The 144,179-nt window shown below is 39.0% G+C and overlaps 9 protein-coding genes and 2 non-coding genes across 11 annotated transcripts in view; 10 read left to right on the top strand and 1 right to left on the bottom strand.

Annotated features, from left to right (window-relative positions):
• The window catches only part of spint2 (serine peptidase inhibitor, Kunitz type, 2), a 23,436-nt gene extending 8,253 nt beyond the window's left edge, over positions 1 to 15,183 (bottom strand). The window contains exons 1-3 of the mRNA XM_067595648.1: positions 14,583 to 15,183; positions 6,666 to 6,836; positions 1 to 75 (exon numbers count right to left, since the gene is read on the bottom strand). The exon at positions 1 to 75 is cut by the window's left edge and continues 9 nt beyond it. Coding sequence (XP_067451749.1) covers positions 1 to 75; positions 6,666 to 6,836; positions 14,583 to 15,012 — 676 coding nt within the window. The 5' untranslated portion in view covers positions 15,013 to 15,183. The remainder of the gene's footprint in view (positions 76 to 6,665; positions 6,837 to 14,582) is intronic.
• On the top strand, positions 3,844 to 3,935 carry trnar-ucu (transfer RNA arginine (anticodon UCU)). The gene is given in 2 exon segments: positions 3,844 to 3,880; positions 3,900 to 3,935. It is a non-coding gene; the product is annotated as a tRNA-Arg (tRNA).
• Positions 5,189 to 5,280, top strand: trnar-ucu (transfer RNA arginine (anticodon UCU)). The gene is given in 2 exon segments: positions 5,189 to 5,225; positions 5,245 to 5,280. It is a non-coding gene; the product is annotated as a tRNA-Arg (tRNA).
• Positions 15,184 to 19,802: 4,619 nt separating the features above from the next.
• LOC137186596 (protein phosphatase 1 regulatory subunit 14A-like) lies at positions 19,803 to 42,619 on the top strand. The gene is made up of 4 exons (XM_067595642.1): positions 19,803 to 20,317; positions 38,333 to 38,413; positions 39,840 to 39,872; positions 40,728 to 42,619. Exons 1-4 carry the CDS (start codon positions 20,126 to 20,128, stop codon positions 40,863 to 40,865), a joined length of 444 nt encoding a protein of 147 aa, XP_067451743.1. The 5' UTR covers positions 19,803 to 20,125; the 3' UTR covers positions 40,866 to 42,619.
• A 10,256-nt stretch (positions 42,620 to 52,875) lies between these two features.
• On the top strand, positions 52,876 to 57,174 carry LOC137186656 (P2Y purinoceptor 14-like). The gene is made up of 2 exons (XM_067595730.1): positions 52,876 to 53,390; positions 54,045 to 57,174. Exons 1-2 carry the CDS (start codon positions 53,065 to 53,067, stop codon positions 54,625 to 54,627), a joined length of 909 nt encoding a protein of 302 aa, XP_067451831.1. The 5' UTR covers positions 52,876 to 53,064; the 3' UTR covers positions 54,628 to 57,174.
• Positions 57,175 to 64,426: 7,252 nt separating this feature from the next.
• LOC137186814 (P2Y purinoceptor 13-like) lies at positions 64,427 to 67,644 on the top strand. The gene is made up of 3 exons (XM_067595850.1): positions 64,427 to 64,668; positions 64,782 to 65,041; positions 65,734 to 67,644. The coding sequence occupies exons 1-3, from the start codon at positions 64,534 to 64,536 to the stop codon at positions 66,335 to 66,337; spliced, it is 999 nt and encodes a 332-aa protein (XP_067451951.1). The 5' UTR covers positions 64,427 to 64,533; the 3' UTR covers positions 66,338 to 67,644.
• Positions 67,645 to 76,375: 8,731 nt separating this feature from the next.
• On the top strand, positions 76,376 to 79,859 carry LOC137186595 (P2Y purinoceptor 14-like). The gene is made up of 2 exons (XM_067595640.1): positions 76,376 to 76,625; positions 77,318 to 79,859. The coding sequence occupies exons 1-2, from the start codon at positions 76,393 to 76,395 to the stop codon at positions 77,982 to 77,984; spliced, it is 900 nt and encodes a 299-aa protein (XP_067451741.1). The 5' UTR covers positions 76,376 to 76,392; the 3' UTR covers positions 77,985 to 79,859.
• A 2,841-nt stretch (positions 79,860 to 82,700) lies between these two features.
• On the top strand, positions 82,701 to 95,947 carry LOC137186594 (P2Y purinoceptor 13-like). The gene is made up of 4 exons (XM_067595639.1): positions 82,701 to 82,771; positions 91,294 to 91,441; positions 91,555 to 91,814; positions 92,499 to 95,947. Exons 2-4 carry the CDS (start codon positions 91,307 to 91,309, stop codon positions 93,163 to 93,165), a joined length of 1,062 nt encoding a protein of 353 aa, XP_067451740.1. The 5' UTR covers positions 82,701 to 82,771; positions 91,294 to 91,306; the 3' UTR covers positions 93,166 to 95,947.
• Positions 95,948 to 111,727: 15,780 nt separating this feature from the next.
• On the top strand, positions 111,728 to 114,138 carry LOC137186813 (P2Y purinoceptor 14-like). The gene is made up of 2 exons (XM_067595849.1): positions 111,728 to 112,118; positions 112,807 to 114,138. The coding sequence occupies exons 1-2, from the start codon at positions 111,793 to 111,795 to the stop codon at positions 113,471 to 113,473; spliced, it is 993 nt and encodes a 330-aa protein (XP_067451950.1). The 5' UTR covers positions 111,728 to 111,792; the 3' UTR covers positions 113,474 to 114,138.
• A 9,303-nt stretch (positions 114,139 to 123,441) lies between these two features.
• Positions 123,442 to 128,601, top strand: LOC137186593 (P2Y purinoceptor 14-like). Its single transcript, XM_067595638.1, has 3 exons — positions 123,442 to 123,585; positions 123,699 to 123,958; positions 124,651 to 128,601. The coding sequence occupies exons 1-3, from the start codon at positions 123,451 to 123,453 to the stop codon at positions 125,315 to 125,317; spliced, it is 1,062 nt and encodes a 353-aa protein (XP_067451739.1). The 5' UTR covers positions 123,442 to 123,450; the 3' UTR covers positions 125,318 to 128,601.
• A 3,297-nt stretch (positions 128,602 to 131,898) lies between these two features.
• Positions 131,899 to 137,074, top strand: LOC137186812 (P2Y purinoceptor 14-like). The gene is made up of 3 exons (XM_067595848.1): positions 131,899 to 132,166; positions 136,067 to 136,326; positions 136,423 to 137,074. Exons 1-3 carry the CDS (start codon positions 131,963 to 131,965, stop codon positions 137,072 to 137,074), a joined length of 1,116 nt encoding a protein of 371 aa, XP_067451949.1. The 5' UTR covers positions 131,899 to 131,962.
• The last annotated feature ends 7,105 nt before the right edge of the window (positions 137,075 to 144,179 follow it).

The raw sequence follows: 144,179 nt of genomic DNA, 5'->3' as shown, positions 1-144,179 counted from the left end.
AGGCCGGAGCCATTCGAGGAGCTTTGACAGGAACTTCAGGAGGAGCAGGAGTCGACTCGTCAGGAAGGACTGAACCTGAACACAGACATGTTACACCAGTCAGTTACTGGTTACACTGGTCAGTTACGATCCATGCTGAGTGGTTTGTTCTGGTTACACTTACTGGCAACTATTTCGTGAACTAATTGTTTAAATAATTTTTAAGCATAAATGTCAGATATTTTATGGTTCCAGCTTCTCATATGTGAGACTTTCCTGCTTTCCTCGTACTTAAAGTAAATTTAATATTTTTGGTCGGAATAAACAAGACATTTGGAGACATCACCTTGTGTTGTAGGAACGTGTGATTTGTGGGCTGTTTCCTGATGTTTTACAGATCAAAAGACTGAAGATTAAATTGATAATGAAAATAAAACTTAATTTTATACGCAGACTCTTTCTTGCTTTCTTTTTCTCTCTCTTTTCTAAAACGAGTTGGCAACTCGACAACAAAACGTAACTTTGCTCTTAAGGTTCATGAAGAGAAAAGTCCTCTCTCGTCATAATATCGATACTAGAGTACTTCCTTGTTTTATGAATGAAGTGCTACATAAGTTGAAGCAACTGTGCTGTCTGTGTTTGACCAATCAGTGACTGTCATCCTCTAAAGTTCCTTCACCTTTGAAATGTAAAAACACCTGGAACTATCCGACGGGAACTAGATTCTTCTGGTTCAAATGCAGGTTTACTTCCTGAGACACTAAGCCCGCTAAATTCGTAAGCACATCATCTTCTCTCCATTTTGTTCCTCCGTCCAGACTAAAACAACATTTTTCCCCCCTGAAAATGGAGCTTTTCCAAAATGGCCTCCAGAGTAAATGTGAAAAGTGTGTGTTGTAGTGTGTTCGGGGAAAACGAAGCTTTGTAGAAACGCTGTCATATCATTGACAGAACAGATGGTGGCAGTACTGCAACGTTTCATTGGAAGAGGATGTCGTGGGAAATCTTCAGATGGGCCAGAAATCTTCAGGTCACCCACAACTCAGAAATTAATTCACCACTTATTATGAAAAAGACTCAAATGAATACACTGGAAGCTGAAAGAGTTCAATGTGAATAGGTTTACTCTGCATAAAGAGCAATACAAAGTAAACTGAGGCTTTGACCCGGGACAAATAACCTAATGAAAAATCATAAAACATTACATTATATACCTCTCATAACCCCTCCTAACGTGGAGCTTAATTGCTAAACCCCACCTGGCTTGATCTTAAGACTTTGGTAATAATCCAAACATCAGTTGTACTTGGCCTCTTCCACATTTCTCCCAACACACATGACCTAGCGGCCTTCGCTCATCACACACGGAAGATTAGAATATGACATTGCTGATTCTCCCCTCTCTTATAGATGTAAACGTTTTCTTTGCACAATTACTGGCCTGTTCATGGAAGGACAGTTTTTCACCACAAGGAAGAAAAAGAAACAGCAATGGCGAGCGGCTTCATGCGAGCGTTGTTGTCTTTATTGTCAAGCTTGTTTAGAGTTAAACGTAGTTATCTACCACCTTTCTCTGCTCAAACTGTTGGAATCTGCTGCAATAAACCATCGCAGAAACTGAAACATTATACCGATTCTTCTCTCTGGTTTTCTGTGTCTGATTTGCTGTCATCTGCACATGCTCAGTAAGAGGAGACTTACTTGTTTTAGCGTTTTAATGTGGATGGAGGTGTTTGCAGAAACGAGCTGAAACTCCTGCTGTGGATGCATGAAAACAGTGTTTTAGGATTTAGCGGCTTAATGTAGACGCAGTGTCACTTCCTCTAAAGGTTCTTGGTCTGCTGTGGTAGAAATGGTAGTTTATAGTTTAGTTAACAGTTTGAATCATGTGACTCTCAAGAAGATGCAAAGACACAAAATGTAGTGCTGTTCCTTTAAAGTTCAATCCATCTAAAATGACCAGCAGCCAGAGAAGAAAGATTACATCTTTATGTGCGACACACACCTCACCTCCCGCTCTGGGTGTTATCTGAAGAAGAGGGAGTGTTAGTTTAAGTTGTCACTCCCAGTTGTTCTCAAATTCCTGAAAAAGCATCCATTAACCCAACACACACACACGTAATGCTCTCGTTACACAACACTGACAGACCGAACACATACACACAGAGTCACAACAACAGGAGTTTTTTAAAACTTGATCAGATCTCTTATGTTCCTTGATATGAAGCTCGATGACTAGGCTCCACATGGTTTAAAGATTTGCTTTGTGTTCACTTTTTTTTTTTTTAATTTCATAATTCTCTTTCAAAACAACACAGCATAAAGAACTCCACCCATGTCTCATGAGTTTATTTTGACTCCCTTCCACACACACTGTGCTGCTGCCTAAAATACTCACTACAGCACCAAATGTGGCTTAATCCGCCGCTGAAAATAGTCCCAACCAACTGTAGTATTACCTCCTGTTTCGTAAATGATATCCTGACTTTTTAGCCTCTCGTTAGTGTCAAACTCTACATTTTTTCCATCATGCAACACCCTCCCTGCCACATCTTTCAGGCGCCACACCCTCTTCCTTTCTTTCTATTATAAATATGCACTAGTATAGAATGTTTTCAGGAGTTACCCAGCACCACAAAGAAATGATTAACTCAGGAAATAATCAATCATGATGATAAGTGGTCGCAGCTCTAAATGACGCAGATACGAGAAACAAAGACAGAAAGAAAAGACAGTGAGATGAAAGAACAGCTGCTGGAAATCTGATTTTTTTTTTTCCCCATGAAGTGGGGAATCAGGTGGAACATTTTGTTTGTCTTCAGGATCATAGTTCACAGAACCGGTCTGACCACAGAAACCTGATTCCACACACACAAACACACACACAGTCGTGTTTCAATCACTTCACTCAGTCATTTCCTGGAGAAATGAACCTAATCCTAACCAAACCATAACCTTAAACCAATCATCACTCTAGAATTGTATGATTTACATTATGGGAACTTGTTTTTGTCTCCAAACTGGAGGCGAGTCCCCGCACTGTACCTGACAGACTTACGTCCCCACAACGTCAGTAATAAAAGTACACGTACACACACACACACACACACACACACACACACACACACTTCACCAGTGATCAAGTGTTTCTGGGAAACCAAATCTCTTAATTAAACACCTTAAAACCCTCAATGTTTCATCCTGACATTTAAGGACGGGTTCATAATTCTTCAAGTGTGTCTTAAAATGATGATAAACGCATTTAAAAGTTGTTGTGAAGCTTATATGAGGCTTCAGCAGTCTGAGTTAGTCATATCAAGCGGATATCTGACACGTTTACAGTCTTTTTAGCATCAAATAGTAACAAAAAGAGGGACTTTGGCACTAAAAAGACTAATATTGAAAGATATCTACTTGATTTGACTTGTTTGGATGCTGAAGCCTCATATTAGCTTGCACAGAAGGAGGACTGTGGATTTTGTCCCCCATCACTACTATTGTAAGTACATTATGAAGGGTAAGTATGAACAGGAGGAATGATTAAAGCAAGAAAAACAGCTTTAATGTTCATTTGGGCTCCTGACTGTTGTTTTAAAACTGTGAACTCGTCCTTTAAGGGTGGAATAACTTCAGCTTTTACAGATTTTCACTGAAACAAACCAACATTTTTAAGAGATAAAGTCAGTTCAAACTTTTTTTTGTGCATCATCATCCAAACATGTTTGTGTTTCTGGTCGCTGGACGACATCAGTTTACAGTAAACACCTCTGTGAAAAGCATCAGTATGTGTGTGTGTGTGTGTGTTTGTGTGTGTGTGTGTGTTCTCCAGAGTAAAATCCCTCCTGCGGCGCTGCAGCAACACGTGGCTCTGTGGCGCAATGGATAGCGCATTGGACTTCTAGTCAACACTGAGAGGAGTGATTCAAAGGTTGTGGGTTCGAGTCCCACCAGAGTCGACTTTTGAGCAGAACAGCAGACAGACGAGATGAAACAAGAACGTGTGAAGTGTGAGAAACGCATTCAAAAGGAATCTGAGCAGCTGACAGTTCAGCCAATGAGAGCCACCGTTACCAAAATGACCTCATCAGTGTGTCAGACCGCAGCACGATGAAATAATGAAAAACTTGAAACGACGGAAATGAAGCTATAATAGAGTTAATAAATGGTTTATAACTCACTATAATGCAGCTGTCAGCAGATTTAAGTGGTGATTAATGTATTAATCAATAACTATAACTCCTCCTGTGGACATCCTGAAGTGTTTACTGCTGTATGAACAGATCATGAATGACAATATAGTAAAACACAACTGTAATAACATAAAATATGTCTTCAAAGGAGAAGTTATAATAAATACTATTCATTAATAAACTTAAAATGTCCTTATATCTGCTTATAACTACATTATAGTGATGTTATAAACCATTTATTAACTGTTTAGATACTGATTAGTAATTTTAAACTTAAAGTAAGAAAAAAAATCAGGGAGGAAAAAGCTTATTAGACTTATTATCTCTATCTGAATATACAAAAAGCAAAACAACAACAAAAACTGTGTAAATATCTTTTTGCTAAATGCTTTAAAATTACAAAACAAAAACATTAGTTGATGTTATAATCTCATTTTTAAAGCATCTGAAATGTATCTTTCGTTCTCTCTTTCTATGTGTGTTTGTTTCTTTAAGTTCTTCATGTCCACATTGTTTACATACTTATATAACTATGAATAAGCTTAATTATACCTTCTTCCATTTCCACAGTTAAACACTATTGTTACAGTAAATTTAAAATGGAAATCTGCTTTGGTCAATAAAGTTTTAAAAAAGTCCGGAAGGATAAATTGAAATCTTTATTAAACATCACTGAACTTTTTAACTATATTTTTATCAAGTAACAAATTCAATTTATTGTAAATTATAAATGTGATAATAAGACAAATATACCAGTTCAAACATAAATAAATTATGGAATAAGATGAAACTTTATTGATACTCTGGTGAGCTCATGTTTGACGCAGCCTCGTAAAGTCTGACAGCAGGTTTGAGTTTGGAGCCTTCAGATCAAACTACAAACGACACACTCAGTCCGTCGTGTTAACAGCTGCATGGAAAGAAAACTTGACCTCGGACCTTTCAGTCCCCCCCCCCCACCGCCCCTCCTCCTCCCGCCCCGCAGGCATGAATCGGAACCCGACACCCTGCAGCCAGCAGGCTCTGTGGCGCAATGGATAGCGCATTGGACTTCTAGTCAACACTAAGAGGAGTGATTCAAAGGTTGTGGGTTCGAGTCCCACCAGAGTCGACTTTTGAGCAGAAGATGAAATACAAAAAAAAAGGAGAAATAATAACAAACAAAACTAAAATAAACTCAGGGAAGAAAAGTGAATCATAGAAGAGAAGCAGAGAGAAAGTTAAAGAGTTTCAAACTGATCTAAAAGCCTGAAAATCCCCAAAGAGACACAACGAACGATCCGACCTGAAGCTAACGAGCAGGTTATTAAAGATTTGTTCTGTGATTAATGCTGTCGTAGGTGTTTCGGTCTTGTGACAGCTGCAGAGTTGGTCCTGAGCACCATGTGAACATTAAATCTGGGTTTAATTTACTCAAACGACAGACTTTGTCCTTGTTTGTTTGCTTTTCAGACACTTTTGTGTTATTAGGAGTTTCATAGTTATGATTACGACTTATTTCCACAACGGAAACTGATAATTACAGAATCAACCACATAACGTGAATGCAGCATTTAGGTGGCTGTACACTCCTTCGGACATGCTTGTCAGAAAGTGGAACTCTAAACCCCCCTCGCCCCCCTCGCCCCCCCTCTTCCTCTCTCTGTGTCAGCGTTTCACTCCAACTCTGAGTGAAACTGTTTTAACGACGACTAACACATTTGATTTCTGACGTTGTCGGACAGCACGTCGTAAGAACCAGTTCTGAGCGACCATAAATTGAGCTTTAGACTTCTTGTGTCCTCTGAGTAATTTAGATTTTGTTCGTGTTGTTATGGCGCCTTCAGCTGAGTCTCAAAACAGAGCTGCAACTAACAATTATTTAATTATTGATGCCGCAGATTGTTTTTTCCATTAAATCGTTTAGTTGTTTGGTCTATAAAATGTCAAAAAATTGTGAAAAATGTGGATCAGTATTTCTCAAGATGACGTCCTCAAATGTCTTGTTTTGTCCACAACCCAAAAATATTCAGTTTACTGTCATAAAGACTAAAGAAAACGAAAATATTCAGAGAATTTGGACGTTTTTCTTTAAAAATGAGTATGAATAATTATTGAACTATCAAAGTAGCTGGCGATTAATTTTCTGTCAATCGAGTAATTGTTGCAGCTGTAACTATTTTCATAGTTGGTTAATCATTTTGTCTATAAAGTATCAGAAAATAGTAAAAATGCGTCTTCAAATGTCTTGTTTTGTCTGATCAACAGTTCAAACCAAAGATCTTTAGTTTATTGTCACAAAACAAAGAAAAGATTCAAATCATCACATCTGAGAATCTGCAACCAGCAGACGTTTGGCGTTATTATTCAGCTGTCAAAGTAAAAATTGTTCATTTTCTGTCAATCGACTAATCAATTAATTGACTAATTGTTGCAGCTCTATAGTAACATTTTATCTGAAGCGTCTGTGACAGCCAATCAGCAGCCGGAGACATTTTTAGATGTTTGTTGTGTTACCTGAGACTCCGCTGCAGGTGGCCTCACACTCCTCCTGGGAGTCAAAGTTGTTCCCGTTGGCGCCACAGCCGCCGTACGTGAAGCTCCGGCAGCTCTGATTGGTCACATCGTAGTAAAACTTTGGGAAGGCTGCGCGGCACACACCCACCTTCATCGGCAGACGACAGCGGACTAAAAGAGATGAAGAAGAAGAGAGGGAACATCAACAGGTTTTAGAGGTCATGTGCTGGTTCTTCTGGTTCTGTTGGTCGTTAACTGTTCGTTCAGTGCGTTTTCATTAACATTTCATTAACTGTTATTTCTGTCTCTCTCTGAGGAACTGGAACCAGTTTAAAGCTGGTTTTAGGTCACAGTCACACTGACGTGGCTGAAACTGAAACTGTCAAACCAAACTCAGCATTTACACATCCGTTTCTGCAGGTTTGTCATCCACAGCAAAACATTATCACGAAACATGTCTTCTTCTTCAGCAGTCTGCAAATCACAAAATGTTATTTATTTTAAAAATCTATTTTAAAATGAGTATAACAATCTGAAACACAATGTCTGTGTTGGGAACTGCCTGCTACATACTACCGATGAACGCTGTATGCAGTATGTACTATATACTGATTTTCATAGTAGTTTGCAGTATGAAACTGTTAAATCAATTTAATTTGCAGTATGCTTTTGAGTTTGGAAAGCAGAACAGTGAACGGCTAAAGGCCACAGTCGAGATGACCGGCTGGTCTCATCCAGCCAGCAGCTCCTAACATCTCCAAAAATATGGGAGCGAATTTCCAAACCAGTGTTACTTGGATAAACTGACGTGGAGAAATATTAAAACTTAATAAAGTGACATGTTAACAGTCAGTGAAAGTCACAGCAGCTTTTAGCCTGGCTCAAAATCTCCACCAGACTTCTGTCAGGATCCTTCAGGAATGATGATTCCATGAAGTTAACGTGCTCAGGAGCAGGTTAGCTGTTCAGCATTGGTTACCACGGTGATCTAACCGAGTTACAAGTGAGCCAGATTTGTGAAACTGATTTAGACTCAAACACAGCTGCTAACACACTGACACTGCTTCGTGGTACAGACCTCGGTTTCTGGTGTTTGTGTTTACGTTATGACTGACTGACTCTTCTTCAGTGCTACAGACACTGACAGTCTCACCTCCCGGCTTCTGTAAGAAGCCTAAACATTAAAAACTGACATAAACAAACATGAATCCAGAAAATATATGAACTTCATGAAATAAAACAAATCACAGATGCACAAAGACCCAGTGAAAGAGAGAGAGAGTTATGGGATGGCACTGTCAATGCAATGAAACGATCGTATGAAAACAAGATGAGATCCTCAAATGTAATGAGATGTTGATGTGATACGTCATAACGATTCCATTAAAAGAAGTTCACACCACAAACCTCCAACATAAATTAGCCTCTATGCAGATGATATTATATTGTCCTTACGGGAACACTCATAGAACGACTGAAAACCAAAAATGAAAATACCTCCCCCGCATGAACTACTTCTTTTCAATGCTGCCTGTAACACCAGCAGATAAATTCAAATCTATCACATGTCGACAGGAAAAATAAAAACTATTAAACTATCCACTCCACAAAAAAGCGAATCTTAAGGCGGGCCTGAGCCTCCAAACTTCTTCTACTACCTGGAAAATCAAATACAATACCTGTTAAATGGATCCATCAAACCAACCATAATATCTCATGGATAGACTTGGAACATCTATACTGCAAAAACATCTCACCCTCAGATTTACCTTTCCTCAACACAACCATCCCAGCTTTAAAAATACTGTAATTTCCACAACTCTGACAGCCCAGTGGAAAGTCGTTCAGATTTTTAATTCTACTCAAACACTGTAAAAACACTTCTTACAGCTCCACAGAACCTCTCTTCACTATCACACATGGGCACAAAACACCTTCATCATCTTTCCCATAACAACCAGTTCATAGACTTCAAAGACTTTATACGGAAGCAGGGATGAGTTGGGAGACACCAGAATACCTACAACTTAAATCCATAATCAAAGCAAAAATTAAAATAACTTATAAGCCACTTGAACCTTCTGAAATAATTAATGATATCATTCAATTTACAAATTCAAATAAACTAACCTGAAAGCTCTACAGACTTTTAAAAACATCAGATTATTCTGTACGAGTCCCAGCAGCTAGCTGGAACACTGATCTAACCAATAAAAAAATCATCCACAGAATACATATTACTCAATATAAAATGAAAATAAACTTGCTCACAATCTACAATAGGCACAACAGATCTCTGTTACAGCACTCTGAGCCAACCGGTTCACTCTTTTTTGGGACTCTGTAGGCTCTTTTATCCAGAGATGCCGCATTATAGCCGTAAAGAGGATCCGTCATTAAGACGCCTTTGCTTTTTCACACTGAAGCAAACAAAGCCGGCATAATGCCACCCCCGTGTGTGTTTTTACACCGACTGCCGGTGTTGCTGGCCGTCGATCCGGCTCTGTGACTACCTCCGTAGCCGGCTTATTGGCAGAGCAACTCTGCCCGCCCCCCTCGACTCTGTGTCCGTAACTTTTATACAGAACAGCACGGTGGAATAAAGGTGCAGCATTCCCGCCTTGAACAGGTGGTGTGAAAGGGGCTTGTAACATAAAAACTCTCCACTATCTTGGACTGTAGAATCCGTCCATCCCCACAGCTCTGTCTGCTAGGAGACACTTCAGATGTCAACATACCAAACAAATACAAGAACATCATTTCTCTAACTGTCACCAAGAACACCAATAATTCAATACATATTAACCATTGGACCAACCTCCTTTCAGAATACATATGTATGGAAAAAAAAAATCACTGCTTACAATAACACCACTGTTTTTTTAAGAAAGATGGTTCCCATTCGTGTCAACACATCGTATTACAACGCACACACTTTCACACACAATTACACGCATTTATTTTTTGTTTTTTCTTTACACAGACACTCTACTTATTAATTCATCTGTTTAATTGTTTGTTTTCATTTACTGTAATTGTGATAATGACCTTGTTACAGCCAAACAATAGTGATGGGATAATGAGGCTGGACTGGGTTGGGTTGGGTTTGGGGGGGTTGGGGGTTGGTGGCTCCCCACCCGGCCCTCTGGCAGCACAGCGGGGGTTCTGGTTGAGGTGGGTGGGGGTTTGAAGTAAGCTCAACCACCCCAACCCCCGTCTTTAAAAGAAGAAAAAACAAAACAAAACAAAAAAGAAAACAAAGAAACAAAGACAGACTCCCAAACAGACTGGGAGTGGTCCGAAGCACAAAACCTGCAGCGGGCCGTAGTCCTCCACTGGGTGCGGCTCAAAGCCAGATGTCCCTGAAACTACAGACTTAAACTAAACCAACAAAGGAGGGAGGGAGTCACTCCTCACTGCTGTAATGTAAATGTCATTGTAATTATTATAATGGTCAATATTACATTGTACTGTAGATAACGATGGTATTATTATTATTATTATTATATTGCTGTTACATCATATATTTATTATTGCTATAACATTAACAATATGTCTTCGTCTTTCTCTCCGCCACACACCAACCTGTCCAGGATCACTAAACACACACACACATATCACTGCCTCTCATACAAACATCAAAACACACACACACCTTAGTCTAATCTCTACTCCCAGACTCTCGTCATATCGTCACATACATCATCATAACTGCATTATGTTATTGTCTTATTTATCTTCTATGTCTCTCTTTTTGTCTATTTCACCAATAAGAATAACTAACTCTGCTCTCTAAAAGATCACAGCTGATCAAACAGTTTTGTGCTTTACTGTTCTTAGCTTCTAGAAACCGGACTGACCGGTCCGACCTGGAGATCCAGCGCTGACTGAGAACAAAGATCACCAGCATTAACTCAGCAGATTCACACAGCAGCTATCAGAGCTGAAAATATGTTCCCTTTGTGAGAGAAACATCCAAATAGTGACGCAGTTTCTACCTGTGCAGGTTAGTTCGAGGTGAGACGAGGAAACGGGTTAAATTCGGCGACAGTTTTGGATGGTGACGTGTTTTTAGGGTTGAACTCAAACTCTTCAGATCTCCAGTTAATCAGCAACTATAAAGTTTAAGTGTCGACTTTCAGTTTTAATGTTAGAATATTTCAGTGAGTTGTTTATCTGATGCAAACACTGTGGGAAAGTACCATAAATTCACTAATAAAATTGATGTGATTGGCACAAACAAATAAATAAAATATTGATTAGGAGGTGGAATTATCTGTTTGTTTTTAATCATTTTTAACATTATATTTAGTCTGTTTTGAACAAAAGATAATTAAAAGAAGAGAAAAAACAACAAAATACACAAAAACAGGAAGTAAAAGTAAAACTGCATTTAAGAAAAACACAAAATAAAAGAATATAATTAATAGATGAATAGTTAAACGAATAAAATAGAGATTAAAAAAAGAAGAAAATTAATGTTGATAATTACACAGAAATACTCATCGCTTCCACTTTGCTGTTTTTTCAAATCACTGTTAAGCTACGAAACTCAACATCAACATCATTTTGCCTGAAAAATGTCTGAAAACACTGAAAAATGTTTGTTATTATTTCTCAGTCACAGGTGACGTCGTCATGGATCTAGTTTTGTTCGACTAATCATCCCAAACACAAAGACATTGAGTTTACTGTCATGTGTTACAAAGAAAAGCTTTAAATCATCACATTTAAGAAGCTGCCACCAGCAGATATTTACCATGTTTGATTAAAAATGACATTATTTGATTATCTAAATAGTTAATGATTCATTTTCTGTCGACTGACTAATCAATAATCATTTCAGCTCCGGTATAAAATGTGTGAATGTTCTTCCACCTCTTATTTAAAAACCTGGAATGCAGCACAATTACACCACGATACAGGAAGTGCATTCAAGTAAACTGTGTTTTTGTTTCAGAGGTTTGATGAGGAAACTGTGAGTGAAGAAGCCGCGCTGGTAGAAAACCGCAGAGCGAGGTCGGCCGCATTCCTCCTCACATTCACACCAACCAGGAAACAACACAAACCAGCAGACCAACGGACACCTCAGCTGTCTGGAACGAATGAGTCACTGAGTCTGCTTATCTGGAACTTTACATGATGTTTCTAATGTCTCTAAAACATCAAGTTATTGTTGGTTTTTTTCATCTGTACTGTTTGTAACTGGTTTCACTAAAAGTAGAAGCTGTAAATTTCCAACACAGGATGTAAACCTTAAAAAAAAAAAAACAAACAAACCTGCAAATACAGTTTCAAAAAGTTCAGTGTGAGTCTGAACTGAATGATCTCGGTCATTTCCAGGTCTGGAAAGCTGCTTTAATGACGTGTTTTCAGGTAAATAAGTCTGGTGACCTTCCTGCTCCGCTGTTTTGGTTAAAACTACAGATGTCAAATGTCTTGTTTTGTCCATAACCTAAAAGATCTTCAGTTTATTGTCATAGAGACGAAAGAAACCAGAAAATATTCACATTTAAGAAGCTGAACCAGAGAATTTTAACATTTGATGATCAAAGTAGTTGACAACTAATCGATTAATCATTGCAGCTCCACTATTTTAATGATCTCACTAAAAGTCATTTGATGGTTCCAGCTTTAGCGGCAACCATTATCAACTACTCTGATGTTTATTTTTGCAATTTATTGATTAACTTAATTAAATCCAATCTGACGTCTTCAAATTCTTCATTTTTTTTTAGTCCAAACCAAACGATATTTGTGTTACTGTCCAAAGAAAAGCAGCAAATCCTCCCATTTAAGAAGCTGGAACAGATAAACATTTGGTATTTTTATCAATTACCAAAACAAATTGATTTTCTCTCGATTGACTGATCGACTTATTGCTGCTGCTTTAGTTTCTCAGCTGCTTATATCACAGTAACTTTAATATCTTTTGGTTTCAGATAAAAGTGGAAGTTTGATGACGTCGTGTTGGACTCTGAGAGGTTAGAACAGCATGTTTCACTGTTTTATAGACTGAACTGTCAATCAATTCATCAGGAAAATAATCAGCAGCTTAATTAATACTGAAAACAATCGTTAGCCGCGGTTCACGAGGTGTCTGAAAATAGTAAAAATGTGCAAAGTGACGTCTTCAAATGTCTTGTTTCGTCTGACTAACAGTCTAAAATATGAAGATATTCACTTTACCGTCACCTACAACAAAGAAAAACAGAAAAACTTGATGATTAAGAAGCTGAAACGAAAAAGATTCAAACGATGTTGCTGATTGAATAATCGATTAGTACCGTGTGCTCCGTTAATGATCTTTTCTAACTCGCTGTGTATCTATCAGTAACATGTACGATCGTTATCATTATTATTAGTATTAGTTGTCTCAGCTCTGGATTAAACCATCTGAGGATTCCACAGTCATGAAGGAAATGTGTCGCAACACATCAGATCCAATGAATGTGAGACAACTGACAGGCCTCCTCATCAGCGGTCGCGACTAACGATTATTCTCATTAATCTGCTGAATATTCCCTCAAACCGATCATTTAAAATGTCAGTAAAGAGTCAAATGTGACGTCATCAAATGTTCTGTTTTACCTGACCGACAGTTTAACGTCCTGCATGATGAAAGAAGCAGCAAATCTTTACATGTGAGCTGAAAAATACCTGAAATAAAATCACTCAGTCATCAGAAAGTAAATCACAAGAAGAACCGAAGGGCTTGTGAGACATTTTCAGACCATTAACTAACATTTTCTTCTAATTTTTGCTTTTTTTTTCTTGTGAAATGATATTTCTGTTTTACATCATGTACAGATGGACGCGCTGTATAAAGTCAACTCTGCTTCATATTAATTAAAAAAAACACAAGTTCAGGACAGAAACCTTGTTGACTTGTTTTGGTTTTATAAAATGTTTGAAAATAGTGTAAAATGAGTCAAACACGACGTCTTCAGAAGTCTCTTTCTGTCACATCAACAGTTCAAAACCCCAAAATATTCACTTTATAATGATTTAAAAATGGAAAAAAGTAGAAAATATGAATCAATGAAACTCTCAAAATGACCAAAACAATAAATATGAAAATAATTGCCAATCAATCAATCGATCAACTAATAGTTTCACACAGATTTAGAACTTTAAGCCCAAATCACATAAACTTCACATCTCTGCTCACCATCAGTTTGATACGGATTAATTAACTGATTGATTTATTTATTGTCAAAGTTATGTGACCTGCTCTCCTCAGTAAAGACGTGTTTTCCAGCACGCTTCTACATGACCTCATCATCATCATCATCATCATCATCATCCTCCTCCTCTTCCTCCTGATGCTGACATGTTAGTGAGTCAACAAACAGACGTGTTGAACTAATCCGTCTCTGGTTGAACCAGCGGAGCAGCTTCCAGCAGCAGATCATCTACAGAAAACTTCATCAACAACTACTTTGATCATCGATTGATCGTTTAAGTTGTTTTTTTTAAGCAAAAATGACAAAAATCTCCCAATTTCTAGTTTCTCCAACGTCTCAGATTTGCTGCTTTTCTGTTTTCCGTCACTGGAATCTGAATATTTTTGTGTTTTGGACAAAACAAAAACCATTTCTGACATTTTAAACTCTCCTAAAAGATGAATCATGAAAATAATGAAAAGATCATTTCCCCATCAAAATCCCTCAAAACCAGAGATAACAGAGAGAATATCAATCAATATCACAAAATCACCTCATTTCATTCTGACTTTTGATGTTTAAGTTCCTTAAACTTTGAATTTTCTGGCGTCAGAATTTACCAACAAGACTGAATAAAATCCAGTTTATATTATAAAAAGATCAATCTCACTAATCAATAATCAGACTGAGCAGCAGAGCCACATGTTGATTGATTGATTGATTGATTGATTGATTGATTATCGGTTGTTACCGTTGTTGGTGTCGTTGCTCCGCGGCTCCCAGGAGCCCAGCAGCGGGACGATGTGCGGCTTCTCGTCGTCCTCCGGCGCGGCCTGGCGGGGCTCCGGCTTCACATTCTTGCGGTAAACTTTGAACTGCGTGCTGGGCTGCAGGACGCACGAGTCCCGGCGGCTCCCGCAGCTGACCAGCGCGCACTGCGGGGCTCCGTCCGCCGGGAAGCCCAGCAGGGCCAGGTCACAGTCCGCCTCATCGCAGCACGCAGCCCGGCAGCTCTCCGGGTCAGACACCTCCATGATCCGGCCCAGGTTCCGCGCCCCTGCAGCCAGAGAGGCCGGGTCCAGATCCTGATCCGGATCTATGGACTGGTCCCAGTCACAGTCCCGGGCCAGACCAGGCCAGACCAGGAAGCACACAGCGAGGATGCAGAACCTGAGACGCATTTCTTCAGATCGGATCAGGAACTTCAAACTGCAAAAGAAACTTTATGAATCGAAATAAAATCAAACTTTTTGTGTTTTTACTGTTTTTTAACCAACAAAAGGTCGAAACGTCTTTCTGCTGCGCGCGAGCTCTAACTCACTTCCTTGTTTGGTGGCTTTTTGTTGTCGCAGATAAACTCACCTGAGCGACAGGTGAGGTCACTCTGACCCCGCCCACATACGTCATCAACACACACCCACACACACACACACACACACACACACACACACACACACACACACACACCAAAGTCATTATTTTTGCTTCACAGGTTTTATTTTGATGTCAGTTGTGGAGTAAATTATAAATAGTTTCATCACTGATCATATTTACTTTTCTTCACTTTGGAAACATGTCTAGTTTAGATTCACTGAACTTGACAGGAGTCTCTAATTTGTTCACTATTTTCACCAAATTTTATATTCACAAATCAAAATTCAAGCAAAAAGCCAAACTTTTCAGAGCTGATTGTTCGTATCAAACAATATATTAAGAATCTGTTCAAACTCCTGTGAGCTTCACAAGAGATTTATTCAACTATTTCTTGCAGCCTTTAGTCTCTACATCACACGCTGCTGTTAACTTGAATATTTGTCTTGAGAAAGTTTGAAAAAAGCTGCCATTAAAAAAAAACATTTTATAAACACTAAAGCCAAATTATATTATTGTAATATATATATATATATACATTTTTATTTCTGATTGTTCAGACCTCTGGAGGAAACTGTAGGATTATTTTATTTTTATTTTTTGTTTAATTCACTTTCGTAACTATAGAAGTCAAAATGTTTTCAAAACATCTGAAATGATTCATCACTGAATTTATCAATCAATGACATCATGACTCTGAAACGTATCAGTAATCAGTGAAGATATAATAATGAGTCATGAAGGATTTAAACAGATCAGACTGCAGGTTTTATTTTATACTCTAGTTTCTTTTTATTGGTGTAACATGTTTTAATTTCTTGAACATATGATGGAAGTTCTTCTTTAAACTTTTCCTGCTTCTTTCATCCTCGTCATAATATAATCTTATAAAAATATATAAAACATTAAACCTCCTAACATTAAAAGTCCATTTTCCTACTTTATTAAAACTAAAAAAAAATGAGTCAAAAATTTCTGATGTATTTTTTATGTTTTTATCTTTTTTAAGCTTCATTATTGCTGCTAAAACATTCTTATCACATGGTCCACTTACTAGGTTTATCTGGAGCTTTCAGCCATATCTCATGGCCTTCATCAGGTCACAGAGACAACGAGCATCCTCCGTGACAAAGCAGCAAACCGATGAAGGTCATGACATGTTGCTGAAAGCTCTGAAGAGACAAAACAAGTAAGTGGAGCTTGTGAAAAGGAAACGACGCAATTCAGACATCACAGCTTTAAAAAAGGTGGAATTACATGTAATTTATTCATATTTTATAGAATTTGTTTAAATTGTGTCTGAGTGGAGTAAGTTTTTACTTTAGTACACAAAATATATTATTTTATACTCTGAACGATGTAATTAATAAACACAACCAGACGTCTGATACTGAACATAATGTACAATAATTAAATAAGATAAATAAATAAGAAGCTTCAGACCTTTTTCACTGGTGTTTGATTGAAATGTGTGATGATGTCATTCAAACGGTACATCTTTTTTTTTTTTTACTTGTTTGTGAAATTTGTGTAAAATATCATTAAATGAATCTTTTTTTTGAGAAAGAGGCACTAATATCAAAATAAACAATGACACATAAATATTCAAGATTCAAGATTTAACAGTTTTATTGTCAAATGCAGAGAAACAAATCAGTTCAGATTCTAAACAAAATATTTACAATTGTAAAAAAGGAGAAAAATAAGAGAGAGGAAATATATATAAATAGATATTATATTATATTATATTATATTATATTATATTATATTATATTATATTATATTATATTATATTATATTATATTATATTATATTATATTATATTATATTATATTATATTATATTATATTATATTGTATCATCTTTCCACAGCTTCAGGAAAAATTCATTCCTTCATTCCAATTATTTTTGTTTTTTTTTGTTTTTTTTTTAGCAACAAGAATTTTATTGTATTACTCTTCTTCTTCAGACTGTTACAAGGATTCAGAAAAATCAATAATGCTCAAAGAAATCAAGAACAAAGAATTACACAAATACATGAAAACAACAAACAAACAATCAGTCGAACAAGAACAATACTGTAAAATAAATATATTCATGTATTTCTACAAAATGTAGAAATAAGAGAGAGCAGAGGAAAATAAATGAATAAAAGTAAAAAAAAATCAATAACATCACAGGTTCTGAGAATAAAAAGACAATTAATCAAATTTAGTCATTCAAATATAAAAATAGACAAAGTACTGATGTGTCAGAAAAATAAAATGACATCATATGAAGTAAACACCTCTTTAATGAAGCTGAAAATATGTGAAGTGAGATCTGATCAGATATGATGACATCACCGTGAGCTCATCATTGATCACCTCAGACTCCGATAAACGTGATGATAAACTGACTGTCAGTGTGTGACGGTGCAGTCAGATAATCTACGTCATGCTTTAGGTGGAGGACTTAAAATCAGTCGTCATGGATACTTTGTGTGTGTTTTTGTGGAAGATGTGATGAACTTTTGATTCATCTGTTTTCTGACCTCACTACACTCACATCAACCCAAAAAGTTTAGTTAGTGTTTTTAAAGCCACTTTTAGTAAATAGTTAAACACCCTGAAACACTGTAAGAAGTACAGTATGTACATCAGTAGAAGAAGTACTGAGATACTTTACTGCAGTAAAAGTACCAATACAGTAATGTACAAATACTCCATTACAAGTAAAAGTCCTGCATGAAAAATCCTACTACAGTAAAAGTACATAAGTATTATGAGCTTGATGTAGTTAAAGTATTGCAGTAAAAGTACATAAGTATTATGAGCTTGATGTAGTTAAAGTATTGCAGTAAAAGTACATAAGTATTATGAGCTTGATGTAGTTAAAGTATTGCAGTAAAAGTACATAAGTATTATGAGCTTGATGTAGTTAAAGTATTGCAGTAAAAGTACATAAGTATTATGAGCTTGATGTAGTTAAAGTATTGCAGTAAAAGTACATAAGTATTATGAGCTTGATGTAGTTAAAGTATTGCAGTAAAAGTAGTGGTTTGGTCCCTCTGACTGATATATTATTATATATGACATCATTAGATTATTAATAGTGAAGCATCAGTGTTAGAGCAGCATGTTACTGTTGTAGCTGCTGGAGGTGGAGCTAGTTTACACTACTTTATATACAGTTAGCTAGTTTAGTCCAGTGGTTCCCAACCTAGGGGTGGGGCCCCTCCAAAGGGTCAGCAGATAAATCTGAGGGGTGGTGAGATGATTAATGGGAGAGGAAAGAAGAAAAAACAAAGTTCTGATACACAAATCTGTTTTCAGTTTTTGGACTTTTTCTCTAATCTTTGATTTTTGCTGAAATATTGGATCATTTGAACATTTATTGAAATGAAAGCATGTGAGAAGTTTAGAGGGAAAAATCACTATTTGGTGGAGCTGTTAACAACTCATAGACATGTGAAATGTGACCCCGACTACACACTGCTTTTTGTAAGACGTCAAAAGCCAAAAAGGTTGGAAACCACTGGTTTCATCTTTAACAATAGTAGCATCAAGTACAAGTACCTCAAAACTGTACTTAAATACAGTACTTGGTTACTTTCCTCTGGAGGCTGAGCGAAAACCAACATTTCATCATCATGAGTTTCACCTCATGTGACCCACCCTGCTGTCCACCAGGTGGCGCTGCTGCTCCTTCAGTCTCTGTCAGGTTTCTACAAGCTGCCGTGAATAGAAGGGGCACTAGGACCCGGTAAGACCCTCTCATGATGCATTTCACGTCTCCTCGTAAATTTCTAAATCTACAGGAGTGTGCGTGTGTGTGTGTGTGTGTGTGTGGGGGGGGGGGGGGGGGGGGGGGGGGGTGGGCGGGGGGGGGGGAGTCCAGTCAAAGGTCAGTGACAAAGGATTTAGAGTAATTTAATGTTAAGGATGTACATTTGTCATATATATATATATATATATATATATATATATATATATATATATTCATGCATCAAAATATGTTATAATGTGGTGAAAACATGTGTCCTATTTTTTATTTCAGTAAGTTTTTCGTTATCCCACATTAAATGTACAATACCAACAGTTATTCAGAGGTCTAGTCTTGTAATGCTTATTTTTTTTAGTTATTTTTAGGAGATCGTATTATTTCTAATATTAATATGTAATATAATTCATTACTATATTATTTGTAACATCAAAAACATTATAATTACTGAAATGACCAAACATGCACTTTGGCTGTTTGTATTGTATAAATTATGGTGATTTGGACGTTTCAGCCTCCTGATGAGTGTTTCAGCCTGAACTGTCCCACGTTAGGAGAGAAGACACATAAACTCAGACAGTTTGGCACAAGGAACACATTCATATTTGCCATTTATTCACCGAGTCTCTTTACTGATGTGAGTAGAGAACACTTTAGGGATAATAGTAATAAATATATTGCTGAAGTGCTAATTGCAAAATTGGGGGGATATTATAAGATGCAAAATGTAAAGTGAAGATTCATCTGTGTCATCAGTCTCAACTATTCCGACAGTCTGTGAACGCAGCACCGGCAGCGCGTGGCCCCCGCCCTGCTGCGGCCGTCAGTCTGCACGCGCCGCAGCGACTTACCGGTTCATCGTGACCGGACCTGCGTCTCTACTGTTTTCTGTTTTCACTCATTGTGTCACATCTGCTGCAGGATTCTATTTATTTATTTAAAAACATCAAAAAACAAGCAGAGAATTAATTTTCAGGAAGAAGAGAATTCAGGATTTTATTAATATTATTAGGCTGTTATTAGTAGTATTTGTAGTATTCTTATTAGTATTTTCTCTCTTTTACTGCAACTATTACGGATTTATTTTTTTATAATATTTCTTATCTGGAAATTAAGAAACGTAGTTTTGTATAACAGATTTTAGTGTCTGTGTCGGTCCTGATGGCGGCGAACCGGGTGGGGCGGCGGGTGAACCGGGTGTGCAGTAACCAGTCACCGACTCGTCCCGGCGGCGGGCGGGAGCCGCGGCGGCAGGCCCGGGTCACCGTCAAATACAACCGCAAGGAGCTGCAGCGGAGGCTGGACGTGGAGAAGTGGATCGACTGCGGGCTGGACGAGCTGTACCGGGGCAGGGTGAGTACTGCAGTACTACTGCAGAAGGCAGCCTACTACTGAAAGTACTGCTGAAGGTACTGCTCAAAATACTGCTCAAAGTACTACAGGAAATAGTGCTGAAAATACTGCTGAAGTACTGCTCAAATTCTACAGAAAATACTGTTCAAAGTACTGCTGAAAGTTCAACTAATGAACATACTAATAAATAAGTAAAATGTATTTATAAAGTGCTTTTCATAGACAGTCACAAAGTGCTTTACATGAACGTGATGCAACATACGAAAAGAAGGAAATCATAACAGATGGGGAGATTAAAAAGTGCAAGATTAACAAACACAATACACACACACACACACACACACACACACACACACACACCAAAAAACCCCACAAACTGCAGTAAAAAATGCACAATAAAAACATAACATGTTGCTGCCAGGTTAACACCTGTCCAAACAGATGTGTTTTTATCTGCTTTTTCAGCAGACTGTAAGGATGCGGGCATAGTTTAGGTGCAACGGCCTCAAAAACTCGATCATCACGGGTCTTAAGGTGGTGTGTGTGTGTGGGACAGACAGCAAGTTTAACATGTTTGACCTCAGAGAGTGAGCTGATAACTGAGGCTGTAGTAGATCAGCCACATATGCAGGAGCCTGACTGTGCAAAGCTCTGAAGGTAAAGTGAATGAATCCTAAACTCAACAGGAAGAGAGACATGAGAAGTATAGGAGTAATGTGAGACCGTCTATTTGACCTGGCGAGGAGTCTTGCAGCAGCATTTTAGATTTTCTGCGGATGATTGAGGGCAGAGACACTAAGAGAGAAGAATAGTATGTTACAGTAGTCAATGTGAGATGAGATAAAGGCGTGTATAAGCATCTCTAGTTCAGCTGTTGAAACTACAGATCTCAGTTTACTGATATTTCTTCAGTGGTAAAAACAAGATGTGGTCAGCTGCTTTACATGGGTGTCAAATGACGAAGATTGATCAAATATTACCCCTAAATTATACAGGTTGGAGTGGGCAGCGGGGACTAGCGGGGCTAAAAACCAGAACTTCGGTCTCATCAGCACTGAGCTGTAGAAACTTTCCTGCTGTCCAGTCTTTAATAGTGTTAAGACAGTCCAGGAGCCTAGATAACACAGTGTTTCCTCTATATTCATTCAGCAGTGGTACATCACCACTGCAAAACTGTGAGCGTCGCTGCTAAAATTTCACCTGACCCCTGACCCCCCCCCCGCCCCCCCCAAGGTAGCGCCGCCCCCCACCACCCCAAAGCAGTCAACCTAGTGGAGACACTGATAACTTCACTAGGTGTGATATCATCTGCAAATAAAGGATAATCACAGCAAATCTGTTTATGACCCGTCCTAAGGGCAGCAAATACAATATAGAGAGAATAACAGAGGCCCCAGAACTGAACCTTGCGGGACACCATAAGACAGAAGAGAGGGATCAGACACAAGGTCAGTGAGATAAGATATAATGCTATGCCTGATATGCCCACCCAATCACATAACCTCTTAATCAGGATATGATGGTCTACTGTGTCGAACACCGAGCTGAGGTCAAGTAGAACTAATACAGAACAATCACCCACATCAGAGGACATTAAAATGTCATTAGAGACCCTCAGAAGAGCAGTTTCAGTAGACTACTGTTTCTGAAACCCAGAATGAAACTCATCATAAATACAAGCCTCTCTAGCAAAACTTTTAAAAATAGAGAAGATGGTATTATATCCATTGAGCTTGAGGATAACTTCATTTCCTTATCAGTCCCATCAGACTGAGAGGGGCTAGAGCTGGGAGGGAAAGTCCCAGGATGAATACTGGATCTAATAGCCATTAGCTTATCAACAAAGAAGGTAAGAAACTTGTTACAATCATTGCCAGAGAAAGATGGTAATGTAGAGGGCGGTGGTGAAACATTGTTATTTATAGTGTCAAATAAAATCTTAGGATTTCTTCTTGAAGAAGAAATTAAATAAGCAAAATAAGCAGTCTGTGCTTCCTTTATTAGTGCATTGAAAGACTATCAGAGATCTTTAAGATATAGGTGATACATCTCTAGCCCAGTGGCTTTCCATAGTCACTCTGTCCTGCGTCACTTAACACATTGTTAAGATTTGTATTAAAATCACATGAAATTGCGCTGAGAACTAATTAACTGTACTCTGAGTAATGATGCAGGAACGCAATGTTCTTTTAAGGCTCAGAGAGTCAGCATTTACTACTGATGCTGGGACTGATAGTATCAGCAAATTATACAAAATGTGGTGCAGGAGAAAGTACTCTGCTGCTGCTGGGACTTAAAGTATAGAATGATTAAATGTAGGACAGAGGCAGGCTGCATACTGCAGTACTACTGAAAGTACTGCTAAAAGTACTGCTGAAAGTACTGCTGAAAGTACTGCTGAAAGTAGGCTACTCCATCATTCATCCACTCTGTCACTTTTTTCAGGGGTGTGAAAATTTTTGCTTTTGTCTGTTTTAACTGAAAATCTTTGAGTTTTGTTTGTAACAAAACAGGAAAATCGAGGCTTAAACCTGTTTTCACTTTGATGTGACAGAAATTTTGTTCTCCTTTGAGGAAAAAACTGAAACCAAAATGGAGAAATTTATACTTAAAGTTCTTTGGTTTCATGATGGCGCCCCCTAGTTTTACGTTATTTCAATTAAATACGGTTCCATCATCTGATTACATAGCTGGAGTCTTTATTTCCATACAGCCAATCAAATCTTTGCATAAAGTGATGACATGTCGTTCTATCATCAATGGAGCAGATGGTCACACTGAGCCTGATTGCATCCTGCTACACAACACAATAATTAATAAATAAATAACAAGCTGCAGCACATTAAACATCATGTAAACATACCTGCAGATGCCACTTCAGACCCGTTAGATGCTGGTTTGGTTCTTACTCTTCGACACCACTGCTAACAACACACTGTCTGCCTATGACTTGTAGCTACAGCAGTTTGTTGACTTCGTCTGCCTTCATACGGTGTAACAGAATAAAGACAGACAGCATGCAGACATGAACATCCCCCCCAACACGCACAAAACTAATTAAAATCTATACTAAATAAAAATGTCCTGATCTTATTTTTAAAAGAAGATAGTGTTGGTGCAAACCTCAGTTCAGCAGGTGGATGTTCCAAGTTTAGGTGCATTTGGAGGAAATGACTCTAACCTGGAGGCCCTGACTTCAAACTGAATATAATTTAGTTAATATTGTGCTTACGGGGGAATATTACCTATATGTTTGTGCTTAATCAAGGTTCCATGCTCATTTTAATTGTCATTATACAATTTTTATTGAACAACGACATGCAGTTACAGCCCCCTCCACACTGCACACATAGACAATGTATTTATAAATTAAAATATTTTAAATTAGTATAGAATAAAACAATCAATTTGGCAATAAAATAGAACAAAATATATAAAAGTATCACTAAAGGAGACATTAAAACAGGAATATACAGCTACATAAACATTGGAAAGGTTTCAGTTATTTAGAGCAGAAACCATTACAAGTACTTTATTAAATGTACTTAATTCACATAAGAAGACCAAAAATAAAACATATTTCAATGTAAATTTCACAGCTGCCACTAAGTGCTAAATCCATCTATATGACCAGATGTCTCGTCTTGTGTTAGACTGAAAAACAGTCGAGAGATTAGCAGCAGAGATGTTTCGACCCTGATGTCGTGTGAACATTTTCTATGTATTTGTGCTTTAATGGAGGAAGACGATAAAAATGACCAAAACAAAGCGTGAGATGTTTCAGACCGGATCTCTCTCTGCAGTCGATGTTTGGTCAGAATAAAGACGACGTTCAGTAGAAACACAGAAATGTTCCTCAGCTTTGGTTTAAAGGTCAGTCAGACAAAACAGGAGCTGACAGCCGAACCACCGCTGCAGGGTGTGTGTGTGTGTGTGTGTGTGTGTGTGTGTGTGTGTGTGTGTGTGTGTGTGTGTGTGTGTGTGGTTTTCAGTTTCATGTCCCTGATCGCTCTAATGAGGAGAATTAACATCAAACACAGAGTGACACATAATCAGTGATTTGAGGAGAACGTGGACTCATAGTTTGATCTGTAAAGAGAATTAAATGAATCTTTAAAGATCCAGAAACATAATGACGTGACGTGAGCGGTGACAGCAGAGTGTTTCTGTGGAGAGACGAAGGAGAATTCAGCAGCGGACGCCCGCAGGTGTGTTTGTGTTATCAGACAGAATGTGTGAATAAGGTGGAGTCTGTAAACAGCACAGTTTGATTAATGAAGACATTTTATTAAATGAATTAACAGTAACTCTCCTACAATTTTAGGGAGATATCATTAAATAAATACTTCATGAATCTGGAGGGAAATTCATGTCACTGTGCTGAAGAAATCACACAGGCTACAAGTTAGTAGTGAAATAAATGTTGAATAGAAATAAACAGGCAGGGAACTCACCTTAGTGGTGAAATAAAAGAAGATGAACAATATAATCATGCAGTAAGTATAAACTAATAAAGGAACCACATTACATTTACTTTAAGTTAATGTAAAAGGAAACAGACATCAGCAAATTCAACGTTATCAATGAAGCACTAATAAAATGAACTTAGTGACAGTTCATTTGTCTCGGTTCATTTCATCTTTCTGCTGCTTTCATGAGAGGAGCTCATGTGGTTGGACTCCACCTGCTCGCTCTGTATTCTAACGATTATATTCATTATCAATTAATCTGTCGATTATTGTCTTGATTAATTGATTAGTTGTTTGATCCATAAAATATCAGAAAATGGTGAAAAATATGGATCAGTGTTTCCTAAAGTCCAAGATGACGTCATCATATGTCAAAGATATTCAGTTTACTGTCATAGAGACTCAAGAAACCAGGAAATATTCACATTTAAGGAGCTGGAATCAGAGAATTTTGGCATTTTGTCTTTAAAAAAATGACTCAAAGTGATTAATCAATTATCAAAATAGTTGCCAATCAATTAAAATCGTTGCAGCTCTAGATTAGACTCTACCTGCATGTGTTCAGTCTCTCAGCTGTGTGCTGATGGTCACAAAAAGTCTGTGGTGGAAAGTAACTAAAGTACATTTACTCAAGTAGTGTATTTAAGTACAGTTTTGAGGTACTTGTACTTGATGCTACTTTATACTTCCACTCCACTACATTTCACAGGGAAATATTGTACTTTCTACTCCACTACATTTATTTGACAGCTTTAGTTACTTTTCAGATGAAGATTTGACACAATGGATAATATAACAAGCTTTTAAAATACAACACATTGTTAAAGATGAAACCAGTGGTTTCCAATCTTCCAGCCATACCTGTGGGTTTGTATAATGTTTATGTAACTGTATATTCCCATTTTAATGTCTTCTTTAATGCTACTTTTATATATTTTGTTCTATTTATTGCCAAATTGATTTAACTGAAGTAAAAGATCTGAGTACTTCTTCCACCACGGTCAAAAGTGCCAAAAAAAAAAAAATTTAATGCCAAAAATAACGCCATATATCCGTTCATTTGGAAATCAGTAGCGTTTGCAGCCTCTCTGTGCACATGAGTCGACCTCTCTGTCATTGCCTGGGAAACTCTCGGTAGCACAGCTCCTTTTAAGGAATAGGACAGCGCGTTATGTGTGTGCATAGCGAGTGAGGTCTGACGCCGCCACCCCAAAACAGTTAACCTTGACATGCTCCTGTTTCTATAGCAACAGTCAAAGCTAATCTGTCTCTAACTTTAGCCAGGTAAACTTAAAGGTTCTCTGTGGAGTTTTGGTCCTCTAGTAGCACTATGGAGCGGTGATTTTATGAGTTTTGTTTGTGACATGCACACGTGCTTAAGGACACGTGTGCATGTACACGTGAGCGTGATACATGTTCCTGCCAGTGGTTTCACATTATTCCACTGATCTACAGGTGGCTGTAATGAGCCAACAAAGACTGCAAGCTAGTAAACATGGACTAAACAGTGCAGGATTTAAAATGTTTCAGCTCTGCAGATGTTTTATGATGAAGGAAAACATTCAACACTTTAGTTAGACCTGCTACTGCCCCTACTGCTCTTCATCAGACTCCAATTTTGGAGTTTTGGAGAGAAACACTGAATGTAAACAGAACTTTTGTTTGTTTGAAAGACGAATCAACACAAAGCTTTGACCAGAGCAAAGTCTGAGTTTCAACGTGACCAGACAGCTTCTTAAAGTCCTCCTCCACCTTCTTCTCTGTGCAGAGTTTGTTTTCAAAGTTTCTCTAAGTTCACCTTAAATCTCAGTTTAACACCTGGACACACCTGCAGGATTTATGACATCACAACTAATTTGGAGCCAATCGTGGTCCAGTATGATGTGGAGACTTAAAGCCTCCAGAGCACAAACACTGAGAAACTTTACAGCGAAGGAGGAGACATCTGGTGAAGCAGGAAAACTTTAGAAACCAACAATATTTACAGATTCTGGATTTTTACATGAAGGAGGAGATGATGGTTTATTTATAACAAGATAAATGAACTGTTTTGTGGGAAATTCATATTACAGACATTGTTATTCACAGCAGTGTGTGTGTGTGTGTGTGTGTGTGTGTGTGTGTGTGTGTGTGTGTGTGTGTATGTGTGTGTTTGTGCGCGTGTATGTGTGTTTGTGTGTGTGTGTATGTGTGTGTGTGTGTGTGTGTGGTTGGTTGTGTGGGAACATTACAAATCAAACCTAACATATTTCCCATGGGATGCAAACACACACACACAGATTTGGGTCATCTGTTACCTTAAATGGAGTCCACAGTATCTAAATGCCAAAGGAAGTGTGTGTGTGTGTGTGTGTGTGTGTGTGTGTGAAAATACAGAAGTTGTTTTCACCCAGATGTTTAGAATATTTTAAGCAAATTTCCACATTAATGGGAGTTAGAGTGGGTTTAATGGTCACAGACAGATTTCAGACGTTTGGCTTTCTAATTAGGGCCTGAGCCCCAAAGGGGTGCAGACCCTCTTGTATCTGTTCTGTTTCTTTCTTTCTTATTATTACACCACTTAAACCCTAAATTTGAGCCCCTAAACATGCTCAAAAACTCACCAAATTTGGCACGCACATCAGGTCTGGTGAATAATTTGATGAAATGTAAAAATTAACCCCCAAAGTGCCAAAATGTGCCCTATAGTGCCACCAATGTCACTAATATGGCCGCCACGGCCCGTAGGAATATTGTAGAGAAATCGAACCAAAACTCATTTATTTGTCTCATCAAGACCTACAAATCATATGCTGACACCCCTGACCTAAATCCAACAGGAAGTCCGCAATAAGCCCATCAATGTACGACTTTGTACAACCCCAAACAAACGCTATCCCCTCCAAGGGCGTTATGGTATCGGCTTCAATCTTTGATCCATGACTTATGACACTGTGCTGAACAAAAGTTGTTAAAAACTTTGTAATAACTCGAACAGTTTGGATTTTATAAGCCTTGGAAGTTGCAGTGCCACATCGCACCTTACAATGTAAACCAATGGGGAGGCAATCTATGGGCTTGGACTTTGTGTCAAACTGATGCTTCTGACATCTAAACTATAAGTCAGACCACTTTCAAACCTGTATCAATGGATTTGTGAAAGCCAATGCAACAGCTGGCTTGTTGAAGCAGCCTGAAGGACTCTTTATACATCCATGGAAGGACTACTAAGGACTGTTGTTAAGCTAATGGGAGAAATTATCTGGACTGTGCAGCGCAGCAGCAGCAGGACACCGCCAGGGAGGCTGGAGAGAGAAGCAACCAGAGAAACAACCAGGAGAGTTAGCTTGTTTGTCATTGTTGCTAATGATATCAGACCAGTTAAGCAGCAGCCATAAAGTTCTGTTAACTAACAAACACGATGACCAACAGCCACAAATGGATGTTATGACATGAATACTTCATCTCCATGATAGAAAGAAGAAGACATCAGATAACGTGAGTCAGATACAGCTTCTCTCTCTCTGTCCCTTTGGTCGCTAATTTCATCTCTGATGGTTAAATGTCTCTATGTGGGGCTGTTGTGTGAATTTATCTCCTTAACAAGAATGCAGCAGATATATATATATATATATATATATGTATATATATATATATATATATATATATATGTATATAATGTTTTGTGGGTAGTTTGCTTGTTGAAGTTACAGTGAGCTGTCTGGACTCACTCATTTATTTGGAATTGATCCCGTTTTTAATTGAGTGGTTGTTCAGTCACCTGTTGATGTTGATGTGATTAGTGAATGAGTGTGCAGGAGGTCTGGCTGCTTGCTTCTGACAGTTTCTTTAGTATGTTTTTAAGCTGAGCCGTATATTGAGTAATAAGCTTAAAGTAATTAGAATAACAAGTGTTAACTAGTGGTATAATTGATCGTAGTTGATCCGTGATCCGTACGGATCGCTGCCCTGGGTTCGGCCGGCATATGAACTGCGGATTAATTGCAAAATTTAATGTCTCATTTAAGACAAAGTAAACAAACTGCTGTAAGTACAAGTCATGGGCAGACAGCATGTCGCTAAGAGGGATTTTGAAGGGTAACGATCAAACCAGCATCTAACGGGTCCGAAGTGACATCTGTAGGTATGTTTACATGCTGTTTGATGTGCTGCAGCTGAGCAGCTAACTAGCATCTAGCTGCTAACTGACGTTAGCGGTGAATGTTTGTTTGGTGGCTCATTCAATAAGCTGCAGGACAAGATGTGTGTTCATGTTTCTAAGTTATCATCAAGTTTTGATGATGTGGACAGAGGCTGTTTCATTCACTACCGTGTTTAAAAGAGGAACTTATCATGCCTCATATTGCAATGATTGAGCATTAAATATTTTATATATTTTATTTTATTTAAACATTGGACATCTTAAATGTTGTTTGTCTTGAATGTTTTCATTTAAGACCATGGGCAAAAGTTCATTGCTGTTTCGTGCTGTAAGTGTGTTACAGAATAAATAGAAAACAAAGTTTTATTTGTCTCCCCCTTTTTTTGGTGATCCTAAAAATGATCTGATCCATGACTCAAATCTGTGATACGATCCAAACTGTGAGTTTTGTGATCCGTTGCCCCCCTAGTGTTAACATGTCAGCTTTGTAGACTATATTTTGTATGTCGTGCACATAGATAAGAGTGTGTAAGTCATGTATTTGATACATGCATTAATACTTTCTGATGTGAACCTACACTTTTAGATCTGTGAATGTCTTTAGTGTTCAGTCTTTCTGGTATTCAGCACTGATCTGTTCCTGTATCATATTATAAGCTTTGTGGTACTTTATATATTTCTGTATACTAAGAAAATACACAGGAAACACGTGTAAATCATGTGATATCTTGTCTGTTTTTGATGAGAACATAAATCTGTTGTCACAGTAGAACAGTACTATAAATTTGAATTTCACTTTTTTGGTAAAATCATCTGAACCAGTCCATGGCTAAAATGAGCTCTTCTTTGTTTAGAAACAATATGTATATGCTAAATGTCTTTAAAGAAGCAGCCTTTACACCACTCAGGGGTTTTTGTTTTTAAAAGCAAATTGTTTTATTGGTATATAAAATTGCCCCTCACCCCTCTGATTTCATCAGGTGGGGGACAATGATATAGTTTGATGCGGTATGTTGGTTTTCCTCCTGTCCTCCCCAATTGTTTGAGTCACCAGCCACCACTGGTGTGGGAGTTGAATGCAGCTCATTTTTGCAGGATACAGCAGAAAGGCCTATATACATACAGTACATTATATACAAACTTTGTATGAAGTTTGGTGTTATTATCATTTATTTTACAATATATTTATAGTTCAGTAGTGAGGATGACCTATGAGGAGAAGGGAAAAAATGGAGTGAGGGTGACAGTTTAGTGATAAAGTGCTGTAGAAAAATACCATCAAAACTAAAATTTGTAGCTCTGTACTGCAGTTTTTCCTTTATTAGGCCCCGAGCACCTAGCGGTTCACTCACACTCTCCATTCAAATATATGAGTATTTTTCTGTGTCCAGCTGCAGTTACTTATTGTCTCTACACACCTGACAGTACACATGTCAATCAGACTTTGACCAGGTCATGTGGGTTAAAAGTCTTTACTTTTCTAAAAATAGACTTGATGAAAATTAGGAAATTAATTTGTTTTACACACAAACTCATCAAGAGTTTTCAATTTACTAATTGAAATTCAAGTGAATGGGCCCCAAACTTGCATAATTTTGATGACACAGGTGTGAGCTAGGCAGACATGTCTCACCCTGCAGAAAATTCTCATCCTCACACCGTTGAGATTTGATGTTTCGCCATGACAGAGGAAGTTGCTATAACTTTATTGTAAATGCTCCAGTCTGCACCAAACTTTACATGTTTGATAAGAGTCCTAGCTTGAACACGTCTACATGACAATATTCCATCAGTGATCCAAACTGGCTGAATAGCGCCCCAACAAAATTTCAGCAAAGCAGCCCCACCAGCAGGCAAAATAGTGGACAAAGGAAGTGATGTTTATCTCCTTCTTGCACTGTCTGAAAACAGCCCGGGTCTGACGACATCTACATGCCCGTGACAGAAGCCCTTCAATTGTGCCACGGCCCGACGTGCACGGAGGCGCGAGGGTCCGTTCAACACTGATTGCAGCTTTAATTTTTGGTTATTTTTTAAGAAAAAAATCATGTTTCCAGCTTCTTAAATTAATAAAATATAATGCAGACATGAATATTTTCTGGTTTCTTTAGTCCTCTATGACAGTAAATTGAATATTTTTGGATTGTTGACAAAACAAGACATCATCTTGATCTGATCCACTGGTCCACATTTTTTTTTACCATTTTGTGGACCAAACAACTAATAGATTAATCAAGAAAAAAAATCTGCAGATTAATTGATAATGAAAATCATTGTTAGTTGCAGCTCTACTACTGATAGTGAAGCCATCCTGCTGTTCAGTTTGTATTTCATTCTCTAAACACAAGACTCTTGACTCTGCAGTGAGCTGTTCTGTTATCAGCTGCTCTAACAAGAAACTGTCAGAAGCCTCAGTTTTACTTTCATAAATCTCCATGAAATCTTCATGTTTCAGTCACATTCTGACCGACCAGGTTCTGCCGAAGCCTGACTGATCCACCCACACGGGGCCGATGGTGAGCTGATCTCTGTTAGCTTGGTGCTAAAACGTTTCTCAGCCAAAATTCCACTTGCCACCAATTTTTTATTAGCTTAAATCACACTTTTATTCTGATTAAAAGGCAATAAATCATGAAGTTTGATGAATTAAAGAAAAAGCTGCTGGGTTTAATGAGCTAACTTTACCATCCAGACTGTGGAGGTCGGACAGAAGCGGTAACATTACATTCATGTTATTTTTTCACAAAGCCAACGTCAGAATCAGTTTCAGACTTGTGTTTAGAGAATGAATAACTTCCACATTCGACTGCCAAGCGACATTAACACAAACATCTCTGCTTTCACTGTCGGTGTAAATGTGTTCAGTCCCTCTGACACCGCAGTAATGGCAGTGGGTCTTAAGAAGGAAACATAAATCAGCCGCCATTTTTTCTTAGAAAAATGGATTTTTAATTCATCTTAATTTTCAGAGCATAAATAGCTTTTATTTTTAAGTGTGTGAGTAGAAGTGCTTTTATCTTTCACTAAAGTCTAAAATGTGACTTTTATCAGTTTGATAAACATCAGTCTACCACATGTTCTGCTGCTACAGAGCGTGAGCATGAAAGCGACTCGCTGCCATTGAACACAGCAGGCTGAAGCTAAAGGTCGGACAGTGGAGGTAAACCACGCCCTGAGGAGGTTACTGCTGTAACTCTGGTTCTCTGCAGTCCAGACAACACTGATGAGGAGACACACATGTCATCACTCCATCAGTCTGGCTGCACCCCCCCTCCCCCCACCCCCCACCCAATCATCTGCTCCATCTCCTGAAGTCTCTTTAAACGCTGCTGAGTGGGTTTGATATACGACCCTGAACATCCAGGGAGGGTGGAGTTATTGACGTGTCAGAGATGGTAAAAGCTACATTAGGGGGGGAGTTGCAGATTGATGGAGAGGGGCGGGTTCTGGGGGGGGGGGGGTTCGTCTTTGTTCGTCTCACACACACACACACACACACACACACACAGACATTACCTTGCTACTATCTGGGGACAAATTACTGTGGTCTGTCTTCCCCCCTACATCCGTCTAATATGCATTAATATGTATTTGTGTGTGTGTGTGTGTATATGTGTGTGTGTGTCCGGTGGAAGGCGTGGTGTGTTTGGTGATAAATTGATAATCAGATCTGCCTGTTTGGTTCATTTCCTGTCAGAGACCCCATCTGGACACACACACACACATACACACACGCACACACACACGCACCAACCCGCTACCAGCAGTTTCCGATGGGGTCTCAATGACGTTTAAAGGAACATTACAACATTCAAGTAAATCTTGTCTTTGGAGTTTTTCTCTTTTAATGGAGTCAGGCTAACAGTTTCCCTTCACTTCCAGTTTTTGTGCTAAGCTATGCTAAACACACTCTGTTCTAGACACAGAGAAGAAGGTTTGCGTGTTTCTTCCTGTATTATCATGAGTGTCACTTTGTCTGTGAGTTGATACTTAACGCAGCTTCAGTGTCTGAAATTAAAGGATCATTCTGCTGATTTTCTCTATTTGTCTTCATGTTTGGATCCAAACCAACAATGAACTGATCTACTAACAAGTATTATGTGTGTATCAAAGCCTGATATATCTTATTCCTCCGTTGTTGTGCATACACTATTAAAAACACATCAGTGAGTCACACCGCTGCACTGGATGACATGTTCCTTCATCATGTTTAGAAACGGCTCCAGAGACTAATAACAGCATCATGTTTTCAGTCTCCAGTAGATGATTGAAAAGACTTGTAGAATATAAAGAAAGTGGAACATGAAAAATACAAAACTTTTGTTTGTGTGTTGACTCTCTAGTGTGAGAATGTATTTAGTTCTATTGTATTTAAAAATATATTTATATGATCATTTTTATAAATGACCATAGAATCTGTGTAAATAACAGTTACAGTCTAGATATTATTTTTTACTTTTATCATTATATAATTCTGTACAGAGTTTCTATGTAGTTCAGTAGTTTAATATTAATATGTGATCAAACTGCAGATGAAAATATCACTTTTACACATATATATTATTTTGATCCTTTGTTGAGGATCTGTTTTAATATGAAGCCATAAAATAAATAATCAGTTCAATAAAAGGAGAGAAAAGAAGAGCGGAGGACAAAAAGACAGATGAGGAAGATGCTGACAGCTATTAGAGCTATTGATTGATGAAGACATCAGAGTGTCTGTGTGTGTGTGTGTGTGTGTGTGTGTGTGTGTGTGTGTGTGTGTGTGTGTGACGGGGGAGGGGACATAAAGGGAGGATGAGGAGGAGTTTTAAGGTCCCATATGTCACCAGTAAAAACACAAAAACATTCTCTGTAACAACAGCTGTAGTTTAAAGTGTAAAACTGTATTAAAGTTACACGTCTGTTTATTTTTTTAGGTTCAAGTTTTTTCTTTGGTTTTTATAGTTTGTAGTTCGTAGTTTTTATATTTTTTATATTGTATGTTATGGTTTTTTTTTAAAAATAATTTACCAATAAATGGATTTTCTATCTATCTATCTATTTTGTGTTTAAGTTTTATATGTTTTAGGGACTATTTTAAGATACTATAATTATAATTTCCAATTTAAAAATTTTACTAGTATAGTTTCATAACTGAAAAGTGAATCATTCTGCAGTGTTAATGATTTTCTTAAAATAAGATTCTTTTGTATATTTTGTTCCTCTCAGGCTGGACAATGTTTATATTTATGAACCTTCTCATTCAGGGATTAAAAAAAAAAAAAAAGTTGTTTTTTTTTTTTTGGTCCATTTTCAGTGACTTTTTTTTACATTTTTAATTATGTCAATCTACAATTTAATTAATTTCAATTGAAACTTTATTGTCCTGGAAAAAGAAATTTGGGTCACAATAATAAAAAATCTCTTGTTTTTGTTGTTCATCTCTCAGTGTGCAGCAACTGAACCATCTTCCCCCACAACACACACACACACACACACACACACACACACACACACACACACACACACACAGCAGGGAGTATTAACCCAGTGAGGTCAAATGGAGCCTTTATTATAGACGGTCAGCCAGAGATCAACACATAGATTAGTGTGTGTGTGTGTGTGTGTGTGTGTGTGTGTGTGTGTGTGTGTGTGTGCCGACAGTCATTTAACAGTAATCCAGCCACACACACACACTGTCAGTCATCGGTTTCTCACCTCGTTATGACATCATGCTGATGTCAGACACATATAATCGCCAAGAGGCGGAACTTAGCAGACAAAAGATGAAGTCAGTGATAAGAAAAAACAACTGCAATAATGCTGCTCTTTTCATTTATATCAACTTATCAAATAATATGGTGAATGTGGTTATTGTGCTTTTCATTATGAAGTTAATTCACTGGCTCTGTTTACAATCACATGTAGTTTCATTAATAGAAACATGACTCTGTCTAATAAATAAACAATGTCTTATTTCCATCTTTAATGCAGAAACAGCTGAGCTTTACTTCCAGGCAGATTGATGTGCAGTTCTTCTTGGGAGAATATTAACAATTAACACAAAATAAGGATTTTTTTTTTTAAAACCTGAAAACAAGCAGAGAGGGTTCAGGTGCTCTTTCAGCCCTGAGTAGTGACTTTCAGGCTCGATGTGGTTGCAGCAACATTCAGTAATAAAACCTGGAGCACAGTCCTCAAATCACTCGCCGCTGCTGTGACGTTTATTACTGAGAACATGAGTCAGACGAGCGTATCAGCATGAATTATTACTCATCATCCAATGCAGCGGTGTGGCTCAATGACGTGTTTTTAATAGTTTGTGGACAACAATAGAAGACTTTGATACACACACGGTACTTGTTAGTAGATCAGTTCATTGTTGGTTTGGATCCAAACATGATGTAGAAAATCAGCAGAATGATCCTTTAAGTTGTTGATGTGCTGTTTGTTCTGTCTGAACAATAAAAGTATGTGATGAAGAGTCTCTGTTTAGATTTTTGAGAAAGAAACTGATAACCAGCAGTTCAGGTAAAAGAAGATGCTGTGAGCTTTTAATCACCTTTAAATATTTTTTTTTAATATAGTTTTGGGAGTATTATGAGCTGTTAATCACCATGAATGATCCAAACTGCAGTGAATGATGAGTTATATGACGAGCAGGTGTAACCAATTAAAGCCTGGTGTGGATTAATTAGTGAATATAAATATTAAACTCCTGTTAAATCTCCCATTAGAGCTCACAGTTATTATACATCACAGTTTCTCTTCCTGCTGTGCATATATTGATTGATTGATTGATTGATTAATTATTTAAGTGTCCTGCACCTTTCTGGTTCCCAGCCCATATGGGAGACACTAGACAATAGTAACCAGGACGTCCACATGATGATCATGATGTGCAAACAGATTCAAACAGAGATTCAGTTTATATGACGAAGATGTAAAGACGGACTCAGTGTTCAGTCCCATAAATCTCCCCAAAACAAAAATCTCCACATTAAAAAGTCAACTCAACATATCAGCTCCAGACAAGTTGGATCTTTTCAAACTTAATTTTCTCAAGTCACCATTCATTCATCCTCAACAACACCAAGATCACAAAAAACACATAAACGTTGCTCTTCAGGAACATTTATATCTGCTGGCAGTAAAGTACCAGATCTTACCAGAGCACTCAGGGACCTTTACGTTTTCTGTTTTCTGTAATTTTATATATTGTTTAGTAGTAATGATACATCATTTGCATTGTTTTATACAATCAGTGAGCACTTTATTAGGAACACCTGCACAGTCTAATACAATCTAATACAACAGCTCTGCTTTAAATTCTGCTTTTACAAAACTTTCAATTTTTGTTGATGTTGTTGGAAAGGTGATAATCCTACTTTATGTTTATTATTGAGGTTATAGTGTGTTGGTGTACTAGAGAGCATCAGATTATTTAAATATTTCCTAATATTTTGTTCAGCCCATTAGGGGGACAAAATATCAGGAACACCACCTCCTCAGTAATAATGAAGAATTAAGGATTTTATATTAAGAATTTATGGCAGAGCTTGTTTTTCGGGAAACTAAATCACAGCAATTTATCTATCTGACATCAAGTGAGCTAATGACAACGTATTGATTAGCATCAGCTGGTCGACCAGTCGTTTCTCGAACTGAACTGGTCCTTTAGTTTCCCTGTTACACTCAGCTATGTGCACGATCTGTAAACACACACTCACACACATATACAAACACACACACACATATACAAACACACACACAGTGAACTGATGTGAACTGTGGCTGGTTGTCGACCATATATGGGCAACAGACAGTAAAAACTGAAATAGCAGGAAACAGATGAGGGACAGTGTGTGTGTGTTTGTGTGTGTTTGTGTGTATCTGTTTGTCTGTGTGTGTGTGTGTGTGTGTGTGTGTGTGTGTATGTGTGTCTGTGGCATCCCTGGCATTTAAAGTTTAAAGAAAGGTCTCAGTGTGGCCTTTATATACAAACCCACAGATGAAAACATCAAATAGCTGTACACACCCCCTCTGCACTCTGAGTCTGTTTGTTGTTTGAAAAAGTTACATTTACTCAAGTACTGTACATAAGTACAATGTTGAGGTATTTGTACTTTACTTGAGTATTTCCATGTGATGCTACTTTCTACATTTCAGAGGGAAATATTGTACTTTCTACTCCACTACATTTATTTAACAGCTTTAGTTATTTTTCAGATGAAGATTTGACACAATGGATAATATAACAAGCTTTTAAAATACAACACATTGTTAAAGATGAAACCAGTGGTTTCCAACCTTTTTGTCTTTTGACGTCTTACAAAAAGCAGTGTGTAGTCGGGGTCACATTTCACATGTCTATGAGTTGTTAACAGCTCCACCAAATAGTGATTTTTCCCTCTAAACTTCTCACATGCTTTCATTTCAATAAATGTTCAAATGATCCAATATTTCAGCAAAAATCAAAGATTAGAGAAAAAGTCCAAAAACTGAAAACAGATTTGTGTATCAGAACTTTGTTTTTTCTTCTTTCCTCTCCCATTAATCATCTCACCACCACTCAGATTTATCTGCTGACCCTTTGGAGGGGCCCGACCCCTAGGTTGGGAACCACTGGACTAAACTAGCTAACTGTATATAAAGTAGTGTAAACTAGCTCCACCTCCAGCAGCTACAACAGTAACATGCTGCTCTAACACTGATGCTTCACTATTAATAATCTAATGATGTCATATATAATAATATATCAGTCAGAGGGACCAAACCACTACTTTTACTGCAATACTTTAACTACATCAAGCTCATAATACTTATGTACTTTTACTGCAATACTTTAACTACATCAAGCTCATAATACTTATGTACTTTTACTGCAATACTTTAACTACATCAAGCTCATAATACTTATGTACTTTTACTGCAATACTTTAACTACATCAAGCTCATAATACTTATGTACTTTTACTGCAGTAAAGTATCTGAATACTTCTTCCACTGCTGATGTTTACACTGCATCTCTTCTATTTTTAACAGATTTTTTGTCAAAGACCGTCATCAGAACATCTTTTCCTGGAGTTAAACAGATCCAGTATTTCCACAGACTTTGCAGCTTTTCAGCAACAGAACTACAAACATGGCTCCGCTGTTCTCGTCTTCACTGTACGAGCTGTGAGCTCCGTCAGTCACCGTCTGTGGAAATACTGGATTTAAACGCTGGTTTCGTTTCAGGCAAAGATGTTCTGACCGCGAGCTTCTTTCTGAAACAACATGAAAGTCGCAGAAACAATCATGATGTGATAATTCTGTTGCAGATCGTCAAAAGTCCCAAAGAACAGCTGCTGTTTGGTTAAAACACATGATGTATGAAATGTTGTCAGTAAAAATGATTAACAGGTCTGTGATGTTCTTCAGGAGGAGGAGATGCCAGAGGAGGTGAACATCGATGATCTGCTGGACCTGAAGACAGCTGAGGAGAGAACACAGAGACTGCAGGTAACAACACACCTGTCCACATGTCTGTCTGTCATTCTGTCATTCTGTCAGTTATTACCTGCACTCTAATAAGCTTAAGGAGCAGTGTGAGTACTTTTGCACCCTGGGTTTTGCCTCTCAGAGTTTTTTAGGTTTAAAAATATTCTATAAACTATCTATATATGTTCATCAATAATCAATGTTCTCCTAAAAGGATGCTAGAGTCAAACATCACCAGAGTAGTGAAGTGTGAGCAGCAGCTGGTCCTGAAGTGTTTTTCCTTGTTCTGCATTTTCACTTCATTTATTTCTTTAACGATCCCCTTGATGTTACAGAGCATTGAAACTCTCCTGATAACATAACAATCCTACAAGTTTATATTCTGTCACCAGTTTACATTATTTACACTTTGTTCCTGTCTTTGAGAATACTACAATACCCATGAGCCTCGGCTGCTGTTGCTATGTAGAAGAAGCCAATCAGAGGTGTGAATAATTAACTCAAAATGCTTCTTCGCTGAAGTTGTAAACAAAATGTGTCGCCATGGTTACTAAATTCACTTCAAAAGTGAACTGATTTAGTCTGCAGATTGTTAAATCAGTTTTCTCAGCATAGTGATCTTTATCTTCTGTTCGCCGTTAGTAGTGCATGTGCCCGAATTTTAAGCTCTCTGATTGTTTGTTTCTTGCTGAAACACACCTAGGGAGTCATAGTTAACTTTGACCCTGAAATTTTTATGTCCACAGTGTGGTAGCTTCGACTTTTTACTAAAGAACCAGATGTTTTCTAACACAGTTGTTCATCTTTTGTTGTGATGATTCAACCAGATGAGTTTCATGTTGATCCAAACTGTGGAAGAGAGAACCAAGAGCCATTATATAAAAGAAAAATGGACGAGATTTTTACTTCTGGACTCAGGGACACCTGAAATATCTCCTCCCGCTTCACAACTGTATTACATTTAAAGGACGAGTGCACAATGTTTCAAGTGTGACTTAAACCAACAGTCAGGAGCCCAAATGAACATTAAAGCTGTTTTTCTTGCTGTAATCATTCCTCCTGTTCATACTGACCATTAGAAGATCCCTTCATAATGACCTTACAATGGAAGTGATGGGGGACAAAATCCACAGTCCTCCTTCTGTGCAAAAAATGTATTTAAGAGTTTATTTGAAGCTAATATGAAGCTTCAGCGTCCAAATGAGTCAAATCAAGTAGATATCTTTCAACGTTACAGTCTTTTTATTGTTCACTGTTTATATGGACACCTGACTGCTGGTTTAACACACACTGGAATCATTAAGGATGAAACTCTTTGTAGTAAAGATATAAATACAACATTAAAGGAAACTAAACATGATTATTAGTAGAGTTGAGGTTTACACAGTGTTTGTATTTTTTATACTCCTCACAGGGTCTCATGTGTTTTTGTTCTTTATGTTTCCAGGAGATCCTTCACTCCTGTAACAACAACACAGAGGTAAGACCACCACAACATTATGACAAGTATAGTTTTAATCTGTGTGTGATGAGGAGTAACAGATAGTTAACCACTCTAACAAAACATCAGTTCTCAGTGTTGATGTGAAGCAGATGTGAGGCATGTAAACACTCGTCCTGTTTACTGTTACTTTCACTGTATTTATTAGTGTTTGAACTGAACGTCAGCATTTCACATTAAAACTACAGCAGACCAGGACTGTACACACACTTTGTATTCATGTTAATGAATTATTGGAGGGAAAATTGTCACAAAGCGAATAAAAAGTGAAAGAATAAAACTGCAAGATGAAATCTTACAAATATAAGATCTCTCTTTTGTTCATAAATTAATGTTTTCACTTTTTACATTAACTTCTTATGTTTTGAACTAGTCACTGATTGAACTGTTTTAAGACTTTGGTGACCGGTTTACATTTTCTCTAGTGCCACTATCAGTAAAAATTTTCCACTTGTGGAAGGTTTGCTTTTAGAGGCGGCGGGCCCAGAGGGGGTGGGGGGTGGGGGAGGGGAACAAATCAAAGAAAAAATACATATAAATATGCAGTACATTTTGCATTTTGGATGTAGCATTCTACATTTAAATCAGTCTATAACAAATGAGTTATTGTGGGTTCTACAATGATGGCAATATATCTAAATAGCAGAAGTGCTGCATGCATGTATTGTAACATGATGTATATAATGTTAATACTGTATAATAGTTAATAAATTAAGTCAGAATTTTTATCTGCAGTTATCAAACTAGAGGAAAAGTCCTGAACATGTTGATGATAGAGGGGGGTGCTCACATGTAGACGTATTTAATGCTCCCTCGTCTGTTTCCTCTCTGCAGGTCTTCATCAGTGACTTACTTTTAAAACTTGAGGGTTTACAGAAGCAGGAGGATCTGCACAACGACGGCATCGACCTCCCTCAGCTCCACATCTACCCCACCCGCCCAGGATCAGCCGACAGAGAGGTGCTGCACTGAGACAGCAAGCGACCCACACACCCCCAACCTGCAACACCTCTAACCAGGAGGGGCTGAACTAGAAAACAAACACACCTAATGTCTCCATCCATCTAACCTGTTATTCCCAACATCAGTGCTCCCGCTCCTCCTTCTCCCCTGTTGATGCTCCTCAAGTTGCTAATTTGGTCACCAAAGCCACAGCCTCCACCTGTTCTCTGGACCCCATGCCCACAGCCTTGGTCAAAGCATGCCTACCTACCCCATACCCGATCATGGTGGACATTCCTCCGGATGACCTCACCAACTACCGGCTGATCGCCAACCTTCCTTTTCTCAGCAAAATCCTAGAAGGAGCAGTTTCTGCCCAACTCCATCAGCACATGTCTAACCATGAGCTCTATGATCCCCTTCAATCTGGCTTTAGAGCACACCATAGCATGGAGACCCCTCTCATCAATACCACTATTGACCTCCTCATCGCTGCTGTTTCTGGTCACATCAATAGTCTCATCCTGCTGGACCTCTCTGCAGCCTTCGACACAGTCTCCCACACCATCCTCCTCAACTGCTCATCTGAATACCTAGACCTCACCGGTGCAGCTCTCTCTTGGTTAGAGAGCCAGTCATATCTCTCCAACAGGAAACAGTTTGTCACCATCACATACTCCGGTTCCACACTGGCCCCTAAGGTTCTGTGCTTGGACCCTTCCTCTTTAATCTACATGCTCCCCCTTGGTCAGATCATCCGCCACCATGGTCCAAGCTTCCACTGCTATGCTGATGACACACAGCTGTATCTCAGCACTAAACCATCAGCTCAGCTCCCCACATGGTCTCTTGTCAACTGCCTGCACAAAATAAAAATCTGAATGTCATCTAATCTACTCAAGCTAGATAGCAACAAAACAGAGCTCATGGTTGTGGCTCCCAAGGCGCTGCTCTGGAAGGTTGGAGATCCTCTCTTCAATATGGATGAGTGCACCATCTGCCAGTCCCCAGACGTCTGCAACTTGGGTGTCATTCTGAACTCCACCCTCTCATTCCAGTCACACAACAAATCCCCAAAGTCGCTTTCTGCCACCTCAAAAACATCTCCAGACTCCAGCCATCACTCTTAGACTCCAGCTGAGCCCCTCATCCATACCTTCGTCACCTCCCATCTGGATTATTGCAATGGAGTCCTATCTGGGGTACCCAGCAAAGCCCTGAACAGGCTCCAGTATGTGCAGGACTCAGCTGCCAGGGTAACTCACCTGCACCAAGCCCTGGCAGCACATCACCTCCACCTTCACTGGCTCCTGGTCAAGTCCTGCATCTCCTACAAAATCCTCCTCCTCACCTACAAGTCCCTCAATGCCCTTGCCCCCCATTACCTATCTGACCTTCTCTTCCCTTATATCCCATCCCAGAATCGGCGGTCCTCAGACATGGGTATGTTCTCCACCCCCGCACCAGCCTGTGGACTTTTGGGGACAGAGCCTTCAGTGTGGCAGCCCCCACCCTTTGGAACTCTCTCCCGGCAGAGATCTGCAACGCTGCATCTTTGAACATTGAAAACTTACCTGTTCACCAAGGCCTATCAAGTTAATTCTGTCATCCCCGGCAGTCTTTGCTGTTATTATTTTCTGTTCTTGTATTATTTGTTTTGTCTGCCTCACTATGTATAAAGCATCCTTCGGTCCCTTGAAAGGCGCTTTATAAATTAAAGTTATTATTATTATTATTATTATTATTATTATTATTATTATTATTATTATCATCACTCCACCCAATTATTTACATCCGCCCCAGTCATCATGACTGACCCAAACAGGAGGTGCTTTAAGGTAAAACAAACATACCCAGTCCGGTCGTGACAGGTGACCCCCCTTCATGTTCACCGTCCACCCCAACTATAAGGAGCCAGACTGAAAATCAAACAATCTGATCTGATCTGATGAAAAGTTTGAAAAATATAAATGCTGGTTTTTCACACAGCAAAATTCAGTCTTTGATGTGAAAAATATAATTCACATGCAAAATAATTGCATGAAAAATTCACTTCTGATGTGTGAAGACCTGAACACTGCAACTCTGGCGCACCTGGTCCACTACATGACCAAAAGTATGTGAACACTTGAACATATGTAATAGTGTGAGTTGACTTGCAGCTTGCAGATGGAGTCAAGTTCTTCCATATCAAAGTGCGGAAACAATTTCTTTATGGAGCTGCTTGGTGTCATGACGACACCAATCAGCAGCTGCCGCATCTTGAGGCTTAAGTCCCTTAAAGTGACGGCTGCTAGCTGCTCCAACTGACTCCCAAAAAGAAGCATAAATTTCTCTATAGAAATACTTATTATGGTCTCAATCTCCAAATTCAGGCCCTTTAATAAGTGTGCTGGTGGTCATTTTGGAAATTACTGCTCTGTTAATAAGATTTGAAGACTTATAGTAGCTTTGATGTCTGCTGTGTGGGCGTTTATTGACAGCTGTGATTGACAGTTGGCTCACTTGCTGCTCTCCCGGCTCCGCAAGTCAGACTATATATTTCGCAATATTTCACAGAGTTTATTGTTACTTGATTATGATACCTGCCCTGTTAGCACAATTCAAACCGGCTCCAATGAAACCAACAGGTGACATCACACCTCCCCTCATCTGTCTTTATATACAGACTGTGGTTGAAAGAGGAAACACAAGCTGTCCACATTCTTTTGGTCATATAGTGAATATTTTTAATTGTCAAACAAGCTGTCAGTTCAGATCAGCATGAGTGTCATGTGATAGTCTGTGTGCTGCATTAAATGTTGTGGACAGCACAGTTTACCTCATGATCATTGAGATAAAATGACTTTCCAGACCTGTAAAATCCTGTCTGGTAGTGTTATAAACTGTTTTGCAGGCATCTGATAAACAATTAAACACATAAACTGATCATTGTCCCACATCATCTTAACTTATTCTGTAACTCCTCCCAGGTGCATGAAGGCACTGCAGTGAGAAAAACAAGCGTACCTCTCCCACCGAGGTGCACAGTATGATCTACTGCAAGGTTGCAACCAACGATTCGATTAATCGAGTAGTGACTGGAATGTTAAGAAATAGTGAAAAAATGGCATTCACAGTTTCTGACAGCCCACAGTGATGTGTTCAGTTTGCTTGTTCTGTCTAACTAACAGTCCAAAACCATATTAAATTTACTGTCATGTATGACAAAGAACAACAACAAACCGTCACATTAGAGAAGCTGGAAACAAAGAACATTTGTCATTTTCAACTGAAAATAGCTGCTGATTCATTTTGTCAATCGACTAATCGATGAATCGATGCAGCTCTAGTATGAACTCTGAAAGCTGGATTAATTGATTTTCAGCAGAACTGTCTGTAAACACATCAGGTGAAAATATCAGCTTATGAAGAGGCTAACATGTTAGCAAATGTTGGCTACTTAAACATCCAGCGGACACAGAGCAACATGCTCTCTGTCTGTCTCTCCTTTTAGCTCTGGTTTGGTCTCTTTCCACTTTCTTCACCAGTTAGTCTCTAACTTTACCTGTCTGCTGGGCAGGTAGAGTACAGGTGCACTGTAGGTTTATAAGAAAACAGCTGAGACTGAACCAGACAGGAAATGTTTGAGAACAGGAAGTAAAAGAGGCCAAAAAGCATCAGATGGTAAACATAAATAATCAGTAGGTGCAGTGTTTTAATCTGTTATCAGTAAAGTTTGTCTGATCTTCACAGTTCTTCAAGTTTGTTGGAAACATAAACACAGATGAGCTAAAGGGACTTTTTGTTCCTGGCTTTACTTAAATGAATTTAGTCACTGGGACTTTTTGGTCAGAAATGCCAAATTGTTTCAGGTTTTTTAACCCTGCAAATTTCAGCCAAACATAACGCTTTGTTTTTGTCACAAACCTTCCATTTTTCACACCAAATTCTATAGAGTTTCCCTTTCAGTATTGGTCGCCTGTTTGAAATCCTTCCGGTGACGCAGCTGTTTTCCTGGTTTCGGTCAAACTGAAGTCTGTTTGCAGTGTCAACACAACTCACCTCATATCAGATCAGTGTGAACAACAGTCCTTCACACCGATGCTGCCGCAGTGTGTGTTCACATAACAAGCATCCCGTCATTTCACACAAAAACATCATGAGTGTAAATCCTCTCTGTTTGTATATATTTGATTCTTGCTTTTTATCCTTTATTGAGAAGGAAAGGAAACATAATTTTCTTACTTATTTCCCTGCATACAGTATCACAAAACACACACAAACTCACAGAGGAACCTTTGTACCTTTCGGCTCTTTCTGCTTTCAGTTTTGTACTCCTGCTGTTCTGCTTTGTACATTTTGTAGCTGTCGGTTGAAGCCTTGTATTGTTTGTACATGATTTTAAATAAATCTGCGTGACAATGATATCTCCTGCAGAGATGTTCTGTTATTAATTAAAGGATCATTTAACAGTTTATTAAAACTCCTAGTTTTGTCCGTCATTTCTAACCATTCTGATAACATAGTACTCGACTTAATTGCTGAGATCTGAGAACAAAGTCACACCGCTGATAACAAGTCAGACGGGGCAGGAAGTCAAAGTCAGAAGTGGGCCAGATCACAGCCACAGCTCAGTCTAATGTGCTGGAAAACCTCTGCACATAAAACATGTTTGCAGATGAGTCACTGATGCCACTGACCCATAAAGGCCTTAATTCAGCTGTATGATCTGAATCTTGTGCTATTTTGGCTCAATAAAAGCATCGCCGTCCCACCCTTTGAGCTGTATAATGATGTCATTATTAAGATTAAATATGTCCGGTCTGTTTCCTCTCCTGTTCTGGTGAACATGAACCAACTTTACCGTCCAAATTTAGCCTTCAGAGTTTCATTTCCTCATCAAGCAGGAAGAACAAAATATTTAGATCACAGGTGACAACTTCACATTTTAGCAAACTTGTGCATTTGATTAAAATAAGAAATAATTAACACTGATCAATCTACACAAAGATTGATCAGTAACCATGAACAATGGTGGAAACAGTAATCAAATCCTTTACTGCAGCAAAAGTACCAATACAGCAATATAAAAATACTCCATTACAAGTAAAAGTCCTCCATGAAAAATCTTACTACAGTAAAAGTACATAAGTATTATGAGCTTGATGTAGTTAAAGTATTGCAGTAAAAGTACATAAGTATTATGAGCTTGATGTAGTTAAAGTATTGCAGTAAAAGTACATAAGTATTATGAGCTTGATGTAGTTAAAGTATTGCAGTAAAAGTAATGTTTTGGTCCCTCTGACTGATATATTATTATATATGACATCATTAGATTATTAATAGTGAAGCATCAGTGTTAGAGCAGCATGTTACTGTTGTAGCTGCTGGAGGTGGAGCTAGTTTACACTCCTTTATATACAGTTAGCTAGTTTAGTCCAGTGGTTCCCAACCTAGGGGTGGGGCCCCTCCAAAGGGTCAGCAGATAAATCTGAGGGGTGGTGAGATGATTAATGGGAGAGGAAAGAAGAAAAAACAAAGTTCTGATACACAAATCTGTTTTCAGTTTTTGGACTTTTTCTCTAATCTTTGATTTTTGCTGAAATATTGGATCATTTGAACATTTATTGAAATGAATATCCATTGTGTCAAATCTTCATCTGAAAAGTAACTAAAGCTGTCAAATAAATGTAGTGGAGTAGAAAGTACAATATTTCCCTCTGAAATGTAGAAAGTAGCATCACATGGAAATACTCAAGTAAAGTACAAGTATATCAGGACACATTTAAATATAAGAGTCACACCACCCTCTGCTGGTGTCACATGGTGCTGCACCAACACTGATTCATAGATGACAAACCCACCTGTAATCAATTTAACTTCCACTCTGACTGGACTAATCATGGCTAATAACTACATTTAGACTAATTAGATAATAATTAGCACCAAACTGATAAAAAACCAACGGAGATCTTGGATCTGACAGTGATGTGAAACAAAATAGGTGCTCTTGATGCACAGGTAGGCAACCAAATAAAGTAATGTGGTAGTTTGACCCTGAGAGAGACCAGTGTTCCACTAAAATAAAGACTTATTAACTTTTGTACACTGACAAAGATATGAATGTGTCTGAACATCTTTACTTGTCTTTTCAATAACATGTTATACACACCCATAAACACACACATTTCTATACACATATCCATATATTTATATATGTAAACACACACACACACACACACACACACACACACATAATAAAAAAAACATTTAGCTCAACATCCCAGTATCTATCTGAGTGTTAACATTTTAAAAATGTAAAAATATATTCTTATTGTTTCTTGTTCATTACTTGTTATTTATTGTCATTTTATAAATACAAAATACAAATTAAAGGAAAAACCTGAATAAATGAGTGGAGAAACAAATGCAGGTGCGCTGCGTGGTACAATCAAGCAGTTAACATCCAATCATGCTCTGTAGCTTGTGTACAAATGTTGAGCAGGCCCAGCTGATTCTGATTTTGTGTCAAGATGGCGAGAGGAAAAGATCTAAGTGACTTTGAAAGAGGGTTCATTGTTGAGGCACTTTAAGGTACTTCAGCCTCATGACGTGGTCGCTGCTGATGTCATTAAAGTTTTGACCTGATGATGGCGCTAGATGAGAAGTCAGTTCTCTAGTTGAAGTGAATACTGAGTGTTTCCAGTAAACTCAATCACAGCATGACTCAATTCAATACATGAACATACTGTCACTTATTCAGATGTGACTACATTAATCATATTATGTATGTTACCTCAGACCCGGCACTATGGATGGGTATTTGGGGGCCAAGCCCCCCCAGATGACCTCTGTGCCCCCCCGCTGCATCCTGTGCACTCCCCATCCTTCCATTTTCTAATTATTAACATATTTTGTTGTTATCAAAATATGAACGTTGGTGGCATAGTTCCCACAACACAGAGATATTCAGTTTACTGTCATAGAGGACTAAAGAAACCAGAAAATATTCACATTTGAGAAGCAACACTGAAGCAGCAATAATAACAATTATAATGTTATATAAATATGATTAAATTACATTACCATTGTGAAGGAGTTTCCTTTCCATGTATTGGTCTATAAATCATTACAATTAAATATATAATCTGTAATTATTCCACATTAAAGTGTCTAAAAACAACTAGACCTAGGTTATATGTTTTGTTGAGTTGTGTACTTACATTATCCAAAATGTTTCCAACAATTTTCAAACCCAGAGAAATCTGTAATTTTAATCAAAGTAACGGACCGTTTCATTTGGTCTCCTGTCAATGACGTCATACCTCCTCTACCAAAGAGTAAACACACACAAGACACATACGGCGGCACTGTGTTTGTCCACCATGATTGTGTCTACCAAAGAGTATATGCATACAAGATAATATGTCCGTATTGTGGTTGTTCAACAGAAACTGGTATAAATTGACTTTTATTCAGTTTTAAGCCACATTTTTATGATAAACCTTTTAGATCTTGGTCGTTTTTAACTCCATCTTTTAATTGGATGAAGGATTTTAGTCATCAAACGTCTGGATCTTAACTCATCAGAGAAACAAGCTAAACAAATGTTAGCAGCAGCCCGGCTAGAAGCCCCTCCACAAAGTTCGGTGCTCGTCGAACATCGTCAGAGAAACACTGATTTTTTATGTGAAATAGCTTTATTTCATATTTTTACTGTTTGAATCCCCATGTACGTTTGTTGTTGGAGAGGAGGAGACCTCTGCAGATAATTCAGCTCCTGGTAGAAACCTGCTGAACATCTGGATCTTAAGTTATCAGAGAAACAAGCTGAGCAAACGTCAGCAGCAGCTCAGCTAGCAGCCCCTACCAGATGTCCAGTGCCCGCTGAACAATGTCAGACAAACACAAATTTTTAACGTGAAACTGCTTTATTCAGTGTTTTCACCTGTTTTAATCAGCGGGTCTGTTTGTTTTGGAGAGGAGGAGACCTCTGCGGATAATTCGGCTCCTGGTAAAAACATCCTCAACCATGAACACTGGAGTAATCCTAACCTGAAGAAACTGGTTGTTAAACAATGAAGACAACAACTCCCATGATCCCACACTACTTCACACCATCATCACACTCCGTCTTTTTTATTGTTTTGATTAAGACCCCTAGCACCTGAAATTACATATTGTGCATTTAAATGGATCTCTGTTTATGACATGATTCTAGTGTTATAGGTCGTATGTGTCTGCAGGTGGATTTTGACGGGCCAGTCTGAGTCTAAAGACCCAGCTGATTTTTATTCCCACTCCACCACTGACCACAGCCGAGCTAATTTGATGCTAAGTGACACAGCAACAGCCCCAGTAAAACCTAACTCTATTTCTTTTGTGGTCCTCCAACAAACAATGAACAAAAAACAGGAAATGAAATAGCATCTGAACAGCAGTGTTTGTGTTTTCCATCATGCATTAACCATAAATTCAGCTCTTCCTGTCCTGTGAACGCTGCACAGAAGGAGGCATTAAAGCAAACAGTTTGTATCAGAGATCTCCACTGACAGACAGGTGAGTCCTGCAAATATCTCACTTTCAGTTCTTTGTGCTTCTACTGTTTTTATGTTCAAATTTGAAGTTTTTTTAAAATATAAAATCTAATATATTTTCCAAGACAACTTAAGATAAAAATGGTTTTAAACAACTCTTGACACTGGGAACAGAGTTTACAAGTAGTTAACTACAGTCCATGTGAAATGGTTTCTGACTACAGATAATCGATACCCCCACCAGTGTGGATAAGGCACCGACAGACGGCTGCCATCTACCTCTGACCTAGGTATCGAACATAGTTCCCAAAATCTACACACACGACTATCCTAGTCTTGCTTAGGGAGCCAAATTCATCCTTGAACATTCAGTTCTAGTTCAGTACACATTGCACAGTTTGTGTAAATTCCTCAGGAAGGGTGCAAGACATTAAGTTATGTTAATTTGTCACAAATTAAAATTAAATAAAATAGTTTGAAGTAGGCTTGAATAGAGTTTGTTTCGGCCACATATAGTGGAACTAACAACACATGTCCATGACAATTTTGTAGTGATGTTTTCATAGTTAATTTTAACACACTACTGATCTGAACCAGTTTACAGCTTGTTGAGAATAAAAGGTGTGATAATCTATTTAGAAGTATTTCATGGTTCACAATTAATCAAAGGCTTTTTAAATCTAAGAATACTGCTCCCACTACTACCTTCATCCAAACTACTTTTGATGGTTTCTGTAAGATAACATACAACCATCTCAGTTGAATCCTTTAAAATACCAAATTGTTTTTGGTTTAAAAGTTGATTTCTCTTTTCGAGAACTTTTGAAATCATTGGTTTAGTAGTCTGTAGTTGGTCTGTAGTCACATGATTCATCAGGTCCCCCAGATGTACCACTTTTAACATAAGATAAGAAAACTTTATTGTCCATTACATCACATGAAATAGAAATTTGCCTTCTGCATTCTGGCAACACAGTGTAAAACAGACAGTAAAGAGCAGCTAAAATACATAAATATACTTTCAGCAGCAGCAGTGCTCATGGGCTGTGTTTTTGTGTTTGTGGGGGTGGGGGGTGGCTACAGCAAAGGGCACAAATGACTTCTTCTTCCCATTTTTCCTGACTAGTGGGACCTTGAGTTTCCTGCCAGATGGCAACAGCTGGAATGATGAGTGAAGGGGGTGGGTGGGATTGTTATAGACCTGGGTTGCCTTTTTGGTTGTGGACTGGTTGTATAGGTTCTGGAGTTGCAATTGTTTATTTCCAATGATTTTATCCAGCCCAAATGAACATTTTACTTTATTTGTATATATGGAGAACAGGAGGGGACAAGGCAGTTGGAGATCTATTTATCTAGTGAGCTATTGGCCTTACAAGTGTTGCACTGTGTTTTTAATATGAGAAACATATCTTTTTATGGCAATCCATCCAGTAGTTGTTGAAATATTTACATCTGTACCAAATTAGAGGACCAAACAACAGACACCATCTTAGCCTGGCTAACAAAGCCACAGAAACATAATTGTCAGATATGTCTATGAAAATTCTGGTAACGTTATATCTAGAAGTATTAAGTTAAAGTGTGTCTTTCCTCGTTGCAGGGGCTCATCAGTCGTCTGCTTGCCGTCCTCTTTGGAGCTGCTATCACCTGTGGGCCCGCCGACCACCAGCGTTTTGTGCCTCTTAATTTTCCTGGTATCCACATAAAGGTAACTCATGCTTTGCACATGTGAGCACAATGTCAACTATAACTTTTATATGTTCCCGGTTTCTTTCTATTATCTCTTTGTCGGCCTTCTGTGTTGACAAGCTGATTGTGAATGATTGTGCCATGTCTGGACTTGTCGCCTTCTCTGTAGTTATTGTATTTCTCCACAGCTATCTGATGAGCTCTGCTGGTTTCATGTTTATAACAAGCTGTGTTCATGTGTCTCTAATCCTTATATCCATGACGTCTAAATTACTCTTCCCCACCTATCTCACCAAACTGCTGACACATTTTACAAAATACTGTATCCTTGCTACGTCTGTAATGTAAAAATGCGTACTTCCTATACCAATATAAGGAGAAGCTCCTGGCCTCATGTCCAAAAACTGAGATGGGGTACTGTTTGAGTTTGGGCTGTGTTGCTGGTTCATCTATAGCTGAAAGGTCTACTGAAGTCAACGAGGCAGTCGCGGTGGATGAGACCGATGAAGAAAAGATGGGAATGGAAATACATACTTGAGAACATGACTGACTTTCACCTAGGTGAAACTGGCAGCCTTGTCCTTCAGTTATAGCCCCTTCTGTCCTGCCAACAAAACCCACGTCCCATGTGGAGCCCACGCTAGCATTAGCTTGATTTTCACTAACATGCGGAGATGGTGGTGGAAACACCTGTGATGATGGGGCATAGGCAGTCGAGGATTCTGGCAACTCTATTCAATTCGGAAACTCCAGGATGGCATTTAGACAGCATATTTATGTTCCTTTCAAAAAGAAACAATGCACATATCATACTGCGTGTCAGATGTGTTTTTCACGGGCACGTCACATGCAACACATGCAACATATCATTTGCATGAGATGTGCATGTGAAAAATGCGTCTGACACACTTCATGTCCAGACACAAGATGAGAACCCCTTGGCTGAGGTGGGGGCTCATCTCTACTCTGCAGAAGACACACTCTGAGGACTTTTTATTTTTTTTCACGATCAAGACACACAAACAGACTTATTAATATAATATTATTATATAATATTAATAATGTAATATTAATATTCAACTAAACAACAAAATGCATGTTCAGGCAGGCAGACTGGGTCCAAGGTGGGCCCCTTTGTAACTGGACCCGGGGCAGCCACCCGTCTGCCCACCACTCACTCCGCTACAGCACTAGTGGTTACAACCCTTTCAGTCATCTATGTTCATTTGCTACCTGTTATACATCAGTATATTCCAATACTGTACAAGACAAATCTGTTTAATCACATCAGATTTAAATTTTAACTTTACATCAAATTTTTTCAATTAAATAAGTTATTTATTTATTTATTGTATTAAATAATGGAATCAAATATGAATCAATTATCACTTATGCATCATGAACATGGTGCATTTATGCAACAGCACTTACAGCAGATATCCACTTGATATGACTAACTCAGACTGCTGAAGCCTCATATAAACTTCACATCAACTTTTAAATGACTGTGTGGACACACTGTGGATTTTGGCCTCCATCACTTACATTGAAAGCACATTTGAAGGGGATCTTTTAATATCCAGTATGAACAGGAGGAATGATTACAGCGAGGAAAACTTCTTTCACTGTTCATACGGACACCTGACTGCTGAAAGACATGCTTAACAAAAGGCACCTGGACTCACTTTAGATTTAATCCACAAGGCTTCTTCCTGTCTTACATGTGTAACGATAAAGTCAGCTGATGGTTCAGTAGGATATATAGTTAATGTGTGAAACTATATTTAACACTATAAAGATGATATAATTGTGTTCATCCTTCTCAGAACCTCCACAAACATGGGTGACCTGGTAGGAGAAGGAGTGACCTCAGTCACCAACCAGACCAACAATGATGATAATATGACTCCCTGTGATCAGGTCGACACATCAGCCCACCTCTTCTTCATGCCGGTCTACAGTCTGGTGTTTCTGGTGAGTGTCAAATATTCACATTACAGTCACATTTCCTCCTCCCCCGTATGCTAATCAGCACACATGTTAATCTCTTAAAAACCTGTCCTGAGTTCCTCCTGTTTCCTCTCCAGGTGGGTTTGGTCCTCAACAGCTTCACCATGAAGGTTTACTTCTGCTCAGCTCAGCAGCAGGTATCCAGCATCCTGATGGTCTACCTGAAGAACCTGGCAGTCTCCGACTTCCTGCTCTGCCTTTACCTCCCCTTCCGCATCATCAACTACACCAGCACCTCCACCACCTTCCACCTGGTCTACTGCACCTTTGGAGTCTCCACCTTTTACCTCAACATGTACGCTAGCATCCTGTTCATGGGCTACATCGCTGCTAACAGGTAGATCCCCCACCCTAGACTCCAACACACCATGCAGTTTATCAGTGCAGTTAGCACTTTTTGTAAATGTTTTAATGCTTTATTGTCTGTTTTTATATTCCTGCATATTATCTTTATACTGACTCTACAGAGCAACAGCAGCAACTACAGCTGTAAGTTCTTACAGTCAAATAAAAAACTTCAAACTCAGAAAATACAGATGAAAACTGAATTTAAGCTGAAATTTACAATTTCAAACAACAACCTGTGCAGTTCAATAAATTAACAGATCTGAATCCACTGAACGAAGACCAGGGGTTTATACAACATGCAAAATTTAGTCAAGATAACTTTTGTTTGCGTTAGAAGAGCTATTTGCATTTGCTAACTTAACCTAAACTATGAATGCAGCCCTTTCACTCATATTCTTAATTTGAAACAAGTTACATTTTACAATATACAAATTCAAGTGAGTTTATCTTCCCATATGCACAGACATAGAATACAAGCACATTGGAACTCGTGCAAGCTGAAATGGTCATGAGCTTTCTCCATGTCCTTGTATCATTGCAGGAGTAAAGACCTGGTCCTCTCCTCTAGAACTAATATTAGAATCTTCATTCCTCATGAAATCTGTGGTTTGACAATTTGTATCACTGTTAATCAGTGAAATAATCTGCTGACGCCTGCCTCTCTTCTCTCCAGGTATCTGAAGATCATCCATCCTTTAGGAAATCACATCCTTCAGACAGTGCGGGCTGCCCGCATCATCTCCATGGTAACCTGGGTTTTCCTGCTGGCCATAGTGATCACCTACGTCACCTTGTCACTACTCACACAGGAAACTCTGACCGATGTCCCTGACACCTGTGACGCCTTGCGAAGCGCCCAGGTCATTGTGTTCTACAATATCATCCAAACCTTCTCCACAGCCAACTTCCTGTTCGTCTTCGTCTCCATGGTCTTCTTCTACTACAGCGCCTCCCGCAGTGTATTGCTGGCACAGCAGAGGCAGCCGACATCCTCCAGCTGCAAGAAGCTCATGAAGTCACGCAAGAAAATGTTGTTGCTGGTCAGCGTCTTCTGCATTTGTTTCGTGCCGTACCACCTCGTTCACCTTCCCTACACCTTCCTGAGTAAGCGGTGCGCTTTGAGCCAAGTGTTGTACTACCTGAAGGAGACGACCATCCTGTTGTCAGTTCTCAACATCTGCCTGGATCCACTAATCTACTTCATCTTTTGTGAGGCGTCCACATAGCAAGAAGGCAAGGAGGCGCAGTGAAGGGCAGCCGAGAGCCACAAACAGTGAGGCATCACTCAGCACTTCAACAAGACAAACCGATGGGCTGTAACTTAAAGGATCATTCTGGTGATTTTCTGTATTTTTCTTCTTGAGAGCAGGAAAAAAGTGTTGCACACACACTCTGGCTCCATTTGTATTTCTCTCTTATTCGAATGATGTTTCAGCCCTCAGGTCTTCTTCAAATTCAACAATCATATTAGGACACAGGCACGGGTATGTTATATAGGCCACACCCTAGTAACACAGCTGATGGTGATTAGATAATCATGTTCCACCATTAGGGTGAGAAAAACAATCAAAAGGCCTTCAGAAGATCAAAACTTTTAACAAACAGTGACAGGAACTACAGCCAATCAATTCTCTTCAAATAAACTGACAAAAACCAATATGTTTCATACCACATATAGAGATTCAAATTTTACATTCCCTTTGGTTAAGCACATTCAAATATGTTAAAAAATACATTCATGTTGACTAGATTTCTAATAGATATACAGAAAAAGTTAAACCTCAGCTGTGAATAAACATCATAAACAACTTATTCTAAATATCTACTAAATAGAGGAACATTACAGAAAACACTTCAAGTCATAATCTATATTTACTCCATGAGGTGACAGGGTTCTCAGACGGTGGATCCAACAGTGTTCCCTCCTGGAAAGTAAAACATCCAAGGTACCTTGGAGGGAGTAATACTTTCTCAATACAAATATATTCTAGAGAGGAAATATGATGATTAAATTCAACAGAATGTGCTGCTACTGGATAATTCATGTTTTTGCATCTAATAGTGCTTCTGTGTTCAGCAATATGAGTTTTCAGTGCTTTACTCATCTTTCCAACATACGACACGAGGCCTAGTGATGAGATAAATGACTGACTTAGTGTGACATAAAAAACTCCTTTAATAGGGATCTCTTTACATATATACATACATACTTACTTATATACCATGAGAGGTCGTTCTTTGAATGCACCATTGAGTTGAAAATCAGATTCAAGTATATGCCAGTGTTTTGTTATTATTCCCTTTATCTGTTCTGCACTCTCAGAATACTCTGCTCTAAATATTATACAGTCATTTGATTTCACTGTAGGTTTATTTTAAAAGATCAGACCTAGATCTGTCTTTTATTATAGTGGCAGCATCATTTAGGACAGATTTTTTTGTATCCTCTTTGTTAAAAATTGTTGTGTCACTTGTCATTTCATTCATGTTCCTGTCAAAATGATCAATGTTTTGGCAAGTTTGCTTTAATCAGCAAAACTGACTAAAAATTAGATTTTTTTTTAACAGTAAGGGATGATCAGAGCAGGTCCAGGGTCTTTCTCTTCTTCCCGTGTCATGTATAGCTTTTCCTCTGCCTTGACTCCTTCTTCTGACTGTCATGCCTGGTTCGTCTATGGTTTGTTTGGATAAAAAACTGGAATTTGAGGCTGTTCAGCTGGTCAGTTTTTTTACGTCCTGCAGGCCGTCTTCTGGGGCTCTGTTCAGGGTTCCTCCAGTAATAGATGTTGCCCTCACTCGCATCCTTCTTGTCTCTGTTGAATTTTTTCATTTCCATTTCTTTGATCTCTCTAGAGAGCACGTCATTGAATTTTCCTTCATTTCTGATTGCTTGGGATAAAGATAGAAAGAAAGTTTTTTCTTATCAATTGACCATTAACCCTCATTCTCTAACTTGTATTTGGTCTCATTTGAAGAGAAGTTTGTTTATTCTAATCATGGCTTCAAGGAGAATATATTCTTATAGAAGAGGGATTTGGATGATGTGTTTTGTTTGTTTAAAGGGTCCAAGATGCATCTAGAGTCATTTTTTACATACCTCAACTCATGTTCTGAATTGAAGTCATTTACTATGAATTATGACAACAAACGCATCAGTTTTCTGGGCAGGTAGAGTACAGGCACACTGTGGGTTTATTAGAAAACAGCTGAGACTGAACCAGACAGGAAATGTTTAAGAACAGGAAGTAAAAGAGGCCAAAAAGCATCAAATGGTAAACATAAATAATCAGTAGCTGCAGTGTTTTAATCTGTTATCAGTAAAGTTTGTCTGATCCTCACAGTTCTTCAAGTTTGTTGTTGATCTGAATCTTGTGCTATTTTGGCTCAATAAAAGCATCGCTGTCTCACCCTTTGAGCTGTATAATGATGTCATCAGTAAGATTAAATATGTCCGGTCTGTTTCCTCTCCTGTTCTGGTGAACATGAACCAACTTTACTGTCCAAATTTAGCCTTCAGAGTTTCATTTCTTCATCAAGCAGGAAGAACAAAATGTCTAGATCATAGGTGACAACTTCACACTTTAGCAACGTGTTAAAATACCAAATAACTATCTCAGTCATGAACCAAATTTAGAGCAAACAGGATCCATAAATGTGTGCATTTGAAGAATGAAGAACACTTTTAAAATAAGAAATAATCAACACTGATCAATCTACACAAAGATGTACTTAAAGTATTGCAGTAAAAGTATATAAGTATTATGAGCTTGATGTAGTTAAAGTATTGCAGTAAAAGTAGTGGTTTGGTCCCTCTGACTGATATATTATTATATATGACATCATTAGATTATTAATAGTGAAGCATCAGTGTTAGAGCAGCATGTTACTGTTGTAGCTGCTGGAGGTGGAGCTAGTTTCAACTACTTTATATACAGTTAGCTAGTTTAGTCCAGTGGTTCCCAACCTAGGGGTCGGGCCCCTCCAAAGGGTCAGCAGATAAATCTGAGGGGTCGTGAGGTGATTAATGGGAGAGGAAAGAAGAAAAAACAAAGTTTGGATGTGAGAAGTTTAGAGGGAATAATCACTATTTGGTGGAGCTGTTAACAACTCATAGACATTTGAAATGTGACCCCGACTACACACTGCTTTTTGTAAGACGTCAAAAGCCAAAAAGGTTGGAAACCACTGGTTTCATCTTTAACAATGTGTTGTATTTTAAAAGCTTGTTATATTATCCATTGTGTGTTTAGTTACTGAAAAGTAACTAAAGCTGTCAAATAAATGTAGTGGAGTAGAAAGTACAATATTTCCCTCTGAAATGTAGAAAGTAGCATCAAATGGAAATACTCAAGTAAAGTACAAGTGTACAATCAAGCAGTTAACGTCCAATCATGCTCTGTAGCTTGTGTACAAATGTTGAGCAGGCCCAGCTGATTCTGATTTTGTATCAAGATGGCGAGAGGAAAAGATCTAAGTGACTTTGAAAGAGGGTTCATTGTTGAGGCACAGATGGCAAGAGCTTCAGTCACAATTTATACAGTTTCAATACGAACAGTGACTAAAGTGACATCTGAATTTAGACCTAAGGGAATGTCATCAGGAAATAAGGGAGGAAACTGTGGCAGTTGACAGTTTACATTTGATGCTGGTGCATTAGTGTGATATGCAAGGACAAAGAGAAGGTGACTGAGAATGTCAATGCAAGAAAAGAAGAATGCACATTTGAGAGTTCAGTGGTGCAGAAACCACAGGCACTGGTCTACAGAGAGATGGAAAAAAGTGGTTTGGTGAGATGAGTCATCCTTCACCATATTCTCAACAGGTGGACGAGTGCATGTTTGAGACACTTCATGTAGGTTTTTCCTTTAATGTGTCACCCGGCTGTGTGTATGTACATGGATATATATTCATATATATTTATATGTTTCTGTGTTAACTTGTCATCTTTTGTGAAACACATTGTTTTCTTTTGCATGTATTTGTATTAAACACATTTTGTAAATAAACTGTAAATAAATTGCCATTTGTCAATGGCGTCATACCCCTCTACCAAAGAGTATAGTGCACAAGATGCATGTGTCGGCGTTGTGTTTGTCCACCATGATTGTGTCTACCAAAGAGTAACTTACACACATAGAAGATAACACATTGGTGTTGTGGCTGTTTGCCACAATGGCGTCTACCAAAGAGTATATGCATACAAGATAATACGTCAGTATTGTGGTTGTTCAACAGAAACTGTTATAAATGGACTTTTATTCAGTTTTAAGCCACATATTTATGATAAGCCTTTGAGATCTTGGTCGTTTTTAACTACATCTTTTAACTGGATGAAGGATTTTAGTCATCAAACGTCTGGATCTTAACTCATCAGAGAAACAAGCTAAACAAATGTTAGCAGCAGCCCGGCTAGAAGCCCCTCCACAAAGTTCGCTGCTCGATGAACATCGTCAGAGAAACACTGATTTTTAACGTGAAATATCTTTATTCAATATTTTTACTGTTTTAATCCCCATGTACGTTTGTTGTTGGAGAGGAGGAGACCTCTGCGGATAATTCAGCTCCTGGTAGAAACCTGCTGAACATCTGGATCTTAACTTATCAGAGAAGCAAGCTGAACAAATGTCAGCAGCAGCTCAGCTAGCAGCCCCTACCAGATGTCCAGTGCCCGCTGAACAATGTCAGACAAACACAAATTTTTAACGTGAAACTGCTTTATTCAGTGTTTTTACCTGTTTTAATCAGTGGGTCTGTTTGTTTTGGAGAGGAGGAGACCTCTGCGGATAATTTGGCTCCTGGTAAAAACATCCTCAACCATGAACACTGGAGTAATCCTAACCTGAAGAAACTGGTTGTTTAACAATGAAGACAACAACTCCCATGATCCCACACTACTTCACACCATCATCACACTCTGTCTTTTGTTATTGTTTTGATTGAGACCCCTAGCACCTGAAATTACACATTGTGCATTTAAATGGATCTCTGTTTACGACATGATTCTAGTGTTATAGGTCGTATGTGTCTGCAGGTGGATTTTGGCGGGCCAGTCTGAGTCTAAAGACCCAGCTGATTTTTTTTAGTGACACAGCCCCAGTAAAACCTAACTCTATTTCTTTTGTGGTCCTCCAACAAACAACGAACAAAAAAGAGGAAATGAAATAGCATCTGAACAGCAGTGTGTGTGTTTTCTGAGCCATTATGCAGTAACCACAGATTCAGATTCACAGATTCTTCCTGTCCTGTGAACGCTGCACAGAAGGAGGCATTAAAGCAAACAGTTTGTATCGGAGATCTCCACTGACAGACAGAAAGGTGAGTGCTGCAAATATCTCATCTTCAGTTCTTTGTGCTTCTACTATTTAGGGCACTATTGTATTTCGTGTGTTTGTTTATTTGTTTGTTTCTTTATTATTACGGGACATCAGACCTAAATTTGACCCCCTAAACATCAAAAACTCACCAAATTCGGCACGCACATCAGGTCTAGTGAAATATTTGATAAAATGTAAAAATTAACCCCCCAAAAGTGCCAAAATGTGCTCTCTAGTGCCACCTCTGTAATTAAAATGGCCACCACGGCCTGTAGGAATGTCATAAAGAGATCAAACCAAAACCAAGTTATTCGTCTCATCAAGACCTACAAATCATACGCTGACACCCCTGACCTAAATCCAACAGGAAGTCCGCAATTAGCCTTTCAAAATGAGACTTTTTCTCAATTTTAGCTCCCAAACAAACGTTATCTCCTCCGAGAACGTTAATGTTATTGGCTTCAAACATTAATACATGACTTATGACACTATGCTGAAAAAAGTAGATAAAAACTTTGTAATAACTTGAACGGTTTGGATTTTATAAGCCATGAAAGTTGCAGTGCCACATCACCATTGTGTCAAACAGAGGCTTCTCGTGTCTAAACTATAAGTCTGACCACTTTCAAACCTGAATTAATGGATCAACCACAAAATTTCCTAATAAAATATGATTAATGTAAGATTTTGCCAAAGTCATGGGATTTATGAGGAGATTTCACAAGAAGCGTACTCTAAAATCCTCCTCTCCAACTGCTCCTGGTGATGTCACTCCCTCAGTGCTGTGAAACATTCCGCAATACACACATTATAAAATCACAGGAGGAGCAAGAAAAGACTTTAAAACTCACACTCTAATATCTCAAAAACAATAAAAGATAGAAAACACATGTAAATTCAAGATTTGTAGGTCAAAGTCTTGTGATTCATTTAAAGTTCAAATGAAGTTTGTATCTAAAACTATGTGGAAGCAGTAAATGTTCAGAAAGGTGTGGGTTTGCTCACACTCTCCATTCAAATATATGAGTATTTTTCTGTGTCCAGCTGCAGTTACTTGTCATGTGAGTTAAAAGTCTTTACTTTTCTAAAAATAGACTTGATGAAAATTAGGAAATTAATTTGTTTTACACACAAAGTCATCAAGAGTTTTCAATTTACTAATTGAAATTCAAGTGAATGGGCTCAAAACTTGCATAATTTTGATGACACAGGTGTGAGCAAGGCAGACATGTCTCACCCTGCAGAAAATTCTCATCCTCACACCGTTGAGATTTGATGTTTCGCCATGACAGAGGAAGTTGCTATAACTTTATTGTAAATGCTCCAGTCTGCACCAAACTTCTCCCAGCTTGAACACGTCTACATGACAATATTCAATCAGTGACGCAAACGGGCTGAATAGCGCCCCCTACTAAATTTCAGTGAAGCAGCACCAGCAGCAGGCAACATAGTGGACAAAGGAAGTGATGTTTATCTCCTTCTTGCACTGTCTGAAAACAGCCCAGGTTCGAAGACATCTACATGCCCGTCTTCGATGGCACCGCAGCCTGATGTGTGCGGAGGCGCGAAGGCCCATTCAACGTTGCTTGCAGCTTTTGAGTTTTTAAAAAAAAATCTAAATCTTAATATATTTTCCAAGACAACTTAAGATAAAAACTGTTTTAAACAACTCTTGACACTTTGCACAGAGTTTATAAGAGGTTGACTACAATCCATGTCCATGCCAATTTACAATTTTGTAGTGACGTTTTCACAGTTAATTTGAACACATTACTGATCTGAACCAGCTTACAGCTGGTTGAGAATAGAAGATGTCATAATCTATTTAGAAGTATTTCATGGTTCACAATTAATCAAAGGCTTTTTAAATCTAAGAATACTGCTTCCACTACTACCTTCATCCAAACTACTTTTGATGGTTTCTGGTTCCTTTAAAATACCAAATTGTGTTTGTTTTGGGTTTAAACGTTGATTTCTCTCCAAGATTTGATTTCTCTTTTCAAGACCTTTGAAATCAGTGGTTTAGTAGTCTGTAGTTGGTCTGTAGTCACATGATTCATCAGGTCCCCCAGATGTACCACTTTTAACATAAGATAAGAAAACTTTATTGTCCATTACATCACATGAAATAGAAATTTGCCTTCTGCATTCTGGCAACACAGTGTAAAACAGACAGTAAAGAGCAGCTAAAATACATAAATATACTTTCAGCAGCAGCAGTGCTCATGGGCTGTGTTTTTGTGTTTGTGGGAGTGGGGGGTGGCTACAGCAAAGGGCACAAATGACTTCTTCTTCCCATTTTTCCTGGCTAGTGGGACCTTGAGTTTCCTGCCAGATGGCAACAGCTGGAATGATGAGTGAAGGGGGTGGGTGGGATTGTTATAGACATGGGTTGCCTTTTTGGCTGTGGACTGGTTGTATAGGTTCTGGAGTTGCAATTGTTTATTTCCAATGATCTTATCCAGCCCAAATGAACATTTTACTTCATTTGTATATATGGAGAACAGGAGGGGAGATAAAATGCACCCCTGTGGAACGCCGGTGTTCAGAACAAGGCAGTCGGAGATCAATTTACCAAGTGAGCTATTGGCCTTACAAGTGTCGCACTGTGTTTTTAATATAAGAAACATATCTTTTTATGGCAATCCATCCAGTAGTTGTTGAAATATTTACATCTGTACCAAATTAGAGGACCAAACAACAGACACCATCTTAGCCTGGCTAACAAAGCCACTCTGTTAAAGGCTAATAATCTAGGTGGCTGTTTATGTCAAATATGAGGAGAAACATAACGGTCAGATATGTCTGTGAAAATTCTGGTAACGTTATATCTAGAAGTATTAAGTTAAAGGAAAGTTCACAATTTTTCAAGTGTGCCTTTCCTCGTTGCGGGGGCTCGTCAGTCGTCTGCTTGCCGTCCTCTTTGGAGCTGCTATCCCCTGTGAGCCTGCCGACCACCAGCGTTTTGTGCCTCTTAATTTTCCTGGTATCCACATAAAGGTAACTCATGCTTTGCACATGTGAGCACAATGTCAACTATAACTTTTATATGTTCCCGGTTTCTTTCTATTATCTCACTTTGTAGGCCTTCTGTGTTGACAAGCTGATTGTGAATGACTGTGCTATGTCTGGACTTGTCGCCTTCTCTGTAGTTATTGTATTTCTCCACAGCTATCTGATGAGCTCTGCTGGTTTCATGTTTATAACAAGCTGTGTTCATGTGTTTCTAATCCTTATATCCATGACGTCTAAATTACTCTTCCCCACCTATCTCACCAAACTGCTGACACATTTTACAAAATACTGCATCCTTGCTACGTCTGTAATGTAAAAATGCGTACTTCCTATACCAATATAAGGAGAAGCTCCTGGCCTCATGTCCAAAAACTGAGATGGGGTACTGTTTGAGTTTGGGCTGTGTTGCTGGTTCATCTATAGCTGAAAGGTCTACTGAAGTCAACGAGGCAGTCGCGGTGGATGAGACTGATGAAGAAAAGATGGGAATGGAAATACATCCTTGAGAGCATGACTGACTTTCACCTAGGTGAAACTGGCAGCCTTGTCCTTCAGTTATAGCCCCTTCTGTCCCGCCAACAGAACCCACGTCCCATGTGGAGCCCACGCTAGCATTAGCTTGATTTTCACTAACATGCGGAGATGGTGGTGGAAACACCTGTGATGATGGGGCATAGGCAGTCGAGGATTCTGGCAACTCTATTCAATTAGGAAACTCCAGGATGGCATTTAGACAGCATATTTATGTTCTTATCAAAAAGAAACAATGCACGTATCATACTGCGTGTCAGATGTGTTTTTCACGGGCACGTCACATGCAACACATGCAACATATCATTTGCATGAGATGTGCACGTGAAAAATGCGTCTGACACACTTCATGTCCAGACACAAGATGAGAACCCCTTGGCTGAGGTGGGGGCTCATCTCTATTCTGCAGAAGACAGACTCTGAGGACTTTTTATTTTTTGTCACGATCAAGACACACAAACAGACTTATTAATATAATATTATTATATAATATTAATAATGTAATATTAATATTCAACTAAACAACAAAATGCATGTTCAGGCAGGCAGACTGGGTCCAAGGTGGGCCCCTTTGTAACTGGACCCGGGGCAGCCACCCGTCTGCCCACCACTCACTCCGCTACAGCATTAGTGGTTACAACCCTTTCAGTAACCTATGTTCATTTGCTACCTGTTATACATCAGTCTATTCCTATACTGTACAAGACAAATCTGTTTAATCACATCAGATTTAAATTTCAATTAATCAAATTTTTTCAATCAAATAATTTGTTTATTTATTTATTGTATTAAATAATGGAGTCAAATATGAATCAATTATCACTTATGCATCATGAACATGGTGCATTTATGCAACAGCACTTACAGCAGATATCCACTTGATATGACTAACTCAGACTGCTGAAGCCTCATATAAGCTTCACGTCAACTTTTAAATGACTGTGTGGACACACTGTGGATTTTGGCCTCCATCACTTACATTGAAAGCACATTTGAAGGATCTTTTAATATCCAGTATGAACAGGAGGAATGATTACAGCGAGGAAAAACCTCTTTCACTGTTCATATGGACACCTGACTGCTGAAAGACATGCTTAACAAAGGGCACCTGGACTCACTTTAGATTTAATCCACAAGGCTTCTTCCTGTCTTACATGTGTAATGATAAAGTCAGCTGATGGTTCAGTAGGATACACAGTTAATGTGTCAAACTATATTTAACACTATAAAGATGATATAATTGTGTTCACCCTTCTTAGAACCTCCACAAACATGGGTGACCTGGTAGGAGAAGGAGAGACCTCAGTCACCAACCAGACCAACAATGATGATAATATGACTCACTGTGATCAGGTCGACACATCAGCCCACCTCTTCTTCATGCTGGTCTGCAGTCTGGTGTTTCTGGTGAGTGTCCAATATTCACATTACAGTCACATTTCCTCCTCCCCCGTATGCTAATCAGCACACATGTTAATCTCTTAAAAACCTGTCCTGAGTTCCTCCTGTTTCCTCTCCAGGTGGGTTTGGTCCTCAACAGCTTCACCATGAAGGTTTACTTCTGCTCAGCTCAGCAGCAGGTATCCAGGATCATGATGGTCTACCTGAAGAACCTGGCAGTCTCCGACTTCCTGCTCTGCCTTGACCTCCCCTTCCGCATCATCAACTACACCAGCAACTCCATCACCTCCCGACTGGTCTACTGCACCTTTGCAGTCTGTCCCTTTTACCTCAACATGTACGCCAGCATCCTGTTCATGGGCTACATCGCTGCTAACAGGTAGATCCCCCACCCTAGACTCCAACACACCATGCAGTTTATCAGTGCAGTTAACACTTTTTGTAAATATTTTATTGCTTTATTGTCTGTTTTTATATTCCTGCACATTATCTTTATACTGACTCTACAGAGCAACAGCAGCAACTACAGCTGTAAGTTCTTACAGTCAAATGAAAAACTGACTTCAAACTCAGAAAATACAGATGAAAACTGAATTTCATCTGAATTACATTTACAATTTCAAACAACAACCTGTGCAGTTCAATAAATTAACAGATCTGAATCCACTGAACGAAGACCAGGGGTTTATACAACATGCAAAATTTAGTCAAGATAACTTTTGTTTGCGTTAGAAGAGCTATTTGTATTTGTTAACTTAACCTAAACTATGAATGCAGCCCTTTCACTCATATTTTTAAATTGAAACAAGTTACATTTTACAACATACAAGTTCAAGTGAGTTTATCTTCCCATATGCACAGACATAGAATACAAGCACATTGGAACTCGTGCAAGCTGAAATGCTCATGAGCTTTCTCAATGTCCTCGTATCATTGCAGGAGTAAAGAGCTGGTCCTCTCCTCTAGAACTAATATTAGAATCTTCATTCCTCATGAAATCTGTGATTTGATTATTTGTATCACTGTTAATCAGTGAAATAATCTGCTGACGCCTGCCTCTCTTCTCTCCAGGTATCTGAAGATCATCCATCCTTTAGGAAATCACATCCTGCAAACAGTGCAGGCTGCCCGCATTATCTCCATGGTAACCTGGGTTTTCCTGCTGGCAATTATGACCTCTTATGTTACCCTGTTGCTCCTCACCAAACCACAAGTGACCATTGTCCCTGACACCTGTGACGCCTTGCGAAGTGCCCAGGTCATTGTGTTCTACAAAATCATCCAAACCTGCTCCGCTGCCATCTTCCTGTTCGTCTTCGTCTCCATGGTCTTCTTCTACTACAGCGCCTCCCGCAGTGTGTTGCTGGCACAGCAGAGGCAGCCGGCATCCTCCAGCTGCAAGAAGCTCATGAAGTCACGCAAGAAAATGTTGGTGCTGGTCAGCGTCTTCTGCATTTGTTTCGTGCCGTACCACCTGGTTCGCCTTCCCTACACCTTCCTGAGGAGGTGGTGCTCTTTGAGCCAAGTGTTGTACTATGTGAAGGAGACGACCGTCCTGTTGTCAGCTCTCAACATCTGCCTGGATCCACTGATCTACTTCATCTTTTGTGAGGCGTTCCGGGCTCAGCTGAGCCGTCCACATAGCAAGAAGACAAGGAGGTGCAGTGAAGGGTAGCTGAGAGCCACAAACAGTGAGGCATCACTCAGCACTTCAACAAGACAAACTGATGGGCTGTAACTTAAAGGATCATTCTGGTGATTTTCTGTATTTTTCTTCTTGAGAGCAGGAAAAAAGTGTTGCACACACACTCTGGCTCCATTTGTATTTCTCTCTTATTCGAATGACGTTTCGGCCCTCAGGTCTTCTTCAAATTCAACAATCATATTAGGACACAGGCACGGGTATGTTATATAGGCTACACCCTAGTAACACAGCTGATGGTGATTAGATAATCATGTTCCACCATTAGGGGGAGAAAAACAATCAAAAGGCCTTCAGAAGATCAAAACTTTTAACAAACAGTGACAGGAACTACAGCCAATCAATTCTCTTCAAATAAACTGACAAAAACCAATATGTTTCATACCACATATAGAGATTCAAATTTTACATTCCCTTTGGTTAAGCACATTCAAATATGTTAAAAAATACATTCATGTTGAATAGATTTCTAATCGATATACAGAAAAAGTTAAACCTCAGCTGTGAATAAACATCATAAACAACTTATTCTAAATATCTACTAAATAGAGGAGCATTACAGAAAACACTTCAAGTCATAATCTATATTTACTCCATGAGGTGACAGGGTTCTCAGACGGTGGATCCAACAATGTTCCCTCCTGGAAAGTAAAACATCCAAGGTACCTTGGAGGGAGTAATACTTTCTCAATACAAATATATTCTAGAGAGGAAATATGATGATTAAATTCAACAGAATGTGCTGCTACTGGATAATTCATGTTTTTGCATCTAATAGTGCTTCTATGTTCAGCAATATGAGTTTTCAGTGCTTTACTCATCTTTACAACATATGACACAAGGCCTAGTGATGAGATAAATGACTGACTTAGTGTGACATAAAAAACTCCTTTAATAGGGATCTCTTTACCTGTGTGAGGATGTTTAAAACTGTTACAACGGTAAGTATAATTAAACTGACTACAACGGCCACAGTGACGGTTGCCTTCAGGGATACAGTCGGTGTTAAAGTAGCTCGTGCTGGTAGTGATTGAAGAGGAGGTAAATATGAATGTACCAGGTTTTTACCTCTTTTATATACCATGAGAGGTCGTTCTTTGAATGCACCATTGAGTTGAAAATCAGATTCAAGTATATGCCAGTGTTTTGTTATTATTCCCTTTATCTGTTCTGCACTCTCAGAATACTCTGCTCTAAATATTATACAGTCATTTGATTTCACTGTAGGTTTATTTTAAACGTCAGACCTAGATCTGTCTTTTATTATAGTGGCTGCATCATTTAGGACAGATTCTTTTGTATCCTCTTTGTTAAAAATTGTTGTGTCATTTGTCATTTCATTCATGTTCCTGTCAAAATGATCAATTTTTGGCAAATTTGCTTTAATCAGCAAAACTGACCAAAAGTGAGAATTTTTTTTAACAGTAAGGGATGATCAGAGCAGGTCCAGGGTCTTTCTCTTCTTCCCGTGTCATGTATAGCTTTTCCTCTGTCTTGACTCCTTCTTCTGACTGTCATGCCTGGTTTGTCTATGGCTTGTTTGGATAAAAAACTGGAATTTGAGGCTGTTCAGCTGGTCAGTTTTTTTACGTCCTGCAGGCCGTCTTCTGGGGCTCTGTTCAGGGTTCCTCCAGTAATAGATGTTGCCCTCACTCGCATCCTTCTTGTCTCTGTTGAATTTTTTCATTTCCATTTCTTTGATCTCTCTAGAGAGCACGTCATTGAATTTTCCTTCATTTCTGATTGCTTGGGATAAAGATAGAAAGAAAGTTTTTTCTTATCAATTGACCATTAACCCTCATTCTCTAACTTGTATTTGGTCTCATTTGAAGAGAAGTTTGTTTATTCTAATCATGGCTTCAAGGAGAATATATTCTTATAGAAGAGGTATTTGGATGATGTGTTTTGTTTGTTTAAAGGGTCCAAGATGCATCTAGAGTCATTTTTTACATACCTCAACTCATGTTCTGAATTAAAGTCATTTACTATGAATTATGACAACAAACACATCAGTTTTCTGGGCAGGTAGAGTACAGGCACACTGTGGGTTTATTAGAAAGCAGCTGAGACTGAACCAGACAGGAAATGTTTAAGAACAGGAAGTAAAAGAGGCCAAAAAGCATCAAATGGTAAACATAAATAATCAGTGGCTGCAGTGTTTTAATCTGTTATCAGTAAAGTTTGTCTGATCCTCACAGTTCTTCAAGTTTTTTTGTTGATCTGAATCTTGTGCTATTTTGGCTCAATAAAAGCATCGCCGTCTCACCCTTTGAGCTGTATAATGATGTCATCAGTAAGATTAAATATGTCCGGTCTGTTTCCTCTCCTGTTCTGGTAAACATGAACCAATTTTACTGTCCAAATTTAGCCTTCAGAGTTTCATTTCTTCATCAAGCAGGAAGAACAAAATGTCTAGATCACAGGTGACAACTTCACACTTTAGCAACGTGTTAAAATACCAAATAACTCTCTCAGTCATGAACCAAATTTAGAGCAAACTGGATCCATAAATGTGTGCATTTGAAGAGGAAACACTTTTAAAATAAGAAAAAATCAACACTGATCAATCTACACAAAGATGTAGTTAAAGTATTGCAGTAAAAGTACAGAAGTATTATGAGCTTGATGTAGTTAAAGTATTGCAGTAAAAGTACATAAGTATTATGAGCTTGATGTAGTTAAAGTATTGCAGTAAAAGTACATAAGTATTATGAGCTTGATGTAGTTAAAGTATTGCAGTAAAAGTAGTGGTTTGGTCCCTCTGACTGATATATTATTATATATGACATCATTAGATTATTAATAGTGAAGCATCATTGTTAGAGCAGCATGTTACTGTTGTAGCTGCTGGAGGTGGAGCTAGTTTACACTACTTTATATACAGTTAGCTAGTTTAGTCCAGTGGTTCCCAACCTAGGGGTGGGGCCCCTCCAAAGGGTCAGCAGATAAATCTGAGGGGTGGTGAGATGATTAATGGGAGAGGAAAGAAGAAAAAACAAAGTTCTGATACACAAATCTGTTTTCAGTTTTTGGACTTTTTCTCTAATCTTTGATTTTTGCTGAAATATTGGATCATTTGAACATTTATTGAAATGAAAGCATGTGAGAAGTTTAGAGGGAAAAATCACTATTTGGTGGAGCTGTTAACAACTCATAGACATGTGAAATGTGACCCCGACTACACACTGCTTTTTGTAAGACGTCAAAAGCCAAAAAGGTTGGAAACCACTGGTTTCATCTTTAACAATGTGTTGTATTTTAAAAGCTTGTTATATTATCCATTGTGTCAAATCTTCATCTGAAAAGTAACTAAAGCTGTCAAATGAATGTAGTGGAGTAGAAAGTACAATATTTCCCTCTGAAATATAGAAAGTAGCATCACATGGAAATACTCAAGTAAAGTACAAGTATATCAGGACACATTTAAATATAAGAGTCACACCACCCTCTGCTGGTGTCACACGGTGCTGCACCAACACTGATTCATAGATGACAAACCCACCTGTAATCAATTTAACTTCCACTCTGACTGGACTAATCATGGCTAATAACTACATTTAGACTAATTAGATAATAATTAGCACCAAACTGATAAAAAACCAACGGAGATCTTGGATCTGACAGTGATGTGAAACAAAATAGGTGCTCTTGATGCACAGGTAGGCAGCCAAATAAAGTAATGTGGTAGTTTGACCCTGAGAGAGACCAGTGTTCCACTAAAATAAAGACTTATTAACTTTTGTACGCTGACAAAGATATGAATGTGTCTGAACATCTTTATTTGTCTTTTCAATAACATGTCATACACACCCATAAACACACACATTACTATACACATATCCATATATTTATATATGTAAACACACACACACACACACACACACACACACATAATAAAAAAAACATTTAGCTCAACATCCCAGTATCTGTTAACACTTTAAAAATGTAAAAATATATTCTTATTGTTTCTTGTTCATTACTTGTAATTTATTGTCATTTTATAAATACAAAATACAAATTAGAGGAAAAACCTGAATAAATGAGTGGAGAAACAAATGCAGGTGCGCTGCGTGGTACAATCAAGCAGTTAACATCCAATCATGCTCTGTAGCTTGTGTACAAATGTTGAGCAGGCCCAGCTGATTCTGATTTTGTATCAAGATGGCGAGAGGAAAAGATCTAAGTGACTTTGAAAGAGGGTTCATTGTTGAGGCACTTTAAGGTACTTCAGCCTCATGACGTGGTCGCTGCTGATGTCATTAAAGTTTTGACCTGATGATGGCGCTAGATGAGAAGTCAGTTCTCTAGTTGAAGTGAATACTGAGTGTTTCCAGTAAACTCAATCACAGCGTGACTCAGTTCAATACATGAACATACTGTCACTTATTCAGATGTGACTACATTAATCATATTATGTATATTACCTCAGACCCGGCACTATGGATGGGTATTTGGGGGCCAAGCCCCCCCAGATGACCTCTGTGCCCCCCCGCTGCATCCTGTGCACTCCCCATCCTTCCATTTTCTAATTATTAACATATTTTGTTGTTATCATTCGTGAACGTTGGTGGCATAGTTCCCACAACACAGAGATATTCAGTTTACTGTCATAGAGGACTAAAGAAACCAGAAAATATTCACATTTGAGAAGCAACACTGAAGCAGCAATAATAACAATTATAATGTTATATAAATATGATTAAATTACATTACCATTGTGAAGGAGTTTCCTTTCCATGTATTGGTCTATAAATCATTACAATTAAAGATATAATCTGTAATTATTCCACATTAAAGTGTCTAAAAACAACTAGACCTAGGTTATATGTTTTGTGGAGTTGTGTACTTACATTATCCAAAATGTTTCCAACAATTTTCAAACCCAGAGAAATCTGTAATTTTAATCAAAGTAACGGACCGTTTCATTTGGTCTCCTGTCAATGACGTCATACCTCCTCTACCAAAGAGTAAACACACACAAGACACATACGGCGGCACTGTGTTTGTCCACCATGATTGTGTCTACCAAAGAGTATATGCATACAAGATAATATGTCGGTATTGTGGTTGTTCAACAGAAACTGGTATAAATTGACTTTTATTCAGTTTTAAGCCACATTTTTATGATAAACCTTTTAGATCTTGGTCGTTTTTAACTCCATCTTTTAATTGGATGAATGATTTTAGTCATCAAACGTCTGGATCTTAACTCATCAGAGAAACAAGCTAAACAAATGTTAGCAGCAGCCCAGCTAGAAGCCCCTCCACAAAGTTCGGTGCTCGTCGAACATCGTCAGAGAAACACTGATTTTTAACATGAAATATCTTTATTCAGTATTTTTACTGTTTTAATCCCCATGTACGTTTGTTGTTGGAGAGGAGGAGACCTCTGCGGATAATTCAGCTCCTGGTAGAAACCTGCTGAACATCTGGATCTGAAGTTATCAGAGAAACAAGCTGAGCAAACGTCAGCAGAAGCTCAGGTAGCAGCCCCTACCAGATGTCCGGTGCCTGCTGAACAATGTCAGACAAACACAAATTTTTAATGTGAAACTGCTTTATTCAGTGTTTTTACCTGTTTTAATCAGTGGGTCTGTTTGTTTTGGAGAGGAGAAGGCCTCTGTGGATAATTCGGCTCCTGGTAAAAACATCCTCAACCATGAACACTGGAGTAATCCTAACCTGAAGAAACTGGTTGTTAAACAATGAAGACAACAACTCCCATGATCCCACACTACTTCACACCATCATCACACTCCGTCTTTTTTATTGTTTTGATTGAGACCCCTAGCACCTGAAATTACATATTGTGCATTTAAATGGATCTCTGTTTACGGCATGATTCTAGTGTTATAGGTCGTATGTGTCTGCAGGTGGATTTTGACGGGCCAGTCTGAGTCTAAAGACCCAGCTGATTTTTATTCCCACTCCACCACTGACCACAGCCGAGCTAATTTGATGCTTAGTGACACAGCAACAGCCCCAGTAAAACCTAACTCTATTTCTTTTGTGGTCCTCCAACAAACAATGAACAAAAAACAGGAAATGAAATAGCATCTGAACAGCAGTGTTTGTGTTTTCCATCATGCATTAACCATAAATTCAGCTCTTCCTGTCCTGTGAACGCTGCACAGAAGGAGGCATTAAAGCAAACAGTTTGTATCAGAGATCTCCACTGACAGACAGGTGAGTCCTGCAAATATCTCACTTTCAGTTCTTTGTGCTTCTACTGTTTTTATGTTCAAATTTGAAGTTTTTTTAAAATATAAAATCTAATATATTTTCCAAGACAACTTAAGATAAAAATGGTTTTAAACAACTCTTGACACTGGGAACAGAGTTTACAAGTATTTAACTACAGTCCATGTGAAATGGTTTCTGACTACAGATAATCGATACCCCCACCAGTGTGGATAAGGCACCGACAGACGGCTGCCATCTACCTCTGACCTAGGTATCGAACATAGTTCCCAAAATCTACACACACGACTATCCTAGTCTTGCTTAGGGAGCCAAATTCATCCTTGAACATTCAGTTCTAGTTCAGTACACATTGCACAGTTTGTGTAAATTCCTCAGGAATGGTGCAAGACATTAAGTTATGTTAATTTGTCACAAATTAAAATTAAATAAAATAGTTTGAAGTAGGCTTGAATAGAGTTTGTTTCGGCCACATATAGTAGAACTTTCAACACATGTCCATGACAATTTTGTAGTGATGTTTTCATAGTTAATTTTAACACACTACTGATCTGAACCAGTTTACAGCTTGTTGAGAATAAAAGGTGTGATAATCTATTTAGAAGTATTTCATGGTTCACAATTAATCAAAGGCTTTTTAAATCTAAGAATACTGCTCCCACTACTACCTTCATCCAAACTACTTTTGATGGTTTCTGTAAGATAACATACAACCATCTCAGTTGAATCCTTTAAAATACCAAATTGTTTTTGGTTTAAAAGTTGATTTCTCTTTTCGAGAACTTTTGAAATCATTGGTTTAGTAGTCTGTAGTTGGTCTGTAGTCACATGATTCATCAGGTCCCCCAGATGTACCACTTTTAACATAAGATAAGAAAACTTTATTGTCCATTACATCACATGAAATAGAAATTTGCCTTCTGCATTCTGGCAACACAGTGTAAAACAGACAGTAAAGAGCAGCTAAAATACATAAATATACTTTCAGCAGCAGCAGTGCTCATGGGCTGTGTTTTTGTGTTTGTGGGGGTGGGGGGTGGCTACAGCAAAGGGCACAAATGACTTCTTCTTCCCATTTTTCCTGACTAGTGGGACCTTGAGTTTCCTGCCAGATGGCAACAGCTGGAATGATGAGTGAAGGGGGTGGGTGGGATTGTTATAGACCTGGGTTGCCTTTTTGGTTGTGGACTGGTTGTATAGGTTCTGGAGTTGCAATTGTTTATTTCCAATGATCTTATCCAGCCCAAATGAACATTTTACTTCATTTGTATATATGGAGAACAGAAGGGGAGATAAAATGCACCCCTGTGGAATGCCGGTGTTCAGGACAAGACAGTCGGAGATCAATTTACCTAGTGAGCTATTGGCCTTACAAGTGTTGCGCTGTGTTTTTAATATAAGAAACATATCTTTTTATGGCAATCCATCCAGCAGTTGTTGAAATATTTACATCTGTACCAAATTAGAGGACCAAACAACAGACACCATCTTAGCCTGGCTAACAAAGCCACAGAAACATAATGGTCAGATATGTCTGTGAAAATTCTGGTAACGTTATATCTAGAAGTATTAAGTTAAAGGAAAGTTCACAATTTTTCAAGTGTGCCTTTCCTCGTTGCGGGGGCTCATCAGTCGTCCGCTTGCCGTCCTCTTTGGAGCTGCTATCCCCTGTGAGCCCGCCGACCACCAGCGTTTTGTGCCTCTTAATTTTCCTGGTATCCACATAAAGGTAACTCATGCTTTGCACATGTGAGCACAATGTCAAATATAACTTTTATATGCTCCTGGTTTCTTTCTATTATCTCACTTTGTCGGCCTTCTGTGTTGACAAGCTGATTGTGAATGATTGTGCCATGTCTGGACTTGTCGCCTTCTCTGTAGTTATTGTATTTCTCCACAGCTATCTGATGAGCTCTGCTGGTTTCATGTTTATAACAAGCTGTGTTCATGTGTTTCTAATCCTTATATCCATGATGTCTAAATTACTCTTCCCCACCTATCTCACCAAACTGCTGACACATTTTACAAAATACTGCATCCTTGCTACGTCTGTAATGTAAAAATGCGTACCTCCTATACCAATATAAGGAGAAGCTCCTGGCCTCATGTCCAAAAACTGAGATGGGGTACTGTTTGAGTTTGGGCTGTGTTGCTGGTTCATCTATAGCTGAAAGGTCTACTGAAGTCAACGAGGCAGTCGCGGTGGATGAGATTGATGAAGAAAAGATGGGAATGGAAATACATCCTTGAGAGCATGACTGACTTTCACCTAGGTGAAACTGGCAGCCTTGTCCTTCAGTTATAGCCCCTTCTGTCCTGCCAACAGAACCCACGTCCCACGTGGAGCCCATGCTAGCGTTAGCTTGATTTTCACTAACATGCGGAGATGGTGGTGGAAACACCTGTGATGATGGGGCATAGGCAGTCGAGGATTCTGGCAACTCTATTCAATTAGGAAACTCCAGGATGGCATTTAGACAGCATATTTATGTTCTTATCAAAAAGAAACAATGCACATATCATACTGCGTGTCAGATGTGTTTTTCACGGGCATGTCACATGCAACACATGCAACATATCATTTGCATGAGATGTGCACGTGAAAAATGCGTCTGACACACTTCATGTCCAGACACAAGATGAGAACCCCTTGGCTGAGGTGGGGGCTCATCTCTACTCTGCAGAAGACACACTCTGAGGACTTTTTATTTTTTGTCACAATCAAGACACACAAACAGACTTATTAATATAATATTATTATATAATATTAATAATGTAATATTAATATTCAACTAAACAACAAAATGCATGTTCAGGCAGGCAGACTGGGCCCAAGGTGGGCCCCTTTGTAACTGGACCTGGGGCAGCCACCCGTCTGCCCACCACTCACTCCGCTACAGCACTAGTGGTTACAACCCTTTCAGTCATCTATGTTCATTTGCTACCTGTTATACATCAGTATATTCCAATACTGTACAAGACAAATCTGTTTAATCACATCAGATTTAAATTTTAACTATACATCAAATTTTTTCAATCAAATAAATTATTTATTTATTTATTGTATTAAATAATGGAATCAAATATGAATCAATTATCACTTATGCATCATGAACATGGTGCATTTATGCAACAGCACTTACAGCAGATATCCACTTGATATGACTAACTCAGACTGCTGAAGCCTCATATAAGCTTCACATCAACTTTTAAATGACTCTGTGGACACACTGTGGATTTTGGCCTCCAGCACTTACATTGAAAGCACATTTGAAGGGGATCTTTTAATATCCAGTATGAACAGGAGGAATGATTACAGCGAGGAAAAACCTCTTTCACTGTTCATATGGACACCTGACTGCTGAAAGACATGCTTAACAAAGGGCACCTGGACTTGCTTTAGATTTAATCCACAAGGCTTCTTCCTGTCTTACATGTGTAATGATAAAGTCAGCTGATGGTTCAGTAGGATACATAGTTAATGTGTGAAACTATATTTAACACTATAAAGATGATATAATTGTGTTCACCCTTCTTAGAACCTCCACAAACATGGATGACCTGGTAGGAGAAGGAGTGACCTCAGTCACCAACCAGACCAACAATGATGATAATATGACTCACTGTGATCAGGTCGACACATCAGCCCACCTCTTCTTCATGCTGGTCTACAGTCTGGTGTTTCTGGTGAGTGTCAAATATTCACATTACAGTCACATTCCCTCCTCCTCCGTATGCTAATCAGCACACATGTTAATCTCTTAAAAACCTGTCCTGAGTTCCTCTTGTTTCCTCTCCAGGTGGGTTTGGTCCTCAACAGCTTCACCATGAAGGTTTACTTCTGCTCAGCTCAGCAGCAGGTATCCAGCATCCTGATGGTCTACCTGAAGAACCTGGCAGTCTCCGACTTCCTGCTTTGCCTTTACCTCCCCTTCCGCATCATCAACTACACCAACAGCTCCATCACCTTCCGCCTGGTCCACTGCAACTTTGGAGTCTCCACCTTTTACCTCAACATGTATGCCAGCATCCTGTTCATGGGCTACATCGCTGCTAACAGGTAGATCCCCCACCCTAGACTCCAACAAACCATGCAGTTTATCAGTGCAGTTAACACTTTTTATAAATATTTTATTGCTTTATTGTCTGTTTTTATATTCCTGCACATTATCTTTATACTGACTCTACAGAGCAACAGCAGCAACTACAGCTGTAAGTTCTTACAGTCAAATAAAAAACTGACTTCAAACTCAGAAAATACAGATGAAAACTGAAGTTAATCTGAATTATATTTATAATTTCAAACAACAACCTGTGCAGTTCAATAAATTAACAGATCTGAATCCACTGAATGAAGACCAGGGGTTTATACAACATGCAAAATTTAGTCAAGATAACTTTTGTTTGCGTTAGAAGAGCTATTTGTATTTGTTAACTTAACCTAAACTATGAATGCAGCCCTTTCACTCATATTCTTAATTTGAAACAAGTTACATTTTACAATATACAAGTTCAAGTGAGTTTATCTTCCCATATGCACAGACATAGAATACAAGCACATTGGAACTCCTGCAAGCTGAAATGGTCATGAGCTTTCTCCATGTCCTCGTATCATTGCAGGAGTAAAGAGCTGGTCCTCTCCTCTAGAACTAATATTAGAATCTTCATTCCTCATGAAATATGTGGTTTGATGATTTGTATCACTGTTAATCAGTGAAATAATCTGCTGACGCCTGCCTCTCTTCTCTCCAGGTATCTGAAGATCATCCATCCTTTAGGAAATCACATCCTGCAAACAGTGCAGGCTGCCCGCATCATCTCCATGGTAACCTGGGTTTTCCTGCTGGCCATAGTGATCACCTATGTCACCTTGTCACTACTCACACAGGAAACTCTGACCGATGTCCCTGACACCTGTGACGCCTTGCTAAGCGCCCAGGTCATTGTGTTCTTCAAAATCAACCACATCTGCTCCGCTGCCGTCTTCCTGTTTGTCTTCGTCTCCCTGGTCTTCTTCTACTACAGCGCCTCCCGCAGTGTGTTGCTGGCACAGCAGAGGCAGCCGGCATCCTCCAGCTGCAAGAAGCTGATGAAGTCACGTAAGAAAATGTTGGTGCTGGTCAGCGTCTTCTGCATTTGTTTCGTGCCGTACCACCTGGTTCGCCTTCCCTACACCTTCCTGAGGAGGTGGTGCTCTTTGAGCCTGATGTTGTACTACCTGAAGGAGACGACCGTCCTGTTGTCAGTTCTCAACATCTGCCTGGATCCACTAATCTACTTCATCTTTTGTGAGGCGTTCCGGGCTCAGCTGAGCCGTCCACATAGCAAGAAGGCAAGGAGGCGCAGTGAAGGGCAGCCGAGAGCCACAAACAGTGAGGCATCGCTCAGCACTTCAACAAGACAAACCGATGGGCTGTAACTTAAAGGATCATTCTGGTGATTTTCTGTATTTTTCTTCTTGAGAGCAGGAAAAAAGTGTTGCACACACACTCTGGCTCCATTTATATTTCTCTCTTATTCGAATGACGTTTCGGCTCTCAGGTCTTCTTCAAATTCAACAATCATATTAGGACACAGGCACGGGTATGTTATATAGGCTACACCCTAGTAACACAGCTGATGGTGATTAGATAATCATGTTCCACCATTAGGGGGAGAAAAACAAAAAAAAAGCCTTCAGAAGATCAAAACTTTTAACAAACAGTGACAGGAACTACAGCCAATCAATTCTCTTCAAATAAACTGACAAAAACCAATATGTTTCATACCACATATAGAGATTCAAATTTTACATTCCCTTTGGTTAAGCACATTCAAATATGTTGAAAAATACATTCATGTTGAATAGATTTCTAATAGATATACAGAAAAAGTTAAACCTCAGCTGTGAATAAACATCATAAACAACTTATTCTAAATATCTACTAAATAGAGGAACATTACAGAAAACACTTCAAGTCATAATCTATATTTACTCCATGAGGTGACAGGGTTCTCAGACGGTGGATCCAACAGTGTTCCCTCCTGGAAAGTAAAACATCCAAGGTACCTTGGAGGGAGTAATACTTTCTCAATACAAATATATTCTAGAGAGGAAATATGATGATTAAATTCAACAGAATGTGCTGCTACTGGATAATTCATGTTTTTGCATCTAATAGTGCTTCTATGTTCAGCAATATGAGTTTTCAGTGCTTTACTCATCTTTCCAACATACGACACAAGGCCTAGTGATGAGATAAATGACTGACTTAGTGTGACATAAAAAACTCTCTTTACATATATACGTACATACTTACTTATATACCATGAGAGGTTGTTCTTTGACAGATTTTTTTGTATCCTCTTTGTTAAAAATTGTTGTGTCATTTGTCATTTCATTCATGTTCCTGTCAAAATGATCAATTTTCGGGCAAATTCGCTCTAATCAGCAAAACTGACTAAAAGTGAGAATTTTTTTTAAAAGTAAGGGATGATCAGAGCAGGTCCAGGGTCTTTCTCTTCTTCCCACGTCATGTATAGCTTTTCCTCTGCCTTGACTCCTTCTTCTGACTGTCATGCCTGGTTCGTCTATGGCTTGTTTGGATAAAAAACTGGAATTTGAGGCTGTTCAGCTGGTCAGTTTTTTTACGTCCTGCAGGCCGTCTTCTGGGGCTCTGTTCAGGGTTCCTCCAGTAATAGATGTTGCCCTCACTCGCATCCTTCTTGTCTCTGTTGAATTTTTTCATTTCCATTTCTTTGATCTCTCTAGAGAGCACGTCATTGAATTTTCCTTCATTTCTGATTGCTTGGGATAAAGATAGAAAGAAAGTTTTTTCTTATCAATTGACCATTAACCCTCATTCTCTAACTTGTATTTGGGCTCATTTGAAGAGAAGTTTGTTTATTCTAATCATGGCTTCAAGGAGAATATATTCTTATAGAAGAGGTATTTGGATGATGTGTTTTGTTTGTTTAAAGGGTCCAAGATGCATCTAGACTCATTTTTTACATACCTCAGCTCATGTTCTGAATTGAAGTCATTTACTATGAATTATGACAACAAACGCATCAGTTTTCTGGGCAGGTAGAGTACAGGCACACTGTGGGTTTATTAGAAAGCAGCTGAGACTGAACCAGACAGGAAATGTTTAAGAACAGGAAGTAAAAGAGGCCAAAAAGCATCAGATGGTAAACATAAATAATCAGTAGCTGCAGTGTTTTAATCTGTTATCAGTAAAGTTTGTCTGATCTTCACAGTTCTTCAAGTTTGTTGTTGATCTGAATCTTGTGCTATTTTGGCTCAATAAAAACATCGCCGTCTCACCCTTTGAGCTGTATAATGATGTCATCAGTAAGATTAAATATGTCCGGTCTGTTTCCTCTCCTGTTCTGGTGAACATGAAACAATTTTACTGTCCAAATTTAGCCTTCAGAGTTTCATTTCTTCATCAAGCAGGAAGAACAAAATGTCTAGATCACAGGTGACAACTTCACACTTTAGCAACGTGTTAAAATACCAAATAACTCTCTCAGTCATGAACCAAATTTAGAGCAAACAGGATCCATAAATGTGTGCATTTGAAGAGGAAACACTTTTAAAATAAGAAATAATCAACACTGATCAATCTACACAAAGATGTAGTTAAAGTATTGCAGTAAAAGTACATAAGTATTATGAGCTTGATGTAGTTAAAGTATTGCAGTAAAAGTAGTGGTTTGGTCCCTCTGACTGATATATTATTATATATGACATCATTAGATTATTAATAGTGAAGCATCAGTGTTAGAGCAGCATGTTACTGTTGTAGCTGCTGGAGGTGGAGCTAGTTTCAACTACTTTATATACAGTTAGCTAGTTTAGTCCAGTGGTTCCCAACCTAGGGGTCGGGCCCCTCAAAAGGGTCAGCAGATAAATCTGAGGGGTGGTGAGATGATTAATGGGAGAGGAAAGAAGAAAAAACAAAGTTTGGATGTGAGAAGTTTAGAGGGAAAAATCACTATTTGGTGGAGCTGTTAACAACTCATAGACATGTGAAATGTGACCCCGACTACACACTGCTTTTTGTAAGACGTCAAAAGCCAAAAAGGTTGGAAACCACTGGTTTCATCTTTAACAATGTGTTGTATTTTAAAAGCTTGTTATAGTATCCATTGTGTGTTTAGTTACTGAAAAGTAACTAAAGCTGTCAAATAAATGTAGTGGAGTAGAAAGTACAATATTTCCCTCTGAAATGTAGAAAGTAGCATCAAATGGAAATACTCAAGTAAAGTACAAGTGTACAATCAAGCAGTTAACGTCCAATCATGCTCTGTAGCTTGTGTACAAATGTTGAACAGGCCCAGCTGATTCTGATTTTGTATCAAGATGGCGAGAGGAAAAGATCTAAGTGACTTTGAAAGAGGGTTCATTGTTGAGGCACAGATGGCAAGAGCTTCAGTCACAATTTATACAGTTTCAATACGAACAGTGACTAAAGTGACATCTGAATTTAGACCTAAGGGAATGTCATCAGGAAATAAGGGAGGAAACTGTGGCAGTTGACAGTTTACATTTGATGCTGGTGCATTAGTGTGATATGCAAGGACAGACAGAAGGTGACTGAGAATGTCAATGCAAGAAAAGAAGAATGCACATTTGAGAGTTCAGTGGTGCAGAAACCACAGGCACTGGTCTACAGAGAGATGGAAAAAAGTGGTTTGGTGAGATGAGTCATCCTTCACCATATTCTCAACAGGTGGACGAGTGCATGTTTGAGACACTTCATGTAGGTTTTTCCTTTAATGTGTCACCCGGCTGTGTGTATGTACATGGATATATATTCATATATATTTATATGTTTCTGTGTTAACTTGTCATCTTTTGTGAAACACATTGTTTTCTTTTGCATGTATTTGTATTAAACACATTTTGTAAATAAACTGTAAATAAATTGCCATTTGTCAATGGCATATCATACACCATCATACCCCTCTACCAAAGAGTATAGTGCACAAGATGCATGTGTAGGCGTTGTGTTTGTCCACCATGATTGTAACTTACACACATAGAAGATAACACATTGGTGTTGTGGCTGTTTGCCACAATGGCGTCTACCAAAGAGTATATGCATACAAGATAATACGTCAGTATTGTGGTTGTTCAACAGAAACTGTTATAAATGGACTTTTATTCAGTTTTAAGCCACATATTTATGATAAACCTTTGAGATCTTGGTCGTTTTTAACTACATCTTTTAACTGGATGAAGGATTTTAGTCATCAAACGTCTGGATCTTAAGTTATCAGAGAAACAAGCTAAACAAATGTTAGCAGCAGCCCGGCTAGAAGCCCCTCCACAAAGTTCGCTGCTCGATGAACATCGTCAGAGAAACACTGATTTTTAACGTGAAATATCTTTATTCAATATTTTTACTGTTTGAATCCCCATGTACGTTTGTTGTTGGAGAGGAGGAGACCTCTGCGGATAATTCAGCTCCTGGTAGAAACCTGCTGAACATCTGAATCTTAAGTTATCAGAGAAACAAGCTGAGCAAACGTCAGCAGCAGCTCAGCTAGCAGCCCCTACCAGATGTCCAGTGCCCGCTGAACAATGTCAGACAAACACAAATTTTTAACGTGAAACTGCTTTATTCAGTGTTTTTACCTGTTTTAATCAGCGGGTCTGTTTGTTTTGAAGAGGAGAAGGCCTCTGTGGATAATTTGGCTCCTGGTAAAAACATCCTCAACCATGAACACTGGAGTAATCCTAACCTGAAGAAACTGGTTGTTAAACAATGAAGACAACAACTCCCATGATCCCACACTACTTCACAGCATCATCAAACTCTGTCTTTTGTTATTGTTTTGATTGAGACCCCTAGCACCTGAAATTACATATTGTGCATTTAAATGGATCTCTGTTTATGACATGATTCTAGTGTTATAGGTCTGTATGTTTCTGCAGGTGGATTTTGGCGGGCCAGTCTGAGTCTAAAGACCCAGCTGATTTTTTTTAGTGACACAGCAACAGCCCCAGTAAAACCTAACTCTATTTCTTTTGTGGTCCTCCAACAAACAATGAACAAAAAAGAGGAAATGAAATAGCATCTGAACAGCAGTGTGTGTGTTTTCTGAGCCATCATGCAGTAACCACAGATTCAGCTCTTCCTGTCCTGTGAACGCTGCACAGAAGGAGGCATTAAAGCAAACAGTTTGTATCGGAGATCTCCACTGACAGACAGAAAGGTGAGTGCTGCAAATATCTCATCTTCAGTTCTTTGTGCTTCTACTATTTAGGGCACTATTGTATTTCGTGTGTTTGTTTATTTCTTTCTTTCTTTATTATTACGGAACATCAGACCTAAATTTGACCCCCTAAACATGCTCAAAAACTCACCAAATTTGGCATGCACATCAGGTCTGGTGAAATATTTGATAAAATGTAAAAATTAACCCCCAAAAGTGCCAAAATGTGCTCTCTAGTGCCACCTCTGTAATTAAAATGGCCACCACGGCCCGTAGGAATGTCATAGAGAGATCAAACCAAAACCAAGTTATTCGTCTCATCAAGACCTACAAATCATATGCTGACTCCCCTGACCTAAATCCAACAGGAAGTCCGCAATTAGCCTTTCAAAATGAGACTTTTTCTCAATTTTAGCTCCCGAACAAACGCTATCTCCTCCGAGGGCGTTAATGTTATCGGATTCAAACTTTACATGACTTATGACACTATGCTGAAAAAAGTAGTTAAAAACTTTGTAATAACTTGAACGGTTTTATAAGCCATGAAAATTGCAGTGCCACATCACCATTGTGTCAAACAGAGGCTTCTCGTGTCTAAACTATAAGTCTGACCACTTTCAAACCTGAATTAATGGATTAACCACAAAATTTTCTACTAAAATATGATTAATGTAAGATTTTGCCAAAGTCATGGGATTTATGAGGATATTTCACAAGAAGCGTACTCTAAAATCCTTCTCTCCAACTGCTCCTGGTGATGTCACTCCCTCAGTGCTGTGAAACATTCCGCAATACACACTCATTATAAAATCACAGGAGGAGCAAGAAAAGACCTTAAAACTCACACTCTAATATCTCAAAAACAATAAAAGATAGAAAACACATGTAAATTCAAGATTTGTAGGTCAAAGTCTTGTGACTCATTTAAAGTTCAAATGAAGTTTGTATCTAAAACTATGTGGAAGCAGTAAATGTTCAAAAAGATGTGGGTTCGCTCACACTCTCCATTCAAATATATGAGTATTTTTCTGTTCAGCTGCAGTTACTTATTGTCTCTACACACCTGACAGTACACATGTCAATCAAGCTTTGATCAGGTCATGTGGGTTAAAAGTCTTTACTTTTCTAAAAATAGACTTGATGAAAATTAGGAAATTAATTTGTTTTACACACAAAGTCATCCAGAGTTTTCAATTTACTAATTGAAATTCAAGTGAATGGGCCCAAAACTTGCATAATTTTGATGACACAGGTGTGAGCAAGGCAGACATGTCTCACCCTGCAGAAAATTCTCATCCTCACACCGTTGGATTTGATGTTTCGCCATGACAGAGGAAGTTGCTATAACTTTATTGTAAATGCTCCAGTCAATCAATCAATCAATCAATCTTTATTTATATAGCGCCATATCACAACAGAAGTCATCTCAAGGCACTTTTCACATAGAGCAGGTCAAGACCGTACTCTTTAATTTACAGAGACCCAACGATTCCCCCATGAGCAGCACTTGGCGACAGCGGTAAGGAAAAACTCCCCTTTAACGGGTAGAAACCTCAAGCAGACCCCGGCTCTTGGTGGGCGGCCATCTGCTTTGACCGGTTGGGTTGAGAGAGAGAAAGAGAGAGGGAAAGGGGGAGGAGGGACAGAAGAAAAACAATCACAACAACAACAACAACAAGCACAAGCAGCAGTAGCCAGGGAAGGATGCCATCAGGACTGTGAAGGACCGCGAAGGTTCGGCCCGGGACTCAGGTTTTCCTGACTCCGGGGAAGAAGCAAAGTTAGTGACATGCATTGATGGTACATGAATACATACAGATGGAGAGGAGGAGGAGGAGAGAGGAGCTCAGTGCATCATGGGAAGTCCCCCAGCAGTCTAGGCCTATAGCAGCATAACTAAGGGCTGATCCAAGGCGAGCCTGGTCGGCCCTAACTATAAGCTTTATCAAAAAGGAAAGTTTTAAGCCTACTCTTAAACATAGAGAGGGTGTCTGCACCCCGGACTGAATCCGGTAGATGGTTCCATAGAAGAGGAGCCTGATAGCTGAAGGCTCTGCCTCCCATTCTACTTTTAAAGACTGTAGGAACCACCAGTAAGCCTGCATACTGGGAGCGCAGTGTTCTAGTGGGATAATACGGTATTATGAGCTCTTCAAGATATGATGGTGCCTGACCATTAAGGGCTTTGTAAGTTAGGAGAAGGATTTTAAATTCTATTCTAGATTTTACAGGAAGCCAATGCAGTGAAGCTAAAATGGGAGAAATGTGGTCTCTTTTTCTAGTTTTAGTCAGAACACGTGCAGCTGCATTCTGGACCAGCTGGAGAGTCTTTCGAGACTTGTTAGTCTAGAAGTAACAAATGCGCGAACTAGTTTTTCTGCATCTTTTAGGGACAGGATGTGCCTGATTTTTGTGATATTACGTAAGTGAAAAAAGGCAGTCCTTGAGATTTGATTTATGTGGGAGTTAAAGGACATATCCTGATCAAAGATAACTCCCAGATTCCTTACGGTGATGCTGGAGGCCAGGGTAATGCCATCCAGAGTAGCTTTATCATTAGATAATGTGTTTCTAAGGTGTTTAGGGCCAAGCACAATAACTTCAGTTTTATCTGAATTTAGTAGTAGAAAATTGCAGGTCATCCAGGTCTTTATGTCCTTAAGGCATGTTTGGAGTTTCTTTAACTGATTGGGTTCATCTGGCTTCACTGATAAATATAATTGGGTGTCATCTGCGTAACAATGAAAGTTTATGGAGTGTTTCCTGATAATATTACCTAAAGGAAGCATATATAAGGTGAATAGAATTGGTCCAAGTACAGAACCTTGTGGAACTCCGTGTCTAACTTTTGCCTTCACGGAGGATTCATCATTCACATGTACAAACTGAAATCGGTCTGATAAATAGGACTTAAACCAGCTTAATGCAGTTCCTTTAATGCCAATTAAATGTTCCAGTCTCTGCAAAAGGATTTGATGGTCAATTGTGTCAAATGCAGCACTAAGATCTAACAGGACAAGTATAGAGACAAATCCTTTGTCCGATGCAGTTAGGAGGTCATTTGTGACTTTCACCAGTGCTGTCTCTGTGCTATGATGCGCTCTAAATCCTGACTGAAAATCCTCAAATAAACTATTGTTATGTAGAAAGTCACATAACTGATTAGAGACTGCTTTCTCAAGGATCTTGGATAGAAATGGAAGGTTAGATATAGGTCTATAATTGGCTAAAACACCTGAATCAAGAGTAGGCTTCTTAAGAAGAGGTTTAATTACAGCTACTTTAAAGGACTGTGGTACATAGCCTGTTACTAAAGACAGATTGATCATATCTAGTAAAGAAGTGCTCACTAAGGGTAAGGCTTCCTTAAGCAGCCTTGTTGGGATGTGATCTAAGAGACAGGTTGATGGTTTAGCTGAATAAATCATTGAAGTTAGTTCAGACAAGTCTACTGGAGAAAAACAGTCCAAATATATGTCAGGATTTACTGCCGTTACCAAGGTTCCTGTGTTTGGGGAGAGAACGGTGCCTGTTGAGGGCAGGAGGTGGTTAATTTTGTCTCTAATAGTTAGAATTTTATCATTAAAGAAGCTCATAAAGTCGTTACTACTGAGAGCTATAGGAATACATGGATCAGTAGAGTTATGACTCTTTGTCAGCCTGGCCAAAGTGCTGAAAAGGAACCTAGGGCAGTTTTTATTCTCTTCTATTAATGCTGAGTAATAGGCGGCTCTGGCATTACAGAGGGCCTTCCTATATGTTTTAAGACTATCTTGCCAGACTAAGCGAGATTCTTCTACTTTGGTGGAACGCCAAATCCTTTCCAATTTTCGCGATGTTTGCTTTAATTTGCGGGTTTGGGAGTTATACCATGGAGCTAACCTCTTATGTTTTATTATCTTCTTTTTTAAGGGGGCGATGGAGTCGAGTGTTTGTCTTAGTGAGCCTGCAGCACTATCAATAAGATTATCAATTTGGGAGGGACTAAAGTTAACATAAGAGTCCTCTGTAGTATTGAGACATGGCAGTGAATGTCTCAATACATTCACTGCCATGAATGTATTGAGACATTCATTATTAAAAAGACAATTACATCTGATTGACAAGAGCCGTGACACTGTTTACATAATTACCCAGAAAGTTTCTAGGAAATTAGTATAAAATTAAAGCACTTGTAAAATAAAGTGTTGTCAGAGCTTTGACTCTGCACCAAACTTCTCCCAGCTTGAACACGTCTACATGACAATATTCCATCAGTGACGCAAACAGGCTGAATAGTGCCCCCTATCAAATTTCAGTGAAGCAGCACCAGCAGCAGGCAACATAGTGGACAAAGGAAGTGATGTTTATCTCCTTCTTGCACTGTCTGAAAACAGCCCAGGTTTGAAGACATCTACTTTTGTATCAAATTGTTGCAGAAAAGGGTACCAGAGCAAAAAACTCTCTCTTGAAAATAAAAAGGGAGTCAGAGGTCCAAGCACCAAAGTGTTCTTTAATGCCGGCAAAAAAGGGGAGCAAGTAGCACTTTTACAAAGAACCAAATCGCTCCAAAGGTTTTTTCTTTGGGGCATTGTTTTTATGTCCTTGGGTCGGCTTAGGTCACACCTTATCATCCACCCTCCCTAATTTTTGACCAATTATTATCTTTTATCTCCATCACTCGTTGTTGGTCAAAACTCTTCAAAACAGGTTTTGAGGTGTTTGAGGATATGTACTGGCATATTCAATTCTACCTGATTATATCCAATTTTTATATATAAGTATTGGGAATCATTTTACACCATTATTGCCAAGTTTTCTTCTGGCCTCTTATTTTTTTTATAAGTTATTCTAGTCATTTTACACCCTTATTTCTTGATCTCCTCCAGAGAGTATTTTTTTAGAGGGTGAAGACTTTAATGCAGACCCAAGCAAAGTGACATGTAATACAAACACACTCAAATTTCTCCAGTATATGATTATGATTCTTCTACCATGCCTCTATACGTACAGTGTGATTAAATATGGTTCATGAGATTATAACTACACCAATACAAATTGTATCACACTAGCCCTTATTGCTTATAAACTTATAAAATCAATCTGCATAGCTTAATATTGCCTTTAAGCACACCAATGACTTTTAATGAAAATACACCACACTACATGCCCATCTTCGATGCAGCCTGATGTGCACGGAGGCGCGAAGGCCCATTCAACATTGCTTGCAGCTTTAATTTTATGTTGAAATTTTGAGTCTTTTTTTAAAAATCTAAATCTTAATATATTTTCCAAGACAACTTAAGATAAAAACTGTTTTAAACAACTCTTGACACTTTGCACAGAGTTTATAAGAGGTTGACTACAGTCCATGTCCATGCCAATTTACAATTTTGAAGTGACGTTTTCACAGTTAATTTGAACACATTACTGATCTGAACCAGCTTACAGCTGGTTGAGAATAGAAGATGTCATAATCTATTTAGAAGTATTTCATGGTTCACAATTAATCAAAGGCTTTTTAAATCTAAGAATACTGCTTCCACTACTACCTTCATCCAAACTACTTTTCATGGTTTCTGGTTCCTTTAAAATACCAAATTGTGTTTGTTTTGGGTTTAAACGTTGATTTCTCTCCAAGATTTGATTTCTCTTTTCAAGACCTTTGAAATCAGTGGTTTAGTAGTCTGTAGTTGGTCTGTAGTCACATGATTCATCAGGTCCCCCAGATGTACCACTTTTAACATAAGATAAGAAAACTTTATTGTCCATTACATCACATGAAATAGAAATTTGCCTTCTGCATTCTGGCAACACAGTGTAAAACAGACAGTAAAGAGCAGCTAAAATACATAAATATACTTTCAGCAGCAGCAGTGCTCATGGGCTGTGTTTTTGTGTTTGTGGGGGTGGGGGGTGGCTACAGCAAAGGGCACAAATGACTTCTTCTTCCCATTTTTCCTGGCTAGTGGGACCTTGAGTTTCCTGCCAGATGGCAACAGCTGGAATGATGAGTGAAGGGGGTGGGTGGGATTGTTATAGACATGGGTTGCCTTTTTGGCTGTGGACTGGTTGTATAAGTTCTGGAGTTGCAATTGTTTATTTCCAATGATCTTATCCAGCCCAAATTAACATTTTACTTCATTTGTATATATGGAGAACAGAAGGGGAGATAAAATGCACTCCTGTGGAACGCCGGTGTTCAGGACAAGACAGTCGGAGATCAATTTACCTAGTGAGCTATTGGCCTTACAAGTGTCGCACTGTGTTTTTAATATAAGAAACATATCTTTTTATGGCAATCCATCCAGTAGTTGTTGAAATATTTACATCTGTACCAAATTAGAGGACCAAACAACAGACACCATCTTAGCCTGGCTAACAAAGCCACTCTGTCAAAGGCTAATAATCTAAGTGGCTGTTTATGTCAAATATGAGCAGAAACATAACGGTCAGATATGTCTGTGAAAATTCTGGTAACGTTATATCTAGAAGTATTAAGTCAAAGGAAAGTTCACAATTTTTCAAGTGTGCCTTTCCTCGTTGCGGGGGCTCATCAGTCGTCCGCTAGCCGTCCTCTTTGGAGCTGCTATCCCCTGTGGGCCCGCCAACTGCTGGCGTTTTGTGCCTCTTAATTTTCCTGGTATCCACATAAAGGTAACTCATGCTTTGCACATGTAAGCACAATGTCAACTATAACTTTTATATGCTCCCGGTTTCTTTCTATTATCTCACTTTGACGGCCTTCTGTGTTGACAAGCTGATTGTGAATGACTGTGCCATGTCTGGACTTGTCGCCTTCTCTGTAGTTATTGTATTTCTGCACAGCTATCTGATGAGCTCTGCTGGTTTCATGTTTATAACAAGCTGTGTTCATGTGTTTCTAATCCTTATATCCATGACGTCTAAATTACTCTTCCCCACCTATCTCACCAAACTGCCGACACATTCTACAAAATACTGCATCCTTGCTACGTCTGTACTGTAAAAATGCATACTTCCTATACCAATATAAGGAGAAGCTCCTGGCCTCGTGTCCAAAAACTGAGATGGGGTACTGTTTGAGTTTGGGCTGTGTTGCTGGTTCATCTATAGCTGAAAGGTCTACTGAAGTCAACGAGGCAGTTGCGGTGGATGAGATTGATGAAGAAGAGATGGGAATGGAAATATATCCTTGAGAACATGACTGACTTTCACCTAGGTGAAACTGGCAGCCTTGTCCTTCAGTTATAGCCCCTTCTGTCCCGCCAACAGAACCCACATCCCACGTGGAGCCCACGCTAGCGTTAGCTTGATTTTCACTAACATGCAGAGATAGTGGTGGAAACACCTGTGATGATGGGGCATAGGCAGTCGAGGATTCTGGCAACTCAATTCAATTAGGAAACTCTAGGATGGCATTTAGACAGCATATTTATGTTCTTATCAAAAAGAAACAATGCACGTATCATACTGCGTGTCAGATGTGTTTTTCACGGGCACGTCACATGCAACACATGCAACATATCATTTGCATGAGATGTGCACGTGGAAAATGTGTCTGACACACTTTCTGTCCAGACACAAGACGAGAACCCCTTGGCTGAGGTGGGGGCTCATCTCTACTCTGTGGAAGACAGACTCTGAGTCTTCTGAGGACTTTTTATTTTTTGTCATGATCAAGACACACAAACAGACTTATTAATATAATATTATTATATAATATTAATAATGTAATATTAATATTCAACTAAACAACAAAATGCATGTTCAGGCAGGCAGACTGGGCCCAAGGTGGGCCCCTTTGTAACTGGACCTGGGGCAGCCACCCGTCTGCCCACCACTCACTCCGCTACAGCACTAGTGGTTACAACCCTTTCAGTCATCTATGTTCATTTGCTACCTGTTATACATCAGTATATTCCTATACTGTACAAGACAAATCTGTTTAATCACATCAGATTTAAATTTTAACTTTACATCAAATTTTTAAAATTTAAAATTTTTAAAATTTATAAATTGTTTATTTATTTATTGTATTAAATAATGGAATCAAATATGAATCAATTATCACTTATGCATCATGAACATGGTGCATTTATGCAACAGCACTTACAGCAGATATCCACTTGATATGACTAACACAGACTGCTGAAGCCTCATATAAGCTTCACATCAACTTTTAAATGACTGTGTGGACACACTGTGGATTTTGGCCTCCATCACTTACATTGAAAGCACATTTGAAGGGGATCTTTTAATATCCAGTATGAACAGGAGGAATGATTACAGCGAGGAAAACCTCTTTCACTGTTCATATGGACACCTGACTGCTGTAAGACATGCTTAACAAAGGTCTCCTGGACTCACTTTAGATTTAATCCAAAAGGCTTCTTCCTGTCTCAAAGGGCACCTGGACTCACTTTAGATTTAATCCACAAGGCCTCTTCCTGTCTTACATGTGTAATGATAAAGTCAGCTGATGGTTCAGTAGGATATATAGTTAATGTGTCAAACTATATTTAACACTATAAAGATGATATAATTGTGTTCACCCTTCTTAGAACCTCCACAAACATGGGTGACCTGGTAGGAGAAGGAGTGACCTCAGTCACCAACCAGACCAACAATGATGATAATATGACTCACTGTGATCAGGTCGACACATCAGCCCACCTCTTCTTCATGCCGGTCTGCAGTCTGGTGTTTCTGGTGAGTGTCAAATATTCACATTACAGTCACATTTCCTCCTCCTCCATATGCTAATCAGCACACATGTTAATCTCTTAAAAACCTGTCCTGAGTTCCTCCTGTTTCCTCTCCAGGTGGGTTTGGTCCTCAACAGCTTCACCATGAAGGTTTACTTCTGCTCAGCTCAGCAGCAGGTATCCAGAATCATGATGGTCTACCTGAAGAACCTGGCAGTCTCCGACTTCCTGCTCTGCCTTTACCTCCCCTTCCGCATCATCAACTACACCAGCACCTCCACCACCTTCCGCCTGGTCTACTGCACCTTTGGAGTCTCCCCCTTTTACCTCAACATGTACACCAGCATCCTGTTCATGGGCTACATCGCTGCTAACAGGTAGATCTCCCACCCTAGACTCCAACACACCATGCAGTTTATCAGTGCAGTTAACACTTTTTATAAATATTTTATTGCTTTATTGTCTGTTTTTATATTCCTGCACATTATCTTTATACTGACTCTACAGAGTAACAGCAGTAACTACAGCTGCAAGTTCTTACAGTCAAATAAAAAACTTCAAACTCAGAAAATACAGATGAAAACTGAATTTCATCTGAAATTTACAATTTCAAACAACAACCTGTGCAGTTCAATAAATTAACAGATCTGAATCCACTGAATGAAGACCAGGGGTTTATACAACATGCAAAATTTAGTCAAGATAACTTTTGTTTGCGTTAGAAGAGCTATTTGCATTTGCTAACTTAACCTAAACTATGAATGCAGCCCTTTCACTCATATTCTTAATTTGAAACAAGTTACATTTTACAATATACAAGTTCAAGTGAGTTTATCTTCCCATATGCACAGAGATAGAATACAAGCACATTGGAACTCCTGCAAGCTGAAATGGTCATGAGCTTTCTCCATGTCCTCGTATCATTGCAGGAGTAAAGAGCTGGTCCTCTCCTCTAGAACTAATATTAGAATCTTCATTCCTCATGAAATCTGTGGTTTGATTATTTGTATCACTGTTAATCAGTGAAATAATCTGCTGACGCCTGCCTCTCTTCTCTCCAGGTATCTGAAGATCATCCATCCCTTAGGAAATCACATCCTGCAAACAGTGCAGGCTGCTCACATCATCTCCACGGTAACCTGGGTTTTCCTCCTGGCAATTATGACCTCTTATGTCACCCTGGTGCTCCTCACCAAACCACAATTGACCATTGTCCCTGACACCTGTGACGCCTTGCTAAGCGCCCAGGCTGTTGTGCTCTACAAAATCATCCAAACCTGCTCCGCTGCCATCTTCCTGTTCGTCTTTGTCTCCCTGGTCTTCTTCTACTACAGCGCCTCCCGCAGTGTGTTGCTAGCACAGCAGAGGCAGCCGACATCCTCCAGCTGCAAGAAGCTGATGAAGTCACGCAAGAAAATGTTGGTGCTGGTCAGCGTCTTCTGCATTTGTTTCGTGCCGTACCACCTGGTTCGCCTTCCCTACACCTTCCTGAGGAGGTGGTGCTCTTTGAGCCAAGTGTTGTACTACCTGAAGGAGACGACCATCCTGTTGTCAGTTCTCAACATCTGCCTGGATCCACTAATCTACTTCATCTTTTGTGAGGCATTCCGGGCTCAGCTGAGCCGTCCACATAGCAAGAAGGCAAGGAGGTGCAGTGAAGGGCAGCCGAGAGCCACAAACAGTGAGGCATTGCTGAGCACTTCAACAAGACAAACTGATGGGCTGTAACTTAAAGGATCATTCTGGTGATTTTCTGTATTTTTCTTCTTGAGAGCAGGAAAAAAGTGTTGCACACACACTCTGGCTCCATTTGTATTTCTCTCCTATTCGAGTGATGTTTCGGCCCTCAGGTCTTCTTCAAATTCAACAATCATATTAGGACACAGGCACGGGTATGTTATATAGGCCACACCCTAGTAACACAGCTGATGGTGATTAGATAATCATGTTCCACCATTAGGGGGAGAAAAACAATCAAAAGGCCTTCAGAAGATCAAAACTTTTAACAAACAGTGACAGGAACTACAGCCAATCAATTCTCTTCAAATAAACTGACAAAAACCAATATGTTTCATACCACATATGGAGATTCAAACTTTACATTCTCTTTGGTTAAGCACATTCAAATATGTTGAAAAATACATTTATGTTGAATAGATTTCTAATCGATATACAGAAAAAGTTAAACCACAGCTGTGAATAAACATCATAAACAACTTATTCTAAATATCTACTAAATAGAGGAACATTACAGAAAACACTTCAAGTCATAATCTATATTTACTCCATGAGGTGACAGGGTTCTCAGACGGTGGATCCAACAGTGTTCCCTCCTGGAAAGTAAAACATCCAAGGTACCTTGGAGGGAGTAATACTTTCTGAATGCAAATATATTCTAGAGAGGAAATATGATGATTAAATTCAACAGAATGTGCTGCTACTGGATAATTCATGTTTTTGCATCTAATAGTGCTTCTATGTTCAGCAATATGAGTTTTCAGTGCTTTACTCATCTTTCCAACATAAGACACAAGGCCTAGTGATGAGATAAATGACTGATTTAGTGTGACATAAAAAACTCCTTTAATAGGGATCTCTTTACCTGTGTGAGGATATTTAAAACTGTTACAACGGTAAATATAATTACACTGACTACAACGACCACGGTGACGGTTGCCTTCAGGGATACAGTCGGTGTTAAAGTAGCTCGTGCTGGTAGTGATTGAAGAGGAGGTAAATATGAATGTACCAGGTTTTTACCTCTTTTATATACCATGAGAGGTCGTTCTTTGAATGCACCATTGAGTTGAAAATCAGATTCAAGTATATGCCAGTGTTTTGTTATTATTCCCTTTATCTGTTCTGCACTCTCAGAATACTCTGCTCTAAATATTATACAGTCATTTGATTTCACTGTAGGTTTATTTTAAAAGATCAGACCTAGATCTGTCTTTTATTATAGTGGCTGCATCATTTAGGACAGATTTTTTTGTATCCTCTTTGTTAAAAATTGTTGTGTCATTTGTCATTTCATTCATGTTCCTGTCAAAATGATCAATTTTCTGGCAAGTTTGCTTTAATCAGCAAAACTGACTAAAAGGGAGAATTTTTTTTAAAAGTAAGGGATGATCAGAGCAGGTCCAGGGTCTTTCTCTTCTTCCCGTGTCATGTATAAGTTTTCCTCTGCCTTGACTCCTTCTTCTGACTGTCATGCCTGGTTCGTCTATGGTTTGTTTGGATAAAAAACTGGAATTTGAGGCTGTTCAGCTGGTCAGTTTTTTACGTCCTGCAGGCCGTCTTCTGGGGCTCTGTTCAGGGTTCCTCCAGTAATAGATGTTGCCCTCACTCGCATCCTTCTTGTCTCTGTTGAATTTTTTCATTTCCATTTCTTTGATCTCTCTAGAGAGCACGTCATTGAATTTTCCTTCATTTCTGATTGCTTGGGATAAAGATAGAAAGAAAGTTTTTTCTTATCAATTGACCATTAACCCTCATTCTCTAACTTGTATTTGGGCTCATTTGAAGAGAAGTTTGTTTATTCTAATCATGGCTTCAAGGAGAATATATTCTTATAGAAGAGGTATTTGGATGATGTGTTTTGTTTGTTTAAAGGGTCCAAGATGCATCTAGAGTCATTTTTTACATACCTCAACTCATGTTCTGAATTGAAGTCATTTACTATGAATTATGACAACAAACGCATCAATTTTCTGGGCAGGTAGAGTACAGGCACACTGTGGGTTTCTTAGAAAACAGCTGAGACTGAACCACACAGGAAATGTTTGAGAACAGGAAGTAAAAGAGGCCAAAAAGCATCAGATGGTAAACATAAATAATCAGTAGCTGCAGTGTTTTAATCTGTTATCAGTAAAGTTTGTCTGATCCTCAGAGTTCTTCAAGTTTGTTGTTGATCTGAATCTTGTGCTATTTTGGCTCAATAAAAGCATCGCCGTCTCACCCTTTCAGCCGTATAATGATGTCATCAGTAAGATTAAATATGTCCGGTCTGTTTCCTCTCCTGTTCTGGTGAACATGAACCAATTTTACTGTCCAAATTTAGCCTTCAGAGTTTCATTTCTTCATCAAGCAGGAAGAACAAAATGTCTAGATCAAAGGTGACAACTTCACACTTTAGCAACGTGTTAAAATACCAAATAACTCTCTCAGTCATGAACCAAATTTAGAGCAAACAGGATCCATAAACTTGTGCATTTGAAGAGGAAACACTTTTAAAATAAGAAATAATCAACACTGATCAATCTACACAAAGATGTAGTTAAAGTATTGCAGTAAAAGTACATAAGTATTATGAGCTTGATGTAGTTAAAGTATTGCAGTAAAAGTAGTGGTTTGGTCCCTCTGACTGATATATTATTATATATGACATCATTAGATTATTAATAGTGAAGCATCAGTGTTAGAGCAGCATGTTACTGTTGTAGCTGCTGGAGGTGGAGCTAGTTTACACTCCTTTATATACAGTTAGCTAGTTTAGTCCAGTGGTTCCCAACCTAGGGGTCGGGCCCCTCCAGAAAAAACAAAGTTCTGATACACAAATCTGTTTTCAGTTTTCCGACTTTTTCTCTAATCTTTGATTTTTGCTGAAATATTGGATCATTTGAACATTTATTGAAATGAAAGCATGTGAGAAGTTTAGAGGGAAAAATCACTATTTGGTGGAGCTGTTAACAACTCATAGACATGTGAAATGTGACCCCGACTACACACTGCTTTTTGTAAGACGTCAAAAGCCAAAAAGGTTGGAAACCACTGGTTTCATCTTTAACAATGTGTTGTATTTTAAAAGCTTGTTATATTATCCATTGTGTCAAATCTTCATCTGAAAAGTAACTAAAGCTGTCAAATAAATGTAGTGGAGTAGAAAGTACAATATTTCCCTCTGAAATATAGAAAGTAGCATCACATGAAAATACTCAAGTAAAGTACAAGTATATCAGGACACATTTAAATATAAGAGTCACACCACCCTCTGCTGGTGTCACACGGTGCTGCACCAACACTCATTCATAGATGACAAACCCACATATAATCAATTTAACTTCCACTCTGACTGGACTAATCATGGCTAATAACTACATTTAGACTAATTAGATAATAATTAGCACCAAACTGATAAAAAACCAATGGAGATCTTGGATCTGACAGTGATGTGAAACAAAATAGGTGCTCTTGATGCACAGGTAGGCAGCCAAATAAAGTAATGTGGTAGTTTGACCCTGAGAGAGACCAGTGTTCCACTAAAATAAAGACTTATTAACTTTTGTACACTGACAAAGATATGAATGTGTCTGAACATCTTTATTTGTCTTTGCAATAACATGTCATACACACCCATAAACACACACATTTCTATACACATATCCATATATTTATATATGCAAACATACACCCACACATAATAAAAAAAAACATTCAGCTCAACATCCCAGTATCTGTTAACACTTTAAAAATGTAAAAATATATTCTTATTGTTTCTTGTTCATTACTTGTTATTTATTGTCATTTTATAAATACAAAATACAAATTAAAGGAAAAACGTGAATAAATGAGTGGAGAAACAAATGCAGGTGCGCTGCGTGGTACAATCAAGCAGTTAACATCCAATCATGCTCTGTAGCTTGTGTACAAATGTTGAGCAGGCCCAGCTGATTCTGATTTTCAATCAATCAATCAATCAATCAATCTTTATTTATATAGCGCCATATCACAACAGAAGTCATCTCAAGGCACTTTTCACATAGAGCAGGTCAAGACAATACTCTTTAATTTACAGAGACCCAACAATTCCCCCATGAGCAGCACTTGGCGATAGCGGTAAGGAAAAACTCCCCTTTAACGGGTAGAAACCTCAAGCAGACCCCGGCTCTTGGTGGGCGGCCATCTGCTTTGACCGGTTGGGCTGAGAGAGAGAAAGAGAGAGGGAAAGGGGAGGGGGGACAGGAGAGCAACAATCACAACAACAACAACAAGCATAAGCATCAATAGACAGGGAAGGATGCCATCAGGACTGTGAAAGACCGCGAAGGCTCGGCCCGGGACTCGGGTTTTCCTGTGAGATGAGAAAGCACAAAAAACTCCGGGGAAGAAGCAAAGTTAGTGACATGCATTGATGTTACATGAATGCATACAGATGGAGAGGAGGAGGAGGAGAGAGGAGCTCAGTGCATCATGGGAAGTCCCCCAGCAGTCTAGGCCTATAGCAGCATAACTAAGGGCTGATCCAAGGCGAGCCTGGTCGGCCCTAACTATAAGCTTTATCAAAAAGGAAAGTTTTAAGCCTACTCTTAAACATAGAGAGGGTGTCTGCACCCCGGAGGCTCTGCCTCCCATTCTACTTTTAAAGACTGTAGGGACCACCAGTAAGCCTGCATACTGGGAGCGCAGTGTTCTAGTGGGATAATACGGTATTATGAGCTCTTCAAGATATGATGGTGCCTGACCATTAAGGGGTTTGTAAGTTAGGAGAAGGATTTTAAATTTTATTCTAGATTTTACAGGAAGCCAATACAGCGAAGCTAAAATGGGAGAAATGTGATCTCTTCTTCTAGTTTTAGTCAGAACACGTGCAGCTGCATTCTGGACCAGCTGGAGAGTCTTTAGAGACTTGTTAGAGCAGCCTGATAATAAGGAATTGCAATAATCCAGCCTAGAAGTAACAAATGCGTGAACTAGTTTTTCTGCATCTTTTAGAGACAGGATGTGCCTGATTTTTGTGATATTATGTAAGTGAAGAAAGGCAGTCTTTGAAATTTGATTTATGTGGGAGTTAAAGGACATATCCTGATCAAAGATAACTCCCAGATTCCTTACGGTGGTGATCCAGAGTAGCTTTATCATTAGATAATGTGTTTCTAAGGTGTTTAGGGCCAAGCACAATAACTTCAGTTTTATCTGAATTTAGTAGTAGAAAATTGCAGGTCATCCAGGTCTTTATGTCATTAAGGCATGCTTGGAGTTTGTTTAACTGATTGGGTTCATCTGGCTTCACTGATAAATATAATTGGGTGTCATCTGCGTAACAATGAAAATTTATGGAGTGTTTCCTAATAATATTACCTAAAGGAAGCATATATAAGGTGAATAGAATTGGTCCAAGTACAGAACCTTGTGGAACTCCGTGTCTAACTTTTGCCTTCATGGAGGATTCATCATTAACATGTACAAACTGAAATCGGTCTGATAAATAGGACTTAAACCAGCTTAATGCAGTTCCTTTAATGCCAATTAAATGTTCCAGTCTCTGCAAAAGGATTTGATGGTCAATGGTGTCGAATGCAGCACTAAGATCTAACAGGACAAGTATAGAGACAAATCCTTTGTCTGATGCAGTTAGGAGGTCATTTGTGACTTTCACCAGTGCTGTCTCTGTGCTATGATGCCTCTAAATCCTGACTGAAAATCATCAAATAAACTATTGTTATGTAGAAAGTCACATAACTGATTAGAGACTGCTTTCTCAAGGATCTTAGAGAGAAATGGAGGGTTAGATATAGGTCTATAATTGGCTAAAACACCTGAATCAAGAGTAGGCTTCTTAAGAAGAGGTTTAATTACAGCTACTTTAAAGGACTGTGGTACATAGCCTGTTACTAAAGACAGATTGATCATATCTAGTAAAGAAGTGCTCACTAAGGGTAAGGCTTCCTTAAGCAGCCTAGTTGGGATAGGATCTAAGAGACAGGTTGATGGTTTAGCTGAACAAATCATTGAAGTTAGTTCAGACAAGTCTACTGGAGAAAAATAGTCCAAATATATGTCAGGATTTACTGCTGTTTCTAAGGTTCCTGTGTTTGGGGAGAGAACGGTGCCTGTTGAGGGCAGGAGGTGGTTAATTTTGTCTCTAATAGTTAGAATTTTATCATTAAAGAAGCTCATAAAGTCGTTACTACTGAGAGCTATAGGAATACATGGATCAGTAGAGTTATGACTCTTTGTCAGCCTGGCCAAAGTGCTGAAAAGGAACCTAGCGCTGTTTTTATTCTCTTCTATTAATGCTGAGTAATAGGCAGCTCTGGCATTACAGAGGGCCTTCCTATATGTTTTAAGACTATCTTGCCAGACAAAGCGAGATTCTTCTACTTTGGTGGAACACCAAATCCTTTCCAATTTTCATGATGTTTGCTTTAATTTGCAGGTTTGGGAGTTATACCATGGAGCTAACCTCTTATGTTTTATTATCTTCTTTTTTGAGGGGGCGATAGAGTCGAGTGTTATTTGTAATGAGCCTGCAGCACTATCAATAAGATTATCAATTTGGGAGGGACTAAAGTTAACATAAGAGTCCTCTGTAGTATTGAGACATGGCAGTGAATTCAGTACTGATGGAATTGCTTCCTTAAATTTATCTACAACACTATCAGAGAGACATCTAGTGAGGACATTTTTGTCTGATGGTGTATAATCCAGTAATAGGAATTCAAAAGTTATTAAAAAAATGATCTGATAAAATAGGATTTTGTGGAAAAATGATTAAATGTTCAATTTCAATCCCATAAGTCAGAACAAGGTCTAGGGTGTGGTTAAGACGGTGAGTGGGATTATTTACACACTGAGAGAAGCCAATTGAGTCTAATGAGATAAATGCAGTACTGAGACTGTCACTATCAACGTCCACATGAATATTAAAATCACCTACTATAATTACTTTATCTGTACTAAGGACTAAATACGACAAAAACTCTGAGAATTCAGATAGGAATTCAGAGTACGGGCCAGGAGGACAATACACTACAACAAATAGAACTGGCTATAAAGTTTTCCAGGTTGGCTGAGAGAGACTAAGAACAAGGCTTTCGAATGAGTTATAATTAAATTTAGGTCTAGGGTTGATGATTAGGCTTGAGTTGAAAATGGCTGCAACTCCTCGGCCAGTGTCTCGAGGAATATGAGTATTAATATGACTGGGGGGAGTGGATTCATTTAGGCTGACATATTCTTCATGACACAGCCAGGTTTCAGTGAGACAAAATAAATCAATATGATGATCTGAAATTAAATCGTTTACTAAAACAGCTTTAGATGAAAGAGATCTAATGTTCAAGAGTCCACATTTAATTATGTTATTTTGTTGTACTATTGCAGTAGTGGTTTTAATTTTTACTAGATTTTCATGAATGACTCTTCTCTTGTTTACTTTGGATTTAATTGATTTAAGTGGTCGGGGGACAGACACAGTCTCTATGTAGTTTTGGGTGGGTAACTGCTCTAATGGAAGCGCAGAGAAGCGTGTAGGACTGCAGCTCTGCCTGCTGGTCTCAACTCTGGGTTGTCATGGTTTTGGTCTACTAATAAACTCAGCCATATTTCTGGATATGAGAGCAGCTCCATCCAAAGTGGGATGTATGCCGTCTCTCCTAATCAGACCAGGTCTTCCCCAGAAAGTCTGCCAATTATCTATGAAGCCCACATCGTTTGCTGGACACCACCTCGACAACCAGCAGTTGAATTGTGACATGCGGCTATACATGTCATCACTGGTCAGATTAGGCAGCGGTCCAGAGAAAATTACGGAGTCCGACATTGTTTTTGCAAATGCGCACACCGACTCAACATTAATTTTGGTGATCTCCGATTGGCGTAATCGGGAGTCGTTGCCGCAGACATGGATGACAATCGTACCATATTTACGTTTATTCTTAGCCAGCAGTTTTAAATTTAACTCAATGTCGCCCGCTCTGGCCCCAGGAATACATTTAACTATAGCTGCTGGTGTCGCTAACTTCACGTTTCTGACTATGGAGCTGCCAATAATCAGAGTTTGTTTCTCAGCGGGTGTATCACTGAGTGGGGAGAACCTGTTAGAAACATGAACTGGTTGGTGGTGAACCGTGGGCTTCTGCTTAGGGCTATGCTTCCTTCGAACAGTCACCCAGCCGCCCTGGCTTCCCGGCTGCTCGGGAGCTACCGGGGGAGTGGGATCTACGCTAGGTCGGCCCGCACCGGATACTGGCTAACTACATTAGCTGCTGATTGTTTTTCCATGGTGCGGAGCCGCGCTTCCAATTCACTAAGCCTTGCCTCCAGTGCTGCAAATAAACTACACTTATTACACTTACCACTATCACTAAAGGAGGCAGAGGAATAACTAAACATTTGACACACCGAGCAAGAGAGAGCAGGAGAACGAGAGGGAGAGAGAGAAGCCATCACTAACTGCTTAGTTTAAGTTAGCTGCTAATGCTAGCTGCAGAGCTAAAGTGACTAACAACTTGTGCGATTAGCGAGAAAAGTCGCTAAGAGAAAAGCGCTGAGAGTGCTTGTGTAAAACTAGCGAAAGTTTAAATATACAGCAGATATTAATCCACAGTAATGTGATATATATAGGAAAATCAACTGAGATGAAAGCAGCAATGCTATCAGTAGACACAGTCGGCAACCGGAAATGATACAATATGCTTACAGTAGCACGTCCGTATATGTTTCCCTTTGTATCAAGATGGTGAGAGGAAAAGATCTAAGTGACTTTGAAAGAGGGTTCATTGTTGAGGCACAGATGGCAAGAGCTTCAGTCACAATTTATACAGTTTCAATACGAACAGTGACTAAAGTGACATCTGCATTTAGATCTAAGGGAATGTCATCAGGAAATAAGGGAGGAAACTGTGGTTGACAGTTTACATTTGATGCTGGTGCATTAGTGTGATATGCAAGGACAGACAGAAGGTGACTGAGAATGTCAATGCAAGAAAAGAAGAATGCACATTTGAGAGTTCAGTTGTGCAGAAACCACAGGCACTGGTCTACAGAGAGATGGAAAAAAGTGGTTTGGTGAGATGAGTCATCCTTCACCATATTCTCAACAGGTGGACTAGTGCATGTGTGAGACACTTCATGTAAGTTTTTCCTTTAATGTGTCACCCGTCTGTGTGTATGTACATGGATATATATTCATATATATTTATATGTTTCTGTGTTAACTTGTCATCTTTTGTGAAACACATTGTTTTCTTTTGCATGTATTTGTATTAAACACATTGTGTAAATAAACTGTAAATAAATTGCCATTTGTCAATGGCGTCATACCCCTCTACCAAAGAGTATAGTGTACAAGATGCATGTGTCGGCGTTGTGTTTGTCCACCATGATTGTGTCTACCAAAGAGTAACTTACACATATAGAAGATAAAACATTGGTGTTGTGGCTGTTTGCCACAATGGCGTCTACCAAAGAGTATATGCATACAAGATAATACGTCAGTATTGTGGTTGTTCAACAGAAACTGTTATAAATGGACTTTTATTCAGTTTTAAGCCACATATTTATGATAAACCTTTTAGATCTTGGTCGTTTTTAACTACATCTTTTAACTGAATGAAGGATTTTTGTCATCAAACGTCTGGATCTTAAGTTATCAGAGAAACAAGCTAAACAAATGTTAGCAGCAGCCCGACTAGAAGCCCCTCCACAATGTTCGGTGCTCGTCGAACATCGTCAGAGAAACACTGATTTTTAACGTGAAATATCTTTATTCAGTATTTTTACTGTTTTAATCCCCATGCACATTTGTTGTTGGAGAGGAGGAGACCTCTGCGGATAATTCAGCTCCTGGTAGAAACCTGCTGAACATCTGAATCTTAAGTTATCAGAGAAACAAGCTGAGCAAACGTCAGCAGCAGCTCAGCTAGCAGCCCCTACCAGATGTCCGGTGCCCGCTGAACAATGTCAGACAAACACAAATTTTTAATGTGAAACTGCTTTATTCAGTGTTTTCACCTGTTTTAATCAGTGGGTCTGTTTGTTTTGAAGAGGAGGAGACCTCTGTGAATAATTTGGCTCCTGGTAAAAACATCCTCAACCATGAACACTGGAGTAATCCTAACCTGAAGAAACTGGTTGTTAAACAATGAAGACAACTACTCCCATGATCCCATACTACTTCACACCATCATCAAACTCTGTTTGTTATTGTTTTGATTGAGACCCCTAGCACCTGAAATTACATATTGTGCATTTATTGTTTATGACATGATTCTAGTGTTATAGTTCGTATGTGTCTGCAGGTGGATTTTGGCGGGCCAGTCTGAGTCTAAAGACCCAGCTGATTTTTTTTAGTGACACAGCAACAGCCCCAGTAAAACCTAAGTCTATTTCTTTTGTGGTCCTCCAACAAACAATGAACAACAAACAGGAAATGAAATAGCATCTGAACAGCAGTGTGTGTGTTTTCTGAGCCATTATGCAGTAACCACAGATTCAGATTCACATAATCTTCCTGTCCTGTGAACGCTGCACAAAAGGAGGCATTAAAGCAAATAATTTCTATCGGAGATCTCCACTGACAGACAGAAAGGTGAGTGCTGAAAATATCTCATCTTCAGTTCTTTGTGCTTCTACTATTTAGGGCACTATTGTATTTCATGTGTTTGTTTGTTTCTTTATTATTACGGGACATCAGACCTAAATTTGAACCCCTAAACATGCTCAAAAACTCACCAAATTTGGCATGCACATCAGGTCTGGTGAAATATTTGATAAAATGTAAAAAATTTACCCCCCAAAGTGCCAAAATGTAATTAAAATGGCCACTATGGCCCGTAGGAATGTCATAGAGAGATCAAACCAAAACCAAGTTATTCGTCTCATCAAGACCTACAAATCATACGCTGACTCCCCTGACCTAAATCCAACAGGAAGTCCGCAATTAGCCTTTCAAAATGAGACTTTTTCTCAATTTTAGCTCCCAAACAAACGCTATCTCCTCCGAGGACGTTAATGTTATTGGCTTCAAACATTAATACATGACTTATGACATTATGCTGAAAAAAGTAGATAAAAACTCGAACGGTTTGGATTTTATAAGCCATGAAAATTGCAGTGCCACATCACCATTGTGTCAAACAGAGGCTTCTCGTGTGTAAACTATAAGTCTGACCACTTTCAAACCTGAATTAATGGATTAACCACAAAATTTCCTACTAAAATATGATTAATGTAAGATTTTGCCAAAGTCATGGGATTTATGAGGAGATTTCACAAGAAGCGAACTCTAAAATCCTCCTCTCCAACTGCTCCTGGTGATGTCACTCCCTCAGTGCTGTGAAACATTCCGCAATACACACTCATTATAAAATCACAGGAGGAGCAAGAAAAGACTTTAAAACTCACACTCTAATATCTCAAAAACAGTAAAAGATAGAAAACACATGTAAATTCAAGATTTGTAGGTCAAAATCTTGTGACTCATTTAAAGTTCGAATGAAGTTTGTATCTAAAACTATGTGGAAGCAGTAAATGTTCAAAAAGATGTGGGTTCGCTCACACTCTCCATTCAAATATATGAGTATTTTTCTGTTCAGCTGCAGTTACTTATTGTCTCTACACACCTGACAGTACACATGTCAATCAAGCTTTGATCAGGTCATGTGGGTTAAAAGTCTTTACTTTTCTAAAAATAGACTTGATGAAAATTAGGAAATTAATTTGTTTTACACACAAAGTCATCCAGAGTTTTCAATTTACTAATTGAAATTCAAGTGAATGGGCCCAAAACTTGCATAATGTTGATGACACAGGTGTGAGCAAGACAGACATGTCTCACCCTGCAGAAAATTCTCATCCTCACACCGTTGAGATTTGATGTTTCGCCATGACAGAGGAAGTTGCTATAACTTTATTGTAAATACTCCAGTCTGCACCAAACTTCTCCCAGCTTGAACACGTCTACATGACAATATTCCATCAGTGACGCAAACGGCAACATAGCAGGCAACATAGTGGACAAAGGAAGTGATGTTTATCTCCTTCTTGCACTGTCTGAAAACAGCCCAGGTTTGAAGACATCTACATGCCCATCTTCGATGGCACCGCAGCCTGATGTGTGCGGAGGCGCGAAGGCCCATTCAACGTTGCTTGCAGCTTTAATTTTATGTTGAAATTTTGAGTCTTTTTCTAAAAATCTAAATCTCAATATATTTTCCAAGACAACTTAAGATAAAAACTGTTTTAAACAACTCTTGACACTTTGCACAGAGTTTATAAGAGGTTGACTACAATCCATGTCCATGCCAATTTACAATTTTGAAGTGACGTTTTCACAGTTAATTTGAACACATTACTGATCTGAACCAGCTTACAGCTGGTTGAGAATAGAAGATGTCATAATCTATTTAGAAGTATTTCATGGTTCACAATTAATCAAAGGCTTTTTAAATCTAAGAATACTGCTTCCACTACTACCTTCATCCAAACTACTTTTCATGGTTTCTGGTTCCTTTAAAATACCAAATTGTGTTTGTTTTGGGTTTAAACGTTGATTTCTCTCCAAGATTTGATTTCTCTTTTCAAGACCTTTGAAATCAGTGGTTTAGTAGTCTGTAGTTGGTCTGTAGTCACATGATTCATCAGGTCCCCCAGATGTACCACTTTTAACATAAGATAAGAAAACTTTATTGTCCATTACATCACATGAAATAGAAATTTGCCTTCTGCATTCTGGCAACACAGTGTAAAACAGACAGTAAAGAGCAGCTAAAATACATAAATATACTTTCAGCAGCAGCAGTGCTCATGGGCTGTGTTTTTGTGTTTGTGGGGGTGGGGGGTGGCTACAGCAAAGGGCACAAATGACTTCTTCTTCCCATTTTTCCTGGCTAGTGGGACCTTGAGTTTCCTGCCAGATGGCAACAGCTGGAATGATGAGTGAAGGGGGTGGGTGGGATTGTTATAGACATGGGTTGCCTTTTTGATTGTGGACTGGTTGTATAAGTTCTGGAGTTGCAATTGTTTATTTCCAATGATCTTATCCAGCCCAAATGAACATTTTACTTCATTTGTATATATGGAGAACAGAAGGGGACAAGGCAGTTGGAGATCAATTTACCTAGTGAGCTATTGGCCTTACAAGTGTTGCACTGTGTTTTTAATATGAGAAACATATCTTTTTATGGCAATCCATCCAGTAGTTGTTGAAATATTTACATCTGTACCAAATTAGAGGACCAAACAACAGACACCATCTTAGCCTGGCTAACAAAGCCACTCTGTTAAAGGCTAATAATCTAAGTGGCTGTTTATGTCAAATATGAGCAGAAACATAACGGTCAGATATGTCTGTGAAAATTCTGGTAACGTTATATCTAGAAGTATTAAGTTAAAGGAAAGTTCACAATTTTTCAAGTGTGCCTTTCCTCGTTGCGGGGGCTTGTCAATCGTCTGCTTGCCGTCCTCTTTGGAGCTGCTATCCCCTGTGAGCCCGCCAACTGCTGGCGTTTTGTGCCTCTTAATTTTCCTGGTATCCACATAAAGGTAACTCATGCTTTGCACATGTGAGCACAATGTCAACTATAACTTTTATATGTTCCCGGTTTCTTTCTATTATCTCACTTTGTTGGCCTTTTGTGTTGACAAGCTGATTGTGAATGATTGTGCCATGTCTGGACTTGTCGCCTTCTCTGTAGTTATTGTATTTCTGCACAGCTATCTGATGAGCTCTGCTGGTTTCATGTTTATAACAAGCTGTGTTCATGTGTTTCTAATCCTTATATCCATGACGTCTAAATTACTCTTCCCCACCTATCTCATCAAACTGCCGACACATTTTACAAAATACTGCATCCTTGCTAAGTCTGTACTGTAAAAATGCGTACTTCCTATACCAATATAAGGAGAAGCTCCTGGCCTCATGTCGAAAAACTGAGATGGGGTACTGTTTGAGTTTGGGCTGTGTTGCTGGTTCATCTATAGCTGAAAGGTCCACTGAAGTCAACGAGGCAGTCGCGATGGATGAGATTGATGAAGAAAAGATGGGAATGGAAATACATCCTTGAGAACATGACTGACTTTCACCTAGGTGAAACTGGCAGCCTTGTCCTTCAGTTATAGCCCCTTCTGTCCCGCCAACAGAACCCACGTCCCACGTGGAGCCCACGCTAGCGTTAGCTTGATTTTCACTAACATGCGGAGATGGTGGTGGAAACACCTGTGATGATGGGGCATAGGCAGTCGAGGATTCTGGCAACTCTGTTCTAACTCTTTAAAGTATTTATAAATCAATGCCCGTTGTGCCATAATAATGAATTAATTTAGCTGTAGCCCACAATATAGGATCAATTTTTCAAACTAGTGTTTTTGGCCATCATCTGCTGCTGAACAACTTCCCTACCATGATGTGCGTGCCCAGGCTTAACTGGCCTGGGTAAATGAAAATGGCCTGTTGTTATTGGTCCAGACTTCACACATGATAGTAGCCTAATAAATGTTTTTCACTTTTTTAGAAAGGTAAACTTTTTTTTAAGTCTTTATTGTGTATTTAAATGTTAATTTTAATTATTAAAAGTAAAAGTTAAGAAGATGTAGTCAGTCATTTAGGATGGGCCAGTTGTACAACTGCCTCCTATACTTCCACCGCAGCTCAACAGGGAAACACTGTCCAAGGAAACAAAAAGAGGCAATTTGATGGTAAAAAGACTGTAAATGTGGCAGATACAGCTCTCTTCATGACGACACAGACACAGGTCAGTTCTTTGAAATGGGTATTTATTGCTGGGGCACGTCTTGTTTCTCTGATGCATCCATACCTTAGTCATGCCGTGAGAACTCATTGGTCGCTTGTCATGAAAAGAGGTTCTTGAGTCCTTGAGAGTCTTTTGAAAGTCCTTCTGACTGTCTGCTTTGGCTTCATACATCAATAATCATAACTTTGAATGTAATATAGCAGAGCTTCGTGAGAGACCTCCGCTCACATTTCATTGTACACAGTGTTACAATGAAATTTGTTGTTGTGGTACTACGAACGGAGAACAGAAACATGGAAATACAAACAATGGACTAATGCACTAGTGCAGGGGTGGAACTAGACTCTCAACACAGAAGGGGTGGAGCATTCTCAAGGGGCCCTTCTGATAAAATCATTTTAAAATTCACAACTGTAAAATAGCTGATATATCCTATCCGATCCATAAATACCAATTGTCACTTATTGAGCCGAGCAAGCCTATGTCTAAGAAAACATACAGGGAAGTTACTTTGTCAGACAAGCTTGTTCTGAAGATCAAAAAAATAAAACAGATTGCCAGTTGTGTTCAAATATTTCAGCAGGCGGTGCTCTACGTGCATTGATTAATGAATGGTTCAGCTCCACCGATGATAGACAGTGACGGACCAGTTGCTCTGTCTCAGTAACATGTCTTTCTTACTCAGGAATAACAAACAGAAAATGGAGACAGTGGTCTACAATACTGTACTGTATAAGGCCTATTCAAATATAAAATAGACACAGTGGTCTACATCACTGTAAGGCCTATTCAAATACAAAGTAGACAGTCTACAACACCACAGGCAGTGACACAGACAAGGTGCCAAGATGCCGTTAGCAAGGAGTTTAACAACACATTGTTGGGCTTCATACTCCATGTGCATAAAACAAAGGCAGGCCTGCATGCAACCCACAAAGCCTGATAACAAGAAACAGTCAAACAAAATGAGTCAGTTTCGGACTCCATATCCCACCATGCACTGCTCCGTGTACACCTAGGTGTTAAACCGGAAACTCTTGGGCGAGTGCAAGATGCCGACCACCAGGTGGCACCATCTTGCTATTGTCTAACCAAGACACAGTGGTCACTTCCATGAGGCGCATGATGGGTGTTCCACAAGGATCAGTGTTAGGTCCCCTATTATTTAGCCTATATGTTAATGATCTCCCTCAACAGTGTCATGATGTAGAACTACAAATGTATGCAGATGACACCGTTGTGTACACACATTCAAAAACAACTGAGTTAGCTGCTGCTAAGATAACAACTGCATTGGAAAGGATCACACATTGGCTTGATCAATCATGTCTGAGTCTAAATGTAAACAAAACAAAAGTTATGTTTTTCTTTAAAACCATAATACAAAGGTAAAACGATTGAAATAGTTACTGATTTTAAATATCTTGGTGTGACACTGGATCCAAATTTGAACTTTAAGAAACATGTTAAAAAAACGGTTAAAACCATAAAGTACAACTTAGCACATTTTAGACATTTTAGAAACTGTCTCTCTTTGGATGCAGCCAAGATATTTATGCATGCTATGATTCTTTCCCATATGTCTTATTGCATCACATGTTGCATCACATAGAGAAACAGCCATAAAACCTCTTTAGTCCTTATACAAACAAACTCTAAAAATCTGGACGAAAAGCCAATGCATTTCCATCACTGTAGGATACTGTTTATAAAATTTTAAATGGTTGGCCCCTCCTCTATTAAGTGACTTTGTGTACACTCAATCAGTAAGTTCTATTAGATCCTCCAGAATATCCTCTATACAAGATTGTACCAGACCATTTCATCACACTGCATTTGGGCAGTCAGCGTTTTCTGTGGAAGCCACAACTCAGTGGAACGTCCTACCTGATGATATGAAGAGCTGTAGTTCCATCAATATATTCAAGGCCAAATTAAAACATCAACTAAAGACCAATCAGCTCTGCAACCTCTGAATCCACACTTCATCTAGGGTCTTCTCATTAGCGCAAGTAGTCTTGCTTTTAATTTGACAAGTTTACATTATTAATTTCTAATTGACATTGTAAGTGTATGTAATGTTCTGTTGTGTGTAGGTAGTTGTGAGGCTCACAGTTGGTGTCCTGTATTATTAATTAATATTAATAATATTAATAATTTCATGATTTCATAATAACCAAACGCACTCCTACCAGTCCCAACAACATTCATCTAACATTCTGACTCATTTCTTCATAACCAAAATTTAAGTCTAATTATAGATGTTTGTAACTTTATTGAGCCCTGAACAGGCATTTCCCCAAAAAAGAGCAGTTAGCGAAAAATCTGAAAAAATTAACAAAAATTGCTCTTTTTTCTGTTTTATACTTTCTTGACCCCACACATTTATCAAGTTTAGCTAAATTAAGTCTGAAACTAAGCACTTGGCAGTGGTGTGGTCAGAAGCCAGTCAGACAGGTCATTAAAGGAAATAAGGTATACAGTAGGATAACATTCATTCAATCATTCATTCACACATTCATTTTATCAAAACAGTTAACAAAGTTAGAGTGTTTCATAGTGGTGTAATACAACAAACCACATTACATCCAATTAGAAAACTATAGGATGGCATTTAGACAGCATATTTATGTTCTTATCAAAAACAAACAATGCACATATCATACTGCGTGTCAGATGCATTTTTCACATGCACGTCACACGCAACACATGCAACATATCTTTTGCATGATATGTGCACGTGGAAAATGTGTCTGACACACTTTCTGTCCAGACACAAGACGAGAACCCCTTGGCTGAGGTGGGGGCTTGTCTCTACTCTGTGGAAGACAGACTCTGAGTCTTCTGAGGACTTTTTATTTTTTGTCATGATCAAGACACACAAACAGACTTATTAATATCATATTATTATATAATATTAATAATGTAATATTAATATTCAACTAAATAACAAAATGCATGTTCAAGCAGGCAGACTGGGCCCAAGGTGGGCCCCTTTGTAACTGGACCCGGGGCAGCCACCCGTCTGCCCACCACTCACTCCGCTACAGCACTAGTGGTTACAACCCTTTCAGTCACCTGTGTTCATTTGCTACCTGTTATACATCAGTATATTCCTATACTGTACAAGACAAATCTGTTTAATCACATCAGATTAAAATTTTAACTTTACATCAAATTTTTTCAATCAAATCAATTATTTATTTATTTGTTGTATTAAATAATGGAATCAAATATGAATCAATTATCACTTATGCATCATGAACATGGTGCATTTATGCAACAGCACTTACAGCAGATATCCACTAGATATGACTAACTCAGACTGCTGAAGCTTCATATAAGCTTCACATCAACTTTTAAATGACTGTGTGGACACACTGTGGATTTTGGCCTCCATCACTTACATTGAAAGCACATTTGAAGGGGATCTTTTAATATCCAGTATGAACAGGAGGAATGATTACAGCGAGGAAAACCTCTTTCACTGTTCATATGGACACCTGACTGCTGAAAGACATGCTTGAATAAGGTCACCTGGACTTGCTTTAGATTTAATCCAAAAGGCTTCTTCCTGTCTTACATGTGTAATGATAAAGTCAGCTGATGGTTCAGTAGGATATATAGTTAATGTGTGAAACTATATTTAACACTATAAAGATGATATAATTGTGTTCATCCTTCTTAGAACCTCAACAAACATGGGTGACCTGGTAGGAGAAGGAGTGACCTCAGTCCCCAACCAGACCAACAATGATGATAATAATACTAACTGTGATCCAGTCGCCACATCAGCCCACCTCTTCTTCATTCCGGTCTACAGTCTGGTGTTTCTGGTGAGTGTCAAATATTCACATTACAGTCACATTTCCTCATCCTCCGTATGCTAATCAGCACACATGTTAATCTCTTAAAAACCTGTCCTGAGTTCCTCTTGTTTCCTCTCCAGGTGGGTTTGGTCCTCAACAGCTTCACCATGAAGGTTTACTTCTGCTCAGCTCAGCAGCAGGTATCCAGGATCATGATGGTCTACCTGAAGAACCTGGCAGTCTCCGACTTCCTGCTCTGCCTTTACCTCCCCTTTCGCATCATCAGCTACACCAACAGCTCCATCACCTTCCACGTGATCTACTGCACCTTTGGAGCCTCAACCTTTTACCTCAACATGTACGTCAGCATCCTGTTCATGGGCTACATCGCTGCTAACAGGTAGATCCCCCACCCTAGACTCCAACACACCATGCAGTTTATCAGCACAGTTAATACTTTTTATAAATATTTTATTGCTTTATTGTCTGTTTTTATATTCCTGCACATTATCTTTATACTGACTCTGCAGAGCAACAGCAGCAACTACAGTTGTAAGTTCTTACAGTCAAATAAAAAACTGACTTTAAATTCAGAAAATACAGATGAAAACTGAATTTAAGCTGAAATTTACAATTTCAAACAACAACCTGTGCAGTTCAATAAATTAACAGATCTGAATCCACTGAACGAAGACCAGGGGTTTATACAACATGCAAAATTTAGTCAAGATAACTTTTGTTTGCGTTAGAAGAGCTATTTGCATTTGTTAACTTAACCTAAACTATGAATGCAGCCCTTTCACTCATATTCTTAATTTGAAACAAGTTACATTTTACAATATACAAGTTCAAGTGAGTTTATCTTCCCATATGCACAGACATAGAATACAAGCACATTGGAACTCCTGCAAGCTGAAATGGTCATGAGCTTTCTCCATGTCCTCCTATCATTGCAGGAGTAAAGACCTGGTCCTCTCCTCTAGAACTAATATTAGAATCTTCATTCCTCATGAAATCTGTGGTTTGATGTTTTGTATCACTGTTAATCAGTGAAATAATCTGCTGACGCCTGCCTCTCTTCTCTCCAGGTATCTGAAGATCATCCATCCTTTAGGAAATCACATCCTGCAAACAGTGCAGGCTGCCCGCATCATCTCCACGGTAACCTGGGTTTTCCTGCTGGCCATAGTGATCACCTACGTCACCTTGTCACTACTCACACAGGAAACTCTGACCATTGTCCCTGACACCTGTGATGCCTTTCTAAGCGCCCAGGTCAATGTGTTCTTCAAAATCATCCACACCTGCTCCGCTGCCGTCTTCCTGTTCGTCTTCGTCTCCCTGGTCTTCTTCTACTACAGCGCCTCCCGCAGTGTGTTGCTGGCACAGCAGAGGCAGCCGGCATCCTCCAGCTGCAAGAAGCTCATGAAGTCACGCAAGAAAATGTTGGTGCTGGTCAGCGTCTTCTGCATTTGTTTCGTGCCGTACCACCTGGTTCGCCTTCCCTACACCTTCCTGAGGAGGTGGTGCTCTTTGAGCCTGATGTTGTACTACCTGAAGGAGACGACCATCCTGTTGTCAGCTCTCAACATCTGCCTGGATCCACTAATCTACTTCATCTTTTGTGAGGCGTTCCGGGCTCAGCTGAGCCGTCCACATAGCAAGAAGGCAAGGAGGCGCAGTGAAGGGCAGCCGAAAGCCTCAAACAGTGAGGCATCACTCAGCACTTCAACAAGACAAACCGATGGGCTGTAACTTAAAGGATCATTCTGGTGATTTTCTATATTTTTCTTCTTGAGAGCAGGAAAAAAGTGTTGCACACACACTCTGGCTCCATTTGTATTTCTCTTTTATTCGAATGACGTTTCGGCCCTCAGGTCTTCTTCAAATTCAACAATCATATTAGGACACAGGCACGGGTATGTTATATAGGCCACACCCTAGTAACACAGCTGATGGTGATTAGATGATCATGTTCCACCATTAGGGGGAGAAAAACAATCAAAAGGCCTTCAGAAGATCAAAACTTTTAACAAACAGTGACAGGAACTACAGCCAATCAATTCTCTTCAAATAAACTGACAAAAACCAATATGTTTCATACCACATATAGAGATTCAAATTTTACATTCCCTTTGGTTAAGCACATTCAAATATGTTAAAAAATACATTCATGTTGACTAGATTTCTAATAGATATACAGAAAAAGTTAAACCTCATCTGTGAATAAACATCATAAACAACTTATTCTAAATATCTACTAAATAGAGGAACATTACAGAAAACACTTCAAGTCATAATCTATATTTACTCCATGAGGTGACAGGGTTCTCAGACGGTGGATCCAACAGTGTTCCCTCCTGGAAAGTAAAACATCCAAGGTACCTTGGAGGGAGTAATACTTTCTCAATACAAATATATTCTAGAGAGGAAATATGATGATTAAATTGGATAATTCATGTTTTTGCATCTAATAGTGCTTCTATGTTCAGCAATATGAGTTTTCAGTGCTTTACTCATCTTTCCAACATACGACACAAGGCCTAGTGATGAGATAAATGACTGATTTAGTGTGACATAAAAAACTTCTTTAATAGGGATCTCTTTACCTGTGTGAGGATGTTTAAAACTGTTACAACGGTAAGTATAATTAAACTGACTACAATGACCACAGTGACGGTTGCCTTCAGGGATACAGTCGTTGTTAAAGTAGCTCGTGCTGGTAGTGATTGAAGAGGAGGTAAATATGAATGTACCAGGTTTTCACCTCTTTTATATACCATGAGAGGTTGTTCTTTAAATGCACCATTGAGTTGAAAATCAGATTCAAGTATATGCCAGTGTTTTGTTATTATTCCCTTTATCTGTTCTGCACTCTCAGAATACTCTGCTCTAAATATTATACAGTCATTTGATTTCACCGTAGGTTTATTTTAAAAGATCAGACCTAGATCTGTCTTTTATTATAGTGGCTGCATCATTTAGGACAGATTTTTTTGTATCCTCTTTGTTAAAAATTGTTGTGTCATTTGTCATTTCATTCATGTTCCTGTCAAAATGATCAATTTTTGGCAAATTCGCTTTAATCAGCAAAACTGACTAAAAGGGAGAATTTTTTTTAAAAGTAAGGGATGATCAGAGCAGGTCCAGGGTCTTTCTCTTCTTCCTGCGTCATGTATAGCTTTTCCTCTGTCTTCATCTGACTGTCATGCCTGGTTCGTCTATGGCTTGTTTGGATAAAAAACTGGAATTTGAGGCTGTTCAGCTGGTCAGTTTTTTTACGTCCTGCAGGCCGTAATGTAGTGGAGTAGAAAGTACAATATTTCCCTCTGAAATGTAGAAAGTAGCATCACATGGAAATACTCAAGTAAAGTACAAGTATATCAGGACACATTTAAATATAAGAGTCACACCACCCTCTGCTGGTGTCACACGGTGCTGCACCAACACTGATTCATAGATGACAAACCCACCTATAATCAATTTAACTTCCACTCTGACTGGACTAATCATGGCTAATAACTACATTTAGACTAATTAGATAATAATTAGCACCAAACTGATAAAAAAACCAACGGAGATCTTGGACCTGACAGTGATGTGAAACAAAATAGGTGACCAGTGTTCCACTAAAATAAAGACTTATTAACTTTTGTACACTGACAAAGATATGAATGTGTCTGAACATCTTTACTTGTCTTTTCAATAACATGTTATACACACCCATAAACACACACATTTCTATACACATATCCATATATTTATATATGCAAACACACACCCACGCATAATCAAAAAAACATTTAGCTCAACGTCCCAGTATCTGTTAACATTTTAAAAATATAAAAATATATTCTTATTGTTTCTTGTTCATTACTTGTTATTTATTGTCATTTTATAAATACAAAATACAAATCAGAGGAAAAACCTGAATAAATGAGTGGAGAAACAAATGCAGGTGCGCTGCGTGGTACAATCAAGCAGTTAACATCCAATCATGCTCTGTAGCTTGTGTACAAATGTTGAGCAGGCCCAGCTGATTCTGATTTTGTATCAAGATGACGAGAGGAAAAGATCTAAGTGACTTTGAAAGAGGGTTCATTGTTGAGGCACAGATGGCAAGAGCTTCAGTCACAATTTCAACAGTTTCAATAAGAACAGTGAATAGCAACAGTGACATCTGCATTTAGATCTAAGGGTATGTCATCAGGAAATAAGGGAGGAAACTGTGGTTGACAGTTTACATTTGATGCTGGTGCATTAGTGTGATATGCAACGACAAACAGAAGGTGTCTGAGAATGTCAATGCAAGAAAAGAAGAATGCACATTTGAGAGTTCAGTAGTGCAAAAACCACAGACACTGGTCTACAGAGAGATGGAAAAAAGTGGTTTGGTGAGATGAGTCATCCTTCACCATATTCTCAACAGGTGGACGAGTGCATGTGTGAGACACTTCAATGTGAAACACATTGTTTTCTTTTGCATGTATTTGTATTAAACACATTTTGTAAATAAACTGTAAATAAATTGCCATTTGTCAATGGCGTCATACCCCTCTACCAAAGAGTATAGTGCACAAAATGCATGTGTCGGCGTTGTGTTTGTCCACCATGATTGTGTCTACCAAAGAATAACTTACACACATAGAAGATAACACATTGGTGTTGTGGCTGTTTGCTACAATGGCGTCTAACAAGGAGTATATGCATACAAGATAATACATCAGTATTGTGGTTGTTCAACAGAAACCGTTATAATTGGACTTTTATTCAGTTTTAAGCCACATATTTATGATAAACCTTTTAGATCTTGGTCGTTTTTAACCACATCTTTTAACTGAATGAAGGATTTTAGTCATCAAACGTCTGGATCTTAAGTTATCAGAGAAACAAGCTAAACAAATGTTAGCAGCAGCCCGGCTAGAAGCCCCTCCACAAAGTTCGGTGCTCGTCAAACATCGTCAGAGAAACATTGATTTTTAACGTGAAATAGCTTTATTCAGTATTTTTACTGTTTTAATCCCCATGCACATTTGTTGTTGGAGAGGAGGAGACCTCTGTGGATAATTCAACTCCTGGTAGAAACCTGCTGAACATCTGGATCTTAAGTTATCAGAGAAACAAGCTGAGCAAACGTCAGCAGCAGCTCAGGTAGCAGCCCCTACCAGATGTCCGGTGCCCGCTGAACAATGTCAGACAAACACAAATTTTTAACGTGAAACTGCTTTATTCATTGTTTTCACCTGTTTTAATTAGCGGGTCTGTTTGTTTTGGAGAGGAGGAGACCTCTGCGGATAATTTGGCTCCTGGTAAAAACATCCTCAACCATGAACACTGGAGTAATCCTAACCTGAAGAAACTGGTTGTTTAACAATGAAGACAACAACTCCCATGATCCCACACTACTTCACACCATCATCACACTCTGTCTTTTGTTATTGTTTTGATTGAGACCCCTAGCACCTGAAATTACATATTGTGCATTTAAATGGATCTCTGTTTATGACATGATTCTAGTGTTATAGGTCGTATGTGTCTGCAGGTGGATTTTGGCGGGCCAGTCTGAGTCTAAAGACCCAGCTGATTTTTATTCTTACTCCACCACTGACCACAGCCGAGCTAATTTGATGCTTAGTGACACAGCAATAGCCCCAGTAAAACCTAACTCTATTTCTTTTTTGGTCCTCCAACAAACAATGAACAAAAAACAGGAAATGAAATAGCATCTGAACAGCAGTGTGTGTCTTTTCTGAGCCATTATGCAGTAACGGCAGATCCAGATTCACAGAATCTTCCTGTCCTGTGAACGCTGCACAGAAGGAGGCATTAAAGCAAACAGTTTGTATCGGAGATCTCCACTGACAGACAGAAAGGTGAGTGCTGCAAATATCTCATCTTCAGTTCTTTGTGCTTCTACTATTTAGGGCACTATTGTATTTCATGTGTTTGTTTGTTTGTTTGTTTCTTTATTATTATGGGACATCAGACCTAAATTTGACCCCCTAAACATGCTCAAAAACTCACCAAATTTGGCACACACATCAGGTCTGGTGAAATATTTGATAAAATGTAAAAATTAATCCCCAAAGTGCCAAAATGTGCTCTCTAGCGCCACCTATGTAATTAAAATGGCCACCACGGCCCGTAGGAATGTCATAGAGAGATCAAACCAAAACCAAGTTATTTGTCTTATCAAGACCTACAAATCATATGCTGACACCCCTGACCTAAATCCAACAGGAAGTCCGCAATTAGCCTTTCAAAATGAGACTTTTTCTCAATTTTAGCTCCCAAACAAACGCTATCTCCTCCGAGGGCGTTAATGTTATTGGATTCAAACTTTAATGCATGACTTATGACACTATGCTGAAAAAGTTGTTAAAAACGCGCGAAGGCCCATTCAACGTTGCTTGCAGCTTTAATTTTATGTTGAAATTTTGAGTCTTTTTTAAAAAATCTAAATCTTAATATATTTTCCAAGACAACTTCAGATAAAAACTGTTTTAAACAACTCTTGACACTTTGCACAGAGTTTATAAGAGGTTAACTATAGTCCATGTCCATGGGCTGTGTTTTTGTGTTTGTGGGGGTGGGGGGTGGCTACAGCAAAGGGCACAAATGACTTCTTGTATCCATTTTTCCTGGCTAGTGGGACCTTTAGTTTCCTGCCAGATGGCAACAGCTGGAATGATGAGTGAAGGGGGTGGGTGGGATTGTTATAGACTTGGGTTGCCTTTTTGGTTGTGGACTGGTTGTATAAGTTCTGGAGTTGCAATTGTTTATTTCCAATGATCTTATCCAGTCCAAATGAACATTTTACTTCATTTGTATATTTGGAGAACAGGAGGGGAGATAAAATGCACCCCTGTGGAATGCCGGTGTTCAGGTCAAGGCAGTCGGAGATCAATTTACCAAGTGAGCTATCGGCCTTACAAGTGTCGCACTGTGTTTTTTAACATAAGGAACATATTGTATAAGTCATACAGATGCTGCATTTTATGGCAATCCATCCAGTAGTTGTTGAAATATTTACATCTGTACCAAATTAGAGGACCAAACAACAGACACCATCTTAGCCTGGCTAACAAAGCCACTCTGTCAAAGGCTAATAATCTAGGTGGCTGTTTATGTCAAATATGAGCAGAAACATAATGGTCAGATATGTCTGTGAAAATTCTGGTAACGTTATATCTAGAAGTATTAAGTTAAAGGAAAGTTCACAATTTTTCAAGTGTGTCTTTCCTCGTTGCGGGGGCTTGTCAATCGTCTGCTTGCCGTCCCCTTTGGAGCTGCTATCCCCTGTGAGCCCGCCAACTGCCGGCGTTTTGTGCCTCTTAATTTTCCTGGTATCCACATAAAGGTAACTCATGCTTTGCACATGTGAGCGCAATGTCAACTATAACTTTTATATGTTCCCAGTTTCTTTCTATTATCTCACTTTGTCGGCCTTCTGTGTTGACAAGCTGATTGTGAATGATTGTGCCATGTCTGGACTTGTCGCCTTCTCTGTAGTTATTGTATTTCTCCACAGCTATCTGATGAGCTCTGCTGGTTTCATGTTTATAACAAGCTGTGTTCATGTGTCTCTAATCCTTATATCCATGACGTCTAAATTACTCTTCCCCACCTATCTCACCAAACTGCTGACACATTTTACAAAATACTGTATCCTTGCTACGTCTGTAATGTAAAAATGCATACTTCCTATACCAATATAAGGAGAAGCTCCTGGCCTCATGTCCAAAAACTGAGATGGGGTACTGTTTGAGTTTGGGCTGTGTTGCTGGTTCATCTATAGCTGAAAGGTCTACTGAAGTCAACGAGGCAGTCGCGATGGATGAGATTGATGAAGAAAAGATGGGAATGGAAATACATCCTTGAGAACATGACTGACTTTCACCTAGGTGAAACTGGCAGCCTTGTCCTTCAGTTATAGCCCCTTCTGTCCTGCCAACAGAACCCACGTCCCACGTGGAGCCCACGCCAGCGTTAGCTTGATTTTCACTAACATACGGAGATGGTGGTGGAAACACCTGTGATGATGGGGCATAGGCAGTCGAGGATTCTGGCAACTCTGTTCTAACTCTTTAAAGTATTTATAACACAATATTGGATCGATTTTTCAAAAAAAGTGTTTTTGGCCATCATCTGCTGCTGAACAACCTCCCTACCATGATGTGCGTGCCCAGGCTTAACTGGCCTGGGTCAATGTAAAATGGCCTGTTGTGATTGGTCCAGACTTCACACATGATAGTAGCCTAATAAATGTTTTTCACTTTTTTAGAAAGGTTAACTTTTTTTAAGTCTTTATTGTGTATTTAAATGTTAATTTTAATTATTAAAAATAAAAGTTAAGAAGATATAGTCAGTCATTTAGGATGGACCAGTTGTACAAGTGTGTTGTACAACACTGTGCCTGCTATACTTCCACCGCAGCTCAACAGGGAAACACTGTCCAAGGAAACAAAAAGAGGCAATTTGATGGTAAAAAGACTGTAAATGTGGCAGATGTAGCTCTCTTCATGACGGCACAGACACAGGTCAGTTCTTTGAAATGGGTATTTATTGCTGGGGCACGTCTTGTTTCTCTGATGCATCCACACCTTAGTCATGCCGTGAGAACTCATCGGTTGCTTCTCGAGTCCTTGAGAGTATTTTGAAAGCCTGTCTTTCTTACTCAGGAGTAACAAACATAAAATGGAGACAGTGGTCTACAATACTGTACTGTATAAGGCCTATTCAAATATAAAATAGACATAGTGGTCTACATCACTATAAGGCCTATTCAAATACAAAGTAGACAGTCTACAACACCATAGGCAGTGACACAGACAAGGTGCCAAGATGCCGTAAGCAAGGAGTTTAACAACACATTGTTGGGCTTTATACTCCATGTGCATAAAACAAAGGCAGGCATGCATGCAACCCACAAAGCCTGACAACAAGAAACAGTCAAACAAAATGAGTCAGTTTCGGACTCCATATCCCACCATGCACTGCTCTGTGTACACCTAGGTGTTAAACCGGAAACTCTCTTGGGTGAGTGCAAGATGCCGACCACCAGGTGGCACCATCTTGCTATTGTCTAACCAAGACACAGTGGTCACTTCCATGAGGTGCATGATGGGTGTTCCACAAGGATCAGTGTTAGGTCCCCTATTATTTAGCTTATATATTAATGATCTCCCTCAACAGTGTCATGATGTAGAACTACAAATGTATGCAGATGACACCGTTGTGTACACACATGCAAAAACAACTGAGTTAGCTGCTGCTAAGCTTACAATTGCATTGGAAAGGATCACACATTGGCTTGATCAATCATGTCTGAGTCTAAATGTAAACAAGACAAAAGTTATGTTTTTCTTTAAAACCATAGTACAAAGGTGAAAAGATTGAAATAGTTACTGATTTTAAATATCTTGGTGTGACACTGGATCCAAATTTGAACTTTAAGAAACATGTTAAAAAAAAAACGGTTAAAACCATGAAGTACAACTTAGCACATTTTAGACATTTTAGAAAGTGTCTCTCTTTGGATGCAGCCAAGATATTTATGCATGCTATGATTCTTTCCCATATGTCTTATTGCATCACATGTTGCATCACATAGAGAAACAGCCATAAAACCTCTTTAGTCCTTATACAAACAAACTCTAAAACTCTGGACAAAAAGCCAATGCATTTCCATCACTGTAGGATACTGTTTATAAAATTTTAAATGGTTGGCCCCTCCTCCACTAAGTGACTTTGTGTACACTCACTCAGTAAGTTCTATTAAATCCTCCAGAATATCCTCTATACAAGATTGTACCAGACCATTTCATCGCACTGCATTTGGGCAGTCAGCGTTCTCTGTGGAAGCCACAACTCAGTGGAACGTCCTACCTGATGATATGAAGAGCTTCCATCAATATATTCAAGGCCAAAGTAAAACATCAACTAAAGACCAATCAGCTCTGCAACCTCTGAATCTAAACGTCATCTAGGGTCTTCTCATTAGCGCAAGTAGTCTTGCTTTTAATTTGACAAGTTTACATTATTAATTTCTAATTGACATTGTAAGTGTATGTAATGTTCTGTTGTGTGTAGGTTGTTGTGAGGCTCACAGTTGGTGTCCTGTATTATTAATTAATATTAATAATTTCATGATTTCATAATTCATAATAATATATGATAATTATGAATTATTACTAATAACCAAACGCACTCCTACCAGTCCCAACAACATTCATCTGACATTCTGACTCATTTCTTCATAACCAAAATTTAAGTTAATAAAGACTAATTATAGATGTTTGTAACTTTATTGAGCCCTGAACAGGCATTTCCCAAAAAAAGAGCAGTTAGAGAAAAATCTGAAAAAATTCACAAAAATTGCTCTTTTTTCTGTTTTATACTTTCTTGACCCCACACATTTATCAAGTTTAGCTAAATTAAGTCTGAAACTAAACACTTGGCAGTGGTGTGGTCAGAAGCCAGTCAGACAGGTCATTAAAGGAAATAAGGTATACAGTAGGATAACATTCATTCAGTCATTCATTCACACATTCATTTTATCAAAACAGTTAACAAATTCAGAGTGTTTCATAGTGGTGTAATACAACAAACCACATTACATCCAATTAGAAAACTCTAGGATGGCATTTAGACAGCATATTTATGTTCTTATCAAAAAGAAACAATGCACATATCATACTGCATGTCAGGTGAATTGTTCACATACAAGTCACACGCAACACATGCAACATATCTTTTGCATGAGATGTGCACGTGGAAAATGTGTCTGACACACTTTCTGTCCAGACACAAGACGAGAACCCCTTGGCTGAGGTGGGGGCTCGTCTCTACTCTGTGGAAGACAGACTCTGAGTCTTCTGAGGACTTTTTATTTTTTGTCATGATCAAGACACACAAACAGACTTATTAATATAATATTATTATATAATATTAATAATGTAATATTAATATTCAACTAAACAACAAAATGCATGTTCAGGCAGGCAGACTGGGCCCAAGGTGGGCCCCTTTGTAACTGGACCTGGGGCAGCCACCCGTCTGCCCACCACTCACTCCGCTACAGCACTAGTGGTTACAACCCTTTCAGTCATCTATGTTCATTTGCTACCTGTTATACATCAGTATATTCCTATACTGTACAAGACAAATCTGTTTAATCACATCAGATTTAAATTTTAACTTTACATCAATTTTTTAAAAAAAAATAAATTGTTTATTTATTTATTGTATTAAATAATGGAATCAAATATGAATCAATTATCACTTATGCATCATGAACATGGTGCATTTATGCAACAGCACTTACAGCAGATATCCACTTGATATGACTAACTCAGACTGCTGAAGCCTCATATAAGCTTCACATCAACTTTTAAATGACTGTGTGGACACACTGTGGATTTTGGCCTCCATCACTTACATTGAAAGCACATTTGAAGGATCTTTTAATATCCAGTATGAACAGGAGGAATGATTACAGCGAGGAAAACCTCTTTCACTGTTCATATGGACACCTGACTGCTGAAAGACATGCTTAACAAAGGGCACCTGGACTCACTTTAGATTAAATCCACAAGGCTTCTTCCTGTCTTACATGTGTAATGATAAAGTCAGCTGATGGTTCAGTAGGATACATAGTTAATGTGTCAAACTATATTTAACACTACAAAGATGATATAATTGTGTTCACCCTTCTTAGAACCTCCACAAACATGGATGAGCTGGTAACAGAGCGAGTGACCTCAGTCACCAACCAGACCAACAATGATGATAATATGACTCACTGTGATCAGGTCGACACATCAGCCCACCTCTTCTTCATGCCGGTCTACAGTCTGGTGTTTCTGGTGAGTGTCTAATATTCAGATTACAGTCACATTTCCTCATCCTCCGTATGCTAATCAGCACACATGTTAATCTCTTAAAAACCTGTCCTGAGTTCCTCCTGTTTCCTCTCCAGGTGGGTTTGGTCCTCAACAGCTTCACCATGAAGGTTTACTTCTGCTCAGCTCAGCAGCAGGTATCCAGCATCCTGATGGTCTACCTGAAGAACCTGGCAGTCTCCGACTTCCTGCTCTGCCTTGACCTCCCCTTCCGCATCATCAACTACACCAACAGCTCCATCACCTTCCACGTGATCTACTGCAACTTTGGAGTCTCCACCTTTTACCTCAACATGTACGCCAGCATCCTGTTCATGGGCTACATCGCTGCTAACAGGTAGATCCCCCACCCTAGACTCCAACACACCATGCAGTTTATCAGTACAGTTAATACTTTTTATAAATGTTTTATTGCTTAATTGTCTGTTTTTATATTCCTGCACATTATCTTTATACTGACTCTACAGAGCAACAGCAGTAACTACAGCTGTAAGTTCTTACAGTCAAATAAAAAACTGACTTCAAACTCAGAAAATACAGATGAAAACTGAATTTCATCTGAATTACATTTACAATTTCAAACAACAACCTGTGCAGTTCAATAAATGAACAGATCTGAATCCACTGAACGAAGACCAGGGGTTTATACAACATGCAAAATTTAGTCAAGATAACTTTTGTTTGCGTTAGAAGAGCTATTTGTATTTGTTAACTTAACCTAAACTATGAATGCAGCCCTTTCACTCATATTCTTAATTTGAAACAAGTTACATTTTACAATATACAAATTCAAGTGAGTTTATCTTCCCATATGCACAGACATAGAATACAAGCACATTGGAACTCCTGCCAGCTGAAATGTTCATGAGCTTTCTCCATGTCCTTGTATCATTGCAGGAGTAAAGAGCTGGTCCTCTCCTCTAGAACTAATATTAGAATCTTCATTCCTCATGAAATCTGTGGTTTGATTATTTGTATCACTGTTAATCAGTGAAATAATCTGCTGACGCCTGCCTCTCTTCTCTCCAGGTATCTGAAGATCATCTATCCTTTAGGAAATCACATCCTTCAGACAGTGCAGGCTGCCCGCATCATCTCCACGGTAACCTGGGTTTTCCTCCTGGCCATTATGACCTTCGATATCACCCTGTCGCTCCTCACCAAACCACAGTTGACCATTGTCCCTGACACCTGTGACGCCTTGCTAAGCGCCCAGGTCATTGTGTTCTACAAAATCATCCACATCTGCTCCGCTGCCATCTTCCTGTTCGTCTTTGTCTCCCTGGTCTTCTTCTACTACAGCGCCTCCCGCAGTGTGTTGCTGGCACAGCAGAGGCAGCCGGCATCCTCCAGCTGCAAGAAGCTCATGAGGTCACGCAAGAAAATGTTGGTGCTGGTCAGCGTCTTCTGCATTTGTTTCGTGCCGCACCACCTGGTTCGCCTTCCCTACACCTTCCTGAGGAGGCGATGCTCTTTGAGCCTGATGTTGTACTACCTGAAGGAGATGACCATCCTGTTGTCAGTTCTCAACATCTGCCTGGATCCACTAATCTACCTCATCTTTTGTGAGGCGTTCCGGGCTCAGCTGAGCCGTCCACATAGCAAGAAGGCAAGGAGGCGCAGTGAAGGGCAGCCGAGAGCCACAGACAGTGAGGCATCGTTTAACACTTCAACAAGGCAAACCGATGGGCTGTAACTTAAAGGATGAGTCTGGTGATTTTCTATATTTTTCTTACTGAGAGCAGGAAAAAAGTGTTGCACACACACTCTGGCTCCATTTGTATTTCTCTCCTATTCGAATGATGTTTCGGCCCTCAGGTCTTCTTCAAATTCAACAATCATATTAGGACACAGGCATGGGTATGTCATATAGGCCACACCCTAGTAACACAGCTGATGGTGATTAGATAATCATGTTCCACCATTAGGGGGAGAAAAACAATCAAATGACCTTCAGAAGATCAAAACTTTTAACAAACAGTGACAGGAACTACAGCCAATCAATTCTCTTCAAATAAACTGACCAAAAAACAGTATGTTTCATATAATATATTGAGATTTAAATTTTACATTCCAATGCCTTTGGTTAAGCACATTCAAATATGTTAAAAATACATTTATGTTAAATAGGTTTCTAATAGATGTACAGAAGAAGTTACAAACCTTCCATTTTTCACACCAAATTCGATAGAGTTTTTATTGTATTTGGTGACGCAGCTGTTTTCCTGGTTTCAGTCAAACTGAAGCCTGTTTGCAGTGTCAACACAACTCACCTCATATCAGATCAGTGTGAACAACAGTCTTTCACACCGACGCTGCCGCAGTGTGTTCACATAACAAGCATCTTGTCATTTCACACAAAATCTCTGTTTGTATATAGTTTGATTCTTGCTTTTTATTCTTTATTGAGAAAGAAAGAAAACATCCCTTTGTTACTTATTTCCCTACATACAGTATCACAAAACACACACACACACACAGAGGAACCTTTGTACCTTTCGGCTCTTTCTGCTTTCAGTTTTGTACTCCTGCTGTTCTGCTTTGTACATTTTGTAGCTGTCGGTTTAAGCCTTGTATTGTTTGTACATGATTTTAAATAAATCTGTGTGACAATGATATCTCCTGTAGAGATGTTCTGTTATTAGTTAAAGGATCATTTAACAGTTTATTAAAACTCCTAGTTTTGTCTGTCATTTCTAACCGTTCTGATAACATAGTACTCAACTTAATTGCTGAGATCTGAGAACAAAGTCTTGTATTTTTGTTTGTGTTTGGACATTTGTATAATTGTTACTGATGATGTGATGGATTGTACAGTGTTTACAACTGCTTCAACAAGTAACAATGTTTAATATTTTCTTTATGTCTCCATGTGCCTTCTTTCTCGAGAGAAAATTTCCACAACATTTGGGGGCTCGTCCGGGATGCTAACCCACTGACCTTTTTCCTGGGAGAGTTGACCTGTCCAGTGGCCAGGACTGATCCTAGGAGATTGCAGAAACCTCGGGGACCTATGTAAGTTATGGTCTTTTTGTGAGAAGGCTGGGGTCACCTTCCAGGAAATGGGGACAGTGGTAAGCAATCTTTGGTTTGTTGGTAATTGTGATTAATTCTGTGGAAATTGCATTTGTTATTTGCTTCCAAAATTTTTAGGGAAAAGAAAGGGAGTTTAGTTCGAAGGCATGCATTGGTGGTTGTTGAAGTTTTAATGGCGTCATAGATACTCTAAGCTTAGAGAGGGAATTCCTAGGGAATTTGCCTAAAGTGAGAGAAAAGTGTTCTCTTGCCTAAAAAGTGCACAGAAAAGAGGCAGGGTTAGAGTCCGCTGCCAGGGTCCCTTTAAAGGTTAGAGTCCTTGATAAAAGCTAATAGGAGTTAGAGTCCCCTGGGCTAAAAGTGCGAGGTAAGATCGGGAACAACAAATGTGAGCCTGCATACAATACGAGGTGAGATCAGAGTTCCATCCATATGTGAGCCTGCGTAACCAAAAGCCATAGAAATAAAAGGGGTTAGAGTCCCCAAAAAGGCCTAAAATACGGGGTGAGATCAGAGTTCTATCAATATGTGAGCCTGCGTAAATTGTGGAAAAGCGCTAAAGCAAGGTTAAAGTCTGTGCTGTAATGTGTACACAGTTTTTCTTTTATTTTCCTGGGTTGCATTTTGCCGTGCGGGTATGTGTCTGCAGCTCCTACCTGCAAAGAAGTTAATGAGAGGAGAGTTCAGAAAAGATTTAACTTTCCAAAGCAAATGTTAGCAAGAAGTTGTTAAACTCGGGAGAGTGAAGGAAAAGTGGAAAAAACATAAAATGAATAAAAAAAAAGAAAAGAAAAGTGAGTTATGATGGCTCTGTTGCCAAAGTGGCATAAGAATTCAGGATTTCCTCAATATGGGAGTCTACAACATGCCTCTCTTAGGAATCTGAGATAAAAAAAAATAGGTCTTAAGTAAGAAACCAAAGTTGTTGGATATTGTTTGTGTTTAAGTAGTTGTACAAGAGTTTTGTCTTGGTTAGAAGTTGTCTGATCAAGAATTGAATTGAAAGAACCATGAATTTGTACAAGGGTTTGTTTTATTGATGCATCACATGATTAGGCTCTTTCTGATGATGGAGATGTGCTTAGATTATGGAACACAGGAGGGAATCAGTGAGGAACTGAAGAGACCTACAACTCTGATATAGAATTTGTGTATGACTGTTTTGTTGTTGCATTGCACGGTTAAACATGATGTGTGTTAAAAGGGTAGACATTACATGCTGTAGCTTCGGCCCACACCTGTTTCAACTGTCTTTAAGTCGTGTTTCAACTGTGATGTTGTTATTAATTGACTGTGTTTGAGTTTTGGATAGTTTGGTTGGACGAAATGGGACTGTTGAAGACGTCATCGAGTGTCAAGTCATTTTGAAAGGTTTTGTGGGACAGAGTAAGCAGAGAGGCCAACTCTTCCCCCAATTCCTTCACATGAAGGCATGTAGTCATGAACGACACTGAACTGAGTTTGGACAGCAAAACTGAAGCTGCTTTGGGGCACCAGGGCTGTGAGGAAGCCACAGGAAGGACCAGGAGGGTCGTGTGGATAAGCCTGGTGTAATACGAGGACAAAAGGACTCGATTCAACACTTGCTATAAGCTAGTGGCTGCAAGGGTCTGAGCAAGACTGGTTCTGAGAAGAGCCTGCTTGAACTCTGACTGCAAGAGTTGTTCTCACAAGGCTGGGACAAGCAAAATCAAGTTTCTGGGACAGTGTTTAGAGGTTTGGTAAGATCGTCACTATTGAACCCAGGTATATGACTCTGGGACAAGGAGAAACATCGCAGCAAGGGACATTGTTCATCATCATGGGACACTTTTCATCTAGTTATTGTACACTGAGTGTTGTATAATACATGCAGTTTCATGTTTGAGAATGTCTTAATGTAAGAAGAGTCAAGGATTTGTGGGTTGTCAAAAGGGCATGTCATGTTTACCTTTTTGGAATGTGTTGAAAGAGGTTTAATTTTACATCAGATGTAGTGTTTTTGTTGCAATGTAATGATGATGAAGTGTTTAGGTGTTTAGGTTTCAAGGAAAATATATTGAGTTTGGGGTCTCTTGAGTTCTGATATGCACATTTTGTATATATGTTACAAATGTTTTCAAACTAAGGAGTCAATGTTTGTTATCAACTGAATGTGATGTAATGTCATTGTCATTTTGGGGACACATGTTGGTGAAAAAATCCTACTCCTAGGCTAGTTGAACTCTTGAACCTGTTTCTATCTGAGGGTTGCTTGCTGACCTCTGGGGTTAGCTAGAGATATCTTTGTCTTAAGCCTACTGTTTTAGAGACCATACTTGTTTGTAAGAAGGTGTAATGGTTTGTGGAAGTGTCCATTTCGGGACCAGACTGTTTTTAGCTTTGCTTCTGGAGAGGTATAAAGCTGTCAAGTTTGAGTTCACAATCTTTAGAGAAAGGGCTGGCTTTAGGGAAAGGGCCAGCTGAACAACATGCTTTCTCTCCAAAGATACAAGATGATTGTATTCTTGTTTGTGTGTGGACATTTGTATAATTGTTACTGATGATGTGATGGATTGTACAGTGTTTACAACTGCTTCAACAAGTAACAATGTTTAATGCTTTCTTTATGTCTCCATGTGCCTTCTTTCTCGAGAGAAAATTTCCACAACACAGCATGTTACTGTTGTAGCTGCTGGAGGTGGAGCTAGTTTCAACTACTTTAGATACAGTTAGCTAGTTTAGTCCAGTGGTTCCCAACCTAGGGGTCGGGCCCCTCCAAAGGGTCAGCAGATAAATCTGAGGGGCCGTGAGATGATTAATGGGAGAGGAAAGAAGAAAAAACAAAGTTCTGATACACAAATCTGTTTTCAGTTTTCTGACTTTTTCTCTAATTTTTGATTTTTGCTGAAATATTGGATCATTTGAACATTTATTGAAATGAAAGCATGTGAGAAGTTTAGAGGGAAAAATCACTATTTGGTGGAGCTGTTAACAACTCATAGACATGTGAAATGTGACCCCGACTACACACTGCTTTTTGTAAGACGTCAAAAGCCAAAAAGGTTGGAAACCACTGGTTTCATCTTTAACAATGTGTTGTATTTTAAAAGCTTGTTATATTATCCATTGTGTCAAATCTTCATCTGAAAAGTAACTAAAGCTGTCAAATAAATGTAGTGGAGTAGAAAGTACAATATTTCCCTCTGAAATGTAGAAAGTAGCATCACATGGAAATACTCAAGTAAAGTACAAATACCTCAAACTGTACGTAAGTACAGTACTTAGTTACTTCCCACCACTGTGCACATGTAAGTAATAAAAGCATCAGGATCTGACAGGTGCTCTTGATGCACAGGTAAGCAACCAAAAAAAATAAGAGACCAGTGTTCAGTCGATACGTGTCTGGTATTTATCATGTAGCCACTAAAATAAAAGCTTTTCACACTGACAAAGATATGAATGTGTCTGAACATCTTTACTTATCTTTTCAATCTTATCTTAGCATCTTATCTTTCATTTTATCTATCTATCTATCTATCTATCTATCTATCTATCTATCTATCTATTTATATATTTCAGTGTTCACTTTTCATCTTTTGTGAAGCACATTGTTTTGTTTTGCATGTATTTGTATTCAACACATTTTGTAAGTAAATGGCTGATAAAACATCTGAAATGTAGATATTGTGAAATAAGACTAAAGACATGTTGGTGGTTTGTTTTTACATCAGACTCAAACTGCAGCAAAAAATGTTCTTACTGTATTTTTGGTTGAATAACTCCTGGACTTCTTCAGCAGGACATGGACTGACTGCACTGAGGTTGGTAACAATATCAAAGAGCAGACTGTAAATATGAAGACTACAGGACATGTTAAATTAACACAAAATATAGTTTCACAACAGGGATTTCTTACTTAGAGGAAGCATGATGCTAAAATATGATGTTCACTTTCAAGACTTTATTTGATTTTCAACCACACATGAATTCACACATATAGTTTAATGAAACATTGTCTCTACACGGTTCAGTGCAAGTCAAACATACATATGAGCAAAAAAGAGCACATAATAAATATATATCTAAAAACAACAACAAATACAGACCTCTGCATCCCTGAGTAGCAAAATAAATTAAAACATTGTAGATAAAAAACTTAGAAGGCCGGTGCTTGGTTCATGTTACATTAACATACAATATTCTTCTTGTGACAGAAGAGCAGCAGCAGTGAACAGCATTGTGTCAGTCTTTGTGCTTTGTTTTCATGTTTTGTTTTTTGACTTGCAAATGATCAACTTTCTAGCACAAAACTGTTAGACAATCAGAAACACAACAGAGTGTTTCTGCAGATGTCACACGTCCACATCAGACACACAGACAGGTGAGTGCAGCTGGTCAGTTTGTACTTTTCTTTTCTAACACACTGTTCGGGAAATGAAAGGATCTAAAATTCAGAGACTTGGTAGATTTTAAAACAGCACAAATCATGTATGAGGTTGTAAACTGATTACTATCTGAAATTATCCAATTGTTAAAAGAGAGCAAATAAGAACAAGTCCTCCAATTTAAACTCCAGATATGTGGTTTTCAAGGAGGCACTGTAGGCTCATTAAAGCTGATCAGGATGCTAGTAAACAAACATCCGTGAAGGAATGTGTACTGTTGTACTTACTGCACAGAAGAAAAACAAAAAGAAAACACAGAAGATGTGATGTATGACCTTTGAATTAGGGGTGAGGGAATCTACAAAGTTTGGTTTCAATCCGATACCAAGTAATACAGGGCCAGGATCACCGATATTGATATGTTTGATTATTGAAAACAGCTTATGTACTTTCATGTAGGTCAGTGTTCTTCAAATCCATCTTTTCTTACAGCCCAGATTCCCCTCTGTCCTCCAGCTGGCTGTTTCCGAAGCTATTTACATAAAATCTGCTTTATTAATGAGCACCTACTCTGATAAAATGTCACAGATATGTTTAAAATAGACTGTTATGTCACAGATATGTTTAAAATAGACTGTATTTATAAACAATGAGTCAAAAAACATCAGAATACAGATCTTTAAGGTGTGTGGGGAGGGGTTGCTGCTGTTCTTCTGGTAACTTGGAAACCAGTGGTCAGATGGAGTTCTGACTCAAAGGACCATAAAAGGTAGACAATGACTTTTCTCTTACACTTAGGTTCCAGGAAATTACAGCTCACTGTTGCAGTGACTTGTCAAATCACAGAAGTTAGACTTTATTCATTGCTGAACAAGTGGCTTGGAAGATGCACAGAAATCCTTTTTATGTGTTTTTGATGTTGCTGTGGTGATTTGCTTCCACCAGTTCCTGTGTTTTAAATGTCATTTAAACAATTTCCTAACACTTTACATATAATTGTCTCCCTTCTGTTAGGACCTCCAGAAACAAGAATGGAAGTGACCTCATCGCTCAACATGTCCTTAGTTACCAACCTGACTCATGCCAAAGGTCCGACTCATTGCGAACAGGTTGACACCTCAGGCCACGTCTACTTCGCACTGGCCTACAGTCTGGTATTTCTGGTGAGTTTCAAATATTTGGATCACAGTCTGTTATGATTCAAATTTTTAACTGAATTTTTCCATTTTTATGCAAACATTCAAACACAAAAAATAAAAAAAAAAGGACAACACTGGCCATCTAACATATATATATGCCTTCACATTCTGTCACATATATACACACAGTCAAGTTTGAGGAGTGCCAACACCTCTTCCATCCAGCGTTTATGGGATGGCGACGATGCCGTCTTCCAACTAAAAAGAATCAGTTGTCTAGCCAATTATGTGGAAAAAGCTATGGCCTCTGGCTGATTTGTTGATAACTGCATCTTATCTAGCGTTACACCAAAGATAGAGGTCAGAGGTTTAGGACTGATATCTTTGCTTTAAATGAGTGAAAAAGTACTGAATATATCTGTCCAGAATTTAGTTAATCTGGGACATGCCCAAAACATATGACTGAGGTTGGCTGGCTCTTGGTTACATCTGGGGCAAGTAGGGTCTCACCCCAGGCACATTCTAGCCAACCTGTTCCTGGACAGATGGAGCCTATGGAGCATCTTAAATTGCTAAAACCTGCATCTGAATCATACTGATGATAAGTGCACCAACTGCCAAACTGAGTCTGACATCACTATCCGCAATTCCTCCTCCCACTGCCTCCTTGTATATCCAAGAGACAGGAGAACGGTCCTTTGAATGTTCTCATATAGGATGGATACCAAGCCCTTGCAGGCAGGGTTCAAATTCAGTAACTCATCTATCCAGCCACCCTGTGGTGGATTCAGGAATGGCAAGAAATGTGTTTTAACAAAGCTGCAGACATGAAAGTGCCTAAAGAGATTGGACAGAGGAATATTAAAGTCTGTCCTTAGCTGGAGAAATGAAATAAAAACAGGTCCTTTACACACTTCATTTCTAGACCATAAGTAAAATGCAGAGTCTATTAGGGATGTTCAATCTGTCTTTGGTCCGGCTCAGTTCCTCAGTTCAGATGCTGACGGGACCCTCCACGCACTCTGTTGGCCGGTTTCACAGCATCTTGCGTTGTGGAGAAAATAGCGTAGTCGACTTGGTTGAAAAATGGGGCGTAGGAGTTAACCACGTCTCCATGATGAAATCCTTTTATTCCATCTGCAGGCAGTGAGAGCGCTGGTTTGCAGCAGCAGTCTGCTCTCGGATCCAATGATTGTGTTCAGGTGAACATGGGTGAAGTCTCATCTTGTCCAGTAAGGGGTGAATCTTCCAGTTGGTGGGGAAGAAGCACATGTGCATGGGGTTACCTCCTTTAGTGAACTGGCTCACATAGGGACAGAACTTCCCCCAGCTCAGTTACAATGGACAGGCAGAGATTTCTGGGTGCAAAAAAGGCTGATATATTACGAGAGCCTCACACGGGGCACCAATCTGTAGGATCTTGTAGGAATGTGTTTGGTAATTGGTAATAATTCATAATTATCTATGATAATTAAACCTCATAATTATCTATGATAATTATGAATTATAAAATCAAGTAATTTTAATATTAATTAATAATATGGGGCACCAACTGTTAGAGAGCCTCACAGGGGGACACAGCTGTCAGATCTGCGAGGAGTACAGTTGGTTATTAGCAATAATTAATAATTATCAGGGGCAATTATTATTTATAAAACCTAATAAAAGTATTGATATGAATGAATAATTACGGGGCACCACCCAGAAACTAGGACCAATAACCAAACAATAAAGTAGTCTCATAAAAGAGGTCACCTAGAATGCTAATATCTGAGGGATATCAACATTCACAGGTGAACAAAGAAGGTATGAATTCGAGCTCTGACTCTCTCAATCAGCCACTTTTCACAATATATAAAACATAATAATGACAAAAGACTTCTCTTTAAAGATATAACAGTGTTTTTTAACCTTAGCAGAATTAACAAAGTTGACAAATGCTTTGATCAATAACTTACTGTACTACAACTAAATTACCCAGGCACACATACATCAAACAAAGCTGTACAAGGTTGAACACATGCAGGTGAATACGTGAGTGTCTATGTGTGTGTGTGTGTGTGTGTGTGTGTGTGTGTGTGTGTGTGTGTGTGTGTGTGCCAGTATGGGAGTGTAGAGGAGTATGTGTGTGTGTGGGCAAGATGATCTTGTGAGACAATGTCATGTGATCTTAAGGACAGTGGATGTAAAGTTACGGGAGACCCAAATAGCGGAAGTGACTTTGGTGTCTTGGTTAGACAATAGAAAGATTGCGTCGCCTGGTGGTCGGCATCATGTAGTCACCCAATTTCGTGTAGAACACACATGTCTGATGGCAGATAAGGAGGAACAGAGCGATGCTTTGTCCATCATTATCTGACCGTCAGATGTGTAAGAAGATGTCGGTACATGTGTATGTGTGTGCATGTGTGTGTGTTGGTAGCAAAAGAGGGAAGAAAGAGGAGGGCAAGCAACCATGAGGGGGAGAGAAGCGGTGTCTTTGTCCACAGAGAGCGCATGTATGGATGGCAGTCTGTAATGCACATTGCCTGGTTTCTGATCAACGAAGCAACTTGGTTTCTCACTCAGGGTGGCACAAACACAGCAGTCCTGAGTTGGATGAACACAAAACAGTTTAGTGTGGTGAAAACAACTAAACAGGCAGAAAACTTCAAATACTCCTCAGAGTATAACAGCACAATCCGTCAATTCACACAACAAAATGAGAAATAAACTGAAGCTGAAAATAACACATAATCCAACACTGTCTCTGCCCAGACTTAAACCTCTTACTTGGTTGCTTCAGAAAGCAAACAGGGTGTGTGTTCAGTCCATCTTTGGTACGGCTCAGTTCCTCGGCTTGGATGCTGATGGGGCCGTCCGCACTCTGTTGGCAGATTTCACAGCAAGCTGATCCTCGGCAGGCGTTGCAGAGAAAACAGTGGAGTCGACTTGGTTGAAGAGTGGGGAGTAGGAGTTATCCACATCTCTGTGAAGAAATCCTTTTCTTCCTTCTGCAGGCAGTGAGAGTGCTGGTTTGCTCTCAGATCCAATGATTGTGTTCAGGTGAACACTGGCGAAGTCTCGTCTCCTCCAGTGAGGGGAGAATCTTCCAGTCAGTAGGGTAAAAGCACACGTGCATGGGGTTACCTCCTTTAGTAAACTGGTTCTCAGAGGGACAGAACTTCCCCCCAGCTCAGTTACAATGGACAGGCAGGGATTTCTGGGTGCACTCAGTATTTAAAGGGTGGTGACATCACAGCTGTGTTGCCGTGACTTCCTCTGTGTTGGAGCATCTCTGCCAATGAGAGACGAGAGTTTCTGGTTTTAACACCTAGTTGTGAACTGAGAGGTGCATGTTGGGGGATGGAGTCCTTTTTGGACTCCCTTTGTTTCACTGGCAAAATGCCTGGTTATCAGGCTTCAAAACTGCATGCAGGCCCGCCTTTGTCTCATGCACATGGAGTATGAGGGGACAAAGGCAGCCTCTTGGTCAGGCTTCAGAGTTTACAAGTAGGCCTGCCTTTGTCTGACCACAAGGTTGAGGCTCAACACAGCCTTTGGAAATCTTGAGGCAACCAAATTCAAGTGCAAATGCTCAGTGCCAATGCAGGAATAAGTGTGCAGCTTGTATAACTTTCATGCAGGTGACTGGGGTCACATCCTGTCACAGACTTCCAATTAAAGTTCACCTTTATCATCAGATGTAACCACCATCTTCCCCTAACCTCAACCACACCATAGTTGCCATGAACAGAAATTGCAAAACCCCTAGAATTTTTTTTTAAATTTTCATAAACAATCTAGCAATCAAGGAAAGACTGAAAGTGTGCTCTGTTATCCACATTTATATGATTTATGATGTAGGGACAACAAAGACAAGTAAGTCATTATTATTGTTACTGTTTTCTCCATCCTCCCCATCCTCTGTGTTTTTCTCTCCAGGTGGGTTTACTCCTCAATGGCTTCACCATGAAGGTTTACTTCTGCTCAGGTCAGCAGGAGGTGTTCAGCATCATGCTGGTCTACCTGAAGAACCTGGCAGTGTCTGACTTCCTGCTATGCCTCTGCCTCCCCTTCTACATAGCCAACTTCACCAGCAGTTCCATCACCATCCGCCTGGTCCACTGCAACTTTGCCTCGTCGATCTTTTACCTCAATATGTATGCCAGCATCCTGTTCATGGGCTACATCGCTGCTGGCAGGTAGGCCCAGGCTGGGTGGCTTTGGTCAGGTTTGATCCAGGAAGCACCACACCCTTGTTGTCTGCTCTTTTTTTCATCTGCCTCTTCTGTCTCCAGGTATCTGAAGATCATCCATCCCTCAGGAAATCACATCCTGCAGACAGTGCAGGCTGCCCGCATAATCTCTATGGTAACCTGGGTTGTCCTCCTGGCTATTATGACCTCCTACATCACCCTGTTGCTCCTCACCCAGCCACCACTGACTGTTGTCCCTGACAGCTGTGATGTATTGCAAAGTGCCCAGGTCATTGTGTTCTACAAAATCATCCACATCTGCTCTGCTGTCACCTTCCTGTTCATCTTCATCTCCCTGGTCTTCTTCTACTACAGCGCCTCCCGCACTGTGTGGCTGGCACAGCAGAAGCAGCTGTCATCCTCCAGCTGCAAGAAGCTCAAGAAGTCCCGCAAGAAAATGTTGGTGCTGGTCAGCGTCTTCTGCATTTGTTTCGTGCCATACCACCTGGGTCTTATTCCCTATGCTTTACTGAAGAGGCAGTGCTCCTCACGCAGGGTATTGTACTACCTGATTGAAGTGACCACCTTACTGTCAGTTCTCAATGTCTGCCTGGATCCACTAATCTACTTCATCAGCTGTAAGGCCTTTCGGACCAAGCTGAACCTGAAGAGAGTGTTCAGCAGGACCAAGCAAACACCAAGCACAGACACAAGAAGCAATGAGGGGCAGCTGAGCACCATCAACATCAACTGACTACTGGTAAACAACCAACTACTGGTAAAAAAAAAACACCAGCATATGAGACCAATAGCTATCTGCTATTGGCTGGTCTCACATATAATAATTTTTCATGAAAAATTCTACAAAATGTATAAATAGGTAGTACAAAAAATATTGTACTGATATTTAACAATAATGGTAAAAACTATTTCCCAAATGACCAATGATTAAAAGGCAAAGTAAGTAAAGAAGTCATTTTGTGAAATGTGTTTTATATGATGAACCACATGTGACTATATGTGAGTGTATTACATACAGACACATGTCCTAATTAAGACCAGTTACTGAGATCAGATTTGCAAACGTTTCCATCACCATCCTGAAGAACACCCTTCACTTTCAGCTTCCACATTCTGATGGATAAAATTATGACCATACATTCAAGCTCACAGGCAGCAGTGTGATATTTGTTTTGTAATATGTCAGAGAAACCGGTTTGAGGTCAAGATTGTGTGCAAGATTAGGAGAACGACAGAATGTGTCATCATTTGTTAATCAAATCAGCCTCCGTCCAGTAAACTGAGTCACATCTGACTGTGTATGAAAATGTCAAACCAAGTCACAATGTGGTGGAATTCAGAAGTGTATAAGAATTCACATCAAGTATAGGCATAGCCATGGGAAACATGGTGACGCAATATTAACCACTTACTGAAATCAAAATATCATTAGAATATGAACATAAACAACAAAAATTAAATGAAACTTTTTATTTAGTTATTTATTATTTTATTTATATATTTATTAACACTTAGAGACCCACCATAGACCCATTTTTATCTGGACAGGGGATCTTTAGGGGGAGATAGCAGGTCAACATTATATTCCAAATAGAAGTGGTGATACGTCATCTGAAAACCAGGAACCTGAAGATTATATCTCAGCACTGTGAGTCAAGTTTTCTAGTCATGAATCTGTAATAAACATTGTGTTTCGGTTAAGTGCCGGTTCAAATCTTTTAAGTTTAGCATTATAAGGGCTTATAACATCATAATGGAAGTATATGATGGCCATTCCCATGCTCAATTATGTCTCATAAGTTGCAGCAATCATTGGGTTGATACTATTTGTTACACAGATTTGGTGCAAAATTTAACCATTTTTGACCACTCGATAATTATTAAAAATGGTCAAAAATCCCTCCAAAATACCACATTAAGACACCAAGACCTTGAGGAACACTATAGAAAAATCGATGCTGTGATTTGATATCAAAAACCATTTCTGTAAGAACTGTATTTTTCAGCGATTGGATGGCAAGCACTTTGCTCAGAAACCCCCTTATTGTCAATATACCTAGGAAAGCCATACATCCGATGAACGCCCTTGGTCTCTGGTTTGTGGTTGTAAAGTTTCATGAGGCTGTGATTATCAAAAAAATGTTCTCACTACAATGAAATGGCTACTATGGGGACTAACATCATCACACATAAATACAATTGGGCTCATTGAATCCACAAGAGTCTCAGCTTTCCAGTTAGACCCAATATATGCAATTCCAGGACTGTTTAGGGACCCCATTAAGCAGAAATTTTCAAATACACCATTTTTAGAATAGGCAAAAATAAAACATTTATACTGCATGCAAAAACTGCATGTTTTTTTCCTCAAACTGCATGAGATTAGCATAAAGTGGGCATGTCTGTGAAGGGGAGACTGGTGGGTACCCATAGAACCCATTTTCATTCAGATATCTTGGGGTGAGAGGTCAAGGGATCCCTTTAAAGAATCGCCGTGGCAGTTCCCTCACCTAACGTTGGGGCGCTATTTAGCCCCCTTCCCAGCATGGCATGGTTGGTGCCAATGGATTCCTTCGGTCATCTAGTTTCATATGATACCAGTATATTCACTAAAGCTTTAAATCTGATCCTGCTACATCCTCATACACGGCCTCGTAGGTCTTAGAGGATTTATAGTTGCGAACATGCAGGTCCTCTACCATCCACCAGGGGGTGGTGCAGCACCCTCCGCACCCCTACTTACGTTTACATTTACATTCATTACATTAAGCAGACGCTTTCGTCCATTTTCTGCCTGACTATAATTGACATAATTTGTTGTTATCATTTGTTGTTTTCATTTGTAAAAGTTGGTGGCATAGTAATATATTATTTTCAAATTGGAAAAAAGTGTAGTAATCTGTACAATATTATCAGCCAGAATCAGCCAATGGGGCCCTTCTGCCTGCTCTGCATGAGCTGCATGAGTGTGAGGATGTAGTGAGCTGATAGTGAAGCTGGCAGCTGGCCTAAATAAAAAAGAAAGCTGGTAAATGGATGCCAACACTGTCATGGACATTCAAAAATGGCTAAAAAAAACAGAAAACAGACAGAAACTACAAATGTAGACGAGCAAACTGCAGCACAATCAGCAACTCCTGCTGCAGTTGCAACAAAAACAGACAGCAGCAGCATATTTTAGGGATCACTATGTAAATTTAGCAGGTTGCTTCATTGATTTGGATGGTTTGTTTTTGTGAGCTGGTCTCTGCAGATGAGCTGTGTTTATGTAATCCTTATTTATTGCTTATTTTCTCAATTTATTGATTACTTGTTTGGTCCATAAAAAATGACTTCTTCAAATGTCTTGTTTAGTCCACAACCCAAAGATATTAAGTTTACTGTTACAGAAACCAGAAAATATTCACATTTGAGAAGCAACACTGATACAGCATTAAAAACAATTATAACATTACCAAGTTATATAAATATAATTACATTAGAATTGTAAAGGAGTTTTTATCCCATGTATTGGTCTAAAAACCATTACAGTTAAATGAATCTCTGTTTACGACATGATTCTAGTGTTATAGGTGGTATGTGCCTGCAGGTGGACTTTGGCGGGCCAGTCTGAGTCTAAAGTCTGGCTGATTTTTATTCCCACTCCACCGCTGACCACAGCTGAGCTAATCTGATGCTAAGTGACACAGCAACAGCCCCAGTAAAACCCCAGTACACTCTTAATTTGTTTTGTGGTCCTCTAACAAAATGATAAACAAAAAACCAGGAAATGAAATAGCATCTGAACAGCAGTGTGTGTGTTTTCTGAGCCATCATGCAGTAACCACAGATTCAGCTCCTCCTGTCCTGTGAACGCTGCACAGAAGGAGGCATTAAAGCAAACAGTTTGTATCGGAGATCTCCACTGACAGACAGACAGGTGAGTCCTGCAAATATCTCACTTTCAGTTCTTTGTGCGTCTACTATTTTTATGTTCAAATTTGAGTCTTTTTTTAAAATATAAAACCTAATATATTTTCCAAGACAACTTAAGATAAAAACTGTTTTAAACACCTCTTGACACTGGACACAGAGTTTACTTGTAGTTAACTACAGTCCATGTCCATTCCAATTTACAATTTTGAAGTGACGTTTTCACAGTTAATTTTGACACACTGCTGATCTGAACCAGTTTACAGCTTGTTGAGAATGAAAGGTGTGATAATCTATTTAGAAGTATTTCATGGTTCACACTTAGTCAAAGGCTTTTTAAATCTAAGAATACTGCTCCCACTACTACCTTCATCCAAACTACTTTTGATGGTTTCTGTAAGATAACATACAGCCATCTCTGTTGAATCCTTTAAAATACCAAATTGTTTTAGGTTTAAAAGTTGATCTTTCGCCAAGATTTGATTTCTCTTTTCACAGACTTTTGAAATCAGTGGTTTAATTGAAATGGGTTTATTGTATAATGATTCATCAGGTCCCCCAGATGTACCACTTTTAAAATATGATAAGAAATTTTTATTGTCCATTACATCACATGAAATAGAAATTTGCCCTCTGCATTCTGGCAACACAGTGTAAAACAGTAAAGAGCAGCTAAATACATAAATAATGGAAATAATGGAAATATGGAATATTCCTTCATCAATGAACTTTGTCCTGCAGACTGTACCTCCATCAGCACGCTGAGGCTATCGGGCCGTGGTGGAGGTCTTGAAGTTATTTTCAGAAATCGCTTTGACTGCTGGTTGATTAGCACTGAGACTTTCCCCTTATTTGAACTTAATATGACTAAAGTTGGTCAGTTGAAGCCTTTCTATTGCATTTTAATTTACTGACCTCCTAGCCCACCTGGCCCTTTCCTTGGATCCGCTGCCCCATAAACATAAACATATGTCTCGTAGGCACATCATTAACCAGAGCACAGCTGAAAACTTCACAGCTTTATTTGACCCTGATGTGCTGTTAAGCTGTAATGATGTGGAGACCTTGGTCCAGTTACTTAATGAACAGTGCTCCTATGTATTGGATATAGTGGCTCCTTTTAAATCTAGACAAACCTTCTCTGTCAGATTCTCACTTTGGATTAACAGGTCAATCCACAGTTTTAGGCTGAAATGTAAGAAGACAGAGTGCTTATGGAAAACCACCAAACTAGAGATCCATCGGCTGCATCTGAAAGAGCTTTTAATCTGTTTGAATGAAATGATGAGGGAAGCTAGGACTGTCTATTTTGCCAACCTCATTTCAACTAACAAAAGAAATTCAAAAGTTCTCTTTGAGACTTTAAACACTATCGTCTCTCTGACCTCTCCACAAGTGCAAAGTCAGTGATATCAGGGCAAATATTCCCCCATCATCAAGACAACATACCATTGGTGCTTCCTGCTCCACAATCCTTAACTCCTTTTCTCCTGTTTCTTTAGAGGACATTACTAAATTGTTGCACAAAATTAAACCTTCATCTGGCCCATGTGACATTCTTCCCTCATCCTTGTTTTTAAATGCTTTTAATTCAGTTGGCTCCACTATTGTAGCCATGATCAGTCTCTCCCTTTCAACTGGCTTTGTCCCCAGCCAGTTTAAACATGCTATAATTCAGCTTTTGCTGAAAAAAACAAACAAATTTAAACCACACCCTCCCAGTGAATTATACGACTTTAATCAAGCTGCCTCTTATGTCCAAACTGCTGGAAAAAGTTGTAGCCGAGCAGCTTATAACTGTTTTATAAACACATAACCTGTGCGACTCATTTCAATTAGGTTTTGGTAAACTGCATTCAACAGAAACGGCTCTTCTAAAAGTCAGTGATGATATTATGATGGCTGCAGATGACAGGAAATGCTCATTGTTGGTGTTACTTGACCTCAGCTCTGCATTTGATACCGTTGATCATTAAAGAGGTTAAACCAGTTAGTAGGTATTTCCGGGTCTGCCTTGGATTGGTTCTTATCCTATGTTGGAGTTTTTCGGGCTCTGTGGGTCAGTTCATGTCAGAGACAGTGCGTCATGTGGTGTCCCACAGGGTTCGGTCCTGCGTCCTGTGTTGTTCTCCTTATATATGCTGCCTCTTGGACAGATTATTAGCTGTTATAGTGGCATCTCTTATCATTTTTATGCCGATGATATTCAGTTGTATTGCTCTTTTAAACCTGATGAGAGTAACCAATTGTCCATTTTAAATGATTGGTTGGATGACATCAAGATTTGGATGGCTGACAACTGCCTTCAGTAAAATGCAAATAAGACAGAAGCTCTCTCAATTGCTAAATTTTATTCTAAACATCAAGCAGCATATGTGGTTGTCAATTGTTTGTGTTCAGCATAACCTGCAAAATTTAGGTGTCATCTTTGACCAGTCACTGTCCTTTGATAATCATGTCAGCCAGCTTATGTGCTCATGTTTTGTCAAGTTGAGGAACATTGCTAATTTAAGATCTGTGGTGAGCAAGGTGGGGATGGAGATGATTATTCATGCTTTTATTACTACTCGTATTACTACTCGTTTAGATTACTGTAACGCACTTTTTCCCTATTTAAATCAAACTTCTCTGAACTGTCTCCAAACTGTCCAAAATGCAGGTGCTGGGCTTTTAACTAGAAATAGCAGAGATCACATATCATGCCAATTTTATCCTCTTTGCACTGGCTCCACATTCAATTTTGAATCAATTTTAAGATACTGGTGCTATCCTATACAGCCTTACATGGTCAAACAGCCCAGTATATTGCTGACCTCTTCCTCCCTTATACACCCAATCGGGCTCTTAGGTCTGCTGAACAAAAATTACCCACTATAAAACCCGATGTGACTGTGCTTTTTAAGCTGTTGCACCGAAATTTAGCAATGCTCTCCCCTTATCGCTGCTATCCCTTCACTCCTGTAACATCTTTATGAAGCAGCTGAAAATGTTCTCATTCAGACAGGCTTTTGGTTAACCTGTCTGAATAGTGGCTTATTTCCTTGTCTGTGTTTTGGAACTTATGTACTTGTTTATCTGTCTCTGTCCTCATTTGTATGTTGTTGCTGTCATTTGATCTTGTCAGCTCTGCACTGTCTGTTATTGTTGCTATTTTTAATATTGCCTTTAATTGTGTATTTTTCATTAATGTGAAGCACTTTGTGATTTTGTATCTGTGAAAGGTGCTATACAAATAAACTTTACTTACTTACTATTATTTCTCTGTTTAGAATGGCCTCAGCAAAGGGCACAAATGACTTCTTGTACCCATTTTTCCTGGCTAGTTGGACCTTGAGTGTCCTGCCAGATGGCAACACCTGGAATAATAAGTTAAGGGGGTGGGTGGGATTGTTATAGACCTGGGTTGCCTTTTTGGTTGTGGACTGGTTGCATAAGTTCTGGACTTGCAATTGTGTATTTCCAATGATCTTACTGGCCTGGTTGACCACCTGAGTCGACTTGTTCCTTTGTCTAACTGAGAGGTTCTCATATCAGGAAATGATGTTAAAGGTGAGGACACTGACCTGTAGACCATGGTCAGGGTGAGTTTGCTGGCACTGAAACTCAATTTCCTGAGGAGAGAGCTGCTGCCATGCCTTTTTGTAAATGTAGTCTGCATTGATCTGAAAGGCGAGTTTATTGTCAATGATTGTTCCCCGTTTTTTCAAAGTGAGTGACCTGCTCCACTTCCTGCCCCTTCATGATAGCAGGACTGAAGATGGGCCCTATGCTGCCAGCTCCCATCCTTCCACCCAGACACAGCTCCTTGGTCTTACTGACATCAAGGTCAAGGAAGCTGCTGTCAAACCAAGTGGCAAGGTGGTCGATGTGCTGAGAATAGGAAGCGCTGTTGACATCCTGCAGGCAGGCAGCCAGGGCCATGTCAT

The sequence above is a fragment of the Thunnus thynnus genome, chromosome 7 (genome assembly GCF_963924715.1).
Source record: "Thunnus thynnus chromosome 7, fThuThy2.1, whole genome shotgun sequence".
NCBI lineage: Eukaryota > Metazoa > Chordata > Actinopteri > Scombriformes > Scombridae > Thunnus > Thunnus thynnus.
Note: the sequence above shows the minus strand (reverse complement) of the source record. Positions and strands in the feature narration are given on the sequence as shown.

What these genes read in the sequence shown, in the direction of transcription:
- LOC137186596 (XM_067595642.1), top strand. Translation starts at nt 20,126, where the DNA reads ATGGCGGCGAACCGGGTGGGGCGGCGGGTGAACCGGGTGTGCAGTAAC. An exon ending in ACGAGCTGTACCGGGGCAGG is followed by an intron (nt 20,318 to 38,332) that starts GTGAGTACTGCA and finishes GATGTTCTTCAG; the next exon opens with GAGGAGGAGATGCCAGAGGA. An exon ending in CCTGTAACAACAACACAGAG is followed by an intron (nt 39,873 to 40,727) that starts GTAAGACCACCA and finishes TCCTCTCTGCAG; the next exon opens with GTCTTCATCAGTGACTTACT.
- LOC137186814 (XM_067595850.1), top strand. Translation starts at nt 64,534, where the DNA reads ATGGGTGACCTGGTAGGAGAAGGAGAGACCTCAGTCACCAACCAGACC. An exon ending in TCTGCAGTCTGGTGTTTCTG is followed by an intron (nt 64,669 to 64,781) that starts GTGAGTGTCCAA and finishes TTTCCTCTCCAG; the next exon opens with GTGGGTTTGGTCCTCAACAG. An exon ending in GGCTACATCGCTGCTAACAG is followed by an intron (nt 65,042 to 65,733) that starts GTAGATCCCCCA and finishes TCTTCTCTCCAG; the next exon opens with GTATCTGAAGATCATCCATC.
- LOC137186812 (XM_067595848.1), top strand. Translation starts at nt 131,963, where the DNA reads ATGTCATTTAAACAATTTCCTAACACTTTACATATAATTGTCTCCCTT. An exon ending in CCTACAGTCTGGTATTTCTG is followed by an intron (nt 132,167 to 136,066) that starts GTGAGTTTCAAA and finishes TTTTCTCTCCAG; the next exon opens with GTGGGTTTACTCCTCAATGG. An exon ending in GGCTACATCGCTGCTGGCAG is followed by an intron (nt 136,327 to 136,422) that starts GTAGGCCCAGGC and finishes TTCTGTCTCCAG; the next exon opens with GTATCTGAAGATCATCCATC.
- LOC137186813 (XM_067595849.1), top strand. Translation starts at nt 111,793, where the DNA reads ATGCTAATCAGCACACATGTTAATCTCTTAAAAACCTGTCCTGAGTTC. An exon ending in GGCTACATCGCTGCTAACAG is followed by an intron (nt 112,119 to 112,806) that starts GTAGATCCCCCA and finishes TCTTCTCTCCAG; the next exon opens with GTATCTGAAGATCATCCATC.
- LOC137186595 (XM_067595640.1), top strand. Translation starts at nt 76,393, where the DNA reads ATGAAGGTTTACTTCTGCTCAGCTCAGCAGCAGGTATCCAGCATCCTG. An exon ending in GGCTACATCGCTGCTAACAG is followed by an intron (nt 76,626 to 77,317) that starts GTAGATCCCCCA and finishes TCTTCTCTCCAG; the next exon opens with GTATCTGAAGATCATCCATC.
- LOC137186593 (XM_067595638.1), top strand. Translation starts at nt 123,451, where the DNA reads ATGGATGAGCTGGTAACAGAGCGAGTGACCTCAGTCACCAACCAGACC. An exon ending in TCTACAGTCTGGTGTTTCTG is followed by an intron (nt 123,586 to 123,698) that starts GTGAGTGTCTAA and finishes TTTCCTCTCCAG; the next exon opens with GTGGGTTTGGTCCTCAACAG. An exon ending in GGCTACATCGCTGCTAACAG is followed by an intron (nt 123,959 to 124,650) that starts GTAGATCCCCCA and finishes TCTTCTCTCCAG; the next exon opens with GTATCTGAAGATCATCTATC.
- LOC137186656 (XM_067595730.1), top strand. Translation starts at nt 53,065, where the DNA reads ATGCTAATCAGCACACATGTTAATCTCTTAAAAACCTGTCCTGAGTTC. An exon ending in GGCTACATCGCTGCTAACAG is followed by an intron (nt 53,391 to 54,044) that starts GTAGATCCCCCA and finishes TCAGTGAAATAA; the next exon opens with TCTGCTGACGCCTGCCTCTC.
- LOC137186594 (XM_067595639.1), top strand. Translation starts at nt 91,307, where the DNA reads ATGGGTGACCTGGTAGGAGAAGGAGTGACCTCAGTCACCAACCAGACC. An exon ending in TCTGCAGTCTGGTGTTTCTG is followed by an intron (nt 91,442 to 91,554) that starts GTGAGTGTCAAA and finishes TTTCCTCTCCAG; the next exon opens with GTGGGTTTGGTCCTCAACAG. An exon ending in GGCTACATCGCTGCTAACAG is followed by an intron (nt 91,815 to 92,498) that starts GTAGATCTCCCA and finishes TCTTCTCTCCAG; the next exon opens with GTATCTGAAGATCATCCATC.